Here is a 130,875-nt window from a genome sequence, read left to right on the forward strand (position 1 = left end):
TCTTTGCATCTAAATAAACAAGCTCCATATCCTTCTCTGCCTTGATTAGATGCCTATCTAAACAGCAACTTTTATCTGACTCCTCTCTTCCCCTGACAATCAGTTCCAAACTCGGGGCTGGGTGGGGGGGGTTAAACCTATTACCTCATGTGCTAGATACAGCTACCATGGAAAAAAGATTCTGCCTATCCACCTTGTACCTCTAATAATCAAGGCACCCCTTAGCCTCCTTCGCTATCGGTGAAACAAGGCCAGACTATTCATCACAGGAAACACCCTGGTGAATCTGCTATACACACTGTCCAACACAACCACCTCGTTTCTATAGTGCAGTGACTAGAAATGCACACAAGATTTGAGATGTGCTCTCGTCAGTGTTTTGGAACAACTTCCAGCTTTTAAATCCTATGCCCGACTTAACAAGTATACCATATGCTTTCTTTGCCAACGTCTATGTTGGCACTTTCAGAGAACTATGGACTTCAACTCAAAGGTCATTATGCTCTTGCACCCTCCCAATTACTGCACGTGTTATCAGTATTAATTCCATCAGCCAACAGCCCATCCAACTTTTCACCTGATCCACATTCTGCTGTAGCCTTTGACAACTTTTCCCACTATCCACAACACCACCGAATTTTGTTCCATTTGCAGGTTTACTCATCGCACCTCCCACTTTCATAGGCACATCGTTAATATACATCACAAACAAAGTTCCCAGCATCAATCATTGTTGTTATTTAAACAACATTGCCAGCTGTTTAAAAAATAGCACAGCAATTTGCTCTGGACTTTGACTCTGTACAGGAACATACATTGCTGTTTGTGAACAGCGTATCCATCCAGAAATAATTACACTATCAATTAATAAAAAAGGATACACTGTAAAAATGTAATCACAAACTTGAAACATTTAACATGCATATTAAAGGACAAAACTAGTACAATTTATAAAATACACAAAGCTTGGAAGTATGATGAACATTGATGGTAGATGAGGACTTTCAGAACACAGATAGCCATGTCACGAATGAAATACAGAGCGAGAACAGTTTATATTCAATGAATAATGATTAAAGGCAAAAGAGTTTCAACATACATGCATCTATACATGTCTAGAATAAGACAGAACTTTGAAAACGTAGCTAATGAAGCAATGGGATTCCACATTTCGTAAACATGGGAGCAGTACAAAAGCTGGTTAGTCCCCAGGTTAATATATCGGATTCAAGCCACTAATGCTTTAAGAAGAGTGTGGAAGCTCTGGACAGGATGCAGAAAAGAGGTCCTGGAATGACTCACAATGATCAAGAATCTAAGGTTATTCCCTTTCGGAAAGAAGGATGATAGGAGATACGATAGATTTTCTGGAGATACCCAAGTTTGATATGTTAAGTTGAAATGGGCAAAGAGAGAAACACGTCAACAAGATCAAAGGGTAGAGGACACAAACAGGCATTGGCAGAAGAAAGGGTATCGAGGGAAAAAAAAACTAACAGGCAGTAATAATCCAGAATACACAATGGATGCAGAATACATTGTGACCTTCAAATATTTATCCAAATTTTTTTTTAAGGTTAAAAAAAACATGCTAACTATGCCATGGACAGTCCCAAGTTCAGTTACGAGAGATTTAGATGCATATCATATTTTTTTTACTGAGTTAAGTATTGTATGTAATTAGTTTTGCTACAACAAGTGTATGGGACATTGGAAAAAAAGTTGAATTTCCCCATGGGGATGAATAAAGTATCTATCTATCTATCTAAGAAGATTGGGCAAGGAGCTTAGCATACCCATCCCAGCACTATAGAAACATCAAATAAAAGCTCCAAAGAACCCACGCCTGGCTGAGGAAGGGTCTACCATGGGCTAGATGTTGAAAGACTGGCCCAGGACAGAGGACTTCAGCAAGCTGCCTATGCCCCAGTAGAGGTGTTGGGCTTACAATAAAAAACAGTATTGCTATAAAAAGAGCAAGATTGTTCTACAAGCACAAAGCATGGCCTCAGTGGGCTGAGCAATTCCAACAATTTAATGAACTTCTCCATCACATCAGGTCTATTGGTCATAAAAAAGGGACAGAGTGAAAATAGAACAAATAGTTTGTATTGCTCAGTTCAAAACAATGGGCCAGAGAGTGAAACTTTGTGCTAGGGAATGAATCACCTACTAAGAATATCCAGACTTTCACAACTGATATGAAGAGCACAACAGGCCAGATAACACAAAGAATTTTCAGTGCTCAGGTAACATCACCTGCTATAATCACAACTGTGGTTGCAACTGTTGTTTGCGGCAGCAGAACAGCGAAAAACAAATTCTTAGGAGATTTTTTTAAAATTAGGTAGTGCATATATATAAACCATGTAGAAATCTGATTTCAGAGGGGAAGAAGCTGTTCCTAAATTGTTGAGTAGGGGTCTTCAAGCTTTTGTACATTCTCCCTATTGGGAGTAATGAGAGCAGGGCAAGTCCCAGATGGCCTTTGTGAGTCAGCTCGCCCTGAGGATGTCCTGTACTGTGCCTATGACAGAGATGGCTTTGTCTGCCATCTGAGTCAGAGTAATAGAGCACAGAAACAGACCATTAATCCCAAATTGTCCTACTTGCTAGCCCAAGTTACCTGCATTTTAGCCCAGAACCATCCAAGCCCCATCCCTCCATGTACCAATCCAAATGATCCTTAAGTGTTGCAATTGAACCTGTCTCAACCACTCTCTCGGAAGCTCATTCCACTATTCTCCATATAAAGCAGTCACCCCTCAGGTCTCTTAATTCTCTCTCCCCTTCCCCCCCCCCCCACCCTCCGTATCTTATATCTGTGCCCTTTAGCTCTGGATTCCCCAATGCTGCAGAAAAGACTGACTCTTCAGCTTATTCCTATCCCTCATCAGAAAAACTTTGATGACTCCACCTTCCTTCTCCTCTGGTCTAAGGAAGATCCAACACAAGACAACACAGAGGAGCGGAATTAAGTCACTTGGCCATCGAGTCTGTGCCGCTATTCAATAATTTCTTCCCTCTCATCTCCACTCCCCGGCCTTCTTCCTGTAACCTTTAATGCTGAATCCAATCAAAAACCTATCAAGCTCTGCCTTAAATATACCCAAGGACCTGGCTTCCACCACTTGTCGTAATAAATTCCACAAATTCACCACCTTCTGGCTAAACAAATTTCTCTGCACCTCTGTTTTAAATGGACACCCCTCTTTCCCGAGGCTGTGCCCTCTTGTCCTAGACTCCCCCACCACGGGAAACACCCTTTCTACATCTACTCTGTCTAGGCCTTTCAACATCCAAAAGGTTTCTATGAGATTCCCCCCCCCCCCCAAATCCTTCTAAATTCCAGCGAGTACAGACCCAGAGCCATCAAATGTTCCTCACAGGATAACCCTTTCATTCCTGGAATCATCCTTGCGAACCATCTCTGAGCCCTCTCCAATGCCAACATCTTAGATGAGGAGACCAAAACTGTACACAATACTCAAGGTGAAGCCTCACCAGTACTTAAAGCCTCAGCATCACAACCTTGCTCTTCTATTCTAGACCTCTTGAAATCAATCCAAACATTGTATTTACCTTCCTCACCACCGACTCTACCTACAAGTTAACCTTTAGGGTGTTCTTCTGCACAAGTCAGTCATGCCTGAGTCCACTGATTTTCAAAAGATCATTTCTAATGCCACCACAATCTCTAACGCTACCTCTTTCAGATCCTTAGGGTGCAGTTCGTCTGTTCCGGATGAGTTACGTACCTTTAGGTCTCTCAGCTTTTTGAGCAGCTTCCCCCTTATAAGAGTAACTGCACCCACTTCTCTTCCTTCACAGCCCGCAACACCTGGCACACTGCTTGTGTCTTCCTCAGCGAAGACTGATGCAAAATATTCATGTCGTTCATCCGCCATCTCCTTGCCCGCTGTAATTATTTCTCCGGCCTTATTTTCTAGTGGTCCTATATCCACTCTCATCTCGCTTATTTACATTTACATACTTGAAAAGGCTTTGACTGTCCACTGTTCAAACCTCTCCCTGCATGAAAGAGCATGTTAAACCTTTCCCTGTAACTCCAGGTACCATTCTCCATAAATCTCTTCACATTCTTGCAATGCTGTGGTGCAACCAGTCAGAATGGTCTCCACCATGCAGCTATGGAAATCTGTAAGAGAATCTGGTGATATTCCAAATCTCCTCAGACTCTTAAGTAGATCTGCAGGCATGTCTTCTTTGTTACTGCAACAAATGTGTTCTGCTCAGGGTAGATCCTTTCGGTGCTGTTAACACCCAGGAACACACCATTGCGCGTCCTTTCCACCACTGACTCCCCCCTCAATGAGGACTGGTGTGCATTCTCCTTACTTTGCCTTCTGCAAGTCCACAGTGAGCTCCTTTCTCTGAGTGACACTGAATGCAAGGTTGCTGCTGCAGTTGCACGTAACTAGGCGATACATCTAACCTCTGATTCAGGGAAGCAGCAAGTGCAGGTGCCTCGACGGCAGAAAATTTCCCCAAGGAACCAAAGTGAAGCAGATAAGGAGGTGCCTGTTTTCCTGAAGAAGTGTTTAATGCTGAAAAGGGGGAATAATTTTGGAAGAGGACATTTATATTTATCTAGAGATGAGAAACTTCCCAGAGCTTCAGTCTTTTTACTCATCACTTTGGGGGCAATGCGAAAGGAGACAGAAGCTATCAGGGCCTTAAAGAAAAATGAAGTTAAGGCGTATAAATAGAATTAACGTACACATCAGCATTAAGCTCAACGACCAACAGAACAGGCATGGGGGTCTTGACTGACAATCTCCATGGTCTCACTATCTTCAGAAGCAGGATCTCAATTACTTGGGCCTATCCAAGTCTTTTAAATGTCCCAAATGCATCTGGCTCCACCACCACCCATCCAAGTGCATTCCATAACCTGCATGCATTCATTTAAAATGTTCACTTCGTCCGTGTTTTAAGTCAGCTAAATTTCGTATCACCCAACCTCTTCTGCGGGGATTCTGAAGCTAAAAGGCTGTCAGAAGTTTAATTAAACTGTCACTGGTGATCTGCTGGTAATACCAAACACAAAATGAGTTCTCAAACAATTAAATGTACCAATAATATGTAAAGTCATAGCCCTGAAGTAAAATAATAGGTAGCGAATCTGGGTGAGGTGTGCGTTTGCAAAAGCCGACATTTGCTTAAAAACTACAAGCATGAAGAAACACACCAGGCTTAACAACATTTACAAGAGTAGAAATTACAAAGAGTTTGCACTTAGTACACCTGGATAACCGAATAGACCTCCAATATTGGCGCGCTGTTTTCTTTTCAAACCACGAGGTGGGAAATGCGATCTTCCCGAGATTACTCTAATTCGGTGAACTAACACTGAAAGTTTTCTCTTTTAGTTTCCCATTTTCAAATTAGACCGATCTCAGGAACAGTATTTTACCGCTTTGTTCACGCTATCGTTCATTGTTACGGGAGTGGAACGAACAAGTGATTTTTGATTGTTCCCATCTGTCAACCGGCACCATTAAACAGGGAGCGATTGGGTGCAAGATGGTCAGGGCCAGGCAAAGCCCAGATGCAAGGCCCCTTGTAGATAACGTGTGCATTTGTGCATGTATTCACACAGCCGCCACTCACCTCCATGGAAACCCTCCAGCCTTGCATGGCCGAGACGCCGAAGCCGAATTTGTCGGTGGATCGCTCGCATGAGCTCTTCACCGTGTTGGGTTGAGAGAGATAAGCGCCCATGCTTCCTGTGCCCGCCGGCGTCCTCGTACACCTCCTGCCGCCGCAGACGAGCTCGCTGAGACCGCTTCCCCCCTCCACCCCCCGGCGCACACACACACACAGAGACAGAGGAGGAAGCGCTCGGCCCAGCCGCTTGATTGACAGGCGCGCCGGGACCAGCACGCACGCGGGGGGAGGGGTAGAGCCGGTTACCAGGGCAACCGGCGGCAGGCCCGCCGCCCGAGCGCTACCACCCGCGCCCGCGCCCCCGCCTCGTTCGGCCGCTCGGGGAAGGGGGGAAGCGTCGCGTCGCGTCGTCTCACCGGGATCTCGGGCCGGGCCGGGCCACCCTGAAGGCACTTACACCCCACCCCCTTCACTCCTCCAACTGCCCTCGTCGTGCTTCCAGAATTTTTTTTTTAAAAAGGGAATAATTTTTTACAGACGTTTTCAGAAAATAAATAAACCGCAGTGTGTCAGAGCCGTTTTTATATTTTAAAAAAAGCGGTCACGTGGGCGGTTTCGGCACGGCAACGAGATTCGTGCGTCACGTCCGGGGACCGCTGCCGTTCCCCACCCCCGCTTCCGGAAGTGAGTTTTCACAAAGCGCGGGATTGCGAGAATCCCTCCATCCCGTAGCCTGTTACCCTTACAAAGTAAATCTGCATCAAGCAGTTTAAAAATATGTATGTATTCTTGCATCGATTACAAATGGTAGTAAATAGGAACAGTGAAAATTTGCGAAGATTAAAAATACACTTCAATTGATTTATCCGGAAGAGTTGCTTCACTCAGGAAGAAAAGTTTGGAGAAATTGTTCGTAGATTCACTCGAGAAACTAAAGTAATAAAGAACATTTGAAGCAGTTTGATGTCTGATAGATGGATGGAAAGTAATTTATTTATCTAAAGATACAGCCCGGAACAGGCCCAACGAGCCACACTGCCCAAGAACCCACCTGCTTAACCCTAGACTAAGCACAGGACGAAATAACCTACTAACCAGTTCATCTTTACATTGTGGGGGGAAATCCACACGGTCACGGAAAGGACATAGAGACGGTACAGAAGTTAAACTCTGACTCCCCAGGATGTAATAGTATTCCATGTATAATATATACATTCTGTGTGTATGTACAGTGCCTATGAAAACTATTCATCCCTCTTGTCAGTTTTCATATTTTATTGTTTTACAACATTGAATCACAGTGGATTTAATTTTGCTTTCTTGACACCAATCAACAGAAAAAGACTAGTATAAAAGTGAAAGTAGATCTCTACAAAGTGATCTAAATTAATTACAAATATAAATCAAAAATAATTGATTGCATAACTATTCACCCCCTTCAAGTCAGTATTTAGCAGATTCACCTTTGGCAGCAATTACAGCCCTGAGTCTGTGTGGATAGGTCTCTCTCAACTTTGCACATCTGGGCACTCCCAATTTCCCCCCCCCCATTCTTTACAAAAGTGCTTAAACTCTCAAATTGCATGGGGATATCGATGCAGTTATAAAGAAGGCAAGACAGCAGCTATACTTTATTAGGAGTTTGAAGAGATTTGGTATGTTAACAAATACACCCAAGAACTTATATAGATGTACTGTGAAGAGTATTCTGACAGGCTGCATCACTATCTGGTATGGGGGGGAGGGGGGGAGCTACTGCATAGGACCAAAAGAAGCTGCAGAGGGTTGTAAATGTAGTCAGCTCCATCTTGGGTACTAGCCTACAAAGTACCCAAGACATCTTCAAGGAGCGGTGTCTCAGAAAGGCAGTGTCCATTATTAAGGACCCCCAGCACCCAGGGCATGCCCTTTTCTCACTGTTACCATCAGGTAGGAGGTACAGAAGCCTGAAGGCACACACTCAGAGATTCAGGAACAGCTGCTTCCCCTCTGCCATCCGATTCCTAAATGGACATTGAACCCTTGGACACTACTTCACTTTTTTTAATATACAGTTTTTCTGTTTTTTGCATGATTTTTAATCTATTCAATATACATGTACTGTATAAAGTATGCAGAATCAGATTTACTTATCTATTTATTGTTATTTTTTTCTAGATTATGTATTGCATTGAACTGCAGCTCAGTTAACAAATTTCACATCACATGCCAGTGATAATAAACCTGATTCTGATCGTGAGGGAACAGCCTTTTTCAAGCCCAACCACAAATTCTCAGTTGGATTGAGGTCTGGACTCTGACTTGGCCACTTCAGAACATTAATTTTGTTGTTTTTAAGCCTTTCCTGAGTCCTGACGAAGGGTCTCGGCCCGAAACGTTGACTGCTCATTTCAACGGATGCTGCCTGACCTGCTGAGTTCATCCAGCTTGTTTGTATGTGTTGATTTGACCGCAGTATACTTTGTGTTTGCTTTGGCTTTATGCTTGTGGTCATTGTCTTGCTGGAAAGCAAATCTCCCAAATCACAGTTCTCTTGCAGGCTACATCAGGTTTTCCTCCAGGACTTCCCTGCATTTGCTATATACATTTCACCCCCTACCTTCACAAGCTTTCCAGGGCCTGCTGCAGTGAAGCATCCCCACAGCGTGATGATGCCACTAGTAGGGATGATGTGTGGTGTTTGACTTACACCAAACGTAGCATTTAGTCTGATGGCCAAATAGCTCGATTTTGGTTTCATCAGACCATAGAACCTTCTTCCAGCTGACTACAGAGTCTCTCACATGCTTTCTGGCAAACTCTAGCCAAGATATCATATGATTTCTTTCAACAGTGGCTTTCTCTTTGCCACTCTCCCATAAAGCTGTGACTGGTGAAGCGCCCAGGCAACAGTTGTATGCAGAGTCTCTCCAATCTCAGCCACAGAAGCTTGTGTAACTCCTCCAGAGTTGTCATAGGTCTCTTGGTAGCCTCACTCACTACTCCCCTTCTTGGATGGTCACTCAGTTTTTGAGGACATTATGCTCTAGGCAGATTTACAGCTGTGTCACCTTCTTCCCCTTCCTTGATGATTGACTTTACTGTACTCCAAGGGATATACAGTGACTTGGAAATTTTCTTGTGCTTTTCAATAACCTTTTCATGGAGTTGCTTGGAGTGTTCTTTTGTCTTCATGGTGTAGTTTTTGCCAGGATACTGACTCCCCAGCAGTTGGACCATCCAGACACAGGTGTATTTTTACTACAATCAACTGAAACACCCTGACTGCACACAGGTGATTTCCATTTAACTAATTATATGATGTCTAAAATCAATTGGCTGCACCAGCGATGATTTGGTGTGTCACTTTAATGGTGAATACTTACACAATTGATTATTTTGTGTTTTATATTTTTAATTAATTTAGATAATTTTGTAGAGATCTGTAGTTTTCACTTTGAGACAGAAGAGATTTTTTGTGTTACACAGTGTCAAAAAAGCCAAATTAAATCCACTGTGATTCAACGTTGTAAAACAATAAAACATGAAAACTTCCAAGTAGGGTGAATACTCTTTATAGGCACTGTTTATTTCACAGTGAAAGGTTTTGTTTTGCATACAGATCCAAAGACCTGGAGAAGATATTCAGTATGAAGATGAAAGAGATGCTGTTTTAGTGTGGCGGTTAAACTAAAGAAAAATGGAATTTGACTAACACAGTGGTGGCTGCCCAGAAGATGGCAATGGCAAACCACTTCTGTAGAAAAGATTTGCCAAGAACAATCATGGTCATTGAAAAGATTGATCACCCACGCCATGCGACATAGCACATAATGATGACGATGATGCATGGTTACAGCTGCTTAGTTCCATTACAGGGTTGTTACAATTTTAGTTGCACATCCAAAATTGAGGATGAAATGTTGGAAACGCTTAGCAGGTCAAGTGGCATTCGTCGAGTGAAATACAATTAATGTTGCAGTCATATTGATGGTGGTAATATGGATTTTAATGAGGCATTTGACAAGATTCCCATGGTACACTCATTCAGAAAGGCAGAAGACATGGGATCCATGGAAACTCGGTTACGTACTTTCAGAATTGTCATGCCCACAGAAGGCAAGAGGGTGGTTGTAGTTGGAGCGTGTTCTGCCTGGAAGTCGGTGACTAGAGTTGTTCTGCAGAGATCTGTTCCAGGTTGCCTGCTCTTTGTGATTTTTATAAATGAGTTGGATGAAGAAATGGAAGAGTAGGTTAGTATGTTTCGAGATGACATGAATATCGGTGGAGTTGTGGATAGTGGGTCATTGACGGGATGCAGAGCTGGGCTGAGAAGGTGAAGTTCAACTTGGAAAACGAAAGTTTCACTTTGGAAGTTCAAGCATGAAGGCAGAATACAGGGTTAATAGCAGGATTCTTATCAAATTGAATTGAATTGACTTTATTTCTTACATCCTTCACATAAATGAGGAGTAAAAATCTACTTATGTCTCTGTCTCAATGTGCAATCAAAGTCATTTATAAAAATAGAACAGTCAATGTAACATAGAAATACTCTCAAAATTTTCTAATTATGATTTATAATTTAAATTTTTATTATATTTACTTCAATTTGTACTTCAGGGAGCGCAAAGTGCAGAAACAAATATCACATATGATGATTGTATGCTCTATTATCAATTGTTTGGTGACAATAAAGTATTAAGTTAAGTAAGTAAGTAAATAACGTGAGTTAATCATTCTGATGGCCTGGTGGAAGAAGCTGTCCCGGAGCCTGTTGGTCCTGGCTTTTATGCTGCGGTACCGTTTCCCAGATGGTGGTAGCTGGAATAGATTGTGGTTGGGGTGACTTGGGTCCCCAATGATCCTTTGGGCCCTTTTTACACACCTGTCTTTATAAATGTCCTGAATCATGGGAAGTTCACAACTACAGATGTGCTGGACTGTCCGCACCACTCTCTGCAGAATCCTACAATTAAGGGAGGTACAGTTCCCAAACGAGGCAGTGATGCAGCCATTCAGGATGCTCTCAATTGTGCCCCTGTAGAAAGTTCTTAGGATTGGGGACCCATACCAAACTTCCTCAACAGTCTGAGGTGAAAGATTTGTGCCTTTTTCACCACATAGCTGGTGTGTACAGACCACTTGAGGTCCTCAGTGATGTGGATGCCGAGGAACTTAAAGCTGTTTACCTCTCAACCCCAGATCCATTTATGTCAATAGGGGTTAACCAGTCTCCATTCCTCCTGTAATCCACAACCAGCTCCTTTGTTTTTGCGACATTGAGGGAGAGGTTGTTTTCTTGACACCACTGTGTCAGAGAGATGACTTCTTCCCTGTAGGCCACCTCGTTATTGTATGAGATAGGGCCAGTCAATGTAGTGTTGTCAGCAAATTTAAATTGGCAGATTAGAGCTGTGGGTGGCGACACAGTCATGGGTATACAGGGAGTAAAGGAGAGGACTTAGTATACAGCCCTGAGGGATTCCTGTGTTGAGATTCAGAGGGGTGGAGGTGAGGGAACCCACTTTTACCACCTGCTGGTAATCTGACAGGAAATCCAGGACCCAGCTGCACAAGGCAGGGTGAAGGCCGAGGTCTCTGAGCTTCTTGTCAAGCCTGGAGGGAATTATGGTGTTGAATGCTGAACTGTAGTCCAAGTTATGCATTCTCACATAACCATCCTTCTTCTCCAGATGTGTAAAGACAGTATGCAGAGCAGTGGCTGTTGTATCGTCTGTCGACTGGTTGTGTCGATAGATGGATTGTAGGGTGTCCAGTTTGGGTGGTAGCAAGCTGCAAATGTAATCCTTGACCAGCCTGTCAAAGCATTTGCTTATTATTGAGGTGAGTGCGACAGGAGGCCAGTCGTTCAGACATGTTACCTTGGCCTTTTTTAGTACAGAGACAATGGTGGATGATTTGAAGCAGGAGAACATTCTACACTGGGAGAGGGAGAGATTTAAAATATCTATAATGCATCTGCCAATTGTGCTGTGCACATCTTGAGTACTCGCCCTGGGATGCCGTCTGGTCCTGCAGCCTTACAACTGTCCACTTGTTGGAAACATCTGTGTACCTCAGCCTCAGAGATAGCCAGGTTGCAAGTTGTAGCAGTGGCTTTCCTTGGAGGCTCAGAGTTAGCAACATCGAACCGAGTGTAAAAGAGATTGAGCTCATCTGGGAGAGAGGCTGTGATGTTGGCAGCACCACCATGTTTGGCTTTGAAGTCTGCGATGGTATGCAACCCTCACCAAAGTCATGTGTGCTATTCGTTGTGAACCTTGATTCAATCTTGTCCCTGCATTGTTTCACAGTCTTCATAGCTTTGCACAGATCATAGCTGCTTTTCTTGAGCTCCTGCTGATTGCCGGCGATGTAAGCTCTATGTCGCACGGTAAGTGTTGCTCGCACAGAACTATTGATACAGGGTTTCTGGTTCAGGAAGACCCTGGCTGACTTCTGGGGGACAACATTGTCGATGCACTTCTGGATGAAGCTCGTGGCTCCATCCATGAACTCGGAGACATCCTCATCAATGAAGACATTCCAGTCGACATCATTGAAGCAGTCGGACCAACAGTGGACGGTTTTAACTATGGCCGTGTCTTGTTTCAGCTTCTGCCTGTACATCGGCAAAAGCAGGATCGAAGAGTGGTCTGATTTTCCAGAAGATGGGCGAAGGAGAGCTTTGTAAGCGTTGTGGAAGGGAATGTAGCAGTGGTCAAGTGTCAGTGGAGGAACAGAGGCATCTTGCTGTTCATGTCATAGATCCCTCAGAGTTGCAGTGCAAGTTGATAGGGTGGTTCAGAAAGTGTACAGTGTGTTGGTCTTCATTAGTCAGGGGTTTGAGTTCAAGAGCCACGAGGTAATGTTGCAGCTCTATAAAATTGATTAGACCACACTTGGGAGTATTGTCAAGGAAATCTATAGATGCTGGAAATCCAAGCACAAAATACTGAAGAAACTCAGCTGATTAGGCAGCATCTGTGGAAAAGAGTAAGCAGTCAATGCTGCCTGACCTGCTGAGTTCCTCCAGTATTTTGTGTGCGCTTCCTGGAATATTGTGTCGTGTCATTATAGGAAAGTTGTGGAAGCTTCAGAGAGGCTGCAGAGGAGGTTCACCAAGTTGCTGCCTGGATTAGAGAACATGTTTTATGAGCGTGGGTTGAGTGAGCTCGGGAACTCTGGATAGAAGGAGGATGAGAGGTGACATATTAGAATTGTGTAAGAGATGTTAACAGGTATGGAGACAGTGGACAGCCACTGCCCGTTGTCAAAGGTGGAAATGGCTAATAATAATTTTAAGGTGATAAACACAAGAGCAGGTCAGGCAGCATCTGTGGAAAAGAGTAAACAGTCGATGTTTCGGGCCGAGACCCCTCATCAGGACTCTCTTGCCTGGCCTACTGAGTTCCTCCAGCATTTTGTGCGTATTACTTTTCGTGTCAGCATCTGCAGATATTCTCTTCTTGATATAAGGTAATTAGAGGAACGTATGGGGGATGTCAGAGATATTTTTTTAACACAGGGAATAGTGGATGTGTGTAATGCACTGCCAGGGGTGGTGGTAGAGACAGATACATTTGGGACATTTAAGAAACTTAGATAGGCACATCAATGAAAGGAAAATGGAGGGCTATATGGGAGGGATGGTTAGATTGACAGAGTAGGTTAAAGGGTGATGGGCAATATTGTGGGCCGAAGGGCCAGTTCTGTTTAAGGTGGCTGCTCAATGGCTTCAGAAGTTGAAAAAGTTAAGAGTCAAACACATTTCAGAGAACAAGGCCGGGTGGCAAAAAGAAAAAGGAGCTGACTGATCATAACATATTTTCATTGTTACATATAAAAGTTCAATAAAGGCTTAATAACACAAATGGTGGTTGTAGTGATGGCTGACATAAGCAAAGCCTTATGAGACAAGCTGTTGTGCCCTGGTAGATGTAACCAAAAGGAGAAAGAGGGAGCAGAATGGGAGCTGCAGTTCTGCAACTGCTAGAAATCTCTACAAACACCAGAAATCTGAGATGAAGTGGGATCCTGGATGCTGAGAACTAGTAACATCTGTTGGTTGCATGAGTACCTGTCACACAAAGGTGGTGTGAGTGCTTGTAGAGGTATAATAGTGAGCTGTGTTCAATCGCAGCCTGGTTTGGAAACACCAATGCCCAAGAATGGAAAAGCCCACACAGATTAGTGGACTCAGCCCAGTCCATCATAGCCAAAGCCCTCCCTACCATCGAGCAGATCCACAGGGAGTGCTGTCGCAGGAAAGCAGCATCCGTCATTAGGGACCCCCACCAACCAGGACATGCTCTCTTCTCACTGCTGCCATTGGGAAGGAGGTACAGGAGCCTCAAGGCACACACCACCAGATTCAGGAACAGCTATTATCCCTCAACCATCAAGCTCTTGAACCAGAAGGGATAACTTCACTCACACCAACACTGAACTGATTCCACAACCTACAGACTCACTTTCAATGACTCATGTTCTTAGTATAACTTATTTACCTTTTTATTTATTATTTTTGTATTTGCACAGACTGTTTTCTGTTAGACATTGATTGCTTGTCTGTCTTTATGTGCAGTTTTTTATTGATTCTGTTCCATTTGTTCTACTGTGAATGCCCGCAAGAAAATGAGTATAGTATATGGTGATGTATACGTGCTTTGCTAATGAATTTACTGTGAACATTTAAACTTTGAGAGATCCCTGTGGGACATTGAAAAGAGTGAGGGATATTTGTGTGGAGGCTGGGTCCAATGGAGTACCTGGTCAGAAGTTTCCACCTGCTTCAAAAGGGAAACAATTATACCAGTGTCGAAGAAGGGCATTGTGAGCTGCCTTAATGACTATCATCCATTAGCACTCACATCTACGGTGATGTAATGCTTTAAGAGGTTGATCATGTCTAGATTCAACACCTGTCTCAGGAAAGAACTGGACCCACTGCAATTTGCCTATCGCCACAATAGGTCTACAGCAGATGAGATCTCAATGGCTCTCCATGCAGGCTTGGATCACCTGGACAAGGCAAATACCTATGTCAGGGGCTTGGATCACCTGGACAAGGCAAATACCTATGTCAGGCTCTGTTTATTGACCACAGCTCAGCATTTAACACCATGATTCTGATAGTACTGATGGAAAAGCTACATAACCTAGGCCTCTGCAAATGCATCCTCAACTTCCTAACTGGAAGATCACAATCAGTGGGGATTGGAAATAACATCTCCACCTCACTGACAATTATCACTGGTGCACCATGGGGGTGTATGCTTAGCCCACTGTGCTACTCTCTCTACACCCACGACTGTGTGGCTTGGCATGGCTCAAATGCGATCTATAAGTTGGCAGAACTTCAGATGGTGACGAAAGGGTGTACAAAGTTGAGATATACTGGTTAGTTGAGTGGTGGCACAGCAAGTAACAGCCTTGCACGTCAGCAAGACCAAAAAGCTGATTGAGGACTTCAGGAAGGGTAAGACGAGGGAACATGAACCAATCTTCCTACGGGGATCAGAAGTGGAGAGAGTGAGCAATTTTAAGTTCCTGAGTGTCAATATCTCTGAGGACTTAACTTGGATGCAACGATAAGGAAGGCAAGACAATGGCTGTATTTCATTAGGAGTTTGAGGACATTTGGTTTGTCAACAAAAACATTTGAAAACCTCTACAAATGTACTGTGGAGAGCATTCTGACTGGCTGCATCACCATCTGATATGGGGTGGGGGGGGGGCCACTGCGTAAGATTGAAGTTAGTTGCAGAAACTGATGAAGGGTCTTGGCCCAAAGCATTGACTGTTTACTCTTTTCCATAGAAGCTGCCTGGCCTGTTGAGTTCCTCCAGCATTTTGTGTGTATTACTTTGATTTCCAACACATGCAGATTGTAACTTATAAAATTAGCCAGCTCCATCATGGGTACTAGCCTCTTCTCTGTATTATCCATGACATCTTCAAGGAGCAGTGTCGCAGAAAGGCAGCTTACATCATTAAGGACCCCCACCACCCTGGGCATGCCCTCTCCTCATTGTAACTTGAGAAGGAGATACAGAGCCTGAAGGCACACACTCAGTTTCTTCCCCTCTGCCATCCGATTTCTAAATAGACATTCAACTCATGACCACTACCTCACAAAAAGCTATTTTTGTTTTATTTTTTATTTTTTATTTCTGTTTTTCTTGTACTACTTAACTATTTAATAGAGATAGCCTAGTGGTTAGCACATCACCTTACAGTGCTAGCTGTAAAATCCAGCTTCAGTTCCCACCGCCGTCCACAAGGAGTTTGTATTTTCTCCCCGTGACTGCATGGCTTTCCTCAGGGTGCCCTGGTTTCCTTCAAAAGTCAAAAGAAATACGGGTTAGGGTTAGGAAGTTGTGGGCATGCTATGTTGGCACCTGAAGCATAGCATCTCTTGCGGGCTGTCCCAGCACATTCTTGGATTGTGTTTGTTATTGACACAAAATGACACATTGCCCTGTATGTTTTGATGTGCAGATAACAAATAGAACATAGAACAGTAAAGCACAGGAACAGGCCATTCAGCCCGCAATGTTGTGCTGACCAGCTAAAAGCTAAATCAAAAACTAAACCCTCTTAACTACACAATGTCCATCCTCCTCACATCCACGTGTCTATCTAAACTTCTCTTAATATCCTCTAATGTATTTGCCTCTACCACCATACCAAGCAGCCAATTCCAGGCATCAACGACTCTCTGAGTAAAAAACTTACCCCTCTCATCATCTTTGAATCTACCTTCTCTCACTTTCAATGCATGCCCTCTGGTATTCAACATTTCTACACTCAGAAAAAGATACCCCCTGTCTACTCAATGCCCCTCATAATTTTATAAACCTCTATCAGATCTCCCCTCACTTCCACCACTCCAAAGAAATCAGACCAGGTTCACCCAGCCTTTCATGATAGACATAAAGCTAATCTTTGAAGAGGGAACCTGTTGAGCTAAGTCCCATGACAAACAACAAATAACTCAGAGTGGATCGCATTTATTTTACTTGCAGCAAGGGGAGACCATCACTGCATAAGTGTCGAGGATAGTTTCCATACTCACTCCTTTATACACAAGTGCAACCACCCACATCGCAGTTCAAGGAAAGGGTGCATTCTGTCCTTCTGCTTAATCAGTGTATTTGGCGTTGTTCCAGTAACACATCTGTGAGTGCAGCTTGGCATAATGTTAAGCGAACACTATGAGCAAAACACTCTGGCACAATACAGGTTCCATTTTGCTACAGACTAAAAGATATTTTGTTATTAAAGTACTTTTCTATATTCCCTCCTTTTTGTTATTTCATGATAACACTACATTTCACTAAATACAGTGATAGAAGCTATGATAGTTTCAAAGCCCTACCCAAAATTCACTTTTCATTCATCCATTTCAATGAGTACCAATTCCTTTCCTTAATACCCTCTCCTTCATCCTGTTATTTCACACAGAAATCATAAAAGAATAACATACATTATTATAATACCAATAGTTATTCCATAATACAGAGTAGTTGCCCACCATACTCCCAGCCTCCCAAATGGCAACCAGCCACCTCCTGGGGTGTAATAATTGTGATCCCCTACTTTCTTAATCCCTTTGGTAGCTTCTGGGATGTGGGTTGCCAAGTTAGTCATGTTTTCTGATTTGTCAGGAATGTAAGTACAACGTTCTTTCCCTGTCAAGCCACAAGTGTCCCCTTTTTCTAATAGAATAAAATTCAAAACCACTCTGTTCTGCAGTTCTACTGTACAAACAGCAATCAATTCTACTGACAGCTTGATGGGTTTGACCAAGGGCATAGCCGGTCTCATTCACCATCTTCTCCAAAGTCAATGCTATATTAATCAATCTCACAGTCCCATACATGGGAAAGGCTATCATCCAAGATCTTTCAGCTTCCATGATGGTCTGTTTGTTACTCCGGCCAGTGCCCATCCGAAGCACTGAGATGGTGTATGTATGGCACCACATATCCCGGATAGCAGCAACCGTACCGAGCCGAGGGTAAGCCGGGAGCCGCATATTCAGCAGCTACCATTAAGAGTCCACTTGTGCAATACCATTTGATGATGTCACATTCATTCCATGTCTCACACTTAACTACATCCCACCGACTGTTTGGACTTGTGCTAATTATATTGTGTACACCAATACTTTTTCCCCTTCCCTTCTGGTTGAGGAGTTGTTCTCAGAGTCAGGACCTTAGAATTAAGCCAGTTGTAGTAACAGCCCTTAAAACTTTGAGGATCTTTAAGGGTTAAGCTCGTGTTCCTAAAGGTTGTATTGTTGTGGGGTGAGGGGCACTGAAACGTGCTACCCCTTCCCTGCTTTCCCCAAAGTGAAATGCCAAAGCCCAGGAGATATTTCTCCAACAACCCCTTTCTTTTCTATTGAGAGGGGTCGGTATTAACAGCATTCCCGCCGCAGCATGGCTAGGAGTTCCGATACTGCTCCAGCCACTGGACCCACTAGTCGTGCTTGCGTGCTCAGATGTGTCACGGGACCGCCCGTCTCAGATCGGACTACCTCAATCACCCTTACGAGCAGAGCGATCGGCGGAGTGCTGAGGAGCCCCATGCGCGGTGTGTACCCACGAAGACTGTATTAGTTATTAGCGGTCCTTCAAACTGAGGTTGCAAACTGTCCTCTTGAGTCTACGTAATCTCCAGGGTCTATGTCGTGACGTCAGTTGTGCTTCCCTCACCTCTTAGTGACACTTGGTGATACTTGTTTGTCAAGGATACACAATAGGCTACATGCTTTCATCCAAATTAATTTTGCCAATTTGCTTAACTCCTGGTGCTGCACAGAACAGCGGGCGCAATGGCAGTATGATTTCGTGGGGGGTGGGAATTCATTAGTCGTACCGGCTCTGCTCTGATGGTCATAAGGACCAAAGGTAATTGCTTCCATCTCAATCCAGTTTCCTCACACATTTTACCAAGTTTGTTTTTAATCGTTCCAGCCTGCCGACCGAGGGTGGCAGCTACAATGAAGATGTTGGCCAGTCTGTAAGGACTTCATACTCCTTTTATTAGCTTCCCAGTAGAGTGGATTCTGTTGACTCTGGAGAGCTTTCAAAGACCCCGAACCTCAGGATGATTTCCTTCGATAAACATCTAGCTGCATCATTGTTTCTGCAAGGAAGTGTTTCAAACCATCGGGAAAGACATCATGCACATCTATATCCTTAACACAAAGGAAATTCTGTAAAAACCCGAACGGTGTCCTCCGTCACTTATTTCCCTGGGTTTTGTAAAATGCATTGTTCACAAACTGGATCTACAGCTGGCGATAATCCAGGGGCATACCGTGTCTGATTTCCACAATCCCCGCCTGCCCGCAAATGTGAGCACGGCGTCCGGGAGCTGACCGAGGGGGATTCCGGCGAGCGCGCCTGCTCCCGGGGGAACTCCGACAGAGGAGGAGTGATCACCAAAAGGTAAATTTGCTTTTTGCTCTGTTTGGCCTTTCCAGGCGAGTGTCGAATGCTGTGCTCTGTCTGCCTCGCTCCCGCTCTACACACTGCCGCCATCTGTGTTACTGACTACTGAGTAAATCAGTTTCTCCGACGCTTTAGATCCGGCGGCCAGAAGCATCAGGGGCGTCAATGTTTAGTTTTGAATGGCACCTAGAATGCAGCAGTAGAAAGAGTGACATTTGTGGAAACTGACTTCATCAATTTAATCTCTACTAGACGCTGCAGTGAACAAAAGAAAGAAAAAAGTAGGGCGAGGAAGAGAGACGGGAAATTGGTAATAATGGGACAAGAGGAGTCCTTGTCTGCCTCAAATAAGGGTATATGTTTAATAATTGTGGGAAGGGATCGGTGGAAGAATTGCCTAGGTGGACAAGGGATACTGACAAACCTTGCCCCCCCCCCCCCGCGGGTCTTTCATCGGGAGAGGATTCAGCAATTGAAAGTGGATTGGAGAAAAGGGACCCCTTGAAGAGGAATTAAGCAGTGAGATAGTCAGTGTTAGAGGTTTGGGAGAACAGTAAGCACTGTAGTACAATCACCACTCAGCTCAGAAAACAGGAGAAGGAGAGGTTGGCCACCGTGGTATTAGCCCCACCTGAGGAGGAGGATGATTGGGATTTTGCCCCTCCTCCATATATGCCACCTCAAAGGCAGGGTGATGGTGCCACTGAAGCTTTTGACCCAGGCCCATCGGGCCTAATCCCAGGTGAGGTCCGACCAGTTCACCTGAATAAACCTGCCCCTTAGTGCCCTTGAAGTCCTAAACCACATGCCCCTAAGCCTCAGCGTGGTATGGAATTAAGAAACCATGCATCAGCCACTGGTCAGTCAGGATCAGGAGGGATAACCAGATCAACCAGGATCACCTCCTGGGGCACAAGGGGTGTATATCGGCCTCGGACGGCAGGAGAATTACAGGCCAAGGTAGAGGAACTCTCCGACCCAGAGACAGGTTTGGAAAAAGCTATTTAGAAACTCAAAACTATAGTTTTGTGTCACAAACCTGGTATTGTGGATTTGGAAACCTTAATGGGGGCATGATTAGTTTTATGAGGTTAAATTTGAGGGCTTTCAAGAACACCGTAATGTAGCTGGACGGTGGTGCAGTAGCATCAGCTCCAGACTTCAAGGCGAACGGCAAGTTCGAATCCGGCCGGCTCCTTGCAGGCGTTCCACCCGTGCTGGGTTGAGCGTCAAGCTAGCAACTTGGCCTTGTAAAAAAAACAGACAATTGCTGCAGAAACAGCAAGGTTGCCACCCAATGCACCACAAGTGTGGAAAGGAACAACACGAACATCGTAATGGTGCCAGGCTAGGGCCGGAAACCGTGCCCAACAAAGATCTTACATTACATATTGCCTTTCCTAAAAAGTCTTAAACCACATTCCCCCTAAGCCTCTAATTGGTCTAAGATTATGGAGACACAAGGTAGAGGTGTGTCTATAGTGGAATATATACAGATGATGGTACAGAAAATGGAACAATATCGAGGGCTGCCAGAAGAGAAGGCTATGGGACCTGCATTTAGTATTATTGTAAATGGTCTTCGACCAGAATTGAAATCAACCATCAAAATGGCCTGCTATGAACAAAAAGCCCTGGTAGAATTGACCTGGGTATTACAAAATCTCGAGGATAGAGAAAAGTAACGTGAAGGAAAAAGCCAGGTGGCAGTTACTCACTACCCACTTGTCATGGAGCTGGGATCGTTTTTTACGAGAGTGCCTTGAAAGCCCGTGGGGATTCTGTCTAGATCTACAACTCAGTAAATGGCACTGTTATTTTCACAGTATAGCTTATTATGACAGCAGGAAATGACCATTTCATGCATCAGAATTTGGGTCCCTATATCGGTAAGGAAATCGTTCTGAAATATATGTGAATGACTGTGGCGGCAGTGCGACCTCCCCACGAGGTTCGGTGGATGATACAGGATCAGGACAGGGAGCCCCACCAGACTCCAGCAGTTTCCAGAGGTAAGGCGACAAAAGTTGCCGGACTAATACTCAAGGGTCTGGAAGGAATGCTATGACAGAAGGTCCTGGAAATAACTGGATGGAGCAGGTGAGGGGGTAAATAGGTGGGCGGGGGAGGTGAGATGATGTGAGAATCTGGGGGGTGATAGATGGGAGAGGTAGAGGGCTAGAGAAGATAGAGTCCAATAGGAGAGGACATCAGACCATAGAGTTAAAGGGAAGGAGATGATGAGTGTTGGGGTGGAGAAGAGAAGGGGTAATTTGGTAACTGGAATGGGAAATAAGCCCCTATTTTAGAAATCTCAGCTGTTTTTGTCTCTCCAGAGATGCTGCCTGACATGCGAGTTCCTCCAGCATGTTGTGTGTTGCTCCAGAATAAAGATTATCACCATCTAATATAACATTAAATCCAAGCTGTAGTACAGTCCAAGAGCATAAATTACAGAATAAATAAATGGTGTATAATTAAAGTAATAATCTCTCCATTATTATCATTGCTGTTTGCAAGTTGGAACATGTTTGATATTTAACAGGAAATGCTGTAAATATTCAGAAGCAATTGCCACAAACTGCAGGGTATTTTTTTTCTTTCCCTATGTTTTATATTTAATTTTCCCATGTTCAGGTGAAAAATCATGCAGATGAAACATTAACATTCTCCCCGCTCTCTTCCCCATAGATGCTGTCTGACCAGCAGGGTACTTCAAGCATTTTCTGCTTCTAGCTAATGTCGGAAGGTAATGGTTGGAATGGTGAATGTCCTTCTTTATCTTTAGAGATACAGCATGGAATGGGCCCTTCCAGCCCTTTAAGCTGCACTGCCAGGAACCCACTGATTCAATTCCAGCTTAATCATGGGACAATTTACCACGATCAATTAACCTACTAACCAGTACATCTTTGGACTGTGGTGGGGGGGAGAACTGGAGCACCTGGAGGAAACCCATGCATTCCAAGGGAAGGACGTACAAACTTCTTGCGGAAGACACCAAGATTGAACTCTGATACCGTAAACCTTTTCAATGTTAATAATCTCAAAGCCGGAAAGTATTCTTTGGATACAAGTTGATAATTGGTGGATATTGTGTTGTCCAGATCAGTGGTCACTGAGCTCTGTGAGCTGCACAGCCATGCTGTAACTGAAATGCCCCCATGCACATGGCCTGTGTTGCCACATGGCCAGCTCTGTCTTTTATAAAGTGCCATACAGTTTTCAGGCCGTGTAAAAATTTCCTGCACAGAGCAACGGTAGGTCTGTGCAGCTTAAAAACGTTGATGGGAACTGTGTCAGCGGTTCTCAACTATTTTCTGTTTGTGGCCTCTGTGGCTATCGCAAATCCGTAGACTCCAATAGTTAGCTAATTGTACTAATTACTCTAATATGAGGACAGCATTTATGTTTTAACTGGTTATAGGTATGATTTTGGTTAACTATAACGTTACAGGTGTATTTGAAAAATAAAACCATTTCAAAGCTCTGAATACTGTAGGATGCTTTATTAATAATATATAATATTCTTCCAACCAGTGTACTCGCTTCAGGCAGCCCTGCCCAATCTGCCACCGGGCCTTCTACCTGCACTCGATCTTTTCAGCTCCAACTGTCGCCGAGACATCAACCATCTCAACATCACCACTCCTCTCTCCTGTTCCAACCTCACTCCCTCTGAACGCACTGCCCTCCACTCTCTCTGCACTAATCCTAACCTCGCCATCAAACCCACAGACAAAGGTGGTGCCGTGGTAGTCTGGCGGACAGACCTCTACCTCAGTGAGGCCAAACGGCAGCTCTCTGACACCTCCTCTTACTTACCCCCGGAACAGGACCCAACCAAAAAACATCAAACCATTGTCTCCAGTACCATCACAGCCCTTATCAACTCTGGAGACCTTCCATCCTCAGCCAACAAACTCATAATTCCCGCACCCCGCACTGCTTGCTTTTACCTCCTCCCCAAGATCCATAAGCCTGACTGTCCTGGTAGGCCTATAGTTTCAGCCTGCTCCTGCCCCACTGAACTTGTATCTGCCCACCTGGACTCCATTTTGTCACCCATAGTTCAGTCCCTCCCTACCTACATCCGGGGTATATCCCATGCCCTCCACCTCTTCAATAACTTCCAGTTCCCTGGTCCCGACTGCTTCATTTTCACAATGGATGTCCAATGCTTAAACACTTCAATTCCCCATCAAAAAGGCCTCAAAGCCCTCCGCTACTTTCTGGACAATAGACCTCGCCACTTCCCCAACACCACCACACTCCTCCGGTTGGCGGAACTGGTACTCACACTTAATAACTTCTCTTTCGGCTCTTCCCACTTTCTCCAGATCAAGGGTGTAGCTATGGGCACTCGCATGGGCCCCAGCTATGCCTGCCTCTTCGTGGGTTATGTGGAACAGTCTATGCTCCAAATCTATACTGGTACTGCTCCTCAACTTTTCCTTCACTACATTGACGACTACATTGGTGCTGCTTCCTGCACCCATGCTGAGCTCATCAATTTCATCGACTTTCCCTCTAACTTTCACCCAGCCCTCAAATTCACTCGGTCCATCTCGGACACTTCTCTCCCCTTTCTCGATCTCTCGGTCTCCATCTCTGGAGATAGACTGTCCACTGACATCTTCTATAAACCCACTGACTCCCATAACTACCTTGATTATACCTCTTCCCATCCTGCCAAATGCAAAAATTCTATTCCCTATTCCCAGTTCCTCCGTCTCCGCTGCATCTGCTCCAAGGATGAGGCTTTCCGTTCCAGGACATCCCAAATGTCCTCTTTTTTTAAGAATCGTGGTTTCCCTTCTGCCGTCATCAATGATGCCCTCACCCGCATCTCCTCCAATTCCCGCACTTCGACCCTCACCCCATCCTCCCGTCACCACAACAGGGACCGTGTCCCCCTTGTCATCACCTATCACCCCACCAGCCTCCGGATCCAGCATATTATCCTCCGCAACTTCCGCCACCTTCAACAGGACCCCACCAGTAAGGACATCTTTCCCTCTCTACCCCCTCTGCTTTTCGCAGGGATCATTCCCTCCGTGACTGCCTGGTCCACACATCCCTCCCCACAGATCTCCCACCTGGCACTTATCCCTGCAAGCGTAAGTGCTACACCTGTCCCTACACCTCCTCTCTTACCACCGTTCAGGGCCCCAAACAGTCCTTCCAGGTGAGGCAACACTTCACTTGTGAGTCTGTTGGGGTAATCTATTGCATCCGGTGCTCCCGGTGCGGCCTCCTCTACATCAGCGAGACCCGACGCAGATTGGGGGATTGCTTCATCGAGCACACAACAGACAGGATCTCCCGGTTGCCACTCACTTCAACTCTCCCTCTCATTCCCATTCGGATATGTCCATACATGGCCTCTTCTTCTGCCATGATGAGGCCAAACTTTGGTTGGAGGACAACATCTCATATACCGTCGGGGTAGTCTTCAGCCCTTTGGTATGAACATCGAATTCTCCAACTTCTGGTAATTCCCTCCCTCTCCCTTCCCCATCTCACCTCTACTCCATATCCTCTTCCAGCTGCCTATCACCTCTCATGACTCTGCCTTCTTCTATTACCCATAGTGTTTTCCCCTTAGATTCCTTCTTCACCTCTCCTGCCCATCCCCTCCCTGCTTCCTCTCCCCCACCACTTAATCTTTCCTCTGATTGGTTTTCCACCCTCCCCCCACCTTCTTTATAGGACCCCTGCCCCCTCCTTCTTTAGTCCTGACAAAGGGTTTCGACCCGAAACGTTGACTGCTTCTTTCAACGGATGCTGCCCGACCTGCTGAGTTCATCCAGCTTTTTGTACGTCTTGATTTGACCACAGCATCTGCAGTGCACCTTGTGTTTGCAGTACTCCATAATGTACAGGTTAGGCACAGGAGTACATTCAGCCAGAGACTCATTCCACCGAGATGCAACACTGAGCATCATAGGAAGTCATTCCTGCCTGTGGCCATCAAACTTTACAACTCCCTCGGAGTGTCAGACACCCTGAGCCAATAGGCTGGGCCTGGACTTATTTCCACTTGGAATAATTTACTTATTATTATTTAATTATTTATTGTTTTATATTGCTATATTTCAACACTATTCTTGGTTGGTGCGACTGTAACAAAACCCAAATTCCCTCGGGATCAATAAAGTATGTCTGTCTGTCTGAGTTGGGGGTGGATGTGGAGGGGGACTCAACAGGGCACCTCCGGGGTGTGAACGGTGATTAGTGAGTGGTCAAGCACTAATATATAACGATTGATATGCCATACCCCTCACACACACAGCTGTTTTGCCACCTAATTTGCATCATCTAGAAAATTTTCCACTCACCCAGCTTCACCTATCACCTTCTAGCTAGCCCCCTTCCCCTCCCGCCACCTTCTTTATTCTGGCGTTTACTCACTTTCTTTCCAGTCCCGATGAAGGGTCTTGGTCCTAAACATAGACTGCTTATTCCTTTCCACAGATGCTGCCTGACTGGCTGACTTCCTCCAACATCTTGTGTGTATTGCTTTGAATTTCCAGCATCTGCAGAATTTTTCGTGTTTACATATATTCGTTTCTTTTTAATTTATATATGTTAGAAATATTTCATTAAAACAGTAAACTTATGACCTAGTGAGAAACTCCTGTGGCCTCAATTACTTGTTTTTAATTTGGGGCCCTTTCCAAATCTGGCATAAATTCCGGGGTGGGGCAGATAGCCCAAGTTGAGAACTACTGGTCCAGAGCTGAGAGGAAAAAAAACGAAGCGATGGTGATTGGGTAATGTGCCTATCAATCATTCTGGAGTTGGCCAGTAACTTTTAAATGACGTCATGCGGAATAGCATCGTGTCAATTTGACCACTGCGGGGAGAGAAATGGACGCTTTATTCCCCCCCCCCCTCCACCTAGTTGCGTCATTGGCCGCACTGCCCTTGCGCGTGACATAACCGTTGGGGAAGGAAGAGCGCGCTGTCTATGACGTCATGGTCCACCGGCCCATCCGTTTAACCCCACCCCCTCTACCGTTCACTGCGATTCTCACTTTGACGGATACCGATTGGCCTGGTCAGATGTCAGTCAGGGTGACGTCAGACGCCCGAGGGAAGTGGGTCGAGCCGTTTGAACGTCTGAACGAATGGAGTCGATGTTGCGGTCGCCATTAGCTCGTTGAGGAGAACGGCTCCCCGCGTCTGAAGAAGACTGGGAGCGCCGTCAACTACCCCGTCGGTGGAGTTTGCTAATGCGTCGAGGTAGCTGGTAAATAGCAGTCAGCGAGATTTTTTTGTTTCAAGTCGATCACCACACCCCCGGTGCCGGTGTCCGAGACAAGCAAGGCCGCCGCCGCCGGGCTCCATTCGGACGGGTGTCGGGGCGGCGAGCTCGGCAGACGCTGAGGTGATGTCGGAAGGGGAAAAGGCGGTGGCGGCGGCGGCTGCGGCCGCGGACAAGGCAGCCGAGGCCATGAACACCGCGGCCGAAGTGGACGACGAGGAGGAGGAGGAGAGTGAAGACGAGAGTGAGATTCTGGAGGAGAGCCCGTGCGGCCGCTGGCAGAAACGACGAGAGGAGGTGAGGCTCGTAAAGGAAGTAGAAACTATCGCGCAATGCAGGCTCCCCTTTAAACTACTTCCCTTTTCCTCAGGGAGCCTTCTATATTCCATTCAAGTTTGACAAGTTAACGAGTGTGTAACTCCTCCTCAACAGAGGCTGCACGACTCGGTAAGAATAATAATTATAGCAGGATCAATGAAAGATCAATCAGAGCGTTGAACCCTTTTGTTCAAGAGCCTGGTGGTTGGGAGGTAGTAACTGTTGAACCCAGAGCATGATCTGATGTTGGATGCTGCTCTCCTGCAACAGCATTTCATGTAAATATGTTCTATTAAATGTCCCTGGAACTACTTCATCGGATCCTGTTGCCTGCTGTCAGAATGGAGCTGTTGTTGCTTCTGCTTTCTTCTTTCCTCTGCCCTTCTCCCCTCCCCCCCGTTTCAAAATTAAGGAACCCCAAGTTTTATTTTTGTACTGATTGAGATTATGTTCTGGTATCATCCCTATCTCAATACTACTGTTTTTTTTAAACCATGTGTTCTCATTAGGGAAAAATACCAATCAGAAAGTTTGGCATATTATAGCTAAATTTGTTTGAGATTGTGATCCATTTTGTGACTTGGTTTTGTTGACAGGAAACACCTCTGGATATAGGGGACAGGTGCAGAACACTTGAGTTGTTACACTGACTGCTTACAAGTTCAAGTTGGCAAACATGGAACAGTGTGAATTTTGTTAACAGTAACAGTGTTAATTAGTCCGAAGAAAAAAGCAGGCTTTGCTTTTTACAAAAGGAATCGTTAGATCCCTCAATAGTTTTAAGGTTTCGGGAATTTCTGCAGAAGGAACTCTCCAAATCCTGCTTATTTTATTGGCTAAGATTCACGATCGTTTTGTACATGACCAAATGACAACACTGTCACAACCAACTTGTTGCTGAGTTAAAAATTAAAAGGAGAAGATGCTGGGAAGACGCAACTATTCAGCTGCATCTGTAGAGGAATGAGAAAATTGGTCTTAGTGCTGTTTCAGATTTCTGTATCTGAGGCTTCGTGCTTTCTCATGCTGAATTATGCATTTGTAATTATACCCAAACTTAGTTTCTGAACCATAATTTCTTTATTACAATCATGGTCTCTTTATCACTTGCCTGTTGTCGAAAGTCTTGTGTTATCTGGAGAATTGGCTGTCTTCGCTGTTCTATTCCTCACTTTTGTCTGCTGAGCACAGAAATGAATGTTGTATTCCTCACTAAATCATAGGTTTAGTGCTCAGCGAATTCGCATTCAGGACCACTTATTACCAACCAAGCCATGGTTTTGAAAATAGGTGGTCTAAAAACTTCGAAACACAGCTTCAATAACTGTATTGCAAAACGAGAAAGGTTTAGACGAAATCTTGAAGCTAAGGCCCATTCAACCATAAAGGAAGACATAGAGTACTTCAGTACAGAAACAGGCCCTTCAGTCCATGACAATTTGGGTAATGTTCTGGGCGATATTAAACATAAGAGAAATAACCACTTATTACTGATTATCAAATGGTAAAAGTCTTTAATTAGAAGCATTTGAAAGATGTGTGTCATAGAAAGTGAAGGATTTACAAGCTTTGACAGGTTAAGAGTGAGAAGGGGGATGTTTGAAGGGAGCATGGAGCAGGCTCTGAATGAATTTGTATATTGGAAGAAGAATTTTATAAGTTGCTGACATCAATTCTTGCAATCAGAAAACTCCTTTGGGCAGCTCAGTATACAGGAATCAAAGGTTACAGTGACAGATGACAGATGACCAAAGAGCTGATAAGGGCATGGAGGTTTGGCAGAGGCTCCTCTGGAAAAAGCACAGAGGAATTTTTTTTCTTAAAGTAGGCAGTATTTGATGGAATATATATAATGTTAACAAGCTGATACAGTAGCTGGGAAGTTACCCAGAATATTTTTCATGCTCATATTGTGGTAAATAAGCTGATGTGCAAGCAAAGGCATAGTCCAGGAGTATGAGGTAAAATTTGAACGTCTCTTTCTTGACTATTGCATGTTTCATCAAATGCGAAGAATAAGGAAAGTGATGTATGCTTTTATGGTGTGCGGCAGATGGAGATAATCTGGTTTGTCGTTGAGTGACACGCGTTCTGAAGTCACTCAGCAGGCCAGGCAACATCTATGAAAACAGTAGCTGACATTTTGGGCCGAGACCCTTCAGCAGGACAGGAGAAAAAAAGATGAGCAGATTTAAAAGTGAGGGGAGGGAGAAAGTTAATACCATTGACTTTGCAATCCTGAGATGGGTTAAGAACAAAAGATGCCATTTGTGATTTCGCATAAATAAAATGATACTTGATGAGATCCAATTTGTTAATAGTGGTTTTTGATGAATAAATAGGCTAGGTTAACTCCCAGCTTTTTTTAAATGGTGCTGTTTGCCATGTTTATGTGGATGGTGGCTTGATTTCACAACTTATGTAAAAGGCAGTATTTATGCAGTACTTAGTGGCAGTCTCCATTTCAGCTCAATTTTCTGGGGTGGGACTTGACCTGCAACATTTGCCTTGCCTCAATTGTGAAGCACCCCTGTAAGCTGGTGGATGGAATCAGTACAGGAATTTCATGGAGTTGTGGGAAAGGTGGCCACAATTTAATAACATTGGAAGGTTGTAAAATTGACAAGGTTCAAATTGAAAAAGGATCTTGTGCTTTCCAGGTGTATATGATAATTAAACACTTCTAGGGAATCAAGCCGGGTACAGATGATTTCAGGGCATGCCTAGTCTGCTGGTATCTATACCCATGTATTCCATTCCTCCTGATTGCTTAGTCCTCATCCAATCAGGTTTCCGCTTGCCCACCTTGTTTACAATTGAATTCCAGTTCTTCCATAGGTCTCACTCTAAATAAGAACTGAAATTCAATTGTAAACTAGGTGGGAGAGTGGATACCCGACTGGATGATGACTAGTCAATCAGGAAGTACAGAGGTATAAATGTCATTGGACTAGACATGCCCAGGCATCATCCCTGAAGAAATTGGCAGAGTTGTTCATCGAAAGGTTGGTAATAATTGATATTTGTACCTGACTTGAAGCCCGAGAAGAGTTTAAGGTTTAATTTTTTTTTGAATGAGTGAAAATGATATTGCTGAGAGCATGAGTGACAGAGGAAAGATGATTTGCAATGGAATTCTAGCAATAGGACCAGAAGTTAACAATGTGGTGAGAAATTGATGAGTAAGTTTGTCAAACTCGGTATCTGAATTGGGATACAACAATATTTTCCCACTTCCTTCAAGTCCTTTGTTTTACATTTAATGCTTGCTGTAAAACGAATACACAAACAGCAGGATTAGAATTAGCAAGAGAGTGGTTGCAATCTGTTTTCCTTTCCAATCTTTTCTCTGAGCAAAGATTTGTTTGTTGTGCACATCAATGTTTTCCAGCTATTTCTACCAAGTTGTAGAAGTCTGACAAGAACTGATCCATCAGAGGATGAGGGCAAATTAAAACTAGGATCTGGCTGTGGTTGCAAAATGTGCCCACATTCATTGATTCCTGCATGGGAACCAGGGAACTTAGAAAAGACACGAGAAACATCTTGGGCCTAAATCTCCAAGCAAGATGTTGCTTTTCCTTTTTCCTTTGCGATAGGAAAGGTTTGAGAGCTTAAAGTTTGTGAGCAACATAACTGGCAGTAGTACTCCAGTACAAGTAATATTGGGTAATCAATCTGCATCCGCCACTTCTGCTGACAACTCATTCCTCTCTCTCTCTCCCTTCGTGTTTCCTGTAAACATTTCACCTTAGTTTTACCTAACCTCAGTGGAATAAGCCTGCTTACCTTAACCGTTTCTGTTCACTAATTTTGTATACCTTCATCAAATCTCTTCTCATTCTCCTATGCTCCAGGGAATAAAGTCCTAACCAATTCAACCTTGCCCTATAATTCAGGTCTTCAAGTGCTGACAACTTCCTTGCAAATTTTCTCTGCACTCTTTCAACCTTATTTACATCTTTCCTGAAGGTAGATGATCAAAACTGCACAGAGAGCTCCAAATTAAGCCGCACCAATATTTTGTACTGTACCATGACATCCTGAGTACTCAGTTCTTTGATTTATGAAGGCCAATGTGCCAAAAGCTCTCTTTACGACCCTATTTACCTTAGATTTCTCTTTCAAGAAATTATGGATCTCTGTTCTACTGCAGTGCCCACCATTCACTGTGTAAGTTCTATACTGATTTGTCCTCCCAAAGTTCAAGGCCACACATGTCTATATTAAATTCCATTTTTAACCAATTTTTTCAGCTGGTCCAGATCCTGCTGCAAACTTTGATAGTCTTCCTCGTGTCCACTACATCCCAAAACTTGGTGTAATCAGCAAATTTTCTTATCTGGTTTACCACATTATAACCCAGATCATTGATATAGTTGTCAAACAATCGATCCCTGTGGCACATCACTAGTTACAGGCCTTCAATAAGAGAGATAACCATCTACATCCTCTCTCTACTTTCTCCCACAAAGCCAATTTACTACTTCAGCTTGATCGAAACTTCTTGACCAGCCTCCCATGCAGATCTTTGTTAAAGTAGAAGGTGAATTAATGTTTTTTCATATCCAGGGTATATTTTCATTTTAAGGGAGAGAATATTGTACTGGCTTGTTTGCATTTTAAGGCTTTTTTATATAGTGGCTTACCAGATATGATTGTTGCTTAAATCACCCAAGCTGAATGTGGTTTTGGACTGATTATATCAAAAGTCTGAATCAAAACTTTGCATCTGGAGGCGTGATTGGCAGGGAATCTCTTGTCAGTTTACAAGATTTACAAATTTTCTAAACATGACATTGAACAGACCTTTTGGCCAATGATATTTGTGCTGCCAAATTAAAAGAATTCTTTCTACCTACACATAATTTATATCAATACATCCCTACATATTCAAAAAACATTTGCCTGCACGTTCCCTTTAAACTTTCTCCTTCTCACTGCAAATCTATGCCATCTCGTATTTGGCATTTCTACTTCGGGAAATATTCTGGGTGTAGATGCTATCTAGGCCTTTCAATTCCTATCAGTTCTTTCCTCCACCTTTTACACTTGAGAAAACCATTGAAGTTTGTACAACCTCTCATATCTGATACCTCCAAATCTAGACAGCATCTTCTGCACCTTCTCCAAAGCCTCCAAATTTTCCTACAATGGGGTGACAACTTCATGCAATACTGCAAAGTGCGGTGTTGCAGCAACTCAAACAATCCAGTGTGCTGCTGCCAACCAGGTGGGTCCAATCCAATTTTCAAACAGTTGAAGAAAGTATATGATTTATTAGCACCATGTAAAACATGATCTTGAAGTGATGAAATTTATGAAACTAAAACTAGTGATATTAAATGGACTTAAGCAGACTTAAGTGAAGTTAAGCAGTCAACAAAAGATATGATACCCATTGATCCCCAGTTTTAAACAGCGGAGAACAAAGCACAAATACATAACTAAACCCTTCGCTTTTACCACGCCCCCAACCACGTGTCTGGTGACCATGATAAATGTGCAACACAGAATATAATGCAGGCAGAAAACAGATGCATAACTCCTACATGCAATTTAACCAAACTTGTATAACTGCATCATGACTTCCTGACTCTTGTATTCTTTGCCCCTGCCATGCCCCTAAACAATCAATGTAACCAAGAGAGCGAGTTTGTTGAATGCTTACGAGCTGGCTTTTTAAAGCAGTTTGTCATTGAGCCTCGTAGGGGATTAGTTGTGCTGGATTGGGTGTTAGGTAATGAACCAGAGGTGATTAGGGAGCTTAAGGTAAAAGAACCCTTAAGAGACTGTGATTACAATATGATTGAGTTCAACTTTAACTTTGATAGGGAGACAATAAAGTCTTATGTAGTAGTATTTCAATGGAGTAAAGGAAATTACAGTGGTATGAGAGAGGAGTTAGCTAAGGTAAATTGGAAGGAGATGCTGGCAGGATGACAGCAGAGCAGCAATGGTGTGAGTTTCTGGGAAAAATGAGGAAGGTGCAGGATAGATGTATTCTAAAAATAATTAAATACTCAAACAGCAAAATAGTACAACTGTGGCTGACGAGATGTCAAATCTAATGTGAAAGCAAAAAAGAGGGCATTCAACAAAGCAAACATTAATGGGAAGACAAGATTGGAAAGCTTTTAAAACCATACAGAGATCAACTAAAAGAATCATTAGGAGGAAAAAGATGAAATATGAAAGCATGCTAACAAACAATATCAAAATGGATAGTGAAAACTTTTTCAAATATGTAAAAAAAAGGAATGGAAGTGGATATAGGATCGCTAGAAAATGAGGCCGGAGAAATAATACTGGGGACAAGGAGATGGCAGATGAGCTAAATGAGCATTTTGCATCAGTCTTCAATGTGGACGGCACCAGCAGTATGTCGGAGTTTGAAGGGAGTGAGGGAAGAGAAGTGAGTGCAGTTATTACTACAAGTTATTACTGCAATGTTAGCATTCATTTTAAGAGGTCTAGAATGCACAAGCAAGGATGTGATGCTGTGATTTTATAAGGCACTGGTGAGGCCTCACCTTCAGTATTATGAACAGTTCTGGGCCCCTCATCTTAGGGGAAAAAAATGTGCTGGCATTGGGGAGGTTTCAGAGGAGGTTTGCAAGGATGATTCCGGGAATGAAAGGGTTGTCATACCAGGAACGTTTGATTAGCTGTGGGTCTGTACTTGCTGGAATTTAGAAGGATGGTGGGGAGGGGGTGCGAATCTCATTGAAACCTTTTGAATGTTGAAAGGCCTAGACAGAGTAGATGTGGAAAGAATGTTTCCTGTGGTGAGGGAGTCTAGGACAAGAGGGTACAACCTCAGGATAGATGGGTGTCCATTTAAAACAGATGCGGAGAAATTTCTTTAGCTAGAGGGTGGTGAATTTGTGCTACTTATTACCACAGGCAGCTGTGGAGGCCAGATTGGGGGTATTTAAGGCAGTGCTTGATAGATTCTTGATTGGACATGGCATTAAAGGTTACGGGGAGTGGGAATGAGGGGATAAAAGGATCAGCCATGGTTGAATGGCAGAGCTGACTCGATGGGCCAAATGGCCTATTTCTACTCCATGTCTTAAGGTATAATTAAGTTGCACATCACCTTCTCTTAATAAGCATTAGTGTTACAAGGTGCCTGACATGCTTCAGTCTTTGATTCTGTACCCTGCTGCCATTGTGGATCTCAAAAAGTGGTCTTGGAATGAACAGAGTTCACTTCACTTAAGTCTTTTGTTTCTTCCAACACACAGGCTGTGTGACAAACATTTAAAATTACTCTGTTTCCTGCTCCCTATTAACAGTTTTCGTCTAATTAAATTCTGTTACATTTCTTTATTTTCCTGTCATGCTTGCAAGAAAATGAATATCAAGGTAGTATATGATAACATACACATACTTCGATAATAAATTTATTGAAATACAGCATGGAATAGGCCCTTCTGGCCCTTCGAATCATGCAGCCCAGCAATCACCTGATTTCGTCTGAGCCTAGTCACAGGACAATTTACAATGACCAATTAACCTACCAAACATTGTCTTTGAAGTGTGGGAGGAAACCAGAGGAAACACGTGGTTACAGGGAGAATGTACATACTCCTTACGGGCAGTGGCAGGAATTGAATCTGGGTCATTTGTACTGTAAAGCTTTGAGCTAACCACTACACTACCATGCTGCTTAGAACTTTGAACAAAGCAGGATGAAATGAGTACTTGGAAAGGGAGTATTTACGTCTTTGGAAATAGCCTGGTATATGGACTAACTAGATTGATTTTTGTGGAAATGGTGGTCAAATGTGGGTCTTCCATTTTATTTTCTATAAATGGTAGCTTATTATTAAAAATAAACATGAACTAAATAAATTGTAACAGATTGGATTTGATTTTAAAATAGGTCTTGAGCTCAGTTCCCTGCTATTGATCATTGAATACTGTCATTCTGTAATTTTTTTTATTCTGAGGTTTTCCAGTCAAATTTGTCTGTTTCACTAATACATGCTGATATTCCAATGTGGGCTGTGTAGTCATTCATCAGGCTTGATATTGAATGTAGTTGGACGAGTTCATGCACAGCCTTTGCAGTCATGTTGACCCTTCACTTGGCCAAAATTGGCATCTCTTCTAATTCCAGCAAGTGTCATTTGATAGCAGTTCGGTTTGGGGACTTTTTCCATCATGTGCAAGGACATTTATAGACTAGTAATTATTGCTCAGTGAATTTCATTTATAGTTTCTCTTGCAACTAGGAATGACACTAAATCTGTTTGTCATTTGTGCTTTTAGTGTTTAATGTTAAAGTTATAAGCAGGAAGTATAAAGATAATGTTTCAATTTTTCTCATCTAATCTGCACTGGTGTGTATTAATTGATTTTTATTGCAGCACACCAAATATTTTGACTGAACTTAAATTTTTATGAATCTCTTGATCCTTTTTTAATTTAGAGGGGAAGTTTAGTGATATTGGTTGATCATCATATTTGTTGGATTTGTGTTGCTTTGCCTCAAACTTGTAGTTATTGACATTCAGAGCTAATGAGCAGGGTAATTATGGTGAACAGCTTAAAAAGATTGAATGATGTCGTCTCAGGATAACAGCTATCTTAATGGGTTGCATGTTTGGAGTATTGCAAAAATTTGATTTGCTGTAATGCACATTTTAGTTTCAGGATGTTTCGTCAGATAAATTAAATTTGTTCTGAATAGTGTATTGATTAAACACAAGTTTATGCATTCTTTGTGTTGATGCAGTCAGTGGAATTTACATGTTATATTTAATGTTAAATTATAATTTAACATTGTAATTTTTTTGTATGGTCACTGTTTAGAAATATTTATCTTTTAGATTTGATGGCCTTGGTTCAATGAGCAGACTTGATATAGACGCTATAATCTGCAGTAAAATGATCTAACATCAAAATGCCTTGAGTTCTTGACTACAGAGATCGAATATGTAAGCTGGAGTAGCTGAGTGACTTGTTCTTGTTTCTGATTTTTATGAATAGGACCATGTTCAGTATGTAATTTTGACTTTGTGTTCTTTCCTGGCAATGCTATAAATAATTTCAAAATTAAATCCTATGCATTCTGGTCTAAGGGTTTACATTCCTTTTTTGGAATTTGATTGTCTGGTCTGGTTGTATAACACTTGTGATTCAGATGCCTAAATGTACCCTTGATTTGGCTTTATCCAGTCAAAGATCTATCTTGATTCGCTTTACAAAATGAGATGAAATAAGCAAACTTAGCCTAGTGGTTAGCACAACCTTTACAGTACCAGTGACCTGGGTTCAATTCCTGCTGCTGTCTGTAAGGAGTTTGTATGTTCTAGTGTCTGTGCAGGTTTCCTTTGGATGCCTCAGTTTCCTCCCATAGTCCAAGGATGTACCGGATGGTAGGTTAATTGGTCATGGTAAATTGCCCCATGATTAAGCTAGGGATAAATGGGTTAGTTCGAAGGGCTGGAAGGGCATGGTATCTCAGTGAATAAAAGAACTTGTTTTCTGTTTGGTGATGTTTTATTAGTACATAATAGAATTGATATTTGCTGTTTTTATTTATCACTCAGGAAGGGGATTGCATTTTATTCTAACAATTCATAAGATGAGTTGGCTGTCTTTTGTCCTCTAGCTACTATTTGAGTAGCTGTATCAATTCTTCAGTTTTTTATATAAAGTAATATTATTTTGCCAATTTTGTGCATCCTATGATAGAAATGAAGTTTAGGCATATTAAGTTTACAAACAACATGAAAATTAGCAGAGTTGTGGATAGTGAGGAAAGCTGTCAAAGGAGTGAGGAAAGCTGTCAAAGGATTCAGCATGATAGAAACCAGTATGGGCAGGGAAATGCAGATGGAGTTTTGTTAAAGTTGAATCTGAATAAAACTTGGGAGACCAGCTTCTTATAGTTACAACAGTTTATTGCACACCCTCCTGCAGGAGTTTGAGACCCAGTTGTCAAAGGGAAGGCACCTAAGTACTGCCATCATCTGACAAGTGGACTCCTCTCTGGTTACAGCTATATATTTATATATAGTAAGTCCTATACATTACTGTTGCAAGATGTCATTAGAACTGATACGCCCACCAAGTCTGTTGGTGCAAAACTTAGTTACAGGTAAGAGAGTCCGCAAAATCAAGGTTTAATTACAGATGGATGTGCTGTCCAGTCCTTATCAGTTATTCCCTTTGCTAGGCCCTGACTTAATTACAGATGGATATTCATTCCTGTCCTTATCGGTGAGTCCTCCTTCTCCCCCCCCCCCCACCACTCAAACGAGGGTACACCATGTACAATTTATCAAATTCTCAATGTCTCTGCAAATAGAGAACTGGTATAAGCCATTTTTTTTGCTAACTGCCAAAGACAGAGCTTACTTTAGCTCAAAAATTCCTGTTCAGTCCATATTATTCTTTTAGCCAGAGGTTACATAGGTTCAAAATTATTTTTTTTTATTATATAACCTCAATTCCTCAGTTTAATCCCCAAAAGTGTGAGGTGTTGAAGTTTGGGAGCATTGATACATAGGAGTCTTGGGGTGCAAGTCCACTGCTTCCATGGGATAATGAAGGTATGTGAATGCTTGCTTTTCATCATTTGGGATGATGAGTATAAATGTTGGGAAGCTATATTGCAGCTCTATAAAACTGTTAAATGCATTTGGAATATTTCTAGCAATTCTGTTTGTCATCTTACAGGAGGATGTGGAAGCTCAGACAGGCTCATGAATGGGCAGGGAATGGAGGATATAGGCAATATGCAGGTGGATGGGATAGTTAAAATTGGCTTGGTTGAAATGAACATTGTGCGTTAAAGGGCCTGTTCCTCTGCTGTTCCATGAAAATACCTAACTTTCTCCACTTTGTCTTGAAACAGGCTTTGTTTGATCACTTGCCCATTTTTGAGGAAGGGTGTCCCATGTGTGATGCTGAACTTCTGTACTCTTATGGTTTCCAGTTTCACTAAATATTCCACCTTTCAGTTGGCAAATCGGATTCAACATAAATACTTCCATAACTATCAAGGCTGTAAAATAGTGCTGGATAGGGATAACCTCTGGAGTAATTTACATGATTTAGACAGGTTTATATACCTTGCAATGTTTGTTTTTGTTATTGTTTAAGAGCCAGGCTGAGTAGATATATTTCTGTTCCATGCCATGGATGATATGGTCATGTTGTGATCTCCTTGCTTGGGCAGTACCCTATTCTAGCTGCATATCATACAGCTTTGTGTATCTCTGATGAAACATTGTGGCTATAATGTCTATTTTATCAAAATAATTTTTCCCCATTCATGGCTATTTTTATTTCTATTCTATGGCTGGAGTCCTGGAGGATTAATTTCCATCATTGTGAACTTGGTTTATTTGTAAGATTATAGATGGTGTCCTTGGTTTCACCAGAATCTAGGTATTTTGCATTGGTGTCCTCAGATGTAGTTCATGAGATATTCACTGCAGAGCAGGTCATGTCCATTCTTGACAGTAAGAAATATCATTCTGCTTTTCCCTATTCTTCAAGCTATCACATGTTAGTCTTATTACAAATGGTAGTTACAAAAAAGCATCTGATTTCCTGGGCTACAGTTGTTCAGCACTATTCGGGTCTTTTTATTGGTTGGCGGGGGGGGGGGGGGGCTCTCCATTGAAGTCCAGACATCTCGGGTTATGAATGTTATTTTGATGAGAGGATGTTGCTTGTGCATGACATAGCCATTACATTGAGGTAGGACATGGGCTTAATTTTCTGTCTTTTGGTAAGAATGGGAAGATTTAGTGGAATCCAGCCTTACTGGCAGTGATATAAACATAAACCAGTGGGTCAGCAAGCATGGTGAGCATATTTGTGTTTAAACAGGTGTAAGTTTGGTTCGACTCAATTACAGGTGCCTTTGCCAACTGCTTTCCTTGCTGATAAGTGTTAATGACATCTTGGTGATCCTTGGGCATGCTTTTGTGCTCTGGCATATTCTAACGGAAGTTGTAATAGTTGTGTATCTTTATCTTTTTGTCAAGTTAGATATAATATGAGTAAAGGTAAATTGTTGTGGTGGCTGGTGATTAATGATAAAGAATGTTTGGTGCATAAATATACAAACGGGTGTTTAAGTCAGTGAAAATAAAGCTAAACTTCAGACCCAAAAGCAAAGACTGAAAATCATGGAAATATTCAGCCTGTCAGTCAACATTTTTGTTTCTGTTCCCTGACACACAGCTTGACATTCTATTTCCAGCATTTTCTGTAGCAACATTGGAGCAGATTTCAGGCCTATTACCTATGTTCCTTGCTGGAAGAGAGCATACAAACTGCCAGTGTATCATGAATTCTGTGAATATATCTTGCCTGGTCACCACTTTAGAGAAATGAGGCCTTGGACAGAATTGTTTTCTTCCCATATTGCTGTGTGATTAACCTTTCAATTATTCTGGCTGTTTTCTTCCTCTGGGCTTAAATGACTTTACCAGTCTGTCTTCATGTTCTTGTTCCCACATGCTCTGTAAAACTCTTTCCTGCAGCTGCCCAATGTCTTTAGAAAACTTCCTTATCTGTTGCTAGGCAACACATACTTGTCAGAGCACTTTTAAATTTAGTCTTTGTCTTAGCTGAGAATGCTGGGAGAAAAGGCTGTAGAACCAAAGAACCATATCTGTTTTATATTTACACCGTTTTACATACATTTGTTTTAGTTTAACCGTCCAGATTATGATGATTTATTAAGGCAAATTAATATTACTTGGTAGCAATTGGATATAGGTATTAAAATCCTGATATTCATGGTATCCCACAGTAGATCAAATGAGAGAATAAATATTCTCTGCAAGTTCACCATCTTCAACAGGATCTTACCACCAAACACATCTTTACCACTTCCCCACTATCTGCTTTCCGCAAGGTTTGCTCCCTGTGATTTCCTTGTCTGTTCATCCCTCCTGGCAGTTAACCTGCCCATTCACCTCCTCCCTCACATTTGTTCAGCCCCCACATGAGATAACACTTCAACTGCGAGTCTGTTGGGGTCATCTACTATATCGAATGCTCCTGGTGCGGCCTTGTCTACGTCAGTGAGACCCCACGGGGGACTGCTTTGTTGAGCACCTTTGCTCCATTTGCAACAAGCAGGATTCCCTGGTGGCCAACCATTTTAATTCCAATATACTGTGGCCATTTTATTAGATATACCTGCTCATTAATGCAAGTATCTAATCAGCCAATCATGTGGCAGCAACTCAATGCATAAAGGCATGCAGGCATGGTGAAGAGGTTCAGTTGTTGTTCAGACCAAACATCAGAATGGGGAAGAAATGTGATCTAAGTGACTTTGACTGTAGAATGATTGGTGCCAAAAAAAGCTGTTCGAATATCTCAGAAACTGCTGATCTCCTTGGAATTTCATGCACAACATTGTCCAGTTTACAGAGGATGTGTAAGAAATGGAAAACATCCAGTGAGTGAGAGTTCTGTGGGCAAAAACTTTTTGTTGATGAAAGCGGTCAGAGGAGAATGGCCAGACTGGTTCAAGCTGACAGGACAGCAACAATAACTCAAGTAACGTGTTAAAACAGTGGTGTGCAGAAGAGCATCTCTGAATGTACAACAAGTTGAACCTTGAAGTGAATGGGCTACAGCAGAAGACCACAAACATCACCAGGAGGTACCAAATAAAGTGGTTACTGAGTGTATACCTTTACTCTGGGGCTGTGGTTCATGGACTCATGAATAAGGTGCTGTCCTAACAGCACTAGGTGTTATAGTGAGCTGCTACATTGTTCCCTTTGTAATAATAGAACATGTTTCACTGAGAGTATGTCTTAACTTTAGCACTAGAGGGTTAAAGTAACTCATTATATCATATCTATGCATTGAGGCAAACTTGTTTTGCATAGTTTTGGGGAGACAAAAATACACAATGTTGGCTGATGGTAGAAAGAGACATTCCCCTTTTGATTCTTGATGGATTTGGATGGGATGAAATCAAGAACTAAGATGGGTTTTAAGATGTAAATCAGTTGCTCAATTTTGTAAGTTGCTGCTCTTCTGAATTCCCTGCTCTAGAGAGCTGTGAAAGCCAAATTATTAACTATATTGAAGGCCAAGATATAAATATTCTTGGTTGCAAAAAGCTTAAAGTTATTAAACAAGAGGAGAACACAGCTGTCAGGGGTGAACGATCGGGACAGGCTTGCAATTTAAAAAAAAGTTTTACAAAATTGTAAAATTATTTGTTTATTTAGCTGAGGATTTGATGAGTATTTCTTAAACTTTGGTTGCTTGTAAGAGTTTTATTTGATTAGTTGAGCATGATTGTAATAAATGGTTACAATGAGGTATCCTCAATGTTACAAGCAATTACACAACTGTGTGTTTAGTAAGTGTAGGATGGAGCCGTTGCTGGGAGGTCAGTCTGTCAAGTGTTTGGCATTTCCTTTTGCAAGTGACTAGTAATGAAGTGTAAATGCTCAACTCCTCCACATGGCAGATATTCATAAACCAAAATTTGAATACCAGCAGCAGTATCAGAATCAGGCTTATTATCACTGATCTATGTTGTGAAATTTCTTGTTTTGCCGCAGCAGTACAGTACAATATATAAATTGCTGTAAGTTTCAATAAAGAATGTATAAAAATTGTGCACATAGAGAAAAATAGTGAGTGTAGTGTTCATGATTCATTCAGAACTCTGATGTAGGAGGAAAATAAGCTTTTCCTGAAATGTTGAGTGTGTATCTTCAGGCTCTTGTACCAATGCCAATGGATGTTGTTTACCTGCATTTCAGAAGGCCTTTGACAAGATGCTGCATATGAGGCTGTTTAACAAGATGAGAGCCCATGGCATTATGGTAAAGATATCAAGCATGGACAGATAATTGGCTGACTGGCAGGGGCAAGGAGTGGGAATAAAGGGGGGCCTTTTCTGGTTGGCTGCCAGTGACTAGTGGCGTTCCGCAGGGGTCGGTGTTGGGCTGCTTTTCATGTTATTTGTCAGTTGATTTGATGGAATTGATTGCTTTATGGCCAAATTTGCAGAGGATACAAAGTTAGATGGAAGGGCAAGTAGTGTTGCAGAAGCAGGGAGTCTGTCGAAGGACTTGGCCAGATTGGGGGAATGGGCTGAGATGTGGCAGGTGGGATATAGTGTTTTGTCGAATGAATAAAGACATAGCCTATTTTCTGAACGGAGTAAATTCAGAAATCAAAAGTGCAAAGGGACTTGGTCCTCATGCAGAATTTCCTGAAGATTAACTTGTGGGTTGAGTTGGAGGTAAGGAAGACAACTTCAATGTTGACATTCATTTCCAGAAGATTAGAGTGCAATAGCAATAATTTAATGTTGATGCTTAAAGTTGGTCAGACCACATTTGGAGTATTGTGAGCAGTGTTGGTCTGAAAGGATGTGCTAGTAACGAAGATGGTCCAGAGGAGATTAATGAGAATTATCCTGGGAATGAAAGGCCCAATGCTATTACAGCTCAGAGCGTTCGGAGTTCAATTCCAGTGTCGTCTGTGAGTAGTTTGTACATTCTTCCCATGATTGTGTGGGTTTTCTCCAGGTGCTCCGATTTCCTGCAACAAATCAAAGATAGGTTCATTGGTCATTGTAAATTGTCCTGTGATTAGGCTCATTTTAAATAGATGGGTTGCTGGGTAGTACAGTCTTGTAGTGGACACTAAAACAAACCAAAACTACTCAGATTAACCACAGTGGCACCCCCCCCCCCCCCCCCCGGGTGTTGACATGGTATCAGGGTATGACATGCTCCACAAATAATGAAGTTCTAAGTCGAAGAAAGTGCATTCAATCCTTTGTTAAGAAACCCGCAAAAATGAACTGTTGTAGCAACAAAAAATTTAATGAAACTAAAGCTAACGATATAATGAAATAAACAGTCTAAGTGTATTCAAACATATTTGAACATTAGTGATCTTAGCATATTTTAACATTAGCGTTAAATGTAACTAAGTGTTCTTAAATGTCAACAAAAAAAATTATTCCCCCTACTTGCTCTGCTCTAACCAGACTAAAGACCAACAGAAAAACAAATCATGAATTCGTAGCTATCCTCTTCACTTCTGCGCCCCAACCTACTTGGCAAACTCCCTATAATAAACGTGCAACACAAAATATAGACAGACAGAAAATGGATACATGGCTCCTACAGGCCTGTTCCATGCTGTATCTCTAAAGTATACTCACCAGAATTTAGAAGAATGAGGGGTATCTCATTGAAACCAATCAAATATTGAAAGACCTAGATAGAGTGGGCATGGAGAGAATGCTTCAATGGTGTGAGAGCTTGGCCTCAGAATAGAAGGATGTTTCTTTCGAACAGAGATGAGGAGGAATTTCTTCAGCTAGAGGGTAGTGAATCTGTGGAATCCATTGCCACAGGCAGCTGTGGAGGCCAAATCATTTGGTATATTTAAAATGGAGGTCGATAGGTTCTTGGGGATCAAAGGTTATGGAGAGAAGGCAGGACAATGGGCTGCGAGGGATAATAAATCAGACATGATCGAATGGTGGAGCACACTTGTGGCTTAATTCTGCTCTGATATTTTATGGTTCTCCTTGATGGCAGTAATGAGAAGGTGATCAATCAATAGAAGTTTAAAGCAACTACCGTAGATTTCGCACTACAGAGCGCACCTGATTAAAAGCCGCTGGCTCTAATTTTAGAAATAAAATCAATTTTGTACTTGTACAGGCCGCACCGGATTTTCGGCCGCAGGTGTCCCACGTTGTAATATGAGATATTTACACAGAAAGATATTACACGTGAGGATTTTTTAACTTTTAATTAAATCCATATGGTAACATAAACAAATACATATTGCAAATGCTTTTTTTCGAACCGTGCCTGTAACGCGGCTACTTTTAAATATACATTGCGTATACTTTTTTACTGAACAACATTCCAATATCTCCTAACGACTGGTAAAAAATATATATACTGCAGCCTACCAGGAAAAGTTATTGATCGCCTTTAACTTAAAAGCAGCGTTCGCTCAGATCTAATGCCGCTCGCGTAATGCGCTCCCCCCCTCCTTCCCGTTTATCGCAAACGGCATTTTTCCCACAAGACGCGGCGAAACCGGGTGTGACGTCATAGCATCCCGCGATGTAGTACAGAAAACAAATATAGTTAAAACACTTCTAACTTAGAAAATACTAACAAATGAATTACTAAGCGAAAATATTATAAACTAAATAACTGCCATAAAGGCAGCACAATGCTTTTCTTCGAGTGTTTTCCATGTTGATGAGGGTGAGTACAAATGACTGATTTACAATAATTTAATCGTGAAAGTGCGCTTGATTTATCGTACAATTTCATTGGACCTCTGTGAACTACTCATCAATTTTATTGGTCTACTGTTACGAGGCAAAATGTTTTTGGCGGCATGAAAAAAAATCATGTATTAGCCGCACCGTAGTAAAGGCCGCAGAGTTCAAAGCTGTTCAAAATGTGGGAAAAAAGTAGCGGCTTATAATCCGACATCTACGGTAGTTTTCTACCTAAAATTTGAAACATAGTCCAAAATTAGAAAAAAGAGAACTGATTTTTGGAAATACTGAAATAATGGAAATAATTATTCTGGATAATTAAAAGTCATTAGATTGACAGTGGAGTGCCTTTAGAAGATATGCCAAAATGTAAATGCCGGTTAGTAAATGGACAAAAGGTAGAGTAAAAAGGGAAGATGGTCTGGAAAATCCATTTTATATGCATACAAAGGCATTCTACATGTTGACAACTAGATTTTCATGAAGTAGCATGTTAATTGGGGAAAATAACATCACTTTATGGAAGGGTGTTCCCAGCAAAACAATATGATCTGTGTTCCCAATTAACCCTGGTATAAATTTGTCCAGTTAGTGATTTAAATTACGTGATCTCAGAGTTGAAAATGTTTTCATTTGTTCCTGGGTGTACTTTCGGTCAAAGGCAAAGACAATTATTGAAAAGAGAGGGCAAAGTACAACCAAATCAGGCATAATATCAAAGTGTACAGGCACGGATAATGCAACATGCAAGAATCATGAAAGCAAAACATTGAAAATTGTTTTTTTTTCTTGTAAAAAATTTCATTCATTACATATAATAAATCTGTTGGTATCTCATGCTACTCTCAGTATGTTAGCCTTGGAACTATCCTTTCTCAGTTGGTCCGATTATATTAAAGGAACATAGTGAACCATGTGTTAATCTAATATACAGTGGTGTATATTTGCAGTATCTATTCTTTGGATTCAGATTTGTCATACACTTGCCTTTCCTACATAAGCAAGATAAATAGTCCATAATCATCAAATGGTTAACTGGTACCATAATGGTCAAATATACAGACACCTTGTGAATTGATAGGTATGTCAGTGAGTTTTCACCATTTATGATGCATCCAAATGGCAAGTTAATTTATTTTTCACAGATGTACTGAGGTACAGTGAAAAACTTGTCTTGCATACTGTTCACACAGATCAATTCATTACATCATTGCTTTCTGTTTTGTTGTTTTACTTGGCAGAAATGGGGAAAGAAGATAGCAAGCATCAGATTGCTGAAATATATTTGAAAGGTTTGCCATATACTGAATGTCTCAATTTTCAGTTTGTGGAAAGTTACACCAAACTTTTGTAGTCAAATTAATCAACTCCCACAAGCATTTATTTGGTTCGAAGTCTCATCTTCAAAACCAGTTCTTTCAAACATGGACCCACATCAGTGACTAGCCTAGATGATATACAGGAGTTCTGCAGTCCAGAATGGGCTTTAAGGGCAACATTTTGATAACTAAGCCAAGCTAGTACTTTTAAGTTCCTTGTATTAAATGATGATTTACTGAAATCATTCTGAAACTATTGTAGGTGAATCAGCGGAATGTTCCTGGAATTGACAGTGCATATTTGGCAATGGACACTGAAGAGGGAGTGGAAGTTGTGTGGAATGAAGTCCAGTTCTCAGAACGAAAAAACTTCAAATTACAAGAGGTGAAAATAAAGTTTTAAATTATTTTGATGCAATCAGTTAAAAACAACATTTGTTTAACTTTGCTTTGGTTATTATAAAATCATGATAGTTGATGTTGTGATTATAAGTATTTCTTTGTAACAAGTTTTATGTTTTAGTGGTTTCTTGACAGCACCCTTTAAGAATTTGGTCAAGTTATTTTTATATCAGTGTAAATTCAAGACATCAAATTTATGTTGATCATTTCTGCTAAGAGTATCCTTTCTTTTCAGGATAAGGTTAAAGCTGTCTTTGACAATCTCATTCAGTTGGAGCACCTGAACATAGTGAAATTCCACAAATACTGGGCAGATGTGAAAGAAAATAAAGCAAGAGTAAGTTGCCTATTAGTGATACTTGCTTTATTAGACACTTGTTTATAATATTGCAGTTAAAAGTAAAATATCAACTAAATTAATCGCTAAAGATTTTCATCAAACCTTTGTTTTAAATCCTTCAGTGGTTTGCATTTAAAACATTGTTTTCATTAATATTAAAGAAAGCAAGTTATCTGTTAACTATTTGAAGTATTTGAAGAAATATCAGTTTGTGTTCATTCTTCAGGGTTCTGTATTGTTAATTGAGGGGATGATGGCATCATGGAGTGTACATTCTTTGAATTAGCAAGTGAGAGCAGCATCTTGGCAGGGGGTGAGCCATTTGAAAAGGACAAATGTCATTGGTAGTGAGTTTTATTTGAACCAATAAAAAGAAGCGAGGTGTAAGCAGAGTGGCTGTTGTGGGACCAGGCTAGTGTTAGTGGTCAGGCAGGCTTTGGTGGGAACAGGCAGAGGCTCTAATTAAATTTCTAGTAAGTTTATTTTTCTCTGTATATTAGTACATAGCTGGTGTCATGAGAACGGGTCCAGGGTTAGTGGCATGTTCTTTGTGTGAGATGTGGGAACTCTAGGAGACTTAGTCTCCCTGATAACTACAGGATCAGAGGGATCTTGGGGTCAGAGTCCATAGGACACTCAAAGCTGCTATGCAGGTTGACTCTGTGGTTAAGAAGGCAAGGCAGACGGTGCATTGGCCTTCATCAATCGTGGGATTGAGTTTAAGAGCAGAGAGGTAATGTTGCAGCTATATAGGACCCTGGTCAGACCCCACTTGGAGCACTGTGCTCAGTTCTGGTCGGTGATAGGAGCTAGAGAGATGTTAAGTTACTGGTCTCTGGCGCTGTGGCTCTGAAGGGAAGGAGGGAAAAGAGGATTGTAGTAATGATAGGGAGTTCCATAGTTTGAGGAGCCAAGATTCTGTGGACATGATGAAGACACCTTGATGGTATGTTGCCTCCCAGGTGCCAGTGTCAGGGACATCGTGGATAGGGTCCACAGCATTCTAAAGGAAAAGGGTGAGCAGCCATAAGTCTTGGTACACACTGGCACCGATAACACGGATAGAAAAAGGGTGGAGGTCCTGAAGGGACAATATAGGCAGAAAACTGAAAAGCAGGACTTCCAGGGTAGTAATCTCTGGATTGTTAACTGAAGGTGAGAATAAGATGATTTGGCAGATGAATGCTTAGCTGAGGAATTGGGGGAAGATTTTAGATTTCTGGATCATTGGGATCTCTTCTGAGGAAAGTATGACCTGTACAAAGATGATGGGTTACACTTGAACCCAAGGGGAAACAGTATCCTTGCAGGCAGGTTTATTTGAGCTGTTCAGGAGGGTTTAAACTAATTTGACAGAGCGATGGGAACCAGTGATAGACCTGAAGATGGGCAGTTGGTATTCAAGTAGATGCACTGTGTAGTGAGTCCGAGAGGAAGGACATACAGATGATAGAGCAGGATTGCAGTCAGTGGGATGAGTTAAAAGGTAACATGAGGGCAAAATCAAATAGGGTAATGAATACGGGACTGAAGGTGCTGTATTGAATGTATGTATTATACAGAGTAAGATCAATGATCTTGCAGCACAATTAGTGTTTGGCAGGTTTGGGCATTTTCAATTTGTGGCTGAAAGAAAATCATAATATCCACAAATAAACATTGTATGGAGATGTCAGGCTGATAGGCAGAGGAAGTGGGGTGACTCTGTTGCTTTTTTAAAAGAAATGTGACAAAATACGTTAGGAAGAGGTGACAGGATCAGAAGATGTTGCATTCTTGTGAGTGGAGTTAAGAAGTTGCAAGGGTAAAAATACCCTGATTGGAGTTATATACAGACCTCTGAAAAGTAGCCAGGTTGTGCGATACAAATTGCATCATGAGATAGAAAAGGAATGTGAGAAAGCAATGTTATGACAGTCATGGGGAATTTCAATATGCAAGTAGATTGGGAAAATCAGATTGGTGCTGGATCCCAAGAGAGAATTTGTAGAATGCCTATGAATGGCTTTTTAGAGCAGCTTGTGGTTGAGCCCACAGAAAGAAAGGTTATTCTGGATTGGGTGTTGTGTAATGAACTGGATTTGATTTGGGAGCTTAAGGTAAAGGAACCCTTAGGAGACAGTGATCATAATATGTTAGACTTCACCCTGCAATTTGAGAGGGAGAAGCTAAAGTCAGATGTATTGGTATTACAGAGGAGTAAAGGGAATTCCAGGAAGCTTCTGGAGGCATGAGAGAGGAATGGCAGAGTAACAGTAGCTGGAGTTTCTGGGAGCAATTTGGAAGGCACAGAATTCCAAAACTGAAGTATTCTAGAGGGAGGATGACAGAACCATGACTGACAAGGGAAGTCAAAGACAGCATAAAAGCTAAAGAGAGGATATACAATATAGCAAAAGTTAGTGGAATGTCAGAGGATTGGAAGCTTTCAAAACCAACAGAAGGCAACTAAAACCCATAAGGAGATAAAAGATGAAATATGAAGGTAAGCTAGCCAATAATATAAAAGTGGATACAGTAGGTTTTTTTCCTGATATATAAAGTGTAACAAAAAAAAAGAGGCAAGAGTGGACATCAGACGGCTGGAATATAATGGTAGAGAGGTATAATGTGGAGCAAAGAAATGGCGGTCAAGCTTTGAATATTTTACATCAGCCTTCACTGTGAGATGAGCAGTTTGCCAGAATTTCAAGTGTTGGGGCAGAAGTGAGTGTGGTTGTTATAACAAAGGCGGGCGAAGGTGCTTGGGAAGTTGACAGGTCTAAAGGGAGATAAGTCACCAAATGGATGACTCGCTGGGGTTCTGAAAGAGGTAACAGAAGAGATTTTGGAGGCATTAGCAATGATCATTTGAGAATCTCGAAATTCTAGAAAAGTTGTGGAGGACTGGAAAACTGTAAATATCACCCCACCCTTTAAGAAGGGAGGGGAAAGTATGGGTCAGTTAGCCTGACTTGAGTGGTTGGAAAGACGTTTGAAGTCCATTAAGGATGAGATTTCCAAGTACTTGGAGGCACATGATAAAATAGGCCAGAGTCAGCATGGTTTACTTGAGGGGAAATCTTGCCTGACAAATCTGATGGAATTCTTTGAGGAAATAACAAGCAGGATAGACAAAGAGTCAGTAGATGTCATTTAACTGGATTTTCAGAGGGCCTTTGACAGAGTACCGCATATGAGGCTGCTTAAGATAACAGCGCATGGTATTACAGGGAAGATACTAGCATAGACAGTAGATTGGCTGACTAGTAGGGAGCAAAATGGGAATAAAGAGGACCTTTTTTGGTTGGCTACTGGTGACTAGTAGTGTTCTGCATGGGTTAGTGTTGGGTGCTTCTTTTCATGTTACATGTCAACTGCTCATCTTGGCTTTCTGGCCAAGTTTGTGGACAATACAAAGATAGATGCATGGGTCTGTAATGTTGAGGAAGCAAAGTATCTGCAGAAGGACTTGACTGATCAGCAGAATGGGCAAAGTACTTGCAGATGGAATATTGTGTAGGGAAGTTATGGTCATGTACTTCGATAGAATAAATGAAGGGCTAGTCCATTTTCTAAATGGGGATTGATATTTTTTTGAAAATCAGAAGTGCAAAGGGACTTTGGAGTCCTCGTGCATGTTTCCCTAAAGGTTAACTTGCGGGTTGAGTGGGTGGTGAAGAAGACAAATGCAACAAACATAGAAAACCTACAGCACGGTACAGGTCCTTCGGCCCACAAAGCTGTGCGGAACATGTACTTTCAAAATTCCCTTGGGTTACCCATAACTCTCTATTTTTCCAAGCTCCATGTACCTATCCAGGCGTCTCTTAAAAGACCGTATTGCATCTGCCTCCACCGCTGTTGCCGGCAGCCTATTCCATGCACTCACCGCTCTGCGTTTTTAAAAAACAACAACAACAACTTACCCTTGACATCTCCTCTGTACCTACTTCCAAGGTGTGCCTCTCATGTTAGCCATTTCAGCCCTGGGAAAAAGCCTCTGACTATCCACATGATCAATTCCTCTCATCATCTTGTACACTTCTATCAGGTCACCCCTCATGGTCTGCCACTCCAAGGAGAAAAGGCCAAGTTCACTCAACCTATTCTCATAAGGTATGTTACCCAATCCAGGCAACATCCTTGTTGATCTCCTCTGCACTCTTTCTGTGGTTTCCTCATCCTTCCTGTAGTGAGGTGACCAGAACTGAGCTCAGTACTCCAAGTGGGGTCTGACCAGGGTCCGAGATAGCTGTAACATTACCTCGGCTCTTAAACTCAATCCCACGATTGATGAAGGCCAATGCACCATATGCCTTCTTAACCACCCAGTCAACCTGCGCAGTAGCTGTGAGCGGCCTATGGACCTGGACCTCAAGATCCCTCTGATCCTCCACACTGCCAAGAGTCTTACCATTAATACTATATTCTGCCATCATATTTGACCTACCAAAATTAACCACCTCACACTTATCTGGGTTGAGCACCATCTGCCACTTCTCAGCCCAGTTTTGCATCCAATCAGTGTCCTGCTGCGACCTCTGTCAGACCCCCACACTATCCACAACACCCCCAGCCTTTGTGTCATCAACAAATTTGCTAACCCATCCCTCCACTTCCTCATCCAGATCATTTATAAAAATCACGAAGAGGAGGGGTCCCAGAACAGATCCTTGAGGCACACCACTGGTCACCGACCTCCAGGCAGAATATGACCCATCTATAACTGCTCACACAAAATGCTGGTGGAACACAGCAGGCCAGGCAGCTGACGAAAGGTCTCGGCCCAAAACGTCGACAGTGCTTCTCCTTATAGATGCTGACTGGCCTGCTGTGTTCCACCAGCATTTTGTGTGTGTTGTTTGAATTTCCAGCATTTGCAGATTTCCTCGTGTTTGCTCATCTATAACTACTCTTTGCCTTGTGTGGGCAAGCCAATTCTGGATCCACAAAGCAAGATCCCATTGGACCCATGCTTCTTTACTTTCTCAATAAGCCTTGCATGAGGTACCTTATCAAATGCCTTGCTGAAATCTATATACACTACATCTACTACTCTACCTTCATCAATGTGTTTAGTCACATCCTCAAAAAATTCAATCAGGCTCGTAAAGCACAACCTAACCTGCCTTTGACAAAGTGATGCTGACACTTCCTAATTATATTATGTCTCCAAATGTTCATAAATCCTGCCTCTCAGGACCTTCTCCATCAATTTACCAACCACTGTACTCACTGGTCTAAAATTTCCTGGACTATTTCCTCTCCCTTTCTCGAATAAGGGAACAACATCTGCAACCCTCCAATCCTCCAGAACCTCTCCTGTCCCCATTGATGATGCAAAGATTATTGCCAGAGGCTCAGCAATTTCCTCCCTCACCTCCCACAGTAGCCTGGGGTACGACGTATCCAACTTGATGCTTTCCAAAAGCTCCAGCACATCCTCTTCCTTAGTATCTATATGCTCAAGCTTTTCAGTCCACTGTAAGTCATCCCTACAATCGCCAAGGTCCTTTTCTGTAGTGAATACTGAAGCAGTGTATTCATTATCTCTGCTATCTCCTCTGGTTCCATACACACTTTTCCACTGTTACACTTGATTGGTCCTATTTTCACACATCTTATCCTCTTGCTCTTCATATACTTGTAGAATGCTTTGGGGTTTTCCTTAATTCTGCTCGCCAAGGCCTTCTCACAGCCCTTTCTGGCTTTCCTAATTTCATTCTTAAGCTCCTTCCTGCTAGTATTATAATTTTCTAGATCTCTATCGTTACCTAGTTTTTTTGAACCTTTCGTAAGCTTTTTTAAAATTCTTGACTAGATTTTCAACAGCCTTTGTACACTGCAGTTCCTGTACCCTACCATCCTTTCCGTTTCATTGCAGAATGACGCACAAATATCCCCTGAACATTTGCCACATATCTGCCGTACATTTCCCTGAGAACATCTCTTCCCAATTTATGCTTCTAAATTTCTGCCTGATAGCTTCATATTTCCCCTTATTCCAATTAAACGCTTTCCTAACTTGTCTGTTCCTATCCCTCTCCAATGCAATGGTAAAGGAGATAGAATTGTGATCACTATCTTCAAAATGCTCTCCCATTGAGAGATCTGACACCTGACCAGGTTCATTTCCCAATACCAGATCCATTTCCCAATACCAGATCAAATACAGTCTCTCCTCTTATAGGTTTATCTACCTACTGTGTCAGGAAACCTTCCTGAACACACCTAACAAACTCCACCCCATCTGAACCCCTTACTGTTGGGAGAGGCCAATCAATATTTGGGAAATTAAAATCTCCCACCATGACAACCCTGTTATTATTACACCTTTCCAGAATCTGTCTCCCTATCTGCTCCTCAATGTCCCTGTTACTATTAGGTGGTCTAGTTTTAAAAAAAAGTAGAGTTATTGACTCCTTGCTGTCTCTAACTTTCATCCACAGAGATTTAGTAGACAGTCCCTCCATGACTTCCTCCTTTTCTGTAGCAGTGTCACTATCTCTGATCAGCAGTGCCATGCCCCCACCTCTTTTGCCTCCCTCCCTGTCCTTTCTGAAACATCTAAATCCTGGCACTTGAAGTAACCATTCTTGTCCCCGAACCATCCAAATCTCTGTAATGACCACAACATCATAGCTGATCCACAATCTAAGATCATCCTCTTTGTTCATAATGCTTCTTGCATTAAAATAGGCACATCTCAAACCATATGTCTAAGCGCATTCCTTCTCTATCACCTGCCTATGGTCGCTCTTGAACTGTCTCAAAGCTTTCTCTATTTGTGAGCCAGCAGCCCCTTCCTCCGTCTATTCAGTTTGGTTCCCATCTCCCAGCAATTCTAGTTTAAACTCTCCCCAATAGCCTTAGTAAACCTCCCTGCCGGGATATTGGTCCCCCTCGAATTCAAGTGCAAACTGTCCTTTTTGTACAGGTAATGCCTGCCCCAAAAGAGGTCCTAATGATCCAGAAATCTGAATCCCTGCCCACTGCTCCAATTCCTCAGCCATGCATTTATCCTCCACTTCACTCTGTTCCTATACTCACTGTCATGTGGCACAGGCAGTAATCATAAGACTTCTACCTTTGAGGTCCTTCTTCTCAACTTCCTTCCTAACTCTGTAGTCTGTTTTCAGGGCTCCTCCCTTTTCCTACATATGTTGTTGGTACCAAAATGTACCACGACCTCTGGCTGTTCATCTTTGCACTTCAGGATATCATGGACGCAATCAGAAACATCCCGGACCCTGGCACCTTGGAGACAAACTACCATCCGTGTTTATTTCCTGCGTCCACAGAATCGCCTGTCTGACCCCCTAACTATAGAGTTCCCTATTACTGTTGCCTTCCTCCTTTCCCTACCCTTCTGAACCACAGGGCCAGACTCTGTGCCAGAGGCGCGGCCACTGTTGCTTCCCTCGGGTAGCTCCCCCCTACCCCAAATAGTACTCAAACAGGAAATACTTATTGTTAAGGGGGCAGACACAGGAATACTCTCTAGTATCTGACCCTTGCCCTTCCCTCTCTTGACTGTTACCCACTTATCTGTCTCTCGAGGCCCCAGTGTGACTACCTGCCTATAGCTCCTCTCTATCACCTCCTTACGTTCCCTGACCAGACGAAGGTCATCGAACTGCAGATCCAGTTCGCTAATGCAGTCCCTTCGGTGCTGAAGCTCGACACACCTGGCACAGTGTCAGCATTTATTTCAAGAGGATGAGAATATAAGAACAAGGATGTAATGCTGAGTCTTAAAGCATTGTTCAGAACATACCTGGGTAATGTGAGCGGTTCTGGGTCCCTTATTTCAAAGTGTGCTGGTCTGGAAAGAGTCCAGTGGAGGTTCACGAAAATGATTCTGGGTTAACAGGATTAACATATGAGGACTGATTGATGGCTCTGGGTCTGTACTCATTGGAGTTTAGAAGAATGTGGGGGGGGGGTGGGATCTTACTGAAACCTATTGAATATTGAAAGGCCCAGATTGCATGGATGTAGAGAGAATGTTTTCTTTAGTGGGTGAGCCAAGGACTGGAGGTCACAGCCTCAGAATAGAGGGACATGCATTCAGAACAGAGATCAAGAGGAATGAGCCAAAGGATGGTGGATCTGGAATTCATTGTCACAAATAGCTGTGCAGGCCTAGTTATTGAGTATATTTAAATCTGAGGTTGATTGGTTCGTAATTAGTCATGGAGAGAATGGAGTTGAGAGGGATAGAATGGCAGAGCAGACTCAATGTGCTGAATGGCCTAATTCTGCTCCTGTATCTTATGCATTAATTTTGTATCCACGTTCAATACATTTGACACTTGGGAAAATGTTGTTTGTTCCTCCAGGTAATATTCATAACAGAGTACATGTCATCAGGAAGCTTAAAACAGTTTTTGAAAAAAACAAAGAAAAACCACAAAACAATGAATGAAAAGGTATGTTATAGATTGTTATTTCCAAAACCTTGATGAGGCTGAGGCACAGGGTGATAACATTTTTATACATGCTAAAGAATGACCATCTCCATCCAGCAAAACCACCTGTCATTGACATTTACCCTTGTCCCATCCTCTAACAACATTTTGGAAGTCATCATTGACCAGAAGTAACTGGTCAAGCCATAAACGAGGAAGGCACAACCTGGGTATCCTGTGGCAAGTACTCACATCCTTGAATCTAGAGCCCTTCTCACCAGAAAAATCAAGAATGTGGTAAAATGTACTCTGCCCAGGTGGATATAGATTTGATAACACACTAAAGGCTTTGCACCTGATTAGCCAACTGACTGTTTTCAATTGTGTGTTACTTGCAATATGTATGATTACTCGCAGGCCCACTTAAGCTATTTGGAAGGAAAGACACCGTACAAATAGAAACACCACCACTCACAAATTCCTTTTTCATTCAGCTCAGAAGTATATTCCCATTATCAGACTTAAATTCATGAACTTTTTATCCACAAGCCTAAAAGTGCCTTCAGCAGTTTAAAATGGCTTGCTGTTAGGGGTGGACAATAAATTGTATGTATTGATGATAACCATGCAGGGATCCAAAATGTAAACCTCTGTCTACAGCCCAACCTTTACTGACAGATTGATGGTTTTCACCTTTAAATGCTGTCCTGAAGAAGCTCTGAATGATGTATTTGTGCTGGTTAGGAACATGAGTATCGGTGCTAAGGATGGTTCATGACATCAACCATCAGGCTACACACACAAAATGTTGGTGGAACACAGCAGGCCAGGCAGCATCTATAGGGAGAAGCACTGTTGACGTTTCAGGCCAAGACCCTTCGTCAGGACCCTTTGTGTGTGTTGTTTGAATTTCTAGCATCTGCAGATTTCCTCGTGTTAACCATCAGGCTGTTGATCCAGAGGGGATAGCTTCATTCAATTTTACTTGCACCCTTCCAACTGTTCTCACCATCTATGGACTTGCTTTCAGTGACTCTTCATGTCATGTTCTCGATGGTTATTACTTTTTTTTTGTATTTACCGTTTGCTGCCTTTTACACATTGGTTGTTTGTCCGTCCTGTTGCGTGTGGTCTTTCATTGAATCTATTATGTTTCCTGGTATTTACTTTGAATGCCTGCAAGAAAGTGCATTTCAGGGTAGTATACATTGACATATGTACTTTGGTAATGAATTTATTTTGAACTTTGAACAAGTCAAGTTTTGAAGAATCCTGCTGCTAGACTTTGCTTGTGACAAACCGAAGAATGAGTTACTTGACTTCATCCTAGCAGCTTTATCAATGACACAAATGTTATTAACTGTGCATTTCTTGTTAATTTTCATTGTCCCACAAGTTGGAAATGGGCTGTTTGGCCCACTGTCTACATTGGTCACCAACATCACATTTTCAACACCTCACCTCTAGTTTCTATACCATTGTTCTTCAAGTGGTCAACTAATTACTTGAACATTGTGAGGATATCTGCCTCTTGCTGTGCATTCCTGATTTCTACCACTGTCTGGTTTGGAACTACAAAGTTAGTGCAAGTTTAACTAAAGTTTGCTTGTGTGATGCACATCTTTCCCCTGAATAAGAGTGGGACACCATGACTGCATTACATGCAATATAATCATTTAAATATAATACAGGAAGTCAAAAAATTTCTGCAGCCTCAGCTATTTATAAGGAAGGGCCAAATGTACATAGGAGTCCATCTTGTGTACCATCTGGTGCTGAATATTTTGCTTCACCATTCGTCAAATCTTGAAATGTCTGAGATGCTTTAGCTGCAGAAAACAAGGCAATTCAGGAAGTTACTTCTCTGCCAGTACCTGACATCCTGAAGACAGCCAGAGTAGGATAATAAATCCAAGTGCTTTTTCTGCAAATGACATCAGACTGTGATTTAAATGTGGTAAAGTTAGTTGTGGTTGGAGGATTGCTTTGTGCTTTAACTATAAAACGCTTTACTTGTGCAAAATATAGGGTTAATGGCATGATTCTTGGCAGTATGGAGAAATGGAGGGATCTTGGGGTTGACATCCATAGATCCCTCAAAGCTGCCACTCAAGTTTATAGTTTAAAGGCATATGATATGTAGGCCTTCATTAGACAGGGAATTGAATTCAAGAGCTGCGAGATAATGCTGCTGAATGCTGAGATCAGTCTAATCATTCTCTCCTCCATAACACTCCATTTTTCTGTCGTCCATGTGCCTAAGTTTTTCTTAAATGCTCCTAATGTATCTATGTCTATCACCACCCCAGCAGGATATTCATGCACTACTGCGTAAGTAACTTGCCTTTGACATCCCGCCCCCCCCCCCCCCCCCCCCCAATACTTCCATCCAAACATCTTAAAATTATGCCCCCTTGTATTAGATATTTCTCTCCTGGGAACACTGTTGTGTTTCATATAAGCAAACTTTATTTAAATGGATTTTTTTGTAGTCCTATTCCACTGTAACTTTGCTGATTTCTGTATAGGCCTGGAAGAGATGGTGCACCCAGATTTTGTCTGCATTGAGGTAAGAAGTTAGATCTGGAATTTATTTCAGTTCTTGTGATGGACATATTTTTCCTTGCTTATCTTTATTATAACTTGACTGTTGATTAAGTATGTTTCTCAAATGCCAGTAGTCCTCAAGGTAAATCAGCCTGGGTTATGAGCATGAGCAGTGTTGGAAAGCACCAGTGTCTTTCTGTGGCTGGGAGTAGAGTACCTAGTAATTTTTATTTTTGCAAAAATTAATTCTCCCAACCCCTCCCTCACAAAAAAACAAATTCATACTTGGCTGGTAAGCTAGTGGTGAATTTAGCTGTGCATTTTAAAACAGATCAAAGCCAATATGTAGTTCATGGGTGCTTTATTAAAGGCGTACAAAAAAGCTGAATGAACTCAGCAGGTCGGGCAGCATCCGTTGAAAGAAGCAGTCAACGTTTCGGGTTGCAATCCTTCGTCAGGACTTCGACAGAAACGTTGACTGCTTCTTTCAACGGATGCTGCCCAACCTGCTGAGTTCATCCAGTTTTTTTGTACGTCTTGATTTGACCACAGCATCTGCAGTGCACTTTGTGTTTACTGTTCTTTATTAAAGGCTGTTGTTTGTAATCTCAAAACTGCTTTATTACTGAATAATTAATTTCAGTCTTTGATCACGAGTCATTTTAAGCTTGTCTTTTCTCCCAATTTACCACACCAAAATCCAACAGATGGCTACTTAATGCAACTGCCTTGTTCAAATTGAAGAATATTGTTGTGGGTAAAATTTCCCTTGACTAACTACAAAGCAGAGAACTGTAATAAAAATAAATAAATAAATAAGTTTTTTTTCTGGCACTGGCATGTCCCTGAAACTAAAAACTATGCCCCTTGTCTTCATCATTTCCACTCTAGGAAAAATTCTCTAGCTATCCAATCTATCCATGCCTCTTATCATCACATATCCCTCTGTCAGGTCACCATTCAACATCTTCCTCCAAAGAGAAAAGCCCTAGTTCGCTCAACCTGATATGCTTTCTAGTCCATGCAGCCCCTGCAACGTTACCTCATGGCTCTTGAGCTCAATCCCCTGACTAATGACATCCAACATATTATGCACTTTCTTAACAACCCTATCAATTCGCACAGCAACTTCAAGAGATCTATGGATGCGGACTCCAAAGCCTGTGTTCTCCACACTGCTAAGAATCCTCCCATTAACCCATATGGTCTTCAAATTTGACCTTCCAAAATGAATCACTCCATACTTTTCTGGGTTGAACATCATTTGCCACTTCTCAGCCCAGCTCCACATCCAGTCAATGTCCTGATTTAACCTGCAATAACCCTTCACATGATCCAGAACTCCATCAACCTTTGATATCTGCTAACTTATTAACACCCCCCCCCCCACTCAGTTTCTCATCCAAGTCAGTAACTGAGTAAGCTGTGTGGTTGTGGATTCATGAGATCATATGATTACTGTTGCCCCTTGTGTGCTTTCAGCACTTCTTTTTATTGTCATATTTCTTCAATGGCCTTTCTTTTCCTCTCCAGGTTTTAATCTGTTGTGTAGAACTGCACAATATTTTAATGTGTGTTTTATAATTTGAAGATAACCTGAATTCAGATTCAAAAGTTAGTACATCTTAGTCTTCAACTTTCCCTTTGAAATCCATTGTTCCTCATGCATGTTAGTCCAGTAACAACTAACCAATTGCTTGTATTGTCTCACAATATGCCTGAATGAAAGGTAGCAATGTCACCCAGAGATCTTCAACATCTGACTAAATAGTGACCTATTGATGAGCACTATTGAAATAATAAACTTTTCTTTTTTTTTAAGCTGTAATGATCCTCTGGCCCCAGACTACTGGGAATGGTTGTCAAATTAGTTTTCGACTTAATGGTTTATTACTGTTGCATGTACGAAGGTACAGTGAAAAAACTTCATTTTGCATGCCATCCATACAGATTTCATCACATCAGTATGTTGAGGTAGTAGAATAGAAAAGCATTGACATGCAGAATGAAGTGTTATAGTTACAGAGAAAATGCAGACAGACAATACATTGCAAAGCCATAAGGTAAATGGTGAGGACAAGAATCCATTTTATTGTACAAGAGCCTTCTCAACAGACTGCTCAATAGACATAACTAAATAAAATGTTAAATGTATTTTTTTTAAAGAAACAAAACAGTACTGTTATTTAATTTCCCTAAATTATTTCACTGTAAGCCACAAATCATTTTGTATGGTGCCATTGTGCTGATATAAAAAGTAATGTATTGAAATTCTGTGCATATTCAAGTAACCAAAACTGTTGTGGTTGTTTTTCTTTTAACCAGCTACTTGCACTCTTGTGATCCTCCCATCATCCATGGCAATCTGACCTGTGATACGATATTCATTCAGCATAATGGACTTATAAAAATTGGGTCTGGTAAGTATCAGAAATTATAACATGTAATATCTTGAATTCATTTAGCAATATGAAAAATTATTAAAGAAAGTGAAACTTTGCTTTGACCATCCAACCAGTCTTTTACAATTTATGGATTAATATTTCTGTTTTACTAGCTTAGCAATGCAAACAAGAAAGTATTACTTGTTTTCTTTCTAGTTAGCATGATTTAACAGTGCACTATTTTACGCCAACTAAAGATCAGATCAGTGGCAATGCTTGATTGCTGATATTTTTGAGAAAAGCTCCTCGTCACCGAAGTAGTGTACTTGAGAGCCATTCTATGAACATTGGCCAGCTTGTGTGGGTCAAATCAATGTCAGTAGACTCTTCTATGCCGTTTAAGTGGAAGCGCTGGGTTTAGGTCAAACAAACTACAACTTGATTTCTGTGTACTGTATGTAGTCAGCTCTATTTTTCTCATTGTTTTTAAACAGCCTTCTAGACTTAACTCTTTTTTCTTGTTTTACCCCCTACACCTTGTTGTCTCCTATTTTCTCTTTCCCCAACCTCCACCTGTTCAGAGCACATATTTTTTGCCTAAATCTGTATTTCAAAACCCATGAGCCAAGTTGCTTTCATTAAACTCGACTTTATAAACTTGGTATTTGTACTTTTTGCTGTCCCTTTCCAAATCTGAACATGAATAGCTTTCGTGGTTGCAGTTGAGATATAACTAATGCAATGCTAATTGAACACCAACTGGAATTTAATATTATCCTTATTAAATTGTTCATTAAATTTTAATATGCATGTTGCTAGTGATAAGCCCTTTTGATGGAACAGTTAAAGAAAAATGTTTGTGACAGTGGGCAATGCAACAAAACTTGTGGTTTAATTAATTGGGTTAATGTCACAATGATCTGTTTGTGGACAACTATTGACTATTTTTAATTTGCTGTATTTTGTATGTACAGTTCAATCAGGACACGATTATAATGGGAGTGAGTGAAAATAGTGCATTGCATTTTATGCATGGCTAAATTATGCATTTGTGCATGGTTCAGATTGCTTTGGGCTTTGAGGGAAATACATAATATTGGCCATTTCAACTTTAAAGTGAGCAGTGCTGTGAATAATTCTGTCAATGGCTGATTTTTTTCCTAAACTCAATCTTTGGCAGCTGCTTGGTGTTTTATCCTTAACTACAAACAGTATCTGAGTGTCTTGCTTGAAGTACATCTGACATTTAGCTTATATTATAGCCCTGTCACTTTGATCAAACTCCCATGCAGAATTTTCCAGAAAATGACATGGGAGGTCATGTTCCCACCAGTGTAGGTAACAGAGGACTTGTCCCTTTATATTTACCTCATTATTTCCTATTTCTCCTCACCACCCAAGGAAAACTATCCTATTCAGTCTAACACTAGCTTAATTAGCCATTTAAATAATTTATTGTTGTTTAACTGTTGAATGATTTTTTTTCTAAATGGACTTTGCCCTTGTCAATGGATCATCCATTTCAGCGTCTCTGATAGCACAGTTGGTGAATAGGTGAAGCTGTGACTTTTAGTAATAAGTCCAAGGGAAGAATACTCGTCCAACGTTTGGGTTTGACATCTCTGGAATATTGTCAAAGTTTTACATTTGTTAGGTGAAAAAGGAATAGTTTTGTGTGGAACTTGTGTCCCAAAATGCTTATCAAAGAAGGAAAAAAAAAGACAGTGGTACAGAAATGTTATAGGTTATGAAGTTCAACTACTGAAGTAATATATAGTCTTTGCCTTGCACATCACCTTCATTGTTTTAGTGTAGTCAAAACTTGTATTACTTCACAACAAAAACACAGCTGGCTTGGTTTTTATAGAGCATTGGAGCATTTTAGCAACACTTGTGCATGTACATACACTTACTGGATTTTTCAGTCCAAATATGTTTGTCCTAATATTTGATTTTACTGATCTTATAACTCTAAAGCACATTGTGCACAAATAAAGCCTTAGTCTGTAGTATTGGTGTTACTAAGATTGAAATATAGCACAGCATGATAACACAGCAACAGCGGATGATGTTACACGCCCTTGGGTTGTCTTAGATGATAGAAGCTGAAAGTAAGTCACTGTTTTGAAGATACTTGAGAGAATGGGGAAGAAAGAGGGTTGAATATAAAATTAGGAAGTAAGAGTGGACTAGTTGGTAACTTCACTTTTAGAAAAGATTATGGATGATCTTTTACCTTAGCAGCACTTTCTTGCAATAACTGTCTTTGCCTTAATTTTCCTAATGTTGTCTGCCAGTCTATCTTGAAACAAAAGTAACTTTAACTGTCTGGAGCATTTGTCCTCTTTTATTTTAAAGATGTATATTGTAAAGTGTATTATTTAAATGTTAACCATGCTTGTTTACTATCTTTCAATGATAGAAGCTGAAAGTAATTCACTGTTTTGAAGATACTTGAGAGAAAGAGGGTTGAATATAAAATTCACCAATCTGCAATTCGTAACTTGTACCTAAAATCTTTACTCCATCTCTATAAGACTTGAAGATTCTAGCTATAGATTGGTCTAAATTACTTTCATTTTTATGCAACACACACAAAATGCTGGAAGAACTCAATTCTACTGTATTGAGCACACTTTCGATAAAGGCCCTTTAATGATCAGATCATCACTGAGAGGATAAAACACATTCTGGATACTGAACCTGAGAAGAACTTTGCAGTCGGGCAGCATCTGTAGAGGCAAAATGTGTATGGTTTATCACGTTGAGACTCTGCACCATGCCTGAGCAGGAAAAGGGCAGTAGAAGAGGGAGGTGGGACAGAGGCTAGGAAGATGAGGAGGGGGCAATGGGCAAATTGAGCCAGGTGGGAGAGGAGATTTTTTAAAAAAGTAAACTAGACGGAGAGGTATGTGTGTGAAAACACAAAAATGTGGGTTACCTGAAATTGTGAAATTCAGTATTTATAACATTGGGTCGGAATGTACCTCAGCAGAATATGAAATATTCTTCCAACTTCCATTTAACTTCTGTAGCAATGAAGAAGATTGAGGGCAGACAAATAGTTGTGGGAGTGGGAAAGAAAGTTAAAATTGCGTGCAGCTTTTAACACAAGGTGGTCACTGGATGGAGAGCAAGGGTTGGTCAAAATAGTCGCTTAGTCTACACTTGGATTCTCCAAGGTCAGCCACACGGACTGCACTAAGTAATATTGGAAGCGGTGCAGGTGAATCTCTGCATCACTTAGGGCTGGTTTAGCTCATTGGATGGTGAAGGAGAAGGTAAAGGGACACCATTTATAGTTTTAACATTGCCCCAATTCTCTTTCATCTTTCCTCTCCACGAATACTTCAATCGAGTTCTATGGTTTGGAGGGTACAAAACTGTTTCCTTGAATTGCTACAGTTTTTCTTGATGAGTCTTCATAGTTATAGAATGTGAACTTTTATGCAAAGATAATAGAGCCATTTTGGCTTATTGGATGAAGCAATGCTATCAAACCAAGTAATTTCATTTTTAAAAGATTTTTTTCTGTTACTCCTTCTCTAAATTTACCGAGTCTGTTTATTCCACCTCCTGTTTAATTCTTCCCCTAAAACTGCAGACCATTCAAATTTTCAAATTGTTAACTCATCTCCAGGTGTTTTTTCCCCACTTCTGTCAAATCAGCCTGCCTCCAAACTCCCTTACTCTCCAGCTCTCCAAAAATATGTAGCCATTTTACCTTACTTGCATCTATTTGCTTTCCTAACCACTGACTCAACTTGCAATTCAATCTGTAAGGAATCCTGCACAAGGCCCAAGTTGCTTTGCACCGCTGGTTTCTGAATTGCTTCTGAATTTGTTGCGAAATCTCTGCAGATTTCATATGTTGAATTTGTTGTGTTTGCTGGAGGATATGCTACTTATTGATATCTTTAGCAAGAAAATTTAAATCAGAGTGGTGCCATTCCTGGTTGGGAGTTAAGATTCCAGGAACACAGACTAGTTTTCATGTATGACACTCAGGGTTCTGATTATAATCAGCTTGGAATATCATTGGGAAGTTACAAGCATTCGTTACCATTAAATACCGCAATACAGAGAGGTCCTTCTAAATCTTTTTTCTGAATAGCTAGCTTGGCCTTTATGGAGGCATGCTGCTCTAATCCTGATAAAATAAGTACAATTTCCAGCCCCTCAGTCCAAAAGATGCAAACAAACATGGTGAAAATATTCTTAAACTGTGACACAGTCCATTTATATTGCAGTGTAGTATATTCATTCTGCTAATTATGCAGGTTTTACTGTTTGTTCTGTTTTATTTTGATCTTGTTTCATTGTGCTTGTTCTAAATAAAAACCCCACTTAGGAATGGGCTCCATTTCCCAGAGGATCTTGTCAGGTCATTCAGCATTGCATTTAAAAAAAAAACAGGTTATCCCTAATTTGCTGATAATTTATTATTTAGAGCACATTCTGTATCATGCTTGTATGGTTTAAAAATGAAGCTTTCACAAATTTCATTGATGGCTTGACCTGGCATTGTCATGGGATGCCAGAAGCAAGGCTTGCTCATGATTTTTACTGGATGGCAGCTACCCATCATGGCTCGGTTTTCTCTCCTCCTCCCCCCCCCCCCCCCCACTGGCTTTTTATGCGTATTAGTTACGAGCTTCTCTCAACCCAGGGACGATTAAAAAAAAAGATGGGGAAATAATATAACTTCATGCTTTAGTTATATTTGTGCATTGCTGTACTGATTCCTAAGATTTCTGTAGATCATGTGAATGTACTCCCAAAGTGGATTTGTGTGGAAAGCTCCTGAGATTTGGCCCAGTGACAAAAATTAATGCTGATTATATTTCAAGTTAAGTTAGAAACATAGAAAACCTACAGCACAATACAGGCCCTTCGGCCCACAAAGCTGTGCCGAACATGTCCTTACCTGAGAAATTACCTAGGGTAATTTGTTGATGTGTGTCATAGCATCTTCCAGGTATACAACTGGGAAATTTGATTCTTTGTTTGTTTCTTTAGATTGGGAGGAACTGTTGAAGCCTTATCATTCACTGCAATCCCATCTTGCAAATGGTGAATGAACACTGCAGTCATGGTGGTGCCATTAAATGTTTGGTGCCATTGAATATTTCTGATTGTGGTTAGCATACCAACCAACAGCATTTTGTGATGCTGTTGGTAGTTCAGTATCTTGTCACTGCCTCTGCGTCAAGGCTGGCAGATTTCTCCATCACCTAGTACATTATCAATGCTGTGCAATAGTGCTGATGTCCTTGAGATGAAGACAATTCATCTCTACAAGGTATATGCAGTGGTCATCCTGAAAGGATAGAGGGTAAGTTGGTATGTCCCTTGTGTCAGGTCGTCATATGCTGCACAACTTTTGTGGCAGTGCTGATCATTTAGATTTAAAATTTCAAAGTAAATTTATAATCAAAGCACATAGATATTACCATATGCAACCCTGAGATTCATTTTCGTGTGGGCATGTGCAATAAATCCATAATAGAACAATAACCATAGCAGAATCAATGAAAGACTGCACCAACTTGGACATTCAACCAGTGTGCAAAAGACAAGAAACATCGACTGTGGTTCATGTAGTTCCACTTCTGTATCCTGAAGTACCTGTGCTGAAGTATATGCTCTCTTTGGTACCTTTAGCACAGATTTTAAATGTCATTGAACATTGAATACCCATTCATTAGCTGAGTGAGGGGAATGGGAGCCAATTGACGCTTTTTTGTGTTTAACATGTAGAGAAACTTCGGGGAGTATAGGTTGGAACTTCCCAGGGCATTCCTTAATGATTGTATTTTTCAATGCATTTATCACTCCAGTGGCTCAGAACATAAATAGAGGGATCATTTTGAAAGGATCCTGTGCTCAAACTAAAACATTGTGAGTGAGAGTTGTATGACTGTCAAGTTGTTGCTTGTCTGAGCTCTTCCAATTCAGTACCAAATCCCTTGAGTTTGTCATGAGGGCTTTGTAGCGTTAACTAGGCTACTTAATCCTTTGACATGTCCTCAAAACTAATCAATAACCTTCAAGACCTTGGCCTCAGTTCCTCCTTGTGCGATTGGATCCTTGATTTCCTCACTTGTAGTCCCCAGTCAGTTCAGATTGTCAACCACATCTCTTCCACGGTCGCCACCAGCACAGGTGTACCACAAGGCTATGCTCAGCCTCCTGCTCTACTTACTTTACACTCATAACTGAGGCTAAGCACAGCTGCAGTGCCATATTCAAGTTTGCTGATGAAACCATTGTTGTTGGCCAAATCAAAGGTGGTGATTAATCTGCATATAGGAGAGAGATTGAGAATCTGGCTAAGTGGTGCCATAAATACAAAACAATGTTAGCAAGACCAAGGAGCTGATTATTGACTTAAGGAGAAGGAAGCCAGAGGTTCATAAGGCAGTCCTCATCGGAGGATCAGAGTGGAGAGGGTCAGCAGTTTAAAATTCCTCAGTATTATTATTATTTTGAAGGACCTGTCCAGGGCCCAGCACTTAAGTGCAATTATGCAGAAAGCATGGCAGCACCTCTTCTTCCTTAGGAATTTACAAAGATTCAGCATGGAATCTAAAACATCTGTAGATGTGTGGTGGAGAGTATATTGGTTGGTTTAGAAACACCAATGCTTTGAATGGAAAATCTTTAAAAAAAAAAGTAGTGGATATGGCACAGTCCATCACAGGTAGAGCTCTCCCCACCATGAGCACATCTACAAGGAATGCAGCATCCATCATCATGGACTCCCACGACCCGGGGCATGCTATCTTCTCGCTGCTGCCATCAGGAAGAAAGTACAGGAACCTCAGGACCCACACCACCAGATTCAGGAACAGTTATTGCTCCTCAACAATCAGGCTCCTGAACCAGACAGGATAACTTTACTCAACTTTGCTTGTTCCATCACTGAACTGTTCCCACATCCTACAGACTTTCTTTCATTTCATGTTCAAGATATTTGTTGCTTATTTATTATTATTATTTAAGTATTTGCACAATTTGTGTTTTTTGTATACTGGTTGAACACCCAAATTAGTGCAGTCGTTCATTGATTCCATTATGGCTATCATTCTATTTTGGATATACTGAGCATGCCTGCAAGAAAATGAATCTCAGGGTTGTATATGGTGACATGTATGCACTTCGATAAATTTACTTTGAACTTTTGAAATGCTTCGTCTTGGTCTGAGCCATGTGGCCATCCACTTTTGTTTTGACTAGTTACCTTCGACAACCTGAATGTCTTATTAGAACATTTGAAATGGCAGCTATATATTGGATCCTAAATCATGCCTCTGTACTTTAATGTCTTCTTTCTCGCTGTCCCAGGTGAGCGTAAAATCTTAAGGAGTTGTGAAGGGATTTTATCTGCTTCTTGTCCCCGTCAGCAGAAACCTGAATGTTATCACTTTGTGGGGAGCTTGTTCTGTGCAACTTAGTTGTTTCCTACATTATATCATTACTTTAGATGTGCTTGATTGGTTGTGGAGAAGCAACTTTGAGAATCAAGAACTGTTTTACCAGGGTTAGGTCTGGATGAGGATGACAGGTTTCTTTCCTGACTGTTTCATGAGTACAATTACTTTACTATTTTTGATTTTTTTTTTGCAGAGAAGTCATTTTTGAATGGTTCTATTAATTGAAGAGCTTTGTTATAAGCCTGTTTGTATAATTGGCATTTTGATCATCTAAGTGTTTGTTGGCTTTCCATGTGCATATTTAAATGTCTTAATTTCCTGTTTGTTATTCCATGTTCACAATTCCATTGTTCTGAGGATTAGATTGAGCTAATTCAAATTTTTTGCATGATATGTAAGTGTTTGGAAGCTGGAATCAGTTATTCATGTTTTCCCTTAGTCTGTTGTAATGTATTGTTTGCTTGATTGGTATTGAGTTAACTTTCTTTTAACTCTGTTTAGAAACTAGTTTAGTCATCTTGCATCTGGGAATACCTTTCAGTCCTTTCAAACATTACCGATTTTGTATTGGTATCCAAGCTGAAATGAGAAACCTGAAAGGCAAAGTCTTCCTATTAGTTCAGCAGTAAACTTGCAGATGTTTTTAAATTGATACTCTTTAACATACTGTCGTGAGTCAGTAATGCCAACTCTTTACCTGTTTGCCCAAGACCCACTGAAATCTGTTTCTTATCTCCATCTTGTACGTTTTCCAAGCCCAACAATTCTCAACAGCAACTTTGCATTCTCTGAAGGAGGCTGTTCAGCTTATTGTTTATGCTGGCTCAAAGCAGTCTCGTCATCTCCATTTTTCCACTTATTTCCTTGCATCCTATTGCCTCTCATACACCCCATCAACTCCATCCTGACGATACAACAAGCAGCTGCTCTATGGGATAGTTTACAGGAGCTAATTAACCTACCAACTGCACATCTTCGAAATGTGTGAGGTGAACATAAAACACTCAGGATTTCTTTGGCATGGAGCATGCGGAAATTCCTGAGGTTGGGATGGAACCCCGATTGTTGGAACAATACATCATTACTGCACCACTATGATACTTCCATTCATTTTCACTTAAACAATTCCAATTCTGCATTTCCTTTCATCCTAGCCTGTTGCATTTAGCATTGTTTAAAATATGCTCTTAAGTAATTGACCTATTCAATCACCCAAAAAAAATTGATGTAGAGCACTGAAGTTTCTTACTTTGCCTATTTCAAAATGCAGATTTGCTGTGATTCTTGATCATTCATCATTTCAGATTGCAAAAAATCAAATTTTGTTTTGTTGCTCTCCTTGTCCGATCAAAATTAGGACCATTTCAAGCTTCCATTTGCTTACGACATGACTTGTGACAATTTCTGGACCATTAGTTTCTTTCCAGTTATCCAACTAGAGTGTTCTTGATTTGGGCATGGGAAAAGCCATTTTTGAAAACGTTAGTATTCATTACTGTTTTTAAATCACTGGTACCAATTGATTCTGTCCGACATTACTTGAGTTCTGTTTGTTAATGGCTAAAATCTCAATCCATATTTTACATGGAAAATCTGCAGATTTCCCAACACTTTTGAAACTATGAAACACCAGTAATGAAATTTCTCAACTCATTGCATTCTCTAGACGAGAACATTGCTTCTCCCTCCAGGCCCAATTTTTGCCCTTTGTCTTGTAATTAACAATAGTAAATTTTGAATGCAATAAAAAGGTTTGACAATGGAATCAATCTCCTTTTGATCCAGAATATTGTGGTAAGTGATTTCCTCTTGTAAACTAGGGCTGAAAATCATAGTGGTACCTTTAAGGGGAAGTGAGCTAGATTAAGAGTGTTGCACTAATATTTCATGAACTCTAGAGACTCCTTGTCCTTTTCCTATCTTTCCCTTTGCCTTCCCTGTCCCGCTCTCCCTTTTTGCCTTTTCTTCCTCCCACTCCTCCCCACCTTCATCTAGCTACAGAAGAGTCTTGTTTGAAGCTTTTGGTTTGTATTTGTGAATGCTCGCTGTTCCATCACTCATCAATTTCTTGTTTTATTTCCCGCTTACGGCCGCTCTGTTGCGAACAGTCTTTCATAGGATATTTGCTAATGGTGAGAAACTTCTCAGCTCCTGTGATGTGACTGTGTATTGTTTTGTTTGTCTTTAGCTTTTAAATGTGCCAATGTAAACAATTTATGTTGGGAATGCTTAGCGGTCTTAGCTCTTGCATGAGTGCATGTATTTACACTACAAAGCTTTGTTAGCTTTATATGGAGCTTTTTGTAGAGAGTCTTAAAATAAATTGAGTTCTGTAAAGTGACATCTTAAGCTCGTTTCAATAAATACGGATGCTTCTGTGGCATCTGGCAGCAAGGTTCTATTACACACAGTTAACAATGTCCAACAAAGTATGTTCTCAAGTTGTTTTCTTTTGCCTTTAATCAGGCACACAACAATTAGTTTGTTGTACTTTGAAGCCAAAGTACTGATAATACTGGAAGTCTGAAATCAAAATAATTTTGAAAGAATATCAGAACATCTGGAGAGAGAAATAGACCAGTTCTGATGAAAAGTCAAATCAAAAACTTCTCTTTCTATCAGCATTGAATACTGTGTGACAGAATTTCAAGGTGTTCTTTTCTAAGCCTTTGCAATTGATGCACACCAAATTTTGAAAGAGCAGTTCCTCCAACTGTCAGTGATTTTTCTTCTGGAAAAGTTGCTAACCATTTGGTGCTTAATATCTTTTCTTTCACTATATTCAGCTGTCTAATCTCTTGAAGTAGATTATTGCTGATGTGTGATAAAGAATTGAGCCAGAAATTTGGAGGAAGGAAGTATTCCGACTTCAAACCATGTGCTTAATTTGTGAGATGTGGTCATCCATTATACCTAATGTATAAGTATCAGGAATGCATTGTAGCAATTAAATTCCTAATTAATTTGTTATTCATTTTCTTTACAACACATTGTTAGCAGACAGAGTGGAAGAGTTCTTATTAATGAGGTCTTTTGCAAAGATGCACATTCCCCAAACTAAAACGACTAATAAATTGACCTAAACACTGATATATACTCAACATGCCAAAGAGGGCAGGTTAAACTGAACAATAGGCATGAAATTGAATTCCATGACGAAATATCTGTCTACCTTTAAAGGAAGACGTGTAAGGTTCTAATGTTCATTTGCTCAGTCATCTGCTGAAAGCAATGATTATTTCATTATGGTTATTTTTGTGATACATATTACCTACTGTTTTTTGAAAATCATAGCTTCTCATTTCAAAAGCGGCTTGTTGGCTGTGAAGTATTTTGTGATTTGCCAGGAATATGAAAGTGTTTATAAATGCAAGTTCACCTTTTCATTGGTATGAAATAATTTCAAATGTTGTCTTTAATTTAAACTAAATGCTAAAATGGTTTTCAATTCGTAATTGAATATATTGCTGTCATGAACTAAGATTTGTTGCGACAAATGCGATTTCAATTGTGGAGGCTTATGGTTCCCTGCTATATCATTGTTGTCTTTCAATTCACACCCTGGTTTTTGTTGTTCATTTCTAATTCCAATGAGCAGACAGAAAAATCTCCCCTTTGACAAAAATGCTGCTGGAATTATCAGTGTATGGGTTTCATTTTAGTTTCAAAGTACAGTATTTACAATTCGCCTTTGCTACAACTGTATTATTTTGCAGTCTTGTTTATTGGAAAGTCTCCTCAAAACTGGTCAAGTGTTAGGGAAATTAATTTGCTCATGAAATTCAATTAAAGTTGGTTGCAGATAAATTGGACACAGACTTTGGAGTGCCTAGAGAATATCTTTACTCACAAATAAGGGAAGAATGACTCACTAACAGTGCGATCATCAAGTCTTCCAATGAAAAATAGTCACAACCTTTTTTATACATGGACGCAGAAAGTCAATTACATCAAAGTTTGAAAAATATCAATCCCCTGTTTCTCATTATTCCCACAAAAAATGCAAGAGACAGTTTGCCCATAACAGAGAGAGGTTATTAAACATCCTTGAAACTACGAAATTACAAGCATGCTGAGAACCCAGGCTGAATGGTGAAACTTTATTTATGATATATAGAAGGATCATTAAATCCTTAGAATCCAGTAAGTCATTAACGTACAAAAGTATAATTTGTCTTGTATGTTATACCTGACAGGTGAAGAAAAAACCAAGATACTTTTTTAATTGTCAGAAACCTGACAGCCCACGAGGTCCTCCCTCCCTACAGTTTTTGACCTTCTCTGTCTTCATCTTGTTTGTGCAGCTGTGTTAATGCACTAAGGCCAGCATAAGGCATTTTGCTATTTAAAGGAAGGTGCCAGGTTAACAACTCAGATATTTTGACAATTTATTCAGAATTTTCTTCCACATTTCCCTCCTTTTTGATCATAACATCAACTCCATAGATTGGTATCTTCAGAAGGCGCCTCATACCCTGAGGGTAGTGGTCGCATCTAAGAATTCTTCATTGTATTCTGGGTCATACGTGTTGGTGTTAACTTGGGTACATAGAAAAGGGTGATTCATTGAACAGGGTAGGATTGCACTTATGAATTGGGTAGCCAGAACACATAGTGATAATTCCATAATGTACCAGTGTTCCCACCAACCACCAAAGGTGTTACCAAAGGACCCCAGCCCCCAGGAGGGTTGTAGTTATGGAAATCGTCTGATCTTGTGTCTATTTTACACTTTTCTGGATATGGTTGGCTAAGTAGGTTATGTTTTCAGATTCATCAAGAACATAGGTACAATATTCTTGCCCAAAAAAGACACACATTTCTCCTTTCTCAGCTAAAGCAAAATCTAAGGCCATCCTGGTTTGCAGGGCCATAGTTCGTATGGCTATTACCTCAGCAGTTAAGCCTTTAATCTGCCTTTGTGTACCCTTTTAAGGATGAGACAGTGTCATTAGCTACCGTAGATTCCGGACTACAGAGCGCACCTGATTAAAAGCCGCTGGCTCTAATTTTAGAAATAAAATCAATTTTTTAATTGTAAAGGCCGCACCGGATTTTCGGCCGCAGGTGTCCCACGTTGTAATATGAGATATTTACACAGAAAGATATTACACGTGAGGATTTTTTAACTTTTAATTAAATCCATATGGTAACATAAACAAATACATATTGCAAATGCTTTTTTTCGAACCGTGCCCGTAACGCGGCTACTTTTAAATATACGTTGCGTATACTTCTTTACTGAACAACATTCCAATATCTCCTAACGACTGGTAAAAAATATATATACTGCAGCCTACCAGGAAAAGTTATTGATCACCTTTAACTTAAAAGCAGCGTTCGCTCAGATCCAAAGCCGCTCGCGTAATGCGCTCCCTCCCTCCGTCCCGTTTCATCGCAAACCGGCATTTTCCCACAAGACACCGCGAAACCGGGTGTGACGTCATAGCATCCCGCGATGTAGTACAGAAAACAAATATAGTTAAAACTCTTCTAACTTTAACTAGAAAATGAATTACTAAGCGAAAATATTATAAACTAAGTAACTGCCATAAGGCAGCACAATGCTTCGAGTGTTTTCCATGTTGATGAGGGTGAGTACAAATGACTGATTTACAATAATTTAATTGTGAAAGTGCGCTTGATTTATCGTACAATTTCATTGGACCTCTGTGAACTACTCATCAATTTTATTGGTCTACTGTTATGAGGCAAAATGTTTACGAGGCGGCATGAAAAAAATCATGTATTAGCCGCTCCGTATTAAAGGCCGCAAAGTTCAAAGCTGTTCAAAATGTGGGAAAAAAGTAGCGGCTTAAAATCCGGAATCTACGGTAATTATTGAAGGGTTGAGGCTATATTAATCAGTTCCCATGTTGCATTTCCTGTCCCATAATAAGGGAAAGCTCTCACCCAGAACCTTTGTGTTTGTAATCGCCCTTAAGGTAAGGGGGAGTTAGGCCATGAGACTAATGTTCCATAGGCACCACAAATCCAGGGTAACAGCATTCGGTCCAGTTAAAAGGTAGCTGGGGTTAAGTCAATCCCCACCTATCCAGTATGTACCATTTAGTAACAGAGGAGATCTTTCAGGAGTGCTATAGACACCCCACCAGATACTAGATTTCTCTTTACACCGATTCTTTTCCATGAATCAACCCACCTTGTCTGTCTGACACCAGCACTTTTCAGCTCTCTGGGTAGCTAAGTGCAATCTCGGCACGTAAGGGTTTGCATATTACATGTACCACCTTGAAGCAATTACTCTTAGAAATTGGTAGCCATTTAGATTTGTTGATTTGTACTTCGTTTGCTTGTTTTGTTCATTATTTCCCTTCACCTGGCCAGTAGTATGCAGCTAAGGCTTTGGGCATATCCTAGAAGCATTCCTGTTCCTTTTGATTGAAGGGTATAGGCCACAGAGGCATACACCCCGCCTGCTTATGCAGGAATCCCTGTACACACTCAGCAACTTGGTCCAAGTAGCATACTCGGAGCTAAGCCTAAATAAGTAAAGCGCAGTCAAATCTAGACTTTAAAGTAATAAGGCAAATAAGTCCATATATCGTTAGCCACTGCATTTTCCTTTAGTTTTCCGTCTATTCCAGTACACTATCGGACTTCGGAAGAGGGGCATGATACAGCTCACACTTGGTTCCATGTACCCAGTCGGCTTTGTTGTCCTTGTCTTGTGCCTTGACCACCGTAGTGGTGGTTACCAGCACTTGACACGGTGCCACAGAGGAGAGAGAGAGAGAATCTTTCTCCAGTGATTTAATAGATACATAATCACATGGTTTAAATGGATGTATATATCTCTCCCCAGGTTTGGGCACGGCCGCAGTCACTTTTTTCTTGATTCATTCTAATAGCTTCACCTAGAGCTTTTACTATTTCTTGGGTTTTCTCATCTGTCCATATCTGCACTGTTTGGGAACTTATCAAAGGGGATTTACAACCCATGGGCATAGGTCTGCCCATCAATGCTTAAAAAGAGGGCAATTTGATGGTCTTTTGACATGATTTCTCAAGGTATACAGAGCAAATGGCAGTGCCTCAGGCCATTTTAATCCCGCCTTTTGACATATTGTGGTCAGAGTGTATTTCTGTACTCCATTCATCCTTTCCTCTATTCCCAATGATTGTGGTTGGTAGGGCACATGTCACTCCCAGGAGAATCCCAGAGTTTATCCATTAGTTAATTTCCCCATAAAGTGCATTCCTCTGTCACTATTAAACTTACAGGGAATCCCAAATTGGGGAATAATCTCCATCAGTAATTTAACTACTGTCTTTGTGTCATCTTGTTGTGTGGGAAAGGCCGCTATTCATTTAGAAAAGACGTCCATTATTACTAACAGATACTTGTATGTCCCCAGTTGCTGGCATACGTACAAGTCTATCTGCAGATTCATAAATGGTATCTCTGGGGTTGTCAAATGATCAAATTGAACAAGAGATTTCCCCCAATTACTACTTTGGCAAATCTCAAGTTTTAACTGGTTGTTATGCTGCTGCTGTTAGTCCTGGCACAAACCACTGCTGTCATATTTGGTATATCACTCCTCCTCATCCTTTTCCTACATGTCCTTGGCCATGTGCCAGTCTAACAAAGGCAAGGAGGAGACCATGGGGACAAATGGGGCAGCATCAGGGTGTGACCATAATCCATCAGCATCAAGGGTATAGTATTTATTTTTCCAAAGTTGCTGTTTCTCTGCACTGGCTGCCTGCTGTGCAGCCAGTAAAGAATCTGTGGTAGTGTGTCCAGGTGTAGACTGTTGTAAGTTCATTGAAATAGTTATGGCGTCCACAGAAGGGATGGCACATTTAGCAGCTGCATCTCCTGCAGCGTTACCTTGTGCCACAGGGTTGGAGTTGTATGTATGGGCTTCATTACAGCAATCTGCTGGGGCAATAAAATAGCCTGTAGCAAATTCTTTGTAAGTTGAGCATGCTGTATAGCTTTACCAAAGGAGGTGGTAAATCTATGCTACCAGAGGGTACTGAAATCATGTTCGTACTACCCCAAAGCTTATCGTGAATCGATTATAGATATTGACAGTTTTACCCTCAGCTAAGATGCAAGTTCTAGTGAGTGCAAGTAGCGCAGTGACTTGTGCAGATGTTCCTGAAGGGAGGGAACCTACTTCCAGTACCTCATGAGGAGTCACTTTAGCCAGTGCCTCAAAATTATTAGGTTTACACAGTGAACCATCAGTAGAAGTATCAGATCTTGGTTATTTAAAGGAGAAGAAATCAAATAAGGTTGAGGAGAGGTAGTGGCTTCTACAGTTAACACAGAATCATGTCGCTCGGTGTCACTGTGAGTGGGAGCAAGGGTGGTTGGATTAAGGCGAGTGCTCTTTAAAAATCAAATGGCCTGTTCACTTTGTTGCTGTAAAGTGTTGTGTAACTGCTGAATTGAGGAGTCAGTACTGTATAGGAGTGCTCTAATATGTGTTGCCTTTTTGACCATCACTGATATCACTGCTACAGCTCATAGGCAGGCCACACACCATGGGTGGTAATTGAGTGAAGTACTATGCCACCAGTCTTTTCAATCCACTGTGTCCCTGAGTCAACATGGTGCTGGCAAATTCCTCCTTTAGTATATAACTGGAAGGCTTCTGGAATATCCAAGGCTGATGCTTGGAGCAGTTCCTTCTTTAGAGCCTTAAGGCCTGTTCCATTTCGGGGCTCCATTGGGTTTGAGACGGTGTGTCCTGTAGTATAGCTGTCCATAGCATAACATCATAGGTTCTGTATTCAGGAACCCGGTATCAACAGTAATTTGACATTACGAAGAATTCAAGCATCTGTTTACTTTCTAGTCTCGGGGATTGTGCGCTTTCAGATACGTATTCAGAACCAAGTCTCCTAGTGCCTTTCTGCAGAACATGGCCCAAATTGGTAACAGCTGTTCAGCAGAACTGTAACTTGGATAATGAGGCTTGTTTGTTCATGGGCTGTCAGGTGATTTAACAATGCTACAGAGTCTTTCCCGCAATCCATCAGCATATTGTAAAATGACACCAGTGCCTGGCAACAGTAATGTATTCAAATCACCTCGTACAGCAGCTGCATATACCACTGGACTCTTCGTTTAGCCCCGAGGCAACCTCGTCTAGGTATATTATCCATTAAACATAAAGGTGAGCAGGTATTGACTGTCCTCGTGCAGAGGGACTGCGAAGAAGGCTGAGCAGAGGTCAGTCACCATGTACCATTGTGATTCAGATGGTATAGAGCCCAAATAACATTTGTGTCTGGTACAACAGGGAAAAAAGGGTTATACTATCTGGTTGACAGCCTGCAAATCTTGTACAAACCTCTATTCACTTGCCCTGCCCGGTTTTGGGATTGGCAATATGGGGGTAATGCAAGGGCTTTGTATTATGTGTAGCACTCCTTGCTGTAAAAAAATGTCTCAATAACAGGTTTAATACTGTTAACAGCCTCAGAAGATAAACGGTATAGGCGAATGGAGGAGAATCTCATATTTTTCTGAAGTGTGACTTGGTGGGGCGCCACGGAGACAACTAGACCCACATGATTCTCATGCAATGCCCATAAACGCAGGTCCACTTCTTTCAGTCGAAGTGGAGGGTCATTCTGAGGAAAAAGGAGGGGGCTGTCTCATCTAAAGGTACAAGAGATCCTGAAAGGATGAGTCTTCAGATGATTTGTCGCTATCATTCTTGTATCGGGACCAAAATAGGTTATAACGATTGAAAAAATACTCTGAATTTGCTTTTTCTTTCTCTTCCCCTCTCATTCCACTCCTTCCTTCATAACGCCCTCTTTCCTGCTGCACATGCTGTCCTTTCGCTCTCCTGTACTTTTGAACAGTCCATTACATTCCATATTAATAAGGAAAGTTGTCACTTCTTCCTATGTCTTATTCTGCCGCTCCACGTGAGCCAATTTGAATGAGTTCGCTTTTCGGATCACAATTTTAAAAAGTTTGCATGGCTAAAGGTCCATTTTGTTCCAATTGTATTCCTGCACTATTTTCTCCCTGCCCTCTATTGTGGACATGTACTCTTCCAGGTTGAAGAAGAGGGCGGGGAACATCATAAAGGACTCCTCCCATCCTGCGCACAGACTGTTTGATCTGCTTCCGTCTGGTAGGCGCTTCAGATCCCTCCAGACTAAGACTAATAGGCACTGGAGAAGTTTTTTCCCTACTGCGGTCACTTTGCTGAACAGTTAACTGCCGGTTAACTGTCGGCTAACTATTACTTGGATTGCACTACCTGTATGTATAATCTATATTTTCATTTATATTTATCAGTATTATTGTTATGAGCAGAGAGACAACATCTGCCTGAAGTAAATTCCTTGTATGTGCATAGGTACTTGGCGATTAAAGTCTGATTCTGATTCTGATTCTTTAAACCAAGAAATGAAATCTTAACAGGCTCACCCATTTTCTGTTGGTATCTCATGACCTCCCCAAAATCACTGTTGTCTGGCCCCTGCTAGGATGTCCTCTTTGACCTGTTCTAACCACTTCTGATTACTGGGGTTATCTTCACCCAGGACCCAATAAAGTCAATTCAATTTAATTACAGTCTGTTTCCGGGGTATAGTGAATCGTTGTTTTGAGGGTGGACTAGGCACTGCCACAAGCGACCCGCAGAAGTCGCTACATATCTCTGGTAAAGGGGTAAAATTTTTCACAAGTTTGTGCTAACCAATTGTGGAACATGATAGGTTTTCTAATAGAGTTAGGGGCATCACTGATGGAACTCCTAATTTCTGCAGGGCTTGAGGATGGGTATATCTCCTAGAGTACCATCAGATAGCATACTTTCCCTATGGCTTTCGCTAGCTCCTGTGACAGACTGTACTCTCTTGGCTTGTAACCATATTTGCATCCCTACACCCTGAGGAAAATTTACAGGTGGTGTCAGTTCCCATTCCACGGGAGCAGAAGAACCCCTGTGCTCAAGGCACCAGATGGGGAAATCTGTTCATATGAGGGAAGTTGGTTCCCAGAATAGGACTGACAATTGTACTTGTTGCAGCTGCTGGGCTCCATTTTGCAGTGCCCATGGAAAACTACTGTTTTCATAATAGGGTTTTCTGGTAGCTCGTCATCTAGAATTTTAAGTCCTGAAGGGGAAGAAAAGAGGGAGAGGAGGATCTACTTTGATTATTTGTATTTTTGCCTCCTCCTTCTTGGGTTGGGCCACACTTAGACCCCCTCCAGTTCGCCTATCAGCCCCAACTAGGAGTTGAGGATGCCATCATCTACCTGCTGAACCGTGTCTACGCCCACCTGGACAAGCCGGCGAGCACTGTGAGGGTCATGTTTTTTGACTTCTCCAGTGCGTTCAACACCATCCGCCCTGCTCTGCTGGGTGAGAAGCTGACAGTAATGCAGGTGGATGCTTCCCTGGTGTCATGGATTATTGACTACCTGACTGGCAGACCATGGTACATGCGCTTGCAACACTGTGTGCCAGACAGAGTGGTCAGTAGCACTGGGGCTCCAAAGGGGACTGTCCTGTCTCCCTTTCTCTTCACCATCTACACCTCGGACTTCAACTACAACACAGAGTCTTGCCATCTTCAGAAGTTTTCTGATGACCCTGCCATAGTTGGATGCATCAGCAAGGGAGATGAGGCTGAGTACAGGGCGACGGTGGGAAACTTTGTCACGTGGTGCAAGCAGGATCATCTGCAGCTTAATGTGAAAAAGACTAAGTAACTGGTGGTGGACCTGAAGAGGGCTAAGGCACCGGTGACCCCTGTTTCCATCCAAGGGGTCAGTGTGGACATAGTGGAGGATTACAAATACCTGGGGATACGAATGGACAATAAACTGGACTGGTCAAAGAACACTGAGGCTGTACAAGAAGGGTCAGAGCCGTCTCTGTTTCCTGAGGAAACTGAGGTCCTTTAACATCTGCCGGACGATGCTGAGGATGTTCTATGAGGCTGTGGTGGCCAGTGCTATCATGTTTGCTGTTGTGTGCTGGAGCAGCAGGCTGAGGGTAGCAGACACCAACAGAATCAACAAACTCATTTGTAAGGCCAGTGATGTTGTGGGGGTGGGACTGGACTCTGATGGTGGTGTCTGAAAAGAGGATGCTGTCCAAGTTGCATGCCATCTTGGACAATGACTCCCATCCACTCCATAATGGATGGTTAGGCACAAGAGTACATTCAGCCAGAGACTCACTTCACCGAGATGTAACACTGAGTGTCATAGGAAGTCATTCCTGCCTGTGGCCATCAAACTTTACAACTCCTCCCTTGGAGTGTCAGACACCCTGAGCCAATAGGCTTGTCCTGGACTTATTTCCACTTGGCATGATCAACTTATTATTTATTTATTTATGGTTTTATATTGCTATATTTCTTCACTATTCTTGGTTGGTGCGGCTGTAACGAAACCAAATTTCCCTCGGGATCAATAAAGTACGTCTGTCTGTTTAGGTTTTGGTGGCAGGTGCTTTTTGGCCACTTCCTCCCATTTATTAAAACACCACATCATGTATTCTAAATCCCAATTTGGTCCCCTATCACCTCCTTTGGTTTCACCTTTCCGGCAACAAATTTTCTTTAAATCAAAAGAGCCTGCATTGGTGCAGTCTCCCTAGCTCCCTCCATATAAACCACTAGAAAAAGTAATCACAGACCTGCTGTTTCCATGTTCCAGTCATACCTTGACCGCTGGGGAGCCCAGAGGCATTGGGGGCTTACCCAGAAGTTGCTTAATCATCTTGTACTACTTTACCCTTTTCACAGTATGTTTATTCATCAGAGCCTTTGTCGGTGGATGGTCGGACTTTGAGATTGTATCTCTGCTCTTTGGTTATAGCGCCAGTGGCCTCTGAGCATTTGCTTTCATTACTACTCATTTCTTACCTGTTAGTTTTAGGTCAATCTGTAATCAAATTTAGTTTTCAATTACAATTCCTTTGCCCTTTTCTGGCCAGAATTTATCTCAGTCTTTGAAGTCCCTGTTGTCCTTTAATTTGACTATTTGGTGGATCTTGGACCCTGTCTACCATCTACCATCTTGCCCCTCTCCAGGAGCTCATGGATGGTCACCAGCCAGTCGAGCTCCTCTTCTGCACTGGTCTTGTCTCCCCCAGAGACTCAGTGGCACATGGTCAAACGTTCCCAGTGATCTCCTTATCATCTCGTTTCTCAAACTCTCAGTAGCTCACAATATAACAGTTCTTTAGACCCCATATAAAAGGGACACATTGTTAAGGAAATTAATTTGCTAAGGAAATTCCTTTAAAGTTGATCACAAATAAATTGGACTCTGAATTCAAAACAATAGAGAATATCTTTATTCATGAATAAGAGAAGAATGACTCACTAATGATGTGATTGTCATGTCTTCCAAAGAACACATCAGTCTTTTTTTATACATGCATGCATAAAGTCAATTATATCAATCGGGTGTGTCTTATCAATTCCCACAACAAAATGCCAGAGACTGTTTTTTGTCTGTCCGCATCAGAGATGGGTTGTTAAACATCTTTGAAACTACGATAAATTATTGCAAGCATGCTGAGAACCCAGACCAAATGTGAACATTTATTTATGATAAATGTTACGATATTTATGATAAATAGAATGTTCATTAAATCCTTGCATCCAGTCATTAATTTGTCTTGTGTGTTAGTACAGGTGAAGGAAAAACCAGGATACTTGTCAGAAACCTGATGGCCCACAAGGTCTTCCCTACAGTTTATGATGTTCACTGTTTTCATTTTGTTTGCACACTAAGGCTACCACTAGTTATATGGAAGGCACAGGGTGTTAACTGCTCAGATGTTTTGACTCTTTTTCAGAATTTTCTTCCTCAAGAGAAATTTGCATTAATTGAGTGTGTTTTTGAGCATTGATGTTTCAAAGCATATTGCAACCAGTGAAGTGGAACCAAAATTGTAGATATGAGATTTATAGGACCTATGTTGCATGCATCTGTAAGTTGCAATATGATCTATTTTAGTTGACAGGTTAGTAAACAGTGGCAGAAGTTGATAAATTCATGATTGGTCAGGGCATGAAAGAGTATGGGAAAAAGGCAGGAGATTAGGGCTGAGAAGGGAAATGGATCAGCCGTGATGAAATGGCAGAGCAGACTCAATAGGCCAATTGGCCTAATTCTGCTTCTATATCTTATGGTGTTATGCTCTAAACCCAAAGAAATGAGACCAGTGCCCTGTTCTTCTTTGAATTAGTTCCCTGGAATCCATTTTTGTTCAAGAACAGATTCAAACTTGTTTCTCTCATAAAGGAAAGGTAACACAGTAGATGGTGGAGCATGTCATCTATAGTGTACTGAATTATCATTCCTGAATTTTGTGTCTAGTGTACCTTGAATGCAGCTTGAAACCATGAAACTGTGATTGCATGTTTTTCCCTGTAATTGCATACAGAATCAGAGAATGATTGGGGGCAAGGGTGGGCTGGAGTTGGTTTCCAGCATAAGCAGTGTAGTACAGGAGGAATTGGTCATGCTGCATTCTGGACTTTGCCTTTAAGTCAAGCCTAATAGTTGGACATCTGGCTCACAGGGTGACTTTATCCCAGCGAGGCAATGGCTGATACAAGAAGAGGCCTGTTTAAAATAAGCAGAGCAAAGTTTAGCGGAGATGTCAGAGGTAGGTGATTTATACAGATTGGTATGTGCCTGGAACTGTTGGTGGTAGTAGGTGGTGATCTAATAGGGATAAAAATTAACTCTTAGATTGGCATAAGTATGTAAGAGAAAACAGATGGTTATGGATTGTGTAGGAGGGAGAGAAGGTTTAGATTGTGAATTAAGTGTATATCGGTCGGCAAAATGTTGCCGGCTGTACTGTGCTGTGTGCTGCATGTTCTATGTAGGTCCTATTTTGATATTAATGTAAATCAAATATAAGATTTTAGAACTATTTTGTTTCTATTTTAGTTTAATTAAGATGTAAACATGATTTTTGAGAATTTAAAATTATCCAATGAATATAGATTAAAGACTGAAGGATAAATCGTACTTTGATGCAAAATAAAGCAGAAACCAAGAACTGAAATTTTGTTATTTTTTCTACTGAGTGAGCAGCAAACAAAGTAATCTTGTTTGAAAATCATTGAATTGGTTTGAGGTACTGATTTCACGGAATGGCTAAGTCTTTGGGGAGCAGTAGGAACACATTCAATCTACCACATCTGAAACTCTGAACAGTTTCTCTCTTTCCCCGCTGCTTCCCAAAAACCCTGCAGATTATATTCTATGACATACCCATACAGTTCTCTTCAATAAGCATTGATTTGAATGAATTTGCACCACCCTTCCAAACACCAAGTTGCAGGTAATTATCAAACCAACTTTCTCCTTCCATTCTCTTGTACGCTTAAAGTAAATTTTATTCAAAATCTTCGTCTATGGCATTGATCTTTGACCATCCACTAATGGAACAACTTTTCTCTATCCGTGATTTTCTTGTACAAATTTGATTCAAGATGCCCTTGATTTCTTTTGCTTAAAGGAGAATACCACATTTTCTGCTGTGTAACCTTGCAGCTGAAATTCCTCATCCCAGTCTGTTCTGCGACTTTAAAAAAAATCATGTTATGCCAAAGTTGGAACTGGATTCTTTTTGTACTTCTGATGGAGGACCTGTAAAAATAATGGAACAAAGTACACAGTCCTTAGTTTATTCGTGTTCAATCTGGTTTTTATTGAAGTGTCTTTTGGCCTTTTGATATATTTGATATTTTTCATATTTTAAAAACATACTTGCCACTCTCGGTACACAGGATTGCAATGTCCCAACTGCCCATAATGTACTTCAGGCAGCTGTTTTCCAGGAATACATTACTTCCATAAATCAATAAATTTGTGAGCACTTTCATCAGCCTCAGCATTTCTCAATGTTACTGCTGTAATGAAATGTAAAATTTTGTAAGGTCATAAGTGTAGTTATGAGAAATTATTAAATGATCAGTGTTGCAGAAGTATTGAAACAAATGTTATGAAGTTTTAAATTATTTGGTTATGATAAATCTTCCAGAAATCATATTTTCATTTGAAACTGTTGAAGTGATACAATTGATAATTTCCATTTTTCAATTTCTTGTTCTCTTAAAGTAACATGAAGGTGCTAGAAACCTTTTGATAACATATTTTAAGAAATTCAGAACTATTAATATTGTTAGTTCCTAGAAGTCTGTAATATTAAATGGGAATTACTTCATTTGAAATTATCCTGTAGTAGCTTATCTAATTGATTTGTTTCTTGATGGTTGTCAAACATAGTTTATTTTCTGCCAGCTGTAATCAGCATGGATTTTATCATTAGGACTTGTAACAGGATCTGTTTCATGGTTTTAGTTGTGATTTTTGTTTCTGTGTTAACTGTCATCAAAATAGATACTAATTGTGAATAAAATCTGCAGATGCTGGAAATCTGAAGCAAAATGCTGCAAACAATCAGAAGTTGGATGATAAGCTGTGAAAAGTGGAAAAGTTAGCATTTTCGGTTGAAAGTTTGACTTGAAAAGGTTAACTGTGCTCATCTTCCCACAGATTTCACTTGCTCTGGGGCAGGGGTTCCCAACCTTTTTTATGCCTTAGACTCTTACCATTAATCACACGGTCTGTGGACCCCAGGTTAGGAACCCCTGCTCTAGGGGTACAAGTACAAAGTTCCCTGAAAGTGGTGAGTCAGGTACACGAGATAAACCAGATGTTTTGTTTCTTTAACAAGGCATTGAGTACAACAGTTGGGATGTCTTGGTACAGCTGTACAAGACATCTTTCCTCTCCCACTTTATTAAGTGCTGTCTAGTTTTAAATCAGAATCAGGTTTATTATCACCGGGTATTGCGTGTAATTTGTTAAACTAGCAGGAGCAGTTCAATGCAGTATATAATATAGAAGAAGAAAAAAATAATAAGTAAATCAGTATACACGTATTGAATAGATTAAAAATCATGCAACAAAACAAATAATATGTATTTAAAAAGTGAGCTAGTGTTCAATGTCCATTTAAGGATTGGAGGGCAGAGGGGAAGAATCTGTTCCTGAATCGCTGAGTATGTGCCTTCAGGCTTCTGTATCCCCTACCTGATGGTAACAGTGAGAAAAGGGCATGCCCTGGGTGCTGGGTGGCCTTAATAATGGATGCTGCCTTTCTGAGACACCATTCCTTGAAGATGTCCTGGTTACTTTGTAGGCTAGTACCCAAGACGGAGCTGACTAGATTTACAACCCTCTGCAGCTTCTTTCGGTCCTGTGCAGTAGCCCCCCACCCCACCCCGCATAGCAGACAGTGATGCAGCCTGTCTGAATGCTCTCCATGGCACATCTATAAATGTTTTTGAGTTTATTTGTTGACATACCAAATCTCTTCAAACTCCTAATGAAGTATAGTCACTGTCTTGCCTTCTTTATAACTGCATCAGTATGTTGGAACCAGGTTAGATCCTCAGAGATCTTGACACCCAGGAACTTGAAACTGCTCACTCTCTCCACTTCTGATTCTTCTATGAGGATCAGTATGTGTTCCTTCGACTTCTGAAGTCCACAATCAGCTCTCGAGTCTTACTGACATTGAGTGCCAGGTTGCTGCTGCGACACCACTTCACTAGTTGGCATATCTCACTCCTGTACACCCGCTCGTCTCCATCTGAGATTCTGCCAACAATGGTTGTATCATCAGCAAATTTATAGATGGTATTTGAGCTATGCCTAGCCACAAAGTCATGGGTATAGAAAGAGTAGAGCAGTGGGCTAAGCACATACCCCTGAGGTGCACCAATGTTGACTGTCAGTGAGGAGGAGATATTATTACCTATCCACACAAATGTGGTGTTCTGGTAGGAAGTCAAGGATCTAATTGCAGAGAGAGGTACAGAGGCCCAGGTTCTCTAACTTCTCAATTAGGATTGTGGGAATGATGGTATTAAATGCTGAGCTATAGTCGATAAACAGCATCCTGACATAGTGTTTGTATTGTCCAGATGGTTTAAGGCCATGTGAAGAGCCAGTGAGATTGAATCTGCGTTGATCTATTGTGGTGATAGATTCCACTACCCTGGGGAAAAAGCCTATGACTATTTATCTTCACTCAATTTTATAAACCTCCAAAGGGTTACCCCTCAGTTTTCTTTGTCCCAGGGAAAGCAGCCCCACTTATCCAGTCTCTCGTTAGAACTCATCCTCCAGTCCTGGCAATGTCCTTGCAAATCATTTCTACACCTTCTCTACCTGAATTGCATTCTTCCTGCAGAGCAGCACAAATATTCCCAGTGCAAGGTGGTGGGTATCTGGAATGAGCTGCCAGAGTAAGAGGTTGAGGTGGATAAAATTACAGCATTGGGATAGCTGTGTGATTAGAAACACTTTAGAGGATTACAGGCAAATGGGACTTGTTCAGGATGGCACCTTGGTAACTAGAGACGATGTGAGTTCAAGGGCCTGTTTTCATGCTATAGGACTCCGACCTGTTGAGAGTTACCAGCCATCGGATTCTGGATTTGTTTTAAGTAATCATCAAGACTTAATGGATGAGGATGTATTTGAGATAGGTCTGTCCATGATATGATTATTCTACTTAGAATTTGCCATTGCAGCCTGTAAGACAACAGAATTTAAATCTTAACACACAGTGCTGGAAGAACTCTGTGGATCAGGCAGTATCCATGGAAATGAACAAACAGTCAATGTTTTGGGCCAAGACCCTTCTTCAGAACTTGAGTTTCTCCAACATATTGTGTCTCTGTTGTTTTGGATTTCCAGCTTTTGTAGAATTTCTTATGTTTCTAATTTAAATGTGCTGCGTTCTCACTGTGGATTGTCACACCAGATATGTTGCTATGTAACAGCGGAAAATTTCTTTGAGCTGAAGGTTTAGGAACAGGATCCTGTTGACTCATCCCTAATGAATACTTTACTCTAGGGGATGCAAGAACATTTATAATAGATACTCCAACAAAATGTTATCTGGCTGACTTTAGTGCTGTCTAATTTTAGATTCCAATTGGAAAGTTCTTGGTTCTCAAAAGTAATGAAGTAGGCCTCAAATCTTCCTGTTCTCCCTTGTTCAACCTTTGCTTTAAATGTATTCAATAACTTGGTCTCCATACCCACCTGTGCAAGAGAATTCCACCGTCTCACCACTGGCGAAAGAAATTTCTCCCTGCCTCTGGTCTAAAGGGGTGTCCAATTCTGAGGCTCTGCCTCATTCATCAGCCTTTAGTGTATATATAATCTTGCTTATTTTTCCTTGTCCATTCAACCTGGTGTTCAGTTGTTTGGGTATTCCTTATTTGATATTTATTCCTTATTCCTTATTTATATTATCTCATTGCTTTCTATTATGCTGAATATTCTAAAGAAGATAAAAACTTATCTGCCCTATTTTTTTTGAAAGAGCACGAAAAAATAAGTGCTGCTTTTTAATTGGAATAAAACTGCCTGAAACCTAGCCAGTAGTTTAAATTAACGGAGATGGTGACAGCAAAGATAAAAGCAAACTCCCTCCAGTGTTTGATCTGAGGGGAAAGCAGATAGCTATCCAGATTGAGATCGAGGGGACTAAGAATGGAGAATAAATGAGCCGCCTTATGTTATGTTAGGGTTTTGTTCACTTCCAGGTTTCATGTTTCAGGCAATAATTCAGTATTTGAAAGTAGATATAATGAAACTACGTATTCAAGTAAAGTCAAGTCGCATTTTATTGTCATTTCAACCATAAAATGCCCGTACAGTAGACAGTAAAAACAAAACAACGTTCCTCCAGGACCATGGTGCTACATGAAACAACACAAAACTACACTAGACTATGTAAAAACAACACAAAAACTACACCAGACTACAGACCTGCACAGGACTACATAAAATGCTCAAAACAGTGCAGGGCAGCACAATAATTAATTATTTAATTAATAAACAAGACAATAGGCACAGTTGAGGACAAATTTTAATATAATAAATTATGTAGATGTCAGTCTAGACTCTGGGTATTGAGGAGTCTGATGGCTTGGGGGAAGAAACTGTTTCACAGTCTGGTCATGAGAGCCTGAATGCTTCGGTACCTTTTGCAAGATGGCAGGAAGGAGAAGAGTTTGTGTGAGGGGTGCATGGGTCCTTCACAATGCTGTTAGCTTTGCGGGTGCAGCGTGTGGTGTAAATGTCTGTAATGGCGGGAAGAGAGACCCCAGTGATCTTCTCAGCTGACCTCACTATCCACTGCAGAGTCTTGCGATCTAAGATAGTGCAATTCCTGAACCAGGCAGTGATGCAGCTGCTCAGGATGCTGTCGATACATCCTCTGTAGAATGTGATAAGGATGGGGGAGGTGGGAGATAGAGTTTTCTCAGTCTTCACAGAAAGTAGAGATGCTGCTGGGCTTTCTTGGCTATGGAGCTGGTGTTGAGGGACCAGGTGAGATCCTCTGCCAGGTGAACACCAAGAAATTTGGTGCTGTTAATGATCTCAACAGAGGAGCCGTCAGTGTTCAGTGGAGATATCCTTGGGATTTTGGTACCACTAAGAGATTTAGTCTTTTAACTCCCCCACCAACACACTATGCAGCAGTACAATAAATATTCCAGTAAACCCAGTCAGTTTAAAGAAATGAGAATTTTGCAAGAATGATGCATCTCTGATCCTGCCACAAACCTACCCAAGTTCCTGGCCTCTGGAGTTCAAGACTCCTATTCCAGTTTTGGTTGGAGCCCAGCTGCGCTTCATGTTCTGCTTGCACTCTGGAGCCCTGGTTCACATTCTGGATTAACAATGAACTAAATGTCTTGCAATCAAGAATTCTGAATGGTTGGTTTATCTAAATTTTTACAGTGGTTACGTTGTTTAAAAATAAATGTGACCAAAGGAGCAAGTCAGGTGAATGTGATTAAGGCTGACTAGAGGATGAATACTTGTATATTCTGACTAGAAAATGACCTTTTTCCTCATTCTGACTTTACTGTGTAATGGAATAATGATTGTTTCTTACCTTGAGCTTCATTGCTTTTGAAGATGAGATTAATGTGTTGAATTTTGTGTGTAACCATTGTATTATCAACTCCTTTGTCCAAGTATGTACCAAAATTTCTGAAATTTCTAGATTGGCTTTTGTAGGTTGATTTCCGTATTTATCAGTTTGATATGATGTAGTAGATTACTTTAAATTTGTACATGCATTTCCTGTTGTGTTCCTGTTACAAAATACTTCCCAATCTTGTTTATGTTGTGCACCCCAAGTTGGGAACCCCATGCTCTGACAATGCAAGAGGAAACATCTTGGGCAACTGGTGTCCAATTGAATTGGTTTGTACTTATTGAGAACAATTACGTAGATTTTGTTACCTTGATGCATAATAGCTATATTAACTCTACAGTAATGCACTGCAAATCTAAAAAAATTATACCTTGCACTTGGCTGTGCTTATTTTAGAAGATTGGAGTGCTTTGAGTAAATATGCAATGTTGGAGCCAGAAATCTCTCATGGGATCTATCTGATTATGGCTTTTATGTTCAGTGCTGTTCCCTTGCATCTGAATGTTGAAAAGTTGATTGCTACTGGAAAAATTGTTTTGATCATGTTTTGGTAAAAAAACTGTGAACCATAATTTGTCAGAAGATTTCTCTAGATAAGGGATCTTTTTTTTCTCTCTCACTTATGTTGACCTTCCATCTTGCTGTTTGTTTGTTTTGTTTCTGTTCCATTTCTAACCCTGTATACAAACCTTCCCTTCTTAACCATTTAGGAATGACTAATCTGGCACTTCAGCACTGACTAGTGAGAAATGAAATCCAGGGGTCCCCCTGGATTTAACTTTAAAGATCTGAGTGTCTTTGGGAAATCCAATAATTTAGAAGTTAATTGAACATATTTTATCAGACGAGTTCAATGCCATAACTCAAAAGATTTTATTAAAATCAATGAGCAATTGCAAAATGTTTCATGGTCACTTGTGCTTATTTTACAGCACTTCATAGTTCTTGGCCTCTCATTGAATCTGAAGTGGTATTAGATACAATCATGCTTCCACTAAAACAAGACTAATATGAATTCCCTCTGTGGATCTCTGTAACATCACAAAATAACTGGAATAATGATAAAAGGAAGGCTAATAACAGGTGGTGGCCAAAAATGTATCAGTGATGTCATACTCACTTACTCCGATATCTGGTTGTGTCTTTCTCTTTGTTAACTGGGTTGCATTTCAAGTTGTTCTCAGTGTGCACATAGGCTGTCATTGATCTTCATTTATTCTTGAAAGGGGCTGGGCTGCTGCTTTGAATTAGTTTGGTCAATGGTTCAGGATTTTAGCCCATTGATTATGAAGGGAGCCCAAATATGCCCAAGGTAGGCTATGGGAATTGTAGCCAACTTATCATAAGATCATAAGATATAGGAGCAGAATTAGGCCATTCAGCCCGTTGATCTAATGCCATTTGAGTGTTGCTGATTTATTATTCCCCTCAACCCCAAACAGAGTACTACAGCACAGAAATTGGTAGTTTGGCCTATCTAGTCCATTTATAACTTATTCCGCCCAGTACTTTCGACCCGTACCTGGACCATGGCCCGCCATACCTCTTCATCCATGTACTTGTCCTGATTTCTCTTAAATGTTGCAAATGAATTTGTATCCACCACTTCCACTGGCAGCTCATTCCACACTCTCACTGGGCTCTGAATGCTGCTCACCCTTAACCTCTGAGCTCCAGCTCTAGTTTCATCCAACCTTAGCAGAAAAAGTGTGCTTGCATTTACCCTATCTATACTCCTATTGTCCTGCGTTTTCCCCGTGATGCCATTACTAATCAAAAAATGTCCACTTTAAGTGCACCCTGTGACTTGTCCTCCGCCATCTCTGGCAATGTGTTCCACAGATTCACCACCTTCTGGCTAAAAAAGAAGTCCTCTTATCATTATCAGCCCTTATCTGTGTATGGTTTGAGGTGAGCTGTAACAGAAATTTGAATGGGTTGCTGCCATGCATCCTGCAGATACTACCAGCTGCATTCCCTAAGCCTGTGGATGGAGTGTTTGTCAAGCATTCTCCTCTATGGTTTTAGATCTTTGTCCATCCAGACAAATAAGGACATTCTTCTGTCATGCTCTTTAGGTAGGAGAGGGGTTTTAAAGAGTGGATGGTGAGTCATGGTTGAATTTCTGGCCAAGGTCTAAGGGGAATCCTATTTCTGCCTAGTTAACTGTCTGGGTATCTTTACTATTTCAGGTAATTTACAGAGCTTTGTATTCATTTATTGGTACAAAATCAAGCTTTCAGTATTTGAAAATACATTGTTTTGCATTTCTCATTTACTTTCCAGGTAATGTGTATACCTGGACAGAATACCAGAGTGAGCTATCTAGTGATGCTTATGTATTTAGTTTGGCTAGTAACTGCACAGAAACATATTTCCTGCTGAGAAATGCATTAAATCCAAAATTTAATAAAATTGTTTTTTTAAAATCTGACTACAGATTTTTAATCAAGAATCAACTTTATTCACCATATACATTTAAACACATTTCGGAAATTGCTATGGTATTTGCACCACACGAAGGGAAAAAGAACATTTAACAATTATACAAAATAAAGAATTACATAAAAATAGTTAGAATTACAGATATGGAATAAAATGTGCATAACTACAATACCAGCATGTATTTATCATGTAAACTGAATTATAAAAAGTGGATTTAAAGTGTTTACAGTGAAGTTTAATTTGAGTTACAGGTGCACAGTCTGCTTTCAAGTAAATGGTTAGTAAATGTCACAGTTCATTTTACTTCAGTTTAGATATGTATTAATGTTCTGGAATAAACTGAACTGATGGGGCTAAAATAAATTGTACAGTGTCCATTAAAAAAAAATTATTCCCCCCCCCCCCAGAAATTTTCATGTTCTATTGTTTTGCAACATTGAATCTCGGATTTAATTTGGATTTTTTGACACTGATCAACAGAACAAGACTTCTTGTGTCAAAGTGAAAACAGATCTCTGCAAAGTGATCTAAATTAATTACAAATATAAAACACAGAATAATTGATGAAGTATTTGCCCCCTTCGGGTCAGCATTTAGTCATAGACTTTGTAGATAGGCTCAACCAGCTTCGTACATCTGGACGTTGTAATTTTCCCTCATTCTTCATAAAACTGTTCAAGCTCTGTCAGGTTGCATGGGGATCGCAAGGAAACAGCCCTTCTCAAGTCTAGCCACACGTTCTCAATTAGGTTGAGGTCTGGACTCTGACTTGGCCACTCCAGGGCATTAACTTTCTGTTTTTAAGCTATTCCTATGTAGCTTTGGCTTTGTGCTTGGGGTCATTGTCTTGCTCCCAAATTGCAGTTCTCTTGCAGACTGCATCAGGTTTTCTTCCAGGATTTGCCTGTATTTTGCTGCATTCATTTTACCCTCTACCTTCACAAGCCTTCCAGGACCTGCTGCAGTGAAGCATCCCCACAGCAGCAACAAAAACTACAAAGCCCAGCTAACCACTGCAACTGAAAGTGATAGCGAATCGGAGGGAGAGTCAAATGTCTCGGAAGGATCAGGTGAAGAAGAAGTTAAAAGTCCTTCTAGAAATATAGAAAAGACTTTGAGGCAAATAATGTGTAAATTAGACACATTAAAAGTAATTAAAAATAATCAAAAAAATACTAAAAAAAAAAGACCAAAATGGAGATTATGCTTGATAAAATGACAAAGAGACAGGAAAAAATGGAAAAAAGAATTACGGACTTGGAAACTACAACGGAGGACATGGTTGAAAGAATGGACAAAATAGAAAATGAAAATGCTGCTTGGGCATCAGAAAGAAAACAATTTATGGAAAAAATTGATAAGCTTGAAAATTTCAGTAGACGAAATAATATTAAAATTGTTGGACTTAAAGAAGATATAGAAGGAGAAGATCCAATAAATTTTTTTCAAAAATGGATCCCTGAAAAATTGGAAATGGAAGGAGAAATTCCAATTGAGATCGAAAGGGCTCATAGATCCTTAAGGTCAAGACCTCGAGCTGATCAAAACCCACGATCAATTTTGATAAAATGCTTACGATACCAAGACAAAGAAAAGATCCTGAAGGCCGCTGCCCAAAGTGCCAAAAATAGAAACGGGCCATTGATGATAGCAGGGAAACCAGTTCTTTTTTATCCTGATATAAGTTACAACCTGTTGAAGAGAAAGAAGGAATTTAACCCAGCGAAAAAAGCTTTATGGGAAAAGGGTTATAAATTTACAATGCGTCATCCAGCAACACTGATAATTTTTTTGGAGGAGGGAAAAAATTTTTTTCCCGATTATCAAAAAGCGGAGGAGTTTGTACAAGAACTTCCATCTATTCGCTAATTACACATAGAGGCTTCCAAACGTAATGGATTAAAGATGAAGATAGACCCAACGAACAGAAGTGATGGACATTTATGGATATTATAGAAGAGAAAAGCAAAATTTTAGAAATACTAAATGAGAATAGTATTTTTTTTTCTCTTCTTATACATATACTTTTTTGTGTTGCGGGGGGGCTGGGGAGCTTAGGATCGGTTACTGCGGGATTCACGTGTGTAATCATGGCGGTTGCCATGACCCGTACAGCAGAGGGGGGTAATGTTGTGTTTTTTTCCCACAACATTAGTAGGGGGGTATTTTGTTTTTTTCTTTATATTTTAATTTTCTTCTATCTTTTTGCCTGGATGATTGGTGGGGACACACATAGCAACATGGAGATTTTTATAAAGATTTCCCAGGATACCACGAAAGTTGAAAGATTAGGTATTATTATAGATTGGAGTAATATAATAATAAAAAAATAATGACTAATCTACTAAATTTTTTAAGTTTTAATGTTAATGGGCTTAATGGGCCAGTAAAAAGAAAAAGAATTTTAACATATATTAAAAAAATGAAAACAGATATAGCTTTTTTTTACAAGAAACTCATTTAACGGACATAGAACATCAGAAATTAAAAAGAGACTGGATTGGAAATGTTATTGCAGCTTCATTTAATTCAAAGGCGAGAGGAGTTGCAATTTTGGTTAACAAAAATCTACCAATTAAAATACAAAACGTATTAATTGATTCGGCGGGGAGATATCTAATTATACACTGTCAAATTTTTTCAGAACTATGGACCCTTATGAACATTTATGCACCAAATGAAAATGATGTAAAATTCATACAGGAGGTCTTTTTGAATTTGGCTAACGCACATGATAAAATATTAATAGGTGGAGATTTTAATTTTTGTCTAGATCCAGTTTTAGATAGATCAACAAAGGTTGTTACAAAATCAAAAGCAGTAAAATTAACTCTATCATTGACGAAAGACTTAAATCTGATTGATATATGGAGAAGAATTAATCCAAAAGAAAGAGATTATTCATTTTATTCAAATAGACATAAAACATATTCAAGGATAGATTTTTTCCTATTATCAACGAATATTCAAGATAGAGTGAAAAATGTGGAATATAAAGCAAGAATATTGTCAGATCATTCTCCTTTAATAATGACAATGATAATGATAGATAAAGAGGAATCAATTTATAGGTGGAGATTTAATTCAATATTATTAAAACATCAAGACTTTTGTGATTTTATGAAAAAACAGATTCAGTTCTTTTTAGATATAAATTCACATTCAGTTGATGATAAATTTATAGTGTGGGAAGCAATGAAGGCATACTTGAGAGGTCAGATAATAAGTTATACTTCTAAAATTAAGAAGGAATATATGATAGAGATAGATCAATTGGAAAAAGAGATTACAAAATTAGAAAAAGCATCCCAAAGAAATATGACAGAAGAAAAACGAAGACAACTTATTAACAAGAAGTTACAATATAATACGCTCCAAACATATCGAACAGAAAAAGCAATTATGAGAACTAAACAAAGATATTATGAACTAGGTGAAAGATCACATAAAGTTCTTGCATTGCAGCTAAAAACAGATCAGACTTCTAAAACAATAAATGCAATTCGAACAAGAGTAAATAAAATTACTTATAAACCTTTAGAAGTTAATGAAGCTTTTAAGAATTTTTACTCTGAGTTGTACAAATCAGAATCACAAAATGACAATGTCATGGTAGAAAGGTGTCTATCACAAATAACTCTTCCAAAATTAAATACGGAAGAACAGAAGGGATTAGATATCCCTTTTACATTGAAAGAGGTCGAAGAAGCCCTAGGATCACTTCAAAGTAATAAATCTCCAGGAGAAGATGGTTTTCCGCCTGAATTCTATAAAAAGTTTAAAGATTTATTAATTCCTTCTCTTATGGAGTTAATACACCAAGCGGAAAGAACGCATAAACTTCCAGAATCTTTTTCGACAGCCATTTTAATAGTATTGCCAAAAAAAGATAGAGATCCTTTAAAGCCATCATCATATAGACCGATTTCTTTATTAAATACTGATTATAAAATAATAGCAAAAATCTTATCTAATAGATTATCTAAATGCTTACCAAAATTAGTACATATGGATCAAACAGGATTTATTAAAAATAGACAATCAGCAGATAATGTAACTCGCTTATTTAGTATAATTCATTTAGCACAGAAGAGGGAGGAAATGAGCGTGGCAGTTGCTTTAGATGCAGAAAAAGCATTTGATAGATTGGAGTGGGATTTTTTATTTAAGGTATTGGAAAAATACGGATTAGGAGTATCTTTTATAAAATGGATTAAAACCTTAAATACTAATCCCAAAGCTAAAGTAGTGACAAATGTTCAAATTTCAACACCATTTCAGTTAACAAGGTCAACTAGGCAAGGTTGTCCATTGTCACCTGCTTTATTTGTGTTGGCGATAGAGCCATTAGCTGAATTGATTAGAATGGACCCAGATATTAAGGGTTTTGGAGTTAACCAGGAAGAATACAAGATTAACTTATTTGCTGATGATGTTCTGCTTCATCTAACAAACCCATTGCAATGGTTGCGTAAATTATCCTATAGATTAGAAGAATATGGGAAAGTATCAGGTTACAAAATAAATTGGGATCAAAGTGAAATTTTATTTCTTACTAAAGGAGACTATAATCAATGTCGATCAATAACCCAATTTAGATGGCCGGCAAATGGTATAAAATATTTAGGTATAAGAGTCGATAATGATATAAAGAACATATACAAATTAAATTATTTACCACTATTGAAAAAAATTCAAGAAGATCTTGATAAATGGATGGTATTACCAATAACATTAGTAGGTAGAGTAAATACCATAAAAATGAATATATTCCCTAGATTACAATACTTATTTCAATCACTACCAATACAATTACCCCAGAAGTTTTTTCAAGAGCTGAATAAATATGTGAGGAAGTTTCTTTGGAAAGGTAAGATGTCAAGAATATCGTTGGAAAAATTGACATGGAAATTTGAGCTAGGAGGGTTACAACTTCCAAATTTTAAGAATTATTATAAAGCAAATCAACTTAGATTTATTGCATCTTTTTTTGAGAAAGACAAACCGGCATGGATCAGAATAGAACTAGATAAAATAGGAGAAAACATACCGGAAGACTTTATATATAAATGGGAATCTAAATGGATACGGGAAAAGAAAGAATCTCCTATATTAAAACATTTGATTGATTTATGGAATAAGATAAATGTTGACGATGAGACAAAGAAATCCTTATTAGCAAAGAGATCTTTAATTCAAAATAGACTTATTCCTTTTACAATGGATAATCAACTTTTATATAATTGGTTTCAAAAAGGGATTAGATATATAGGAGATTGTTTTGAAGGAGGTATATTAATGTCATTTGATCAATTAAAGAATAAATATAAAGTATCAAACAACACTCTTTTTTTGTTACTTTCAACTAAGGGCTTATTTAAGAGAAAAGTTAGGTCAAACAATGTTACTACCGAAACCCAATGAAATAGAAACTTTAATTCAAAAAGGAAAGATTTAAAAATTTATCTCTTATATGTATAATTTGATTCAAAAACAGGCAATTAAACAAGGAGTCCATAAGTCAAGACAAAAATGGGAAAGTGATTTGAATATCAAAATTGAAGAAAAAAACTGGTCAAGACTATGTCTTGAGAGTATGACAAATACAATAAACGTTCGATTAAGATTAGTGCAATACAATTTTTTACATCAACTATATATTACACCACAAAAAATAAATAAATTAAACCCAAATTTATCTGATCAGTGTTTCCGATGTAACCAAGAAATTGGTACTTTTTTACATTCTACTTGGTCTTGCTCTAAAATTCAACCTTTTTGGACAAATTTAAGAGTTTTACTGGAACAAATTATTGGAATACAACTTCCACACAACCCAATATTACTTTTACTAGGTAATATTGAAGGGATAAAACCGTTATCCAAATTGAATAAATATCAGAAAGAATTTATAAAAATTGCATTGGCAGTAGCCAAAAAAGCTATTGCAGTGACTTGGAAATTGGATACATATCTAAGTATAGATTGTTGGAAGAACGAAATTTATGGCTGTATTCCACTTATTTAAGAGATAAATATGAAACATTTTTGAAAATTTGGCACCCTTATTTACAAAAGACAGGATTAAATATATAGGTGCTCCGAAGATGAAATACCGTAGATTCCGGATTATAAGCCGCTACTTTTTTCCCACATTTTGAACAGCTTTGAACTCTGCGGCCTATAATCCAGAGCGGCTAATACATGGTTTTTTTTCATGCCGCCTCGTAAACATTTTGCCTCGTATCAGTAGACCAATAAAATTGATGAGTAGTTCACAGAGGTCCAATGAAATTGTACGATAAATCAAGCGCACTTTCACAATTAAATTATTCTAAATCAGTCATTTGTACTCACCCTCATCAACATGGAAAATACTCGAAGAAAAGCAAGACCCGAGCGCGTCAGACCCGATTAGACCCGATCGCGTTACGCAAGCGCGTTGGACCCGATCGCGTTACGCAAGCGCGTCAGACCCGATTAGACCCGATCGCGTTACGCAAGCGCATCAGACCCGATTAGACCCGATCGCGTTGCGCAAGCGCGTCAGACCCGATTAGACCCGATCGCGTTGCGCAAGCGCGTCAGACCCGATTAGACCCGAGCGAAAACACTGCTTTTAAGTTAAAGTCGATCAATAACTTTTCCTGGTAGGCTGCAGTATATATATTTTTACCAGTCGCTAGGAGATATTGGAATGTTGTTCGTGCTGTTCAGTAAAAAAGTATATGCAACGTAATTTGTGTTACCGATACGTATGTATATTTAAAAGTAGCGGTGCGGCCTAAAATCCGGTGCGGCCTTTACAATTAAAAAATTGATTTTATTTCTAAAATTAGAGCCTGCGGCTTTTAATCAGGTGCGCTCTGTAGTCCGGAATCTACGGTAATTGGTTACTTGGGGAAAGAAATAAATATATATACTAAAGTTATTACGAACTCCATGGAGCATGTGGGGACCCTCCAATATCCAGGCATTCCTTTTTTTTTCTTTCTTTTTTTTTAATAGGGATGTTAGGGGGGAGGGGTTAAGGGGAGGGGGGCTGGGTAACATTTTTTTTTCATACACACTTATTATGTAACTATTTGAAAACAATAAAAAAAGTTTTTTAAAAAAAAGAAGCATCCCCACAGCGTGATGCAGCCACCACCATGCTTCACAGTAGGGATGGTGTGTTTTTGATTATGTGCAGTGTTTGCCTTACACTGAACATAGCTTTTTGGCCATCAAACTAAATGCTCAATTTTGGTTTCATAAAACCTTCTTCCAGCAAACTACCCACGATTTCATGAGAGTTTATTTTTCAACAGTGGCTTTCTTTGCGACTCTCCCATAAAGCTATGACTGGTGAAGCACCCGGGCAACAGTTGTTGTATGCACTGTCTCTCCCATCTCGGCCACTGAAGCTTGTAACTCCTCTAGAGTTGTCATAGGTCTCTTGGTGGGCTCCCTCAGTAGTCCCCTTGCATGGTCACTCAGTTTTTGAGGACAGTCTGCTCTAGGGAGATTTAAAGCTGTGCTATATTCTTTCCATTTTTTGATTAACTTAACTGTACTCCAAGGGATTTTCAGTGACTTGAAATTTTCTTGTATCCATTTCCTAACTTGTGCTTATCATAACCTTTTCTCAGAGTTTCTTGGAGTGCTCTGTTGTCGTTGTGGTGTAATTTTTGCCAGGATACTGTGTATTTTTATTATGATCAACTGAAACACCTTGACTGCACACATTTAACTAATGATATGACTTAAAACCAATTGGCTTTTAAAACCAGTGATGTTCTGGTGTGTCATACGGAAAAAGAGGTGAATACTTAAGCAATCAATTAATTTGTGTTTTATATTTAGATCACTCTGTAGAGATCTGTGTTTTCACTTTGACACTTTAGTCTTTTTTTTTATTGATCAGAGTCAAAAAAATGCCAAATTAAATCTACTGTAAAACAAACATCAAAGCTTCCGGGGGGGGGGGGGGGGATTTTTTTTATTGGCACCATATATGGGAATGACTTGAATTTATTCACACTGAAGGAAAAAGCAGGGCTACTTGTAAATCAGTTAACTGAAAATTTGGTGAAAAATTTTGTTGGACATCGTAGTCATCAGAGCTGTGTAACATGGTTTCATGTAGACAACGGTTTGGGTAGGAAGTTATTTTATACAGATTTATTGAATTTAATTTGTGGTGAAAATATCCTCAGTGCTAATTCAGTTGAAAAATAGCATGAACACAATATTTTCAATACAGTAAATGTCTTCAATTTCTGTTGAAGTTGTACAGGGGCTTCATGGGTTCAGATGTTCTGCCCTGCAACTTTACATAAATCGTACTATGCATTTTTGAGGAATTATTCAGGATTATAATTGTTTTATGATATTAATTACTGAGTGGATACTATGCACTATACTATTATTAGTTTGGAGTTTAACTTGGGCATATATAGGTGAATTTTGTGAAGTTAAACCAGGACATGGGGATACAGTGAGTAATGGTCCTGGGAGAGTGTGGTGGAACAGAGACCAAGATGTACACCATTCCATGTAAGTAGCAACACAGGTAGATAGGCAGTGAGGGATGTGTCTGGTATGTTGCCTTCATTGAGCAGGACATAGAGCACAAGAAATGGGACATCCTGTCACAGCTTCAAAAGATACTGATGAGACCAGACCAGACCTAGAATATTGTCTGTAGTTCTGGTCATTGCACTATAGGAAGGATGTGATTAAGTTAAAGTGCAGAAAGGATTCACAAGGATTTTGCTGGAACTGGAGGGCTTGATTTATATCAGGGAGAGGTTGGGTAGGCCAAGATATTTTCATGCTTGAGCAAATGAAACTGAGAGGTAACCATGGACGTTTATAATATTGAAGGGCCTAGATAAGTTGGATGGTCATGGTCTTTTTCTTAGGGTAGGAGAGTTTATAACTAGTGGGAATTGTTTAATAAGAGAGGGAAAATTGTTTGAAGGGCAATTGTATGGCTGTTACAATGTGGAGCAATCTACCACAGGAAGCAGATGCAGAAGCGATTACAGTGTTTAAAGGACATTACGACAGGTAAATAAATAGTAAGTTTTAGATATATGGGCAAAATGCAGGTAAATAGGGCGCACTCAAGAATGGCACTTTGGTCAGTACCATAGAACATTACAGCACAGAAACAGGCCTTTTGGCCCATCTTGGCTGTGCCTAACCATTTTTCTGCCTCGTCCCACTGACCTGCACCTGGACCATATCCCTCCATACACCTCTCATCCATGTACCTGTCTAAGTTCTTCTTAAATGTTAAAAGTGAGCCCACATTTCCCACTTCATCTGGCAGCTCATTCCACACTCCCACCACTCTGTGAAGAAGCCACCCCCCTCCATATTCCCTTTAAACTTTTCCCCTTTCCCCCTTAACCCATGTCCTTTTTTTCGCTCCCCTAACCTCAGTGGAAAAAGCCTGCTTGTATATCAATTTATGTCAATTGAAGTGATGTTGGTTGGGTTTCAATGTGCATCTGGACCTTGATTGTGGTTTGCCTGCAATCATTCTGCAACTTATTGACCTGACTGAGTAAAGAATGATTGATATTCTTCATGGAATTGCCAACACCTTTAGTCAGGAGAGGGGGAGCAAAGTAGTTTGTATAATGTTTTAATCTGTCTCTTAGATTGAATAATGACTGCAACATTGTATAAATATTTTCTTCATCTTTGTCTAACCTCTAAGTATTACTTTGCAGTTGCACCAGATACAATTAATAACCATGTGAAAACCTGTAGAGAGGAACAGAAGAATCTGCACTTTTTTGCCCCAGAATATGGAGGTAAGGAACAGATTACAAAGTGATTTAATCCACAAGTCAGATTGGTTATTGATTTTAAATAGGGCAACTTCACTATTGCTTACAAACAGGATAGAGTTTTTAAAAGGATCTAGTGCTTGAGAAAGGATAGTTTATTTCATTTTTGCATGTCATCTTCCAGTTTTTCTTGATTCTTGATTTTTTTTTTGTAGAAAGTAGCATCCGAATAAGTAGGTCTTTATTTTGGCTGCATGTTGGATGTACTCAATTTTAAATCTTGTCAGCTACATTTATTGCTGTTTTTCACTAGTACCAGAGTCAAGAGTATAGTATTCTTCCTATCCCCATTCTTATACACAGCTCATTAGTTAAAAATTGCGAGGGGGGCATTCAAAGAGAAAATACAAATTGATTTCATCCTTTACATTTTTTTAAAAAAAGCTTTTCTTTCCTTATCAAACTTATTACAGTATAAGTTCATCCCATAAATACAACTTTCTTATTACACATCTATTTTGCTGAAATCTGTTGTAGATTTTGATATGCCCTTTTTAAAGGGACACTTCCAAATTGATCATGTTTTACAAAGGAGGAAATACTGTATTTGTTGAATAGTGTTTGGGTTTACTCTGGCAAAGCCAGAGAATCCAGACTTCTACTTTTTCCCGCTAGCCAGTTTTGCTGAACGAAGTTTTATCTATTTGCTGAAGTAGACCAGTGAATGATTCCAGCACAGTTTTACTTCAAACTTTATGGGCAAGGAGCATTATTTTGGCTGCTTTTTCAACTGAGAAGCCTTATATTGGATGAAATAAAAATTCAGACACACCATAGGGCCAAGGACTTAGGGTAACAGAGGAAATGAAACAGATTGACATTAGGAAGGAAACGGTGATGAGTAGACTGATGGGACTGAAGGCTGACAAATCCCCAGGTCCAGATGGTCTGCATCCTAGGGTACTAAAGGAGGTGGCCCTGGAAATTGCGGATGCATTGGTAATCATTTTCCAATGTTCCTTAGATTCAGGATCAGTTCCTGAGGATTGGAGAATGGCTAATGTTATCCCACTTATTAAGAAAGGAGGGAGGGAGAAAACAGAGAACTATCGACCTGTCAGCCTGACATCGGTGGTGGGGAAGATGCTAGAGTCCATTATTAAGGATGAAATAGTGGCATATCTAGATAGCAGTGATAGGATTGGGCCGAGCCAGCATGGATTTACCAAGGGTAAATCATGCTTGACTAATCTGTTGGAGTTTTTCGAGGATGTAACCAGGAAGTTAGATGGGGGAGATCCAGTGGATGTAGTGTACCTCGATTTTCAGAAGGCATTTGATAAGGTCCCACATAGGAGATTGGTGGGTAAAATCAAAGCTCAGGGCATCGGGGGGAAGACATTGACATGGATAGAAAACTGGTTGGCAGATAGAAAGCAAAGGGTAGCGGTGAATGGGTGTTTCTTGGAATGGCAGGTGGTGACTAGTGGGGTGCCACAGGGCTCGGTATTGGGACCACAGCTGTTTACAATTTACGTCAACGATTTGGATGAAGGCATTGAAAATAACATCAGCAAATTTGCTGATGATACTAAGCTGGGTGGCAGTGTGACATGTGATGAGGATGTTAGGAGAATTCAGGGTGATTTGGATAGGCTGGGTGAGTGGGCAGATACTTGGCAGATGACGTTTAATGTGAATAAGTGTGAGGTTATCCACTTTGGGAGTAAGAACAGGAAGGCAGATTATTATCTGAATGGTGTAGAGTTAGGTAAGGGAGAAATACAAAGAGATCTAGGAGTCCTTGTTCATCAGTCACTGAAGGTGAATGAGCAAGTGCAGCAGGCAGTGAAGAAGGCTAATGGAATGTTGGCCTTTATTACAAAGGGAATTGAGTACAAGAGCAAGGAAATCCTCTTGCATTCGTACAGAGCCCTGGTGAGACCACACCTGGAGTGTTGTATACAGTTTTGGTCTCCAGGGTTAAGGAAGGACATCCTAGCTGTAGAGGAAGTGCAGCGTAGATTCACGAGGTTAATTCCTGGGATGTCTGGACTGTCTTACGCAGAGAGGTTAGAGAGACTGGGCTTGTACATGCTGGAATTAAGGAAATTGAGAGGGGATCTGATTGCAACATACAAGATTATTAAGGGATTGGACAAGATAGAGGCAGGAAATATGTTCCAGATGCTGGGATAGTCCAGTACCAGAGGGCATGGTTTGAGAATAAGGGGTAGGTCATTTAGGACAGAGTTAAGGAAAAACTTCTTCTCCCAGAGAGTTGTGGGGGTATGGAATACACTGCCTCGGAAGGTAGTGGAGGCCAGTTCTCTGGATGCTTTCAAGAAGGAGCTAAATATGTATCTTATGGATAGGGGAATCAAGGGATATGGGGACAAGGCAGGAACCGGGTATTGATAGTAGATGATCAGCCATGATCTCAAAATGGCGGTGCAGGCTCAAAGGGCCAAATGGTCTACTTCTGCACCTATTGTCTATAAAGGACATGTTCAATATTGTCTTTCGGTGTATTACTAAACAATGTGGATAGCTACATTAGAATATCTTGCAATTACAATTTTAACTTGTATAGTCTAGCTATACAATGTCCCTGATCGTCTCCATTTTATTTTCCCCACATTCTCCTGAATCCCTGCCCCTCCAGTATTCTACTACACGTCAATACAAAAGAGCAACTTAAGCTGGTTGGTTAATTGCTTAATCAATGGCATTTTTGGGATTTGAGAGGAGACCCACATGGCCATAGGAAGAATATGCAAATGCATTGAAGGCAGCACCAGCCATCAGGGTTGAACTTGGTTTTTTGGAGCTTTGAGGTAGCACCTCTACCAGTGATTAGTGCTACAGTGTACATTGCTGCTATGCTGCCCACAAGCCTATCTAATATTGACTAAGTTGGATTGATTCTCATCCCTAACAAGTCCTTAAAGCATCTTGCACATTAGTTCTTGTAAAAAGGAAATTAATCTTAAAGGATCTTTAATTTCAGTTTGGATTTTAATGTTGCATACTAAAAATGTAGGTGGCGTAGTAGCTAATGTAAAGCTTTACAGTGGCAGCAATTATGATAGTTTAATTTGTGCTGCTGTCCGTAAGAAGTTGTATGTTCTCGAATTTATCGTGTAGGTTTCCTTTGGGTGCTCTAGTTTTCTCCCACGTTCCAAAGGTGTGTAGTTTAGGGTTAGTACCGTAAGTTGTGGGCAAGCTATGCTGTCATTGAAAGCTTGGCCACACTTGCATGTTGCCCGGCACAATCCCAACTTGAGTGGATGTAATATCCATGCCAGGACCATCAGACTCAAAAACGGTTACTTTTCCCCAAGTGATCAACACCTCCACTCATTAACTCCACCACTACTTACTTATTTCCTGTCAATCACATTATATTCTGCCTAGCATCACTTTATGGACACGCAATCAATCTATGTATATAGGATCTTATTTATATTTATTGTTTTTAAATTATTACTGTGTTCTTTGCCTTTTGCGTCTTTTAGTGCTACGTTGGATCTGGAGTAACAATTATTTTATCCTCCTTTACACCTGTGTACAGGGAATAACTAAGTAATCTTGAATACTAATCTTTGAAATGTATGGAATTTGTATTCTAATGCTGGTTATGTCTTTTATAGCTGTAACAAATGTGACTACGGCTGTTGATATTTATTCATTTGGAATGTGTGCATTAGAGGTATGTTGTTATTATGTTTGAAAATTACATTTGAGGGAAGGGAGAAATTAAACGGAAATTTGTGATGCTTTAACTTTGTTTTTTTGCAAAACAAAAACCCCTGAAGATTGTTTCCTGTTCCCTTGATCCTTCCATATGGAACCTTGTTAAAAATGGTTCCTACCTTATATAGGGAATTTATATCTGTGCTGATGCAATATATTTTAATATAAAATGCAGCAATATATTTTATCTTTAGCTGCCATCATTCATTTATAATTTTCACTTATAACTGTCCTATAACTCAGCCTGAATAACATGTAGATTTCAGTCCATTATAAACTAAACAGCTTTTTCAAGTCACAGAGCAATTTCCTTTTGGCAGCTTGATGACATCCAGTCACTCAAATCATAGTCATAGAAGCTTGCTCCCCAGCCCAATTTCTCCAAGCTGACCCTGCTGTCCATCTGTGCTAGTCTAATTTGACTGATATCTCTCTAAAAGTTCCTGTTTATTAACCTGCCCAAATGTCTTTTAAATGTTGCAATTATGTCTGTCTACAGCTTCCTTTGGCAGCGTGTTCCACATATCAGAATTGGGTTTCATATCACTGGCATATGTTATTTTGTGGCAGCAGTACATGGCAGTACATTATAATAAATTATAATTATGATAAGTATAAAAATTAAACGAGAATTTGTGTTCATGGGTTCAATGGCCAATCAGAGTCTATTGTTTTCAGGTGCCTATATCACCACCTTGATGGTAGCATTGAGAAGAGGGCATGGCTTGTGTGAGGGGATCCTTAATGATTGGAGCGCCCTTTTGAAGATGTCCTGGATGCTGGGGAGGCTAGTGCCCATGGTGGAGCTGGCAGAGATTATAATTTTCTGCAGCATTTCTTGATCTTGTCTAGTGACCCCCTTCATACCAGACAGTGATGCAACCAGTTAGAAGCCAGTTAGTTAACCACCACAACTCTCTTGGGGGGGGGGAGGGGTTTATGCTTCAGGTACTTTTAAAGTTTCTTTCCTCATCTCACAAACTTGTGTCCTCTAGCTTCAGACTCCCCTACCCTGGACTGTCACCATCATGGCTGATTGTTATCCCCCTCTCAACACCATTCTGCTGCCTTCTCCCAGTAATCTTTGATGCCCTGATTAATCAATAATGCATCAACTTCGCTTTAAATATACAGTGGCATGCAAAAGTTTGGGCACCCCTGGTCAAAATCTTTGTTACTGTGAATAGTTAAGTGAGTAGAAGATGAACTGATCTCCAAAAGTCATGAAGTTAAAGATGAAACATTCTTTTCAACATTTTAAGCAAGGTTAGTGTATTATTTCTGTTCTGTACATTTTAGAGTGGGGGAAAAAAGGAAAGGAGCATCATGCAAAAGTTTGGGTACCCCAAGAGATTTGAGCTCTCATAACTTTTACCAAGGGCTCAGCCCTTAATTAGCTTGTTAGGGCTATAGCTTGTTAGGGCTATGGCTTGTTCACAGTCATCATTAAGAAAGGCCAGGTGATGCAAATTTCAATGCTTTATAAATACCCTGACTCCTCAAACTTTGTCCCCAACAATAAGCAGCCATGGGCTCATCTAAGCAGCTGCCTAGCACTCTGAAAATTAAAATAAATGATGCCCACAAAGCAGGAGAAGGCTATAAGAAGATAGCGAAGTGTTTTCAGGTAGCCATTTCCTCAGTTTGTAATGTAATTAAGAAATGGCAGTTAACAGGAATGGTGGAGGTCAAGTTGAAGTCTGGAAAACCAAGAAAACTTTCTGAGAGAACTGCTTGTAGGATTGCTAGAAAGGCAAATCAAACCCCCGTTTGACTGCAAAAGACCTTCAGGAAGATTTAGCAGACTCTGGAGTGGTGGTGCACTGTTCTACTGTGCAATGACACCTGCACAAATATGACCTTAATGGAACAGTCATCAGAAGAAAACCTTTCCTGCATCATCACCACAGAATTCAGCGTCAGAAGTTTGTAAAGAAACATCTAAACAAGTCTGATGCATTTTGGAAACAAGTCTTGTGGACTGATGAAGTTAAAATAGAACTTTTTGGCCGCAATGAGCAAAGGTATGCTTGGAGAAAAAAAGGTGCAGAATTTCATGAAAAGAACACCTCTGTTAAGTACGGAGGTAGATCAATCATGCTTTGACTTTTTTGCAGCCATTGGTACGGGGAACATTTCACTGGTAGAGGGAAGAATGAATAAATACCAGCAAATTCTGGAAGCACACATTTCACCATGTGTAAAAAAGCTGAAGATGAAAAGAGGATGGCTTCTACAACAGGATAATGATCCTAAACACACCTCAAAATCCACGATGGACTACCTCAAGAGGCGCAAGCTGAAGGTTTTGCCATGTGGCCCTCACAGTCCCATCATCGAAAATCTGTGGATAGACCTCAAAAGAGCAGTGCATGAAAGATGGCCCAAGAATCTCACAGAACTGGAAGACTTTTGTAAGGAAGAATGGGTGAAAATCCCCCAAACAAGAATTGAAAGACTCTTAGTTGGCTACAGAAAGCGCATACAAGCTGTGATACTTGCCAAAGGGGGTGTTGCTACTTTTGCTTCAGGCCCTTTTCCTTTTTTGTTATTTTGAAACTGTAAAAGATGGAAATAAAGAAGTAAACTTGCTTAAAATATTAAAGAAATGTGTCATCTTTAACTTTATGCCTTTTGGAACTCAGGTCATCTTTTACTCGCTCAGCTATTCATAGTAACAGAAATTTTGACCGGGGTGCCCAACTTTTCCATGCCACTGTACCCAGTGCTGTCTGTGGCAATGAATTCCACAGACTTGCCACCCTCTGGCTGAAGTAATTTTGAAACCATCTACCTTATAAAATCATGAGGGACATACATACCTCAATTGGTGAGGAATGGGAAATTCTGTTTGGGGGCAGCTAAACTTTTGAAGAAAACAACATTTATCTCAGATGGCACTTTTGTACACAAGAAACTCTCCCTTTAAAAATGAATTGATTCTGTGAAGTTCCAAACCACTTTCTAGTTTTCTTCTAAGCCATGTCTGATTTGAACTTGGCCAGTGGAAACTTCAAAGCCCAGTGGGCACAAATGAATGGATGATGAGTGAGCATTCCATCAGCACTCAGTTTTATGCTGCTTGCTAGATGTTTCAGCACTAACGTTTTTTAGAACAGCTAAAGTAAGACTCACAATTTAACTTTTGGTCTTTAATCTTTTATACTAGCTGCTGCTGAAAGAAATTGGAAAACTTATGCTAGTGTGATCTTGGACTATGATCAGGTTATGATATTGCTGTTTATTGGGAGATGTGCCTTTTATGGGAGTATACTTGTGATTTATTGCTGTTAATTTGAAGGAAATTAGGGAGATGAACAAATAGTCGTAAATAGTTTTTGCATTAGTACTTTAGTTTCAACTAGTTGAAGTAGACTGTCCAATTTGGCTGAATTCATCAGTCACTCTTTGCTCTTCTAGATGGCAGTATTGGAGATCCAGGGTAATGGAGACTCATCCTATGTGTCACAAGAAGCAATCAATAATGCAATTCAGTTACTTGAAGACACTCTACAAAGAGTATGTATTGCCGTATTTTACTGAATTTAAGCACAACATTCATTCACTCAGTTGTGAGCTATGCATTTTGTTTGTAGTTTCATCAGACCACGTTTCAATTAGGCTACGTGAAAACTCAATCTGCATGAGGGCATTTGTGATGGTACTGAACTTTACTTTTGCTAATACGACTAGATGTCAGTGATGGAATCAGGTGGTTTCAGATTTTAGATTTCCACTTCATTTAAATTAACTAATTTTTTTTGTAAGTGTATTATTATGTTGGTTAAAATGTGTGGAAAGATGTAAAGTGTTCTTCAGCAAGTTCTTACTTAACATGGAGACATGCATTTCTAAGGCAAGGTGCAGTTGTTTGTGAATTTAATATCACACAGCCAGTCATTAACACCTTCTGAATAGAGTTGGCATCGTAGATGCCCGTCAACTGTTTTCTCACCTGGATTCTCCTGCCACACCCTACACTTAGTCAGTTAATCAACCAGCATGGCTTTGGCACCATGAGGAAACCGGAGTACCCAGGAGAAACGTCATGAGGGAATGTGACAGCACCCAAGGTCAGGATCAAAACTGGGTCTTGAAAGCTGTGAGATGGCAATGCCAACTGCTGTGACATTTTTCCACTCAAAATTTAATTTGGATTACTTGATTCAAAAGAATATAATTATGATATGCTAGTAAAAGACACATTTTATGATGTACTTAAAATTTGTATATTTCCCGTATTATGTTCATTGCTTTTCGTTATTGATCAGCCCACCACCCCACTTTGAGAAGCGTTAATTGAGTACTTCTATTAAGTTACTTTGAGAACAGCTTTCTCATTTAATTTCTTCTTGGCCATGACTGTTTCCAAGGTACTGGGACTTTATTGGCTATAACTTTTCAGCCACGGGTTGAGGACATGGTTGATATTATCTGACTCATTTTATAGCATGCACTTGGCAGAAATCTGTTTAGTGAGTTTGAAATAGATTAGATCAGTGATTTATGTTGCAGATCTATGGAAACAATTGGATATTTGCCATAATCTAATTTAAAACAACTATTTAGATATACTGTTTTTGAGGGTGGGGTATTTTCAAGTGTTCATTCATAAGGATTTGGTTAAATACTATAGGTAGGAACTTATCATCTGCTTTACAAGTGCACCATGACTTTTTTTTTGAGTGATTGAGCAGTGTTGCTTGGTGAAGCTTTTTTTAATTTAATGTGTATGATATTTCCATTAAAGATACAGTGCCTATGAAAAGTATTTGCTCTCTTCTCTCTCCCCCCCCCCCCCCCCCCCCCCCCCCCCGGAAGTTGTGTTTTATTGTTTTACAACATTGAATTATGCACTGGATTTAATTTGACTTTTTTGACACTGTGCAACACAAAAAGTGAAGACAGATCTCTTTGAACTGATCTAAATTAATTACAAATGTAAAGCACAGTAATTGATTGCATTGGTATTCATCCCCATTTAATATGGCAACCAGATCATCACTGGTGCAGCCAATTGGTTTTAGATGTCACAAAATTAGATAAATGGAGATTTGGTTTTGAAGACCTGTGTGCAGACAAGTTGTTTCAATTGACTGTAGTAAAAATACAGTTGTATCTGGAAGGTCTAACTTCTGGTGAGTAGGTACCTTGGCAAAAACTACACCATGAAGACAAAAGAACACTCCAAGCAACTTAATGAAAAGGTTATTGAAAAACACAAGTAAGGAGATGAATACAAGAAGATTTCCAAGTCACTGAATACCCCTTGGAGTACAGTTAAGTCAATCATCAAGAAATGTAAAGAAGATGGCAGGCAGTCTTCAAAAATTGAGTGATCGTGCAAGAAGGGTAAAAAGTGAGGTAGGCCACCAAGTGACCTATGTCAGCTTTAGAGGAGTTACAAGCTTCAATGGCTGAGAAAGGAGAGACTGTGCATACAACTGTTACCCTGGTGCTTCACGAGTTGCAGCTTTATGGCAGAGTGGCAAAGAGAAAGCCACTATTGGGGGGGGGGGGGGAAAGAATCTCACATGAAATGTCAGCTAGAGTTTGCCAGAAGGCCTGTGGGAGACCCTCAAATCAGCTGGAAGAGGGTTCTGTGGTTTGATGAAACCAAAATTGAGTTTTTTGGCCATCAGACTAAACACTATATTTGGTGTAAGCCACACATCATCAAAAACACATCATCCCTACCCTGAAGCATGGTGGTGGCAGCATCATTCTGTGGGGATGCTTCACTGCAGCAGGCCCTGGTAGAGGGTAAAATGAATGTAGCAAAAAATTCTGGAGTAAAACCTGATGCAGTCTGCAAGAGAATTGTGACCTGGGAAATTTGTTTTCCAGCAACACAGTGACCTCAGTATAAAGACAAAACTACACAGGAAAGGCTTATAAACAACAATGTTAATGTCCTGGATTGGCGAAGTCCAAGTGCAGACTTCAATCCAGTTGACAATTTGTGGCTGGACTTGAAAAGGGCTGTTCACTCAAGATCCCCATGCAATCTGACAGAGCTTGAGCAGTTTTATAAAGATGAATGGGGAAAAATTGCAGTGTCCAGATTTGCAAAGCTGATAGAGACCTATCCACACAGACTTAAGGCTGTAATTGCTGCCAAAGGTGCATCCACTAAATATTCACTTGAAGGGGGGGGGGGGGGGGTGTGAATACTTGTGCAATTAATTATTTTGTGTTTTATATTTGTAATGAATTTAGATCACTGTGGAGAGATCTGTTCTCACTTTGACACAAGTCTTTTTTCTTTGATCAGTGTCAAAAAGCCAAATTAAATCCTCTGTGATTCAATGTTGCAAAATATAAAACATGAAAGCTTCCAAGGAGGGGGGGGGATACCTTTTATAGGCACTGTAGCTGATGTAGAAGCGTTTGGATGCTTTAAGACAATACTTGATACTGTATTATTTTAAAAATTGTTAGGTATGATCATGAGTCAGTGGAGTGGCTGTTGTGTGCAAAAACTTTGACTGTTACACTGGAGGTAATCAGAGTATAGATGATCAGTCATTACAGTACATGTACACAAAATAAAAATCCAATCCCATTGCTGCTTGAACTGTTTGAAATGTTACTCTGAAACACAAGGTAGAATTTAATCAGCGTAGTAGAATTGTTTAAGATAAAAAGACTGAACAATGGGAATTGTTACTTTATGCCAAATGTATAGTCCAAAGTTGAGGGTGTACTTACTGAATTAGAGCACTTATTCATAATATGCTCCTAGTGGTAAGAAGCTAGTATAATAGGCCACTGAATATCAGTGGTTTAAATGCACTTTCTCTTGACTCCTTTCATGACAGGAATTTATTCAAAAATGTTTGGAGGTTGATCCTGTTAAACGTCCCACTGCCCGAGAACTACTTTTTCACCCAGCTCTATTTGAAGTACCTTCATTAAAGTTGTTAGCAGCACATTGTATTGTCAGTCATCCTCGTAAGTATTTATGTAAACTTAAATGATCATCTTTGATTCATGTAACACTTTTATTCTGCACTGAATTCTAAAATCTGGAAATTGAACTAAAGACAGAATATGCTAAAAATAAGCAGATCAAGTAATGAAGAAAATGATAAATGTTTTGAGTTGATATATCAAATGTGACTTGATCTTGTTGTGAAACATTAATTTGCAGTAGAATTCAAAATGTTTCTTTACAACTTAAAGGCCTGTAACCCTCTTTGTTTTCATTGAGCTTGGTTTGTGTGCCATATCTTGCAAGAGAAGAATTGAGATAGTTGTTACTTGCTCAATATCCACATTTACAAACTTTATTTGGCTAATTCTCTTTGCATTTGCTGGGATTTCAAAATCCACTCCTTCTCTGCCTGAATTAACTTTTTTATAACTCAGCATGTTAGACAGCATCTGTGGAGGGAAGTGAACAGTCAACATTTTGGGTCGTGACCTTAACCTGGACTGAAGGAGAGGGGGGAGGTCGCCCCCTCTTTAAAGTAGAAGGTGAAGGGAAAGTTTAGAGCGAGAGCTGGTAGCTGATGGGGGATATGAGAGTGCTTTGTATACTAAAGTAGACAGTCACAGTGCATCCTTTGTGCATTTACTTTCATCTTTGTGTTATACATCCATGAAAGTCATGAATGTAAAATAAGCTTGTTGCTTTTGTTTCTTCTAAACATATTTAAGAGTTTGCAAAGTCTTCATAGTGAAATCTGGATTGGAAAAAAATTGGCTATTAGTCCCATAAGTGACTTCATTGCTTTTGTTTCTCATTGTCATCCGAAACACTCCCTCAGCTTGGTCTCCTGACCATAGACAATCTTCTTGTTCTTAGACTGTCATTAATGGAGACATTCCTTCATCATTCTAGCTTCCTTTTCCTTACCTTACCCTGCCCTCCCCCCCAAATATTAATATCTTAATCCTTCTAATGGCTGTTAGGTCACACTTTTATTTGTGTGTGGTTACAGTACCTTTTGCACATTTCTGTAGCCTCTAGTCTTATCTTTGTTCTTACATTCTCCTTTCCTTTCAGTCTGGTTATTATTTCCTAAGTTAACACTTGGAATCATAGAACATTGCAGCACAGAAACAGGCCCTTCAGACCATCTAGTCTGGTGAACTATTAATCAGCTGGTCCTTGATCCTACCCTTCACTACTCCTTCACAACCTTGGTCCCTTGGCTCATTTACTTAGTTTCCTGGTTTTGAAGCTAGCTGCATCATTGACCCTAGAAATATTCAGACGTAGACTACCCCAAAGCTTCCACTTTGCCATGTGGGGGTCCTGGTGCCCCATGAGCCATGCAATTTCTCAAGTACTCCTTGATTTTTGTCACCTTTCTGAAAGGAGTTTTACTTGAATGGCACTGTCTTTATATCTTTTGACTTCTTTAAATAAAGAAAAGCTGTTTGCTTTTGTTTAATTAAATTTACTGTTGGAACAGTTTCTTTGCTATATTGAAATGGATTTCAATTCATTGGCTGAATATGATTTTAATACAGTTTTCTCATTCGTAGATATGATTCCTGAAAATGCTTTGGAAGAAATAACAAAAAACATGGACATGACTGCAGTTCTAGCTGAGATTTTCCACCGTGATGCAGAAGGGGTACAGATCAAGTATGTAGTTCTAACAGATTTTCCACTGTGATGCAGAAGGTTTATAGATCAGGTGTATAGTTCTAACAGAGATTTTCCAGCATGATGCAGAAGGAGTACAGATCGGGTAGGCAGGTACAACCAACATTTTTTATCCCTACTGAAAAGAGCTAAGCTAATTTGATATTTTGACCCATATTTTGATATTGCTGCTAACAATCAGCAAGAAGAACTCTGGGTCAAGCAGCAAGCTCCATTGCAGAGTTTCAACCCCAAATGTTGACAATTCCTTTCCTCCCACACTTAAATTTATTTAGGGATAGTGTGGTTACAGACCCTTTGGACTCAATGAGCCTGCTCTACCCAATGACACCCATAGTGATCAACTAATCTATAGGTCTTTGGAATGTGTTAGAAAATCTGAGCACCCAGAAGAAACCCACGCAGTCAAGGGGAGAATATACAAATTCTTTACAGACATCGGTGGAATTGAACATGAGCCACTGGCACTGTAATAGCATTACACTAACCACTATGCCATCATGCTGCTCAACTTAATGCATTTCTCCACCATTGTTCCAGTATCTATATCCTTACAACATGCAGTTTCATGTCTTCAGCAAACTTAATGTTACATTTGGTCCTTATGGACAGATTCAGATTTAATTATCACATATATTTCCTTTTGGAGCGCTACTAGTTCCTGACAGCCGAGCAGCAAAGGTCCCCTTTGTTCCCATTCTTTGCCTTCTGCAAGTCAGCTAAACTGTTATCCATACTATTATCTGAAATGATCTCATGTTTATTGAAACGTACAGTGGAATGCATCTAAGAATGAGCTGGGGGCAGCCCACAAGTGAATGCCAGCATAGCATGTTCACAATGCTCGGCACATTCAGAAAGTAAATCATTGATATTACTTTCATAATTGCCACACAAAATTGAAACATTCCTTATTGATTGTGAGTCTCTGCTGAACCAGCACTGAACTGATATACTTGTGCCTCCAGTTACTTCCTGCCAAACAAACACACCAATTTGTTCCTGCTGTATTCTGTCACCCAACTCTCAATCTACATTGATACCCTGATTCCACATGCACAGTCTGAACTGGGTGAGGTTCTGTTGTAATATCTACAAATGCTAGGTATAATCCAGGTGTATCTGCACCAATCATTACTGATGCTTTATAGATGTATTTGATTTCATTTTACAATTAAGTTTTTACCTTCAGTTTTGGTTGTACCATTCCTTCACTTTATTTGCAGACAGGCTGCAGTCATCTCAATGAAGTGCAAGTTCATTGATGGGAATCATTGTTTACTAATTTCCTGATACATTACAGAATCTCAAGGTAGTATATGAAGATATATATACACAGAATGCTGGAGGAACTCAGTAGGTCAGGCAGCATCCATGGATATAAACATGAGTTAACAAGCCATTTTTAAATATGTATTTTAGACACCTAATATATTCATGAGATTTAAACTTTTCATTTGAATTTATTTCAAATTAAACAATGTTTTGCATGTTTTCTTAGACCACCTTTTTTTCCCTCACCCACAGATTCTCCCAGTTTCCTGCACTGGAGTTAGATAAATTTTTAGAGGATGTGAGGTAAGCATTCCACAGTAGGGTTGATTTTAATTATAGTAGTTTAGTTTAAATTAAATTCCAGGTTTATTCATTTTAGAAATGAGGTTGAATGACCTGAAAGGAGTTTGTTTTCTATACTGTGTTATATCAGTGACCTTTGATCTTTAACTTCAACCTGAAGGAATGGTATTTATCCTTTGACTGCATTCGGGATGCCCATGCCTCAGCAGCCGCAGCAGGAGACTGTAACGTCACCCATCATCCCACCGTCTGTGAAAACACCTACGCCGGAACCTGCAGAACTGGAGACCAGGAAGGTAAGAAATTACATGCACCCTTAAAGGTTCCAGTCTTTGACCAAATTGCCTTCCAGCTGAGATTGCAGCCTTAGAAACTTTGTTTATGCTCATTTTGGATGTGATGCTTATGTTGACAAAGTCAGATTTGTTATTCATTCCCAATGGGATGAGAGGTGATGATGGGCTCACTTGAATCTTTTAGTTGTTTCCCCATGGTGACAGATTGTTATCAACGAAATATTGAAGCTGCGCTGAGAAAGCAGCACTATAAATCTAGTTACCGTAGATTCCGTACTACAGAGCGCACCTGATTAAAAGCCGCAGGCTCTAATTTTAGAAAGAAAATCAATTTTGTACTTGTACAAGTCGCACCGGATTTTAGGCCGCAGGTGTCCCACGTTGTAATATGAGATATTTACACAGAAAGATATTACACGTGAGGATTTTTTAACTTTTAATTAAATCCGTATGGTAACATAAACAAATACATATTGCAAATGCTTTTTTTCGAACCATGCCTGTAACACGGCTACTTTTAAATATACATACGTATCGGTAACACACAAATTACGTTGCGTATACTTTTTTACTGAACAGTGCACGAACAACATTCCAATATCTCCTAACGACTGGTTAAAAAATATATATACTGCAGCCTACCAGGAAAAGTTATTGATCGCCTTTAACTTAAAAGCAGTGTTCTCGTGCGGGTCTAATGCCGCTCGCCCCCACCTTCCCATTTATCGCAAACCGGTATTTCCCACAAGACGCGGCGAAACCGGATGTGACGTCATAGCATCCCGGGATGTAGTACAGAAAACAAATATAGTTAAAACACTTCTAACTTTAACTAGAAAATACTAACAAATGAATTACTAAGCGAAAATATTATAAATTAAATAACTGCCATAAAGGCAGCACAATGCTTTTCTTCGAGTGTTTTCCATGTTGATGAGGGTGAGTACAAATGACTGATTTACAATAATTTAATTGTGAAAGTGCACTTGATTTATCGTACAATTTCATTGGACCTCTGTGAACTACTCATCAATTTTATTGGTCTACTGTTAACGAGGCAAAATGTTTTTGGCGGCATGAAAAAAAAACATGCATTAGCCGCACCGTAGTAAAAGCCGCAGTGTTCAAAGCTGTTCAAAGCGTGGGAAAAAAGTAGCGGCTTATAATCCGGCATCTATGGTAGTCTATTCCTAATTGCTGAAGATCTTTTGCCAGGTTTTATCACTATACAGTACACTTTGAGAATTGTATTCACGTGCATAGCCACTATGCATTGATTTGGAAAGGAAGCAAATTACAGTGGTTTCAGTCCTAGATTTTCCAAATATTTCAGCGAATTAGTTCCAATCAGTAATCTTTTGTATTTGTTGACAAACAAAAGAAAATCTGCAGATGCTGGCAATCCAATCAACACACACAAGATGCTGAAGGCACTCAGCAGGCTAGGCAGCATCTATGAAAAAGAGTACAGTTGGCATTTTGGGCTGAGATCCTTCTGGAGGACTGGAGAGAAAAAAACTGAGTAGTAGATTTAAAAGGTGGGGGGGAGGGGAGTGAGAAACACAAGGCGATAGGTGAATTCTGAAGAGGGAGGGATGAAGTAAAGAGCTGGGAAGCTAATTGGTGAAAGACAGAAAACCATGGAAGAAAGAAAAGGGAAGAGGAGCACCAGAGGGGGAGACGATGGGCGGGCAAGGAGATAAGGTGAGAGAGCGAGAGAGAGAGAAAAGGGAATGGGAAATGATGGAGAAGGGAGGTGGGGGGGCATTACCGGAAGCTCGAGAGATCTATGTTCATGCCATCAGGTTGGAGGCTACCCAGATGGAATACAATATGTTGTTCCTCCAACCGGAGTGTGGCCTCATCATGACAGTGATGAGGCAAACAACTCCTATTCATTCATATTCAAATCTGAAAATGCTGGAAAATTAGCAGGGCAGGCAAATCTGTTGAAAAAAGTTTCAGGGTGATCATAGAAAATCCTAAGGGGGCTTGCCAAAGTAGATGATGCTTTTATCAGAGATTTTCAAATGGAGGAGCGGGGTGGCATAGTTTCAAGATAAGGCAATAGTCAAGGTATTTTAGAATTTCTTCACCCATGGAAGTTGTGAAGGCCAAATCATGATAAATATTCAAAACTTTTGAATATTTGAAAATTCAAGGCATTGGGACGGAGGGTCTGTGATAGAGAATGTGAAGCCTGCATTGGTCTATCAAAATGGTAGGTCAGGTGGCCTATTCTTACTTATGTCTTCTTGAGTGCCTTTGTCAGAATTGGGAAGGAGAAAGCTTTTCAATAATGGTTTCAGATAATAAATAGAATTGTTTGTTTAATTAAGCCTAAAAACCCACACTCAATGTTTTAAGAATATCATCTGCTCTGTCATCAGATTTCTGAATAGTACAGGAACACACCTTGTAATTCCAAATCTTTGCTATTTTTGGTGTGATTTTAAAGTAATATTTGTATACGACCACCATGAAGCAAATTTCATGATATATGTCAGTGATAAACCTGATTCTCAGCCTGTTTTTTTAAACTTGATTTTCAGGTTGTTCAGATGCAATGCAATATTGAGCCAGTTGATGAAGGAGCCAAACATCATGTAAGCTTTTTTCATTGTTAATAAGCATGTTGCATCGAATGAGCTTAAGTACAGATGTATTCATCATAACAAATATTTATTTTCAGTGTATTCATTTTCTGTGACGATTAATTGTTTTCTATGTATGACACTGTTCACATTGTCAGAATATAGCCACTGATACACAATTTACTGATTATCTTAATCCTCATTTGCCTCAAAATTCTAATAAAGTAATACTAATATACTGATTAACATCTATCAGAACCTTTTGCTTAAAAAAATCTGCCCCCTATCTTCCACAATGATTGATCTAAAAGTTAGAAGTTGTTTATCAACTCTAAAATTATTTAAACTCATAAGTATTTTAAGTATTTCATGTAAAAGTAACTGTGTCAAAGTATCAGGGAAGCAAAATTCATTTTTTAAAATAAAAATGTGGATGTTAAGAATATCCCAAGAGCATTTGTGCTTAGCACATCTGTTGGATGACTGTTGGAGGTGACCCTGTACTTGCTTTCTAACAGACTGATGAAGAATCTTTCCCAGATCTACCCCCATTCTACCCATGTCAATCCAGATGTGCGTAGGACCTATCTGGCAATTCAGATGGTCCTGCCAATAGATTCTATTTTTTTAATGTTCTAAGTTATATCAGTTAACATACATTGAACAAAAATTGAGCCTCACTATTGCTGATTTTTGCCAGTAATCCCTTATTTTAATTTGTTGCATTTAATAGTTTTTAAATTGCAAATAAACTGATCAGTTCAAAATATCACAGGATCAAAACCTGTTATGTCAATGGAAAAAGTGATGATGAATTTTTGAAGCTGCATTGTTAGGAAAATAAGTTCAGAGGGAAAAAGATAGAGGAGGTATTTATACTGATGTGATTGTTTTTTCCTTCAGTTAACTCTACTCTTGAAACTGGAAGACAAGCTAAACCGACACCTCAGCTGTGATTTGTTGCCTAGTATGTATTATTCTGATCATTGCTTTGTGCAAATGAAGATTTTGGTTCTTTGCAAAGATGCCCAAGATCTATTTGATGTTACAAAATTTAAATTACCAGTTCAAGAAAGTAATTTAGTGGTGAGGGCAAATATTGATTTGTAGTTTATTCCCCTTTGGAGACCATTGTGTTCTGGGATAGTGCACTTCAGGTTTAAGTCCTGGAATAGTCAAGATTATCAGTGACATCAATGAAAACCAACTAGTAATTCCAATAAAAACAATGTGCAGCCTCTGGGCTCAAGTAGTCAGAACTGGATTTCAAAACTTGTAAGATGAAACACTGTAAATTGCCTGAAGGACTTAAAACTCACAAGATTATTTTTAACAAGTTATAAATATTTCATGAATGAAGAAAATAAAACCTATTAGTTATGTTTAGAAATACAGAATTCAAAAAGAGCAGACAGGAGAAAATCTGCAGATGCTAGAAATCTAAGCAACACATACAAAATACTGGGGGTCTCAGCCCGTAATGTCGACTGTACTCTTCCATGGATGCAGCCTGGCCTGCTGAGTTCCTCCAGCATTTTGTGTGTGTTGCTCCAAAAAGAGCAGGCTAGCTATGATTACTAAACATGTGAATACTGGATGTCCAAGTACGGTCAGTAATATTGATGCTAATGTTTCTTTATAGATGAGAGCTGCCAGGAGCTGGCAGCAGAACTTGTTCAGTTGGGATTTATCAGTGAGGTAGGTGACTTAATTTTGCTTTTCAAATTTTGAAATGTCTACACAGCATTATCTTTCTGTTGTTCTCTCTTGTAAGTTCTTTATATTGACTATTAATATCACCACTCAATTTCATTGAGATGGTTAATTGACAGTTGTGCAAAGTTTGATACAAATCACTTTTTGAACCAGAATCCATTATCATTCATACTTTTGGGCATGTGCATAAACATTTCAGTATTTTTGTCATGTTGCAATTTTCAATTCTTAGGAGAAACTAGATGGCCCTGGAGAGATACAGTAGAAGTGGATCCTTCAACACTGATCTCATTTTTCTGCTCCTCTTCCTCCCCCCATTCTACCACTTGCCTGCACACGGGAGCATTTTCAAGTGAATGATTAATCTGCACACTTTTAGGATGTGGGAGAGAACTGGAGCAAGCAGACAAAACCCATACACTCACAGGGAAAACAAGAGGAAATGTGTGAACTCCAGGCAGACAGCACCAAGATTGGGATTGAAGTCTATTCTCTGCCACTTCTGGGATAGTGCACTCCGTGTTTAAATCTTGGAATAGTCAAGATTATCTGGAGGGCTATATGGTAGAAATTATACTGGGATTGCTGTTTACTAATGCAAGTCATTAAATAGGCAATTAAGTTGCCTTTTTTTAAAATGGAGGAAAGTAAATTAAGATACTGGGTTGGCATGGTAGTGTAGCAGTTAGCATTATTCCTATTGCATCACCAGCAACCTGGGTTCAGTTGCACCGCTGTCTGTATGGAGTATGTACATTCTCCCTGTGACCGCATCCAAATCCAAACAAGTTAATTGGTCATATGGGTATAATTGGTGGAACGGGCTTGTTTGGCTATTACTGTGCTAAATTTCTGAATAAATATGAAAATTTTGTTTTAGTTTTATGGCATTTTTGTGTTGATCATGATTGCTTCTTCCCATCTTTTGAACAGATTGATCAGAGTCGATTAACCACCTTGCTTGAAGATGCCTTCAGCAAATTCTTCTATAATCGGAATGGTTCCCTATCCGATGTCACAGTCTCTTCATAGCTACAGATTCATTGTGTGGTACAACTACTTCATCACCAGTCTTCAATGGACGAAAGGGGATATCACAGGAAGCCACAGGCTCAATTGCATGTCGTAGTGTGGTGATGTTGAGTTCCCCATTTACAAATGGTGAACATCCCACCACTGAAAAGTTCTGTTGTCAGTATTATGTCCCATCTGTGCTTCACCCTGTGACTATCGTATTTTATTTAGCAGTAAGACTTGCAGAGCGCTGCCACATTGGAAAGGCGCTTTTCTCTGTACTGAGGTAAAGGCGGGCTGGAAGTAGGGTTTGGGATGGTGGGGGGAAGGGAAAGAGGCTGTTTAATCTGAATGTGGAGACTGTGAAGGAGACTGTGCGAGGTCTGCACCGAGTGAAGAATCACTTGCTATGTTATTGTGAACTTTTGTATCGCTTTATATATGCCAGTAATGTGCATGTTTCTTCTGTTGTATAATCTTTGCAAATTTGTTTTTCAAGATCCAGAATGCTCGGTGATTTTAAATGACAGTGTTCTTACAAATGCATTTAAGAGGCCATGTCTATGAAAGTTCCCACTATTTTTCAGTGTTGAACTTGTTTAATGGCATAGCTTTTGTGCACATGAAAGTGGGGAATGTGATGGCCATTAAACCAGCAAATGATCTAATCTTTTTACTTCACCAGTTTAGTGTACTTGAGTGGTTAGTCAAAGTTGGATGAATTGTTCTGGATCAAACATAAAATCAGGTGTACTGTTTTTGCTTTAAAGTGTCTAGAATGCCTGATCCAGAAATGAAAAATTCTTTGTCAGTTACAAGTCTTGAGAAGATTCAGCTGATACACCGGGGCTGCCTTTGTTTAAACTGAATGCTTTATTGAAGCCTTCCTTCCCAATATTCCCAATCTCTTTCTCCTCTTCCCCTTAAAGCTGTAAAGTCTGTAAAGTTGAGCATTGATACTGTTATGTACTCCATATTATGTATTACTTTGGGTTGTGCGGCTGAGGTTGTGTAATAGTTCTGATGGTTCTTTTGTCATGGCACATTTAGTAAAACATTTGTTAGCCATGTATTTCTGTAAGGTCTGTTGGCCAAAGGAAGTTGAGGTGACTTGTATTTTGTGTCTTATATTTTGAGCCAAATAGTGTACAGTGAGCTAATAATAAGCACAATTGGTTGTTTTGGTTTGCAAGTATCATGAAGGGTCAATTCCACTTGCAAAAACCAATTTGCCAGTAACCATTTCTGATTGTCTTGCATTTTGTCATTTTAGTTATAGTTTTGGTATAAGTGTGGAATGTTTTTCAACCCTTTCTGCATTTAGACAATGGAATTTTGAGATAAAGGGAACTGAGATTGGTAATTGTTATAAAGAAAAAAAATATTGGGCTGGGTCAGGAGAGCCTGGGTATAATTGGGATCTCTAATTTTTGGAGAATGGCAAACCACTGTATTGTGACATTGTTCAAAGCCCAAACTGCATTTAATGCAGCATTCACTGAAGCAAATATATTGTACCGAAAAAGCAGTGTGTGACTATTCCTTTGTTATTCACCCTTCTGAATTGTGCAGCAAGCTATCTCTTTGGAGTTCATTCATGAATGTTTCTCTCGATTGCTCCTGTCATGTAGTTCCTGTAAATAAATGGTTGAATAGCAGGAAGCTCAATCATGCTGTAATACTAAAAACTTGAAAAGTAGGCCATGTATCTGCACTAATTGTCACAGTTCATGCATAGACATACGTGGGGCTGGGGGGTGGTGGAGAGAAGAGACAAAATTCTTTTGCTTGTCATCTGTGGAGCTCTTGGGGAATCAGTTCAAAAACTTTGATGTCCAAACACTGAAGATGTGATTTCAGTTAACGAACCTTGTGCAAATAGACTTTTACATTTAGGCTACATCCACACTAGACTGGATAATTTTGAAAATGCCGGTTTCACGTAAAAATGATAGGCGTCCACACTGTGTTTTTAAAAATATCTCTGTCTACATTGAAACGGATATTTTGGCGAATCTCCTCCTACTGTGCAGGACACATTTACTAAAAGCAAGCGACATGTTTTGAGTCGAATCTCGCTGTGAAAGACAGTGCGTGTTTGTTCAGTTACAGACTAGAAAAACATAAATGACGGGCAGCTGTTGGCTCTCGTGCAGGAGGACTTAAAACTTTAAAAAAACAAATACTGGAACGTATGGAGGCAACTGACAGGGAGTTCACGGACAGTATGACCCGGCTGACGACGAACATTGAAAAACTGACAGTCTGTTGCATTAATAAAGCACCTTGTTAAATGTGTAAAACATGTCTGCATCAGTATTATCTATTTCCATACAGTGTTACTTTAGGCTGTTACACATCTATTGTCAGAGAAGTACTTGCATAAATAGGGAAACCACCTTCATACAAGCAAGGACAGAAAACAGGGCAAAGTGGGTATACTTATTTAGTCAGTAAGTTATGGGTCAAAGTATTTAGTGAGTACATTTCTAACTCTTCTGGCTTTAGTCTCGTTGCCATCTGTTCTGAAATTGTTAGGTTGCGTTCAAGAAAACAATGAAATGGCACACTGCCGTCTGAGAGCATTTTCAGATTTCTCTGGTTACCCCATCCACACTGATCTGCCCGAGTGGCGTTTTCAAAATTACACACTTTGGAGAACGTTTCTGAAAATCTGCAGTTTCGGGGGACAAAAACGCTGTTTTAGTGTGGATGGAGGGTAAAAACGAAGAGAAATGCTTCGGTTACTGATTTATCCAATGTATTGTGGATGTAGCCTTAAGCTCTGTCACCCTGCTTGAGTCAGATAATTAATAGGGCAATTAACAGCTTGCTAATATGTCAAAGCCAATCATTGAAAGATTAGTATTACACAGGGATTACACAGTTGACCACTAAATAAATCACTCCATTGAGTGGGGTTGAAGCAAACCAGTTTCTAGACAATCACTGAATGTAAAAATCATTCTTCCATTTGTGGAACCTGGCAATCATAAATTGCATGCCCTTCCTCTTCATGGGTGTGGACTCCTGAATCACCTGCTTTGAGTGTGTAGGTTGTGCTAACCATCTTGTGCTTGATCAGCAAGTGATACTTAAGTTTGGATACAGCTTGAGGCTCTGTTTCATAGCCGTGAAGTTGTATTACCCCATCACCATGTGATCTGTCTTTTACAACTTTTGGTTCAGCATATTGTATAAAGTTACAACTTAGCCTGTTTAAGAACAGGTAGCGCTGAATTGTACAAAAATCTCAATTCCATTCAGATTTCTATTGGAAATTAAGCTAGTAAGACTAGTGTCCCATTTGGAGCTACACTGGATAATTTAACCTACAAATGCACAAATTAAACTTGTATGTTCTTCAGTACTTTTGTACATGATAGCATTGACACAGAGCTAAAGTTCCAGTTCTCATGCTATGCAATCAACTTCCTATCCCTTGCCCCTCTCACCCCCAACACTTGATAAGTTGCATTGATTTCACCTCCATTTACCTTTGAAACAGAAAACAAACTTTGTTTCTTTGCTGAACTTTTATTTTCATTTACCAATTGAGGTGGTGTTAACAGTTCCTGTCAGTCGTAGTGGCATATACCGGTAATCTGTTTGTTTCATCTCACAGAATTTAAAATAATGGGTTTGCAATGATTTTGGAAATCACATGGATGTTGGATTATGCATGAATTATTTGGACTTGTAATAGTTTATTGGGCCTGTTTTTTAGGCACCCAGGGAGACTGCAAATACAAAAGATTATCTTGTCCTTTACTTTTCCCCAAATAATTGGCGCTCAAAGAGTTAAGAGTCCAGACTGAAACACTAAGTGTCTTTGAACTTTATAAATTGTTTTAAAATCCATGTCATGCTACTTTGCAGCAGAGATGTACTTTCATGTTTGTAATATAAACTGCTTGCTTTTTTAAAATTCAGTAACTTGTGTTACACAATAGAAATTTAATGATTACTTTCCGAATACACCGAGGACCAATGGGTACAATAATTTTATGGCTCTCTTTAGAAAAAAGTACCTTTTTTTAAAAAAAACTGTTTATTTCAGTAGTCCTTTCAGCATGGTGGAGGGTTTTCCTTTGAGGAACAAGAAATTAATCAGGCTGTATAACCCTATTCAATGTATTTTGCAAAGTAGTTGGCTGAATAATGAGATTTTAACTGCAGAATTGAGTAATTATTTCTGTGGAACAATCCAACACAACGGCAAGTACCTTGTACATTTTGTTTTAATCAATTTGAAGTTTAATTATCATTCAACCATACATGAATAAAGCCAAATGAAAGTGTTCCTCCTGGGCCAAGATACAAAACACACTGAGAACAATCATACACAGCTCAAGGCGTATTTAAGAAAGCAAGCAAACATAGTCACACAATATATAGCCCAAGTCCCTGAGTGACATATCCTATAAATTGATGGTGCATCAGTGTTACTGGCAAGAACAAGCAGTTCTCAGCTGTCTGCAGACAAACGTATCATCACACAATCCAGCTTGTCATTCCACCAGTTGAACACCGGGAGGCAGCACCAATGGGAGGGACCAACCCTCAACTCAGCATGGATGTGTGCTGCACTGCCTCGGTGTCTCCTGTCTTGGAATGCTGAGGCATAGTCCTCACCACAATTGAGGTCACACAGCTCCCCTGCCATCTTCTCACCAATAAACAAGGGAAAAGGACTTGCAGCATTTTATATTACCAATGTACACTGTGGTCTTGAGATTGCAAGAGAAGCATCACTGTTAGACTGCACGCTGCCTTCATGCGTCAATTCCAATGCCTTCCTGTAGCAGGCAGGAACATGGTCCACACCAAGTCCAGCTCCTGTAGCTCTGCCAACGAGCAGCTTATTGATGGGGTAGACCTGTAGTACTTGAATTTCTTAATGTCCAGCATTGTCCTGTGATTGTACAGCTGACGTTTAAAGATAACAAAAGGCACCTTTGGTTGACCCCTGAGAGTCCACTGCGCCTGAACGTGCCACCATCTTATCAGATTAAAGTTCAAGTTATTCATTTACCACCGGCTGGTGGTGTAGTGGCATCTGCACCGTACTTCGAGGTGAGTGGTCCTGGGTTTGAATCTGACCAACTCCTTTCACACACTGTGCTGGGTTGAGTGTTGAGCTAGTAACTCAGCCTCGTTTAAAAAAAATAGATGAATGCTAAAGAAACATCAAGGTTGCTGCCCAAAGCGCAGAGGGGAACAACTATTTTTATGTTTTCATTTTATCGCTGCTTTGATTCATGCACAAGAAATGAATGAGTTAGGTTGCCCATTCCAAAATTCAGAGGCCGAGCGAGAGTCAACCATTTTGTGGATCTAGCACAGAGACAAGATTAACTTCATTTAAATTCTTAATGCTGTGAATTAAATTGAAATTTAATCTGTGGATTATTAGGTTAGGCGACTTCATCATTTTGATATGTTTACAATTTTGCTATCATGCTGCTTTAGGCTTGCTGAATGCGGCATGGTAGTGTAGCAGTTAATGCAATTGTTTTACAGTGCAGTAATCATTGAGGTTTGATTCCCACCACTTCATGGAGTTACTTTACTTTAATGTCACCAAACAATTGATACCAGAGCGTACAATCATCACAGTGATATTTGTTTCTGCGCTTTGCACTCCCTGAAGTACAAATCAAAGTAAATATAATAAAAATTTTAATAATAAATCATAATTAGAAAATAGAAAAGGGAAAGTAAGGTAGTGCAAGTCGGGTCTGGATATTTGGAAGGTACGGCCCAGATACGGGTCAGGATCTGTTCAGTAGTCTTATCACAGTTGGAAAGAAGCTGTTCCGAAATCTGGCCATACGAATCTTCATGCTCCTGAACCTGCTCCCGGAGGGAAGTGGGACAAAAAGTGTGTTGGCTGGGTGGTTCTTGTCCTTGATTATCCTGGCAGCACTGCTCCGACAGCGTGCGGTATAAAGTGAGTCCAAGGATAGAAGATTGGTTTGTGTGATGATAGCATGTTCTTCCCATGACTGAGTTTTCTCCAGGTGTCTGGTTTTCTCCCACATTCCAAAGACTTACTGTTCGGGTAAGTGAGTTGTGAGCATGCTATGGTGTCACCGAAAGTGTGGCAACACTCGTGATAAGGCACAATCCTCAGGCTGTTAATTATTGACACACAACAACAAACAGCAAACAACAGGCGTTTGCTAAGATGCTTCAATGTACATGTGACAAACTAAACCTTTTTATCTTTTATCCATTGTTAACTTAGCAGAAACATTTATCATACCTATTTTTCCATTTGTATCTAAAGAATGGGTCGCAGTAGCTTTGTGAATTTTGGCCACATTCTGTATTTCAATGCATTATTTAATCCACTGCCTTACAGCATGATGCAAGGTGAGTTAAGTTAAACCATCACAAGTCAGTGTATTATAAACAATCTACCCCACAAAAACTGGGACATTTTGTTCTATTTAGCTTTATTAGCATAAGATATAGGTGCAATAAATTGTGAAGAGAGAATACATGTTCAGATATTTTCATTCTCAAATGATTGTAAGTGAACCTCTTGCACTGTTTAAGTATTATCTATTTCTGAATATTCAAATTAAATGTATTATCTAAGTACACACTCTACTGTGCAAAAGTATTAGGCACTCCAGAGTTTTATAGAAATTTTGTTTTAGATGTTTTTTCTTCTGCATTAGTGTCAGTAGAAAAGAGCAAATTTTTTGTATTTCTTTAAAGAAAACAACATATTAAGTAATAGACCACCTTTCAAATAAATACTTGATTACTTTGCAGTTACAGAGCCTTGTGCATGATTAAAGAAAGATAACAAACTGAATGTTAATGACCAATTCCATCCTGAGTTGAATGAACTAAACTGATTAACTGGAGCCATTGCAGAAGGAATTAAACTTGGAAAAGGGTAGTCAGACTAAAAGATACGACAGTTTAGCCTTCAAATTGTCGGTTTTTACACCACGGCAAGAGTGAGCATTGCAACAAGACACAAGGTGGTCATCCTGTATCAGCACGGTCTGCCCAAGCAGACATTTGGTGGCCTACAGGACTTTCACGATGTGCTGTCCAAGGTCTTCTGAAGAAACACAAAAAAATAGGCATAGCTGAGGACCAGAAACACAGTGGTCAGCCACTGAATTGGAGTGCAGTAGGTGGGAGATGCACCATATTGTCCCTTCCAAATCAGAAGTCCAGCACTGCTATGAGCTCTGAACTCACAGAAACCACTGAAACCCATGTACATCCCTCTACTGCCTGGAGAAGTCTTGTCAAATGTGGTCTTCATGGAAGAGTTGTTGCCAAAATGCTATTGCTCCAAAGTGAAACAAAGCCAAAAGACTCAACTTCTCACCAAAGCACAAAGACTAGGGAGATGAGCGATGGCAGCAAGTGCTCTCGACTGATGAGTCAAAATATGAAATTTTGGCTCAAACAATGCAGTTTGCCCATTGGAGAGCACTACATGGATGAGTGTCTGCAGTCAATAGCGAAGCACAGCAGAGGTTCCCTGCAGGTTTGGGGCTACAATTCTACAAATGGAATTGATCTGGTCAGAATTAACGGAATCTTCAATGTTGGGAAATTAAAGCGGATTCTCATCCATTGCACAATATCTGCCATCAGGCAGGCGTCTGATTGGTCCCAACGTCATTCTGCAGCAGGACAATGATGCTAAACACGTGGCCAAGGTCATAAAGAAATAACTTCAGCAAAAAGAACAAGGTGTCTGCAACATATTGTATGACCTCCACAGAGCCCTGATTTCAACATCATCAAGGCTGTCTGGGATTACCTGGAGAGGCAAAAGAAAGTTGAGACAGCCAAAGTTTGCAGAAGAACCGGGGCAAGTTCTCAAAGGTGCTTGGAGCAACCTACCAGCCGACAGTGTACCCAGAAAAAGGCAAAGGGTGGTCACACCAGATACTTATTTGATTTTTACTGTTTACTGCACTTCATAGCACTTTTTGATACTCAGTAACTTTTCGTTTATTTTTGATAGCATCTTCACATTACAGAATTTAGTTACATGAGCCCAAGACTTCTGTGCAGTACTGTATGTCAGTGTACCACCTTAACATTTGTTTCCTTGCAGGCATTCACAGAAGAAAGAAATACAATAGAATCAATGGAAAACACACAGACTGACAATGTGGAATGTGCTGGGTATCTTTTCCTTAAAGTCTCTTCCTTCATAAGGGAAAAATAGTAAGTTGGGATCAGTTTTAGTTCCTTCAAACATTGTAACATTGGTTTGGACCTTGGGTCGCCTATCTATCGAGTTCCTTTTGAGCTGATTTGGATGCTAGTGTTGGGAAATGTACACTTCCTACTATCTTCATATTGAGCAATTCAAAGGTGAGGCAAATCCAAGCAGTGGATTCTGGGACTTTAGAACATTAATATCACTTCTTCCAGTTTTAATTGCATAATGTTTCACAAAACAAAGCAATGATTTGTTGTAGGTGTGATCTGTGGACTACTGTGCACTCAGTGGCCACTTCATTAGATACACCTGTACATTTGTTCATCAGCCAATTATGTGACAGCATCTCACTGCATCAAACCATGCAGGTATTGGTCAAGAGGTTTTGTTCAGACAAAACATCAGAATGGGGAAGAAATGTGATTCAAGTTACTTTGTGGAATGATTGTTGGTGCTAAACAGGGTGGTTTGAGTATCTCTAACTGCTGATCTCCTGGGATTTTCTTAACAGTTTACAGAGAATGGTGCAAAAAATTAACAAAGAACATTCAGTGAGCTGCAGTGAAAACACTTTAATGAGGGAGGCAGAGAACAGCCAGACTGATTCAAGGTGACAGTAACTCAAATAACCACACATTACAACAGTGGTGTGTGGAAGAGTATCTCTGAATCCTGGACCCTGAAATGGATGGGAACAGCAGCAGAAGACCACAAACATACACTCAGTGGCCACATTAGGTACACGAAGTATCACAAAGAATCCATTGAATGTGTCTGCTTCTCTACTATGACACACATTTGCATCACCTTCTCATTAACGTAATTGAGTGGGGAATGGGTTTTTGATGATCTGTGCTGGGTATTAACAATGCAAGACTTTCAGTTTATTACACATTCTACATTTACACTATCTTCAAGTTTGGCTTTCCATCTCTCTATCTCATTTCCAAAGAAAAATCGGGCATGAATTTTAACTTTTGTCTATCAAAAATTAAGGTGGGCAAGTTAGAAAGAGTTTGGAGAAGTGTTGAGTAATCAGAGTTAGTTGAGGAGGGGTCAAAAAATCTAGTTGCTTTTCAAGAGTTATATATAGTTGGAGAGAATGTATTTGCAAATAAATATAGGAGATTTTTTCTTTCCATGATGGGGTGATGCCTTGCAGTACCCTAATTTATACTAGTTATTACTGCATCAAAACACCTACTTAAATGCATATGTAAATATAAATACAACTTTGAAAGTGGGATGGAAGAATTTAACTTATTTTTAAATTGGTCAGTTAAACGGCTTTTGCATTTTGTTGAGCTTTGTTTCCCACTATAAGCATTTAGAGCAAATTTCCATGTTGTATGGAATTTTCAGAGAAAGGAGCAATGGCTGTTCATGCTCCATTCAAGTTTCATTACCAGAATAGCTATTGGCTTCAGACCTGTTCTGGTTTCTTACCTTCCAACAGATTTCATGCTGTATTGCATGCTAATTGCTAGATACAGTTAAATACATGAACTTTTAATCTCAGGTGACAATTAAGGTGTTCCTCTTAGTTCCCATGTGTCCCAGAAAGTATTTTGTTTCATCTCACTGTATTTAAACCATGGGTTTGCAGTGAGTTTTGGACATCACATTCATGTAAGATTATGTATGAATTATTTAGAATTACAATTGTTTATTGGGCCTGGGGTTTTTGTACTCCAGAGAGATTACATTTACAAAAAGCTATCTTGTACTTTTCTTCCCAGCCCCACAAATGATTGACATTCAAGAGGTTAAGAGTGCAGGCTAAAACACAAGTGTCTTTGAACTTCATAAAGTTTTAAATCAATTATCCCTTCTTAAGTGCACGTTCTCTATATCTGTTTGAGCTGCAGAAAGTTTCTCACTATCCATGTGCCTCAGTTTTGACTACCTCTTCATAGGACATGCAATAATTGCACGAACAAGCCACCTAACCGCCCCCCCCCCCAAGCCAGCCCCACCATTCTATGCACTTGGGGCCAAATTGGCTCTTGGCCTCAACTCCTGTGCTTGCCCCATATGTCATGTTTTTGTTCCTCCAAAACATCTAAGTAAATAGGAGATTACAGGGAGAAGACAGGAGCATGGGATTGAGAGGAATGGCAGAGGAGACTTGTTGGCTAAATGGCCTAATTCTGCTCCTATGCCTTTGGGGTTGAGAATTCCAGATAATCTTCAGCCTCTGAGTGAAAATTTCTTGGCACATCAGCTTGGAATGACTGTCGCCTTAACTTGAAATAATATCCCCTAGTTTGAGACTATACCACCAATGGAAACATATTAATATCTCCCCTGCCAGATCCCCTTAGCATATGTTTCAATCAAAACATCCCTCATTCTTCGAGACTCCAACAGTACAGATCCACATCATCTCATACTTATCGGGATTAAATTCCATCTGCCATTTTCTGCACCCATTTTAGCAGCAATCAATGCAGTCTGTACCCAAAGACCATCCTTCACACTGTCAACATCTTGGTCAATTTTTGTCCTCTGCAAACATGTATCCTTATACTATTGCTGTAAAACAATTCTCATATCATTTCAGTTAGGGACAATAATTCGATTCATGCTTCCTAAATTCGCATCCGGTGAAAACACAGCAAAAAGTCTCTGTGGTACATTACTGGACAGAGGCTTTCCATTGCAAAAACAGTCATTTCCCTCTTCCATCTACTCAGACATTTATTGATCAAAATTGCTCTGGACCCTATGTGGGACCTTGTCAAAAACTTATTTTTCTGAAGTCCACCTGGACTACACTTAATCTCCTTCAGGTAAATTGGTTAGATGGAATTCTTCCTCAATATAAGCTACAGTATATCAGTATGTTGACTCTCTTTGATCCACCTTTGCTTTCCCAAATGCAGATTAATCATATCCTTTAGTTATTACTCCACTAATTTCCCGAGCTCTGATATTTAGACTCAAGTCCGTAATTACCTGCTTTAAAGCATGCTGGCCTATTTGAATAAAAGTATATTCTGACTGGTTGTATCACTGCTTGGTGGAGGCTTCAATGTATAGGATCAGAAAAAGCTGTAGAGGCTTGTAG

The 130,875-nt window shown here is 40.2% G+C and overlaps 2 protein-coding genes across 5 annotated transcripts in view; one reads left to right on the forward strand and one right to left on the reverse strand.

Annotated features, from left to right (window-relative positions):
* Positions 1-6,000, reverse strand: part of ppm1g (protein phosphatase, Mg2+/Mn2+ dependent, 1G) — a 51,419-nt gene extending 45,419 nt beyond the window's left edge. The window contains exon 1 of the mRNA XM_073051813.1: positions 5,635-6,000. Coding sequence (XP_072907914.1) covers positions 5,635-5,745 — 111 coding nt within the window. The 5' untranslated portion in view covers positions 5,746-6,000. The remainder of the gene's footprint in view (positions 1-5,634) is intronic.
* A 20,155-nt stretch (positions 6,001-26,155) lies between these two features.
* Positions 26,156-121,121, forward strand: LOC140730857 (nuclear receptor-binding protein-like). 4 transcript variants are annotated; one of them, XM_073051817.1, is made up of 19 exons: positions 26,156-26,646; positions 45,530-45,652; positions 45,905-46,006; positions 54,334-54,423; positions 56,931-56,971; positions 59,275-59,369; positions 60,308-60,334; positions 68,878-68,901; positions 99,960-100,043; positions 103,673-103,731; positions 107,196-107,294; positions 110,597-110,729; positions 112,272-112,374; positions 113,923-113,973; positions 114,134-114,269; positions 116,822-116,875; positions 117,767-117,830; positions 118,506-118,561; positions 119,513-121,121. In XM_073051817.1, the coding sequence occupies exons 1-19, from the start codon at positions 26,476-26,478 to the stop codon at positions 119,609-119,611; spliced, it is 1,611 nt and encodes a 536-aa protein (XP_072907918.1). In that variant the 5' UTR covers positions 26,156-26,475; the 3' UTR covers positions 119,612-121,121. The 4 variants fall into 4 exon arrangements, with proteins under 4 accessions (XP_072907918.1, XP_072907919.1, XP_072907920.1 ...); XM_073051818.1 differs by lacking the exon at positions 68,878-68,901; XM_073051819.1 differs by lacking the exon at positions 60,308-60,334.
* The last annotated feature ends 9,754 nt before the right edge of the window (positions 121,122-130,875 follow it).

Source organism: Hemitrygon akajei, chromosome 7 (genome assembly GCF_048418815.1).
Source record: "Hemitrygon akajei chromosome 7, sHemAka1.3, whole genome shotgun sequence".
Taxonomy (NCBI): Eukaryota; Metazoa; Chordata; class Chondrichthyes; order Myliobatiformes; family Dasyatidae; genus Hemitrygon; species Hemitrygon akajei.

What these genes read in the sequence shown, in the direction of transcription:
- LOC140730857 (XM_073051817.1), top strand. Translation starts at nt 26,476, where the DNA reads ATGTCGGAAGGGGAAAAGGCGGTGGCGGCGGCGGCTGCGGCCGCGGAC. An exon ending in GGCAGAAACGACGAGAGGAG is followed by an intron (nt 26,647 to 45,529) that starts GTGAGGCTCGTA and finishes AAACTATTGTAG; the next exon opens with GTGAATCAGCGGAATGTTCC. An exon ending in AGTTGGGATTTATCAGTGAG is followed by an intron (nt 118,562 to 119,512) that starts GTAGGTGACTTA and finishes TCTTTTGAACAG; the next exon opens with ATTGATCAGAGTCGATTAAC.